Raw genomic sequence first — 144,179 nt, forward strand, 5'->3', positions numbered from 1 at the left:
CTTTACTGTAAAGTCCAGTGTAACCAGGCTTGCTATGTATTTTATATCAGACATACCAATGATAGCATTTTTTTCTAACATTTTACATTTACCAAGTGCACTTTTTTCCTGAACAAACAAAACCATTTCTAAGAGATGATAAAGGAAGATGATGAAGAAACGGAAACCAATTTGTTCCTCTCTCCTCTCCTTCATGATAATGAGGTGCTGCCATAATTAGGGTATGCTAGTATTTTATTTGGATTATTTAAAAGGATTACTATTATAGGTTATTATCTAGCAACAAATCCTACTTGGCTGCTTAGTAGATAATGTATCTCTATTGAAAATTAGAATAAATAATTCTTGTCCTACTTATTTGTTCATAAGCTGTTGGAAATTTGCTATTTAAATTACAATTGAAATATGTGAACCAAGACCACATAGCCCCATGACATTTGTATGATGATTTCAATTAGAACATTCTGGTGTGTTTAATGTTCTGGTGTTGTTTAATCTTGATGTCCTTTAGCATTTTCTCTAAGCAATGAACTGTGGAGCATTAAACAATTGCAAATAATCCTTATTTGTCCCTCAGTTTGCAGAATGCCATTTTGAGTTAACTGCTTGATCTATGATGCTTTTCTGTTAAGGTTTTGAACACCCAATGCTTGAAAATGCCTAGGAAAAAGCCTTCAGCAGTAAGTTGGATAATTTTGGCAGCAAGACAAATCTAGCACCACATGGGAAGGAGTGTGCATTTGCTATTCTCACTTCTGTCAGTGTAAGGGAATGCTGGACATCAACAGACAACAAGGAAATCCGCAGAAAGAATTGCTCTCCTGCTCTCCACTCCCACTCCTTTTGTTTTCTTCTATTTGAAATATACAGGTAAATATATTGAACTATTTGAACTGTTTTCAGAGTGAATCCAAATCAGCTAAAGAGTTGACATCCTTATTTTATTTCTAGCAAGCATGGCAAATCAGGTACAATGTGCAGAATGTGTCTAATAGCTTTCCATAAAACCCTTGCTGCTGTTCCTTTGCATGCTTTGGGTCATCTGATTCACATTAGACCAAATAAATAGTTGAAAGTGGCAATTGAGTTTTTTCTTTGGTTATACACTGTAAAGGTTCCCTTTATAAATATTTTATTATTATTTATATTTTACAGTAAGCTAAAATCATATCAAACTGGCACTGCATACCTTTTACAATTTGGTGTCTGCAAGTGTATTTGTTCTACTTGCACATGAAGAATTTATTACTGATACAGTTCATAAAAAATTATAGTACTTTATATTATTGAAGATACTATATACATAAATCATCAGAAAAATGCTTTAGCATGTAAAATTTAACTAATGGGAAAAGTATTAAAAGATTTTGAACTTTAGGCAGTAATCAGAAAAAATGGGGAAACATTTTAATATTAAATGAAGTTTCTGGATAGAATAAATTCAAAAATTGTAAACTTTGCTTCTTAGTAAAACTTTTCATGCCACAATTCTATTTCCTCTCAGATGTCAGAAACTGAACCAGAAAACATAAAAAGCAGAGCAGCAGAGCATTTTGAAACTGATAAAAACAATATTTCTTGGTTGAATGAAGGTAAGTTCTATTGTTTGCATTCTTTTCATTATTTGAAGTTTGGATTATGTTTATCTAAAGGGTTACTGTAGGAGAAAGCAAATCAATTTCCTCAGGCATCCCAAATGGATGAATACTCCTATTTTTCCAAGTTGGGACTATTGTTCCTAACAGGAAAGTGCTTGTAACTGAAAGCCTAGGGTCACGAGGAAAGGAGGGCTGTTTTGTTGTTTTTCAAATATGTGATGTGGTCAATATGTACATTGCCTCTTGAAGGATATGGGGTAAAAGAAGGTGACCTGCTCAGGATTATTCTTATTTTCCCTATGGAAGCTGAAGGAAACCAAATGCTGGGCGGGATAGTGATGAAATTATCTTTTACAATAAAAAGGAGCACTTACGGTAGGATTTAAAAGTCTACAAATAGAATCACCTCCTCTGCAATTAGAGAAGAGAGTCTCTCAGGGGGATTGTGATGCAGTTACCACCAAAACATGGCGTAATACCATTGCCTGAAATACACATACAAATCAATATGTTCTCACACAATAGTGCATTATTTAATTTATATATATTTATTATATATATATACATATATATATATATATATTGTCTGTATAATCATTATGGTCTATCTGTACACTGACAGTTTTTCACATAAAACATAATAATTAGAATCCCGTCTTCATGGTTAAAAAACAAACACCTCACAAATATTAATTTTTTGCTTTCTTCACTAACAGATCCATAACTAAACAAATGACACACCAATTTTTTTTCACTTCTAATGGTATTGAAATATTCTAAACGTCACCTACTAGTATTAGTCAGAAATGCAGTACATAGGCTGCATATATGTCCGCATGCCAAGTTAGCTATTGAAGTTGGAAGAGAAGCCCTAAACAGACTCATAAAGTTATACTTTGGAAAATGTCATATTCAAAGTGCTTTATTGCTTTTTTAAAACAATGTCCTACATCTCATGCATCTTCTCCATAACCACTTTTTTCCCTGATCGCATTCTCAGCCCAAACACATTTTGGGAAATTCAGTCATATTTATTGAGAGCTTACTGTGTGCAGAGCACTGTACTAAGCTCTTATGCATTCACCTGAAATGTTTAACCAGACTGTTGGACAGTATCACTATTCAGCTTCTGTTAGAAGCTGCACTTAATGGGTGGGGGGGAGGGCTAATATTTTAGATAAGACTTCTTATTCTCTTTTATACTTTGTATAGAACTATTTTATTATCCAAACCATTGTCTTTGAAAAATATATGGTTATTCTTTTTTAAACTAGTGGAATTGTTAAAACAGGAAATTTTATTAAAAGCTGTAGAACATTCTTCATGAATTATACCAGAGTTGCATCTACCATGTGCAATGGACCAAGCATTTCATTTAGACTTTTGCCATGAGTCCCAAATATTTGAGAGTAACCATGTTAAATAATTCTATCAATTGATCTATCTAGTCTTCTTTCTCCTTTTAATCAGTTCTTGAAGCATCAGAGTTCTGTGAAGACTAATTTGATCCCCCTCTACTGTTATTCCTTTCAACTTCCTCCCTGCCCAAACAATTTATATTTTGCTTTTAATCTCAATGGTCAACAATTCAAACTTTTTTTTAAAAAAGGAATATTTTACTTTTTAAAAATTGTCTTGTAAATACAGCCTAGGTATTTGATGTTTTTCATTTATAAAATCTAATTTCCCAAGTGACCTGGGTTATCCCATTTGGACACTTAATTTAAGCTCACTGAAATTAGATTTACTATATTTCATAAAAAGAAAATGATCCAGATGCTCGATGACAACATTTTTTTTTCTTTTTACTGGGGAGCAGCAGTTAGTGCTACCCTCCTTGTTCTCTTGTAAGTAACTTGGTTTCGGTCTTCATCAAGAACCATTTTTTATGGTATTTGCTAAGCACTTATTATGTGCCAGGCACCCAGTAAGCATTGAGGTATACATAGGCTAATCAAGGTGGACATAGTACATGTCACACATGGGGCTCACAATCTTAATCCTCATTTATCAGGTGAGGTAAACTGAGGCACAGAGAAGTTATGTGACTTGCCCAAGGTCATGTAGCAGACAAGTGGCAGAGTCAGGATTAGAACCCAGGTCCTTCTGACTCCAAAGCCAGTGCTCTATTCACTAGGCCATGCTGCTTTTCTTATCATGTGGAAATGCATTTAGAAGTCTCTAGTACTAATTTTCCATCCTCTTTATCCATCTTTTAAGAATAACTGATTTGAAATTATTTGACTCCCATTTTAACATGTAATTTGGTGATCATAGTGATAGAAATCACCCTAAGTATAGGAGACACACTGCTTTTTGAGGCTTTACACAGATGTGGGAGGATTGTCTTGGAAACATCCTATTTTCTTATACTTCATTTAGCAATATGGTTGCAATCAGATGGCATTACTAACTCTGATCCGAAACTCTAGTCCTAAATCCTGGCAGGTAACACTGGGAGAAGAAGAAGGACTCCTATTTTGTTTCTTCCCAGTCTCACAACTAAGACTCTATAAAATGATTATAATGTACAGACTATATGATAATAATAATAATGGCATTTATTAAGCACTTTCTATGTGCAAAGCACTGTTCTAATCACTAGGGAAGTTACAAGGCAATCGAGTTGTCCCACGGGGGGCTCACAGTCTTAATCCCCCATTTTACAGATGAGGTAACTGAGGCACAGAGAAGTTAAGTGACTTTCCCAAAGTCACACAGCTGACAATTGGTGGAGCCAGGACTTGAACCCATGACCTCTGACTCCAAAGCCCAGGCTCTTTCCACTGAGCCACGCTGAAATGATTCAGGATTTCAAGGCAGAGAGCACACTATGACAGACTTGGAGATCCTCTCATACTCTTTATCATGAGGGTTCTACAAACTATTTGGTAACGGTTGCTCTACCATCATACAAGATTCATCTTCTTGAGAAAAATTAGCCATATCATCTGGCAAAGTCTAAATGAAAAGGTGTTGGAGAAATTCACCCAAAACAAGTTGCAGATGGACACTGTATGCTTTTTTTTATTGATTCTGATGTAAAGCAGTTGTTATGGAACAAAATATCCATGTCAGTCTTAGAGGCCTACTACATGGAGGAAATTCAAACTAATTAGTGTTCCCTAATCAACGAAGATGCCACTGACAGTGAAATTCACCTAAAGACAAATGTGTCAATACTAGACTCGTAGTCCCAATCACAGTGTGGACACACCCAGACACTGCCTTTTGTTGTGCTGTTGTGTTTGTCATTTCTGGAACTTGGCATTTGCCTCTTCATTTCATGATCCTTTCAAAACTTCCGCTCAAAAAGAACCACTTTTTTCTTGATTGCAATGTGCCATGCTGTTCAGTCTTCCAGACTGAGTTTGCACTTCACTTAATCACAAAAGGGTTTCTTCTGCCCCTTTGCTTCTGGTTGCTGGTTCATCAAACAGCAGCTGTTTAGATATTGTACTGCATGGATTCTCCTGACAGGACCTATCCAGGGAAGCTGTTTTCAGGTGAGCATATCTTCAACAGTAGGAGACTGACTTCATTGTTTGGATCCCTGTCTGTCCATTTGATGTTGAGTGGGTCCCGTACATGACACCGAAGAAACAGTGGAAGTTGGAGATGGTGTCTGAGGAGGATCCAAGTCCCACAACCATAAAGAAGATTATCAGTCAATCAGTGAAATTTATTAAAAACTTCCTATGTGTGGAGTACTGCACTAAGCGCTTGGGATAGTACAACAGATTTAGCAGACACGGTCCCTGACCATAACCATCTTACAATCTAGGGATATAAAACATTGCTAGACAGTACTACAGCTTTGTAAACCTTCAGTTTGATCTGGAGCCATAATCTGTTTGCCAGTCTTTCAAAGGATGGACTGACCTTCTTGATTCCATTTTCTTATTTCCTTCTCTATCCTTGCTTTGTTGGCCAGTGTGCTGCCTAGGCACCAAAATTATATTATGAAAATTAACTCCAAGTTGTCAACGAAGATCTTTGGTAGTGTCTAGTGCATCCCTGGTGTTCTTCATTTCTCCTCAGTTTCTAGGGATTGGCTAAATCATCAATGTGTTTTATAAATATTTGCATGCCTTCTTGGGTGTGTCCTTGTAGGGTGCAGTCATCTGCATATGATGACGGAGTCCCCCACTGAAATGACGGATGAAGTCTTAGGACAGGAACCTGTGCCTAGCAGTTGATTATATTGGGAGGGATTTGCACAGCACCATTCACACTCTCTCATGCCAGCAAGTCGTGTTCCCACTGTGTGACAAAGCCAATGAATCCGAGACTCATTCACAACCAAAGTAACCACAGCATAGTGCTGATGCCATGTTTTAGCATCATAACTCAGCAGGCGGCTATTTTAGTAGCCACTGTAATCTTTGCTGCCCTCGTAAATCAGGTTTTTTTTTTAATACTTCTGCTGGGCCCGTCCTACTACTGGAATGCCTGAAGTGGTTCTTTCATCAGAAACTGCCACCTGATATGGCGCAGCCTCATCAGGCTTTCCCCTACTTACAGAGCTGGAATGGGAACACTGATCTCCTTATCCCCAGAGCTGTGCTCTTTCCACTGAACCAACAGCATATCTCACCCACATGAAGCAATTCTTGAATGATTGCCTCTAGAAGTTAAAGGGACATTTGTAGCCTGTTGAATAGGAAGAGTTTTCTGGAAGAGTGAAGTGCATGTTTTAACAGCTGCATCCAGTTCCTTTGCTGCAACTCCACTATGGCTGTGTAGGATAAATTGAATAGATTTGAAGTAATGTTGCCTAGTGGATAGAACATGGGCCTGAGAGTCATAAGGAACTGGGTTCTAATCCCAGCTCTGCCACTTGTCTGCTGTGTGAGCTTGGGCAAGTTGCTACACTTCTCTGTGCCTCAGCTCCCTCATCTGTGAAATGTGGGACAAGGACTGTGTCCAAACCAATTTGCTTTGTACAATGCCTGGCATGTAGTAAGTGCTTAACAAATACCATCATTATTATTATCCATGCTTTATCATTGGTGATAGCTATAGGATCAGATAGGGCACCTCTGTTAATGCCCTCATCGGTCATGCCACCATTTAACAGTCTCAGAATTTTAGTGAAATATTCAGGGCAGCCAAATGTACTGAGCAGTTCTGTAAATCCTTATTTAATGATAGCATCAAAAGCATTCATGAAGTCTATCTTAACTGCATAAACACCTTGGTGTTGTTCCCTGTACTTCTGCATCTAGTGATCTTTCACCTTTCTTCTTGAGGATGGTGACATCTTTGAGATGCTGTATCATTTTTTCAGGGGTTCATGTATTAAGAAAAGGTTTAGGCAAATGTTTATGTTTAAGGCTGTAGATCTCAGCAGCTTTGTCATTGGGTCTAAGTGCTTTGTCATTTTTTTAATGGCTCTAATTACTATGGTGACATCTTCATAGTTGGGACAAGTGCCTTGTCTTTGCATGTTGGTATTTCTGTGTTTTTCAAGGCCTCACTTTTGATAATAGAGGGTATGTTTTGCATAAACTGAATACTGCAAATACAGAAATGATCAACATAAATGAACCTAATTCAATTCAAGGAGTGATCAATTTATTTTAATCTATCCAATAGCAGATTTTGAGTCTGTAAGCTCCTTGTGGGCAGGGATTGCCTATCCCTACTCTTTGGTATTGTACTCTTCCAATCAATCAATCAATCAGTCGTATTTATTGAGCATTTACTGTGTGCAGAGCACTGTACTAAGCGCTTGGGAAGTACAAGTTGGCAACATATAGAGACAGTCCCTACCCAACAGTGGGCTCACAGTCTAGAAGGGGGAGACAGAGAACAAAACCAAACATATTAACAAAATAAAATAAATAGAATAGATATGTACAAGTAAAATAAATAAATAGAGTAATAAATATGTACAAACATATATACATATATACAGGTGCTGTGGGGAAGGGAAGGAGGTAAGATGGGGGAATGGAGAGGGGGGCAAGGGGGAGAGGAAGGAGGGGGCTAAGTCTGGGAAGGCCTCCTGGAGGAGGTGAGCTCTCAGTAGGGCCTTGAAGGGAGGAAGAGAGCTAGCTTGGCAGATGGGCAGAGGGAGGGCATTCCAGGCCAGGGGGATGACGTGGACCGGGGGTCGACGGCGGGACAGGTGAGAACGAGGCACGGTGAGGAGATTAGTGGCAGAGGAGTGGAGGGTGCGGTCTGGGCTGTAGAAGGAGAGAAGGGAGGTGAGGTAGGAGGGGGCGAGGTGATGGAGAGCCTTGAAGCTGAGGGTGAGGAGTTTCTGCCTGATGCGCAGATTGATTGGTAGCCACTGGAGATTTTTGAGGAGGGGAGTAACATGCCCAGAGCGTTTCTTGACAAAGACAATCCAGGCAGCAGCGTGAAGTATGGATTGAAGTGGGGAGAGACACGAGGATGGGAGATCAGAGAGGAGGCTGATGCAGTAGTCCGGACGGGATAGGATGAGAGCATGAACGAGCAGGGTAGCGGTTTGGATGGAGAGGATAGCGTGCCCACGGCTTCAACTATCATCTCTACGCTGATGACACCCAAATCTACATCTCTGCCCCTGCTCTCTCCCCCTCCCTCCAGGCTCGCATCTCCTCCTGCCTTCAGGACATCTCCTTCTGGATGTCTGCCCGCCACCTAAAACTCAACATGTCCAAGACTGAACTCCTTGTCTTCCCTCCCAAACCCTGCCCTCTCCCTGACTTTCCCATCACTGTTGATGGCACTACCATCCTTCCCGTCTCACAAGCCCGCAACCTTGGTGTCATCCTCGACTCCGCTCTCTCATTCACCCCTCACACCCAAGCCATCACTAAAACCTGCCGGTCACAGCTCCGCAACATTGCCAAGATCCGCCTGCACACAATAAGTGTTCAAAAAAATACCACTGATTGATTGATCATCCAAAATTGAGTAATAATAATAATAATTATGGTATTTGTTAAGCTCTTACTATGTGCTAAGCAGTATTCTAAGCACTGAGGTAGATACAAGGTAATAAGGTTGTCCCACATGAGGCTCAAATTCTTAATCCCCATTTTACTGATGAGGTAACTGAGGCATAGAGAAGTTAAGTGATTTGACCAAGGTCACAGAGCAGACAAGGGGCTGAGCTGGGGTTAGAACCCACGTCCTCTGATTCTCAAGCCCATGCTGCTTCTCTGTAAATAACATTACAACACTGAAGTAGTGTGGACTAGTGGAAAGAACATGGGCTTGATATTCAGAGGTTCTAGAACTGGGTTCTAGTTCTATTTCTGCGTGCTGTGTGACCTAGTGGCAAGTCACAACTTCTCTAGGCCTCAGTTTCTTCATTGGTAGAATGAGGATAAAATACTTGTTCTCCCTCCTACCTCGACTGAGAGCCTCATGTGGGACAGGGACTGTGTCTGACATGCTTATATTCTATTTACCCCAGAACTAAGTACAGTACTTGACACACAACCTGCCACATAGTAAGTTCTTACTAAATACCATAATTATTAATGATTTTTATTATTATTACTATGGTGTTTAGGACAGAGGTGTGAAGGGGGAGATTCAGAGATTAACGTGTGTTGTAGACAATCAATGCCTACAATATAGCGGAAAGTTCTGGGAAAGTGTTTTTTTGTTGTTGTTGTTCACCTAAGTGCTCCACGTTACCTTCACAGGCACTGTTACTTATAGGAAAACTATGGAATGCAAATTGGGAATACTGTGCTTACCACAAGGGGTGAAATTGCAAGGCAAAACAGAAATACTATTGTTATTGAGAGAGAGAGTAAGAAGAAGATAGCCCATAAAGGTAGCATGTCTCATTCCAATCAATTTGGAATTCACTTGGCTACCCAAATCTAAAATCATCTTATATATTTTGTTTATGGTATGTTCCATAACACTTACTATGTTCCAAGCACTTTTCTAAATGCTGGGGTAGATATAAGCTAACTAGGTTGGACACGGTCCATGTCCCACACAAGACCCTCAGTCATTCCCATTTTACAGATGTGGGAACTAAGACACAGAGAAGTGATTTGCCCAAGGTCACACAGCAAACAAGTGGTGGAGCTGGAATTACAACCCAGGACCTTCTGACTCCCAGCCTCGTTCTCTATACGTCAACATTTTTGTCATTCTACTTAAATTGCTGGATTCAGGATTGTTTCAATGCTTAAACTGTGCAAGATTTCAGATTTTGCATGAGCAAAATAGACACTAGAATACTTACAAGATTCAAAGACCTTAAAAAAAACCTGGAGTAATCTAAATGTATTTGGTTTCACCTTGAATTCTGCTTGCCTTTCCAGCATGTTTTTGTTTCACTTCACTACTTATTTCAAGTAGCCCTTCCATTAGGCCAATAGAAAGCACACTATTCTGGGAATCAGGGGACATGGACTTTAGCACCAACTCTACCTGTAGCTGGCTATGGGGGGCAAAAAGCCCACACACTGTGCTGTGTCCTTTATCACTGCTTGCCTAATTGATCATTGCACTTCATGCCCCAGTAGGAACATGACTGACATTGATGATTCTGTGATGCCACTCACACTCCCTCCTCCCAGAATGTCTCAAGAGCTGTAGGTGAAACCAGCCTCTTTGCAATATGGAGTTTGCACTTCATGCTCCCTTCCTTAGCAATCCTCCTACCAGCCCTGCTTTGAAAGGATTTTAAAGTCCCCTGCTTCACCTGTGGCCTTGCTCTTTTAACAAATAGTATTTATAGCTTTCCAAAACACTTTCCTATCAAGAAATAAATATCTGACTACTGTTTGCTGAATATAATGCATAGCACTGGGTAAAACACAACTACTCCAAAGGGGGCTCACAATCTAAGTTCATTCATTCAATAGTATTTATTGAGTGCTTCTGTGTGCAGAGCACTGTACTAAGTGCTTGGAGAAGAGACACATAGTAAAAGGAAAGGATGTTAATTAATTCATAAATTAAGAACATTACATGGGAGAAGAGTCTGTGGAGGAGGGAGCCTTGGGAGATGATGCACGGGGCTGGGCCACAGTCCCCTGTTCCTCTGTCCCAACGGTCTTACAGTTCTATCAGTAGGGAAGACGTACTTCTGCTGGCTACACTCCTCATGCAGAGATAGGGTTGGTTCCCAGTGGTGGTGGTCGGGAGCGGGTGAGGCTGCTGCAGTGGCTTCTGGACTTAATTACAATAATTATGTTACTTGTGAAGCACTTACTATGTGTCAAGCACTGTTCTAAGCACTGGGGTAGATACAAGTTAATCAGGTTGGATTGAGGTCCTGTCCCACAGGGGGTTCACACTCTTAATTCTCATTTAACAGATGAGGGAACTGAGGCCCAGTGAAGTTACTTGTCCAAGATTACACGGCAGGCAAATGGCTGAGCTGGGATTAGAATCCAGGTCCTTCTGACTCCCAGGCCCATGTTCTATCCAGTAGGCCATGCTGCTTCTCTTCATGCTAGTGTGGTGGTTCTCTGGGCATTTCTTCACAAACACTATACTCAGCCTATAACCTTGGTGCTATCCTCGACTCATCTCTCTCTCATTCAACCCACGGAATCTATCACCAAATCCTGTTGATTCAATCTTCACAACACTAAAAGTCACTCTTTCCTTTTTATCCAAACTGCAACTACATTAATCCAAGCATTTATCCTATATTGCCTTGACTATTGCATCAGCTTCTTCGCTGACCTCCCTGCTTTCTGTCTCTCCCCACGCCAATCCATATTTTCGCTCTGCTGCCCAGATACTTTTTTAAAATGGTATTTAAGTGCTTTCTATGTGCCAGGTATATGGAGCTCTCAGTATTAATCTCCACTTTACCAATGAGGTAACTGAGGTACAGAGAAGTTAAGTGACTTACCCAAGGTCACACAGCAGTCAAGCATAGGAACTGGGATTAGAAGCCACATTCTTCTGAATCTCAGGCCCTTGCTCTGTCCACTAGGTCATGCTGCTACAAAACCATTCATTCCATGTTTAACCACACCTCAAGAACCTCCAGTAGTTGCCCATCAACCCCCGAATCAAACAGAAACTCCTTACCATTGGCTTTAAAGCCTCAGTCACCTCATTCCCTCCTATTTCACCTCCCCTATTTCCTGAGAAGCAGTGTGGGTTAGTGGAAAGCGCCCAGGCTGGAAGTCAGAGGTCTTGGGTTCTAATCCCAGCTCCGCCACTTGTCTGCTGTGTGACCTTGGGCAAGTCACTTCACTGTGCCTCAGTTCCCTCATCTGTAAAATGGGGATTAAGACTATGAGCCCCCATGTGGGACAACCTGATTACCTTGTATCTACCCTAGTTCTTAGAACAGTGCTTGGAACATAGTAAGTGCTTAACAAAAACCACCATTATTACTCCAAATGAGCCTGCACACTTCACTCCACCAATGCCAACAGTCTCGTCTATTTCGCTGCTGACCCCTTACCCACATCCTGCCTCTGGCCTGGAACTCCTTCCCCCTTCGTGTGCAACAGACCACCATTCTCCCCCCCTTCAAAATCTTATTAAAATCACAGGTCCTCCAAGAGATATTCCCTAACTAAGCCCTCATTTCTCCTAATCCTTCCCCCTTCTGTACTGCCTATGCATTTAGCTCTTTATGCTTTATTCACCTCATCTTTAGCCCCACAGCACTTGTGTGTATATATCCACAATTTATTTTGATGTATGTCTCTCCATCTAGACTGTAAGCTCCTTGTGGACAGGAAACATGTGTACCAACTCTGTTATAGTGTACTCTCCTAAACATTTAGTGCAGTGTCCTGCACTGTAAGTGCTCAATAAATATGATTGATTGAAACACCCCTATAAGATGAAGAAAGTGAGTCACAGGGAGTCTGTTACTTGCCCCAGGTTACACACAGCAGGCCAATGGCAGAGCTGGGACTAGAATTCCCAGGCTCTTTTAACTAAGCAACACTGTAGGATCACTTCCTGACTTTTGTATATCATGCTCTTTTTTAATTCATCATCTTCTCCAATTTCTTTTTTCCTTAGCAACTTTCCACTCTTCACCCATATTCATTTTCTGGTCATCTATGATTCTGAGGTCAATTTCTGTTGTACTTATGTCTGGTCAGTTCTACCATCCAGTGTTATGTATTGTTTGGTTTTTATTGTTCTTGTTGAATTCCTTGCCCTTGTTACTATTAAATTTCATCCCCATTCTCTGGTGCCAATTTTCCAGTTATCAAGATTACTTTGAAATTTTGTGCCTAACTTCAAAGTCCCAGTAACTCTATTCAATTTAGGATCAGGTGTAACCAATATTCTTGATTCTTGAGTTTGGGATACTGATAAAGATAGATCTCAGGCCCCACCACCTATACTCATGGAACATCACTCAGTACAAGCTCTACCAATCAGCAGACATTAAAGTGGACTGATATGATTTGCTCTTCATAAAATCATGTTGGTGGCTTCCTAGTATTTAATAATCTTTTAGGTGGTTGCAAATTGAATTTTTGATGATTTGTTCAACTGTCTTCTAGGGAATCAGTGTTAAGCTGCCTTCTATTTTGTCTATCGTGATCTCTTCCTTAATTAGCATATTTTTCACCAAGAATCATTTTTCTGGGAAGTCATCTCCTAAATTGTATTCTTAAATGGAATTGAATAAACACACCTGGGACACCCACATTTTGAATGAATATATAACCTGATTCTAAGGTTACAATTGATAACTAGATAAACTTCTGTCCTTCAAGGAACCAAACAGTAATCACAGTGAGAATGATTTTTGAACAGATGCAGCAAAGAGGTACACAGGTATACCCTGGGTTATGACCACCGCATAACTCATCCACCCCAGGGATATGACACGCACTAACTTTTCATAATTCAGTGTACCAATGTCTGACCCCAGTTTCAGCCAATTGCTGCAGGTAAGTCAATTTCTCTCCTTCCCTCTCCTCCCCTCGGCCTGCACCCTCTCCAACCTTATCCGTCCCTTTCCAAACACCAAATTCAGCTCTTGCCCAGTCTCTCCAATCATTCTCTCCTTAATTGAATGAATGAATGAATGAATATTGTATTGCACTCTCCCAAATGCTTATAATAAAAATAAAAGTAGTAATAACATTTAAGTGCTTACTATGTGCCAGGCACTATACTAAACACTGGGGTGGTTGCAAGGTAATCAGATTGGACACAGTCCCTGTCCCACATGGGGCTCACAGTCTTTTTCCATTTTATAGATGAGGTAACTGAGGGTCAGAGAAGTTAAATGACTTGCCCAAGGTCACAGCAGGCATGTGGCAGATCCAGGATTGAAACCCACGTGGCCATATAGACACAGTAAGCACTCCAAAAACATCATGGATAGATTGCTCTACTGATAGTAGATGCTCAGTAAATATTATTGATTGATTAAGTGGCTAGAGTGGAAGGGAGGAGTGGGCAGCTGGTGTAAAGGCCATGGAAGGGACTCTCCAGCCTCTCTCTCTTCTAATTTCGATGGCTTTGGGAGAGCTACAAGCAGGGAAGGGAAAGGGGAATAGCCACAATCGTGGCCATGGCATCATGGGATCATACATGTTGGGTGGGGGGCACAGTGAGTATGGGGTGAGGGAGAAGGACAAGATAGCTGATGGAAAGAGGGAAGGTTTGAGGGCTGGGACTATGGGGAGGAGGCAGGGAGGGATTTACTCAGCATTCACAATGGGGTTGGTTCTGAAATGGAACCTAACTAATCACATGTAAATCTCTGGAGAAACATATTGCATGACATAACCATTCAAGATACAAATACATTTTCAAGGAAGGAAAGGCAATTGTATCAAGGGGTATGCCTGTAATTTTTCAGATTACAGGGATTTTCTTCTGTGTCACAGCAGGATTTTCAAACTCATTCATCTACTGCCCCACAGGTAACACCAAAACATTGGTTTGATGTGAGAAAGGCAATGGTGGTATTGACAAGCTAAGTTTTGAGGTGCCACACCTGAGTTCTATCACCATCTGGAATTGGTGTTTATGGAATGTAGCCAAAAGCAATTATAAGAATATCATACATGATTTTGGTACCTTCTGTAGGCAGAATTTTTTTTAAATAAAGCTATTATAAGAATACATAAATATATCATTTATTATCCAGTCAGAATAACTGCAATAATTTACTCACCAGAGACCCAAACTGGCAAAGTTTGTTTGCAAGAGGGAGATCCAGAAAGGCTCTTAGCATACTAATCCATTTGCAAGCATACTGAAATTCCCTTTAATTCAGATTTAATACATTTTCCACTGTGTTTCAGTGCAAGACACTTTCAGATGAAAAACATCAAAATATTTCCATCTTGAGGTACTAGCTACAAATCAATTTAATTTTTTTCAAGTGCTTTATTTACAGTGGTTAGTCTATATGATTATCTATCAAATGAGTAGTCCTACATGCTTTAAAAATGAAAATGCAATTTGTTCAATATCAATAAATTCAAGCACTTTCTACTCAGAATTGCCATTTTGTTGAAATTTCAACAATCAATTAGTATTTGTTGACCTCTTACTGTGTGCCGAGCACTGTATTAAGCATTTAGGAGAGTTCAATAGAGGCAAGAGATCCAATTTCTGCCTCCAAAGAGCTTGCCATTTAAGGGGGAAAACAGACACAAAAACATTTACAGGTAAGAGAAAAAGGAGAATGGGAAGATGGATTGTAGATGAATAGATAAGTGCTGAGGAGTAGAATACATAAATCCATATGCACAAAAGTGCTCAAGTACCAACTCTGTTGTATTTTACTCTCCCAAACACTTGGTACTGTGCTTTGAACACGGTAAGCACTCAAATAAGATTGATTGAGTGATGGATTGCTAAGGGTGGCCAATGAAGGCAAAAGTACTGAGATGGTAGTTGAAAGGATATGATGTGGGGAGAAAAAAATGAATCAGGGAATGCCCCCTAGTGGAGGTGGGATTTCAGCAGGGCTTTGAAGATGGCAACAGGTTATCATTATACTTTATCTCCAGACTTTTATTGAATACCTAAGGTGAAAGATTTCATTTCCTACTAGCTCTGTTAGGCCATGTACTTATTCACTGCTAAAGCTCATTTAAAGAGAAGCTAAGTCAAGGTGGTATAGCTTTGTTTGTAAGTATGATATAAAAAAAACTGAAATGATTAATGTCATCCCAAATCATCTTTTGTCTTCCTGATCATTTAGGTCTTAGACACTAAGCTTAAGTAAAAAAAAAAAGCAGCAAGAAAGCTAAATTTCCTCATTATCTTTAAACACCATGTAATAGCACATAAAAATAGGGTTGTCACAAAAGAAATACCACTAGTGCATAATAGGTCCACATGAGCAAGGACATTAGACATTAAAGATACATAATTTGATTTGGAGCAAAATATTCTTCATGATATTTCACACCCACAAAACCCATAAGGTAGAAAAGTCAAGAGGAGGGCATGTTAATGATGACCAATTACACAAAAATGGGACTTGAAGCAGGGTCCTGATTTTTCAATCCCTTCATCAGACAATAGTCTCTCAAGAACTTGGCAAGTACTTGTTGATAAAGTGCTGAATATTTCGGGAAGGATGGTAGTTACTATAAATGAATTGGACTTCCACTGAGGTTCAGGGGTCAGAGCCACTGTGATTCTCTCGTGACTTAATCTTACGGGTTTGGAGAGTTCAATAAAAGAAATTACTGATCAGATGAGATTTTTTTTTCCATGCTCTCATAGGTCTACAAATAAAGTGCAGTGGCACCTACTAAAACCTGACATCTGAAATTTCAGCTTACTCTTTCCAACCAAGATTGTTAAGCAATAAGATCATTTAAAAAACTGATTATGCTGATCCCATTGGAATGCCTGAAAGATGCCATGTCAGCTTCAAGACTAAAACCAAATGAATGAATCAAACTGAAGTCCTTTAAAGATAGTAAAATAGCAGATTTAAAGACTCTCATTCAATAATGATGGAGTATATCAAATATAGAATTATCTTAGCTCACTATTATTCTTTGAAATTTTATGTACTGGTGGTGAATACAGTCATTGCAGATCAGGAATCAAACTATACTGGCCCAGTGGGAAGAGAATTTGGCATGTAGAAACAGCTGTCTGCCAGAGATTAACATACTTCAATAAGAATTGGTTTCCAAAGGAAGAATTCCTATTTCTCTGAGACTCACCACCTGAAGATGCAAAGTATTTAACCATTTTCAGCTAAAATTAGAGCTTTTTTAATCATGCACTTAAGACTTCAACTAATTCACTATTACAGAGGCAAAGACCACACTTTTGAGAGATTCTGCAGATAAATAATTTTAAATCATTTATCTTTATTTTCTATTATTTCATTCAATCTTTAAGATGGTAGCACATTTGTATGGAATGTACCTTCAAGAAGTATTCATTACAGAAGTATTAGTAGGAATGGGAATAAATAAATTGATATAAATCTTTAATAATAAATCACCATTTTTACTGACTTTCACTATCAGCTTTAGGAAAATCAAAACAAGCATGAAAGTGTAAACTCCTTGGGATCAAGAACCATTGCAAGTGAGGCTCTGTAGCTCATGGATGAGGGCACTGGTCTCATAAACCAGGGGTTGTGACTTCAAATATCACAAAGGCCTGAGTTGTTCTCTATTTTAAACAAACAGCGTGGCTTAGTGCAAAGAGCCTGGGCTTGGGAGTCAGAGGTTGTGGGTTCTAATCCTGACTCTGTCATTTATCAGCTGTGTAACTGTGGGCAAGTCACTTAACTTCTCTGTGCCTCAATTCCTTCATCTGTAAAATGGGGATTAAGACTGTGAGCCCTACATGGAACAACCTAATTACCTTGTAATTACCCCAGTGCTTAGAAAAGAGCTTGGCACATAGCAAGCACTTAATACCATTATTATTATTTATTATTATCATTTTATCTGCATTGTACTCTTCCAAGTGCCTAGAACAGTGCAAAGCACATGGTCAATAAATACTATTGATGATGATGATGATATCTAGGAAAAATGTAAGACATGGACAATAGCAATGGTTTAGCAAGGTATGACTTGAGGAAGTAGTAAAGATACCCTACAGTGCCCTAACATCAATAACAAACTGAGATGACAGAGTACATATGACCACTTGAAAAAGAATGTTTTAAATGAATGTTATTGGCTTCACTAACACTGTTCTCTCTTGGTCCTCCTCCCCTTCCAATTTTCTCCCCTCCTCCATTTTCTCCCCCTCTCCACCTTCTCCCCCCTCCATTTTCTTTCCCCTTCCACTTTCTCCCCCCTCCATTTTCTCATCTCCTCCATTTTCTCCCCCTCCTTTCTCTCTTTCCCTCCATTTTCTCTCCCCCCCATTTTCTCACCCCCTTCCTTCCTTTCTCACCTCCCTTTATTTTCTCCCTGTATACCTTCTCCCCCCTCCATTTTCTTCTCCCCTCCTCCATTTTCATCCTCCCCTCATTTTCCCACCTCCATTCCCCCCGATCAGCACCCCCCCTCATCTCCCCGGCCCCTTCTTCCCCTTCTTGCTGCTACTTTTCAGTTACTTTCACTGGCTCCTCCTCTTCCTCCCACCCTCTAATGGTGGGAGCCCCTCAAGGCTCAATCCTTGGTCCCCTTCTATTCTCTCTCTAGCCCCCCCCCCCGCCTTGGAGAACTCGTTGGCTCTCAAAACTTGAACTACTCTTTCTACATGAATGATTCCCAAATCTTCCTATCTACCCTTGATCTCTTTCCTTCTACATGGATGATTCCCAAATATACCTCTCCATCCCTGATTTCTCTTCTTCGCAATCTCACATTTCCTCTTACCTTAAGGACATCTCTAATTGGATGTCCTGCCGACACTTCAAGCTTAACATGTTCAAAACAGAATTCCTCATCTTCCCACCCAAACCCTGTCCTCCCTCTAACTTTACCATCATCACACTCTATTTTGCTCTGATGAAAGGCTTTTTGATTCTGTTCTTATTATACTTTGATTTATGTAGGCTTTTTACAAGACCATAAACTATGCCAGTGGTCCATTCAGCCCAATATTTGTCTCTAACAAAGGATGGTTGAAACAACTGCACTGGTAATCCTCCTTGATAACAAACCAAATGGTCAGGGAATGTACCCTTTTAAAAATCTTATTTTCTAATACATTTTATATGCTTCACATTCAAGAATTTACTCAAAGCCTCAAGGATCCTAATTGGGATCACAATTTAATTTTGAAAAGTCAATTTTTGCTCACACATAGCCTGCCAAAAATCTTTGGATAAGGGTAAGTCTATCTTAAAAAGTAAATTCTGGCAGTTATTTGAACAGCAGGAACCATAATCATCATCATATCATCATCATTATCATTATCATCTTGGGATTGAGGGATTGAATCATGCATATCTTTTTAAGAGCACATCTCATTTATTGTCAAACATCCCTGTGGAGAAAGGGAATCAAAGATTCTAGTCTAATCCCCATTTATCCCCATATCCCCAGTTGGATAAATTAAGGCAGGAAAGGTTGTATGTTTGCCCAGTGTGATAGACCAAGCTGACTTGAGTTTTGCATGTAAATAACTGACTTTTTAAATCTAGTTGTGAAACAAGTAGTTAAAAACAAAGAAAATGAAAATGTTCAATTAATTTAGAAAAAAATTGCATAATATTATACTTTGAGCTCAATTCTCTCAAAAGAATGGAGCTATGCACATCCAAGAGTGTGCATCATATAATAATGATGAGAATGAAAATAATAATTATTATTATATTAATTCAATTGTATTTATTGAATGCTTACTGTGTGTGCAGAGCACTGTACTAAGCGCTTATTTGTTAGCACTTACTATGTTACAAGCACTGTAGTTAAAGTACCACAGTGTCTACCACAGATACTGTGATAGATCAGACACAGATCCTGTCCCACCCAGGGCTCACCGTCTAATGGGGAGGTAGAACAGGTATTTTGTCCCCATTTTCATAGATGAGGAAACTGAAGCCCAGAGAAGTCAAGTGACTTGCCCCAGGTCACACAGCAGATGAGTGACAGAACTGGGATTAGAACCCAGGTTTCCTGCCTCCCAGTCCTGTGCTCTTTCCACAAGGCTACACTTTCCTAATATTAATAAAAATAACAATAAATAATTGTGGCATTTTTGTAAGCATTCGTTATGTGCCAAGTACTGTCCTAAGTGCTGTAAGCCCTATGTGGGATAGAGTTTGTGTCCAAACTGATTATCTTGTATCTGCCCCAGCACTTAATATGTGCTTAATACATACCACAGTGCTTGGCACATAGTAAGTGCTTAACAAATGCTAACATTATTATTATACCACAACTATACAGGATAATCAGGTTGGATACAGTCCTTGTTCCACATATTTGTTCCCTGATTCATAAGTAAGACTGGCACACACCCACTTCAGGCCCTAGGTCTCCACCAGCACATGGAATGCAATTCAAGGCAGAGTCATTTTGCCTACAGGTGGGAACAGAGTAGCTGCTCTTCGTTGTTGGGTTACTCTTTCTCTTTTGCCTCTTTAGTGCAAGAGGTGAAAATGCTCAGAACTTGGAGTCCCAAAGCCCTAGGATGGCTCTTGGTTTCATGGGTTTGTTCTTTGTTTTGGGGACTTAGCAGAGGAAATGGGGTAGAATCATGGAACATTCCAACATCTGCTGCCCATTTCACATGGAGAAATCTAGTCGATCACACTTGGATTCTTGCAGGAGAGGAAATGGAATACATGGATCCAAATGAAGTTCATAGATCTTCTGGCCACTCTAGGGATTAAAACCATATGTGAGTAATGTAACAAGAGTATGGTAAACAGTTTACATTCCCATCAATAACTGCCTCTAATCCTATCACAGAGAAGCAATGTTTCACTGAAATCACACTGCAGAATGAGACTCTCAGAAAGTCAAGTGAATCACAGAAAATATATCTCTACCCAACTCTCTAGTTCTTGCTACTCCTTTGACTTTACATTTCAAGTCTGTCCAGAAAAATAGCTGACCAAATTTTACATTTCAGTGCAACACTGCTCATCAATTTAAAAAGATTTTTTGTAGGAGGAAAAACCTAACTTACTGTGTTCATTTTAAAGTCCAAAACAGCATGTATTGTATATAATGGTAATGACTAAACTGCTCATGAGATATTCAAAAAAGAAAGAGTTGTAGTTATGTAAAACCATACATTCCCCAATTAAGCCCTCTTTTCCCCACCTCGCTTTCCCTTCTGTATTGTCTATGCACTTGGATCGGTGACCTTTGGATACCTGATATTTGTCCCAACCCCAAACCCACAGTACATATGTGCTTATCTTTAAATTATACATTATAAATTATTCATTTATTCATATTTTCTGTCTCCACTTCTAGACTGTAAGCTCATTATGAGTAGAGAACGTGTCTGCTAATTCTGTTGTACTCTTCCAAGTGCCTAGTACAATGCTGCACAAAGTGCTCAATAAATATGATTGATTCAAACATCATTTTTAACATTTATTGAGGAAATTTCTTAAATAGAAAATCAAATATAAATATTGATGAATGTGAGGTAGCAAACTTGAATGGCAATCCCTGTTTGTACTCACTGGAATTCTCCAACTAAATAAAGGTCACTGGGTACGTCAATGCTGATGATTCATCTTTGAACTTCTTACTATTACAAATTAGGTTTCTCCACATCTCTCTGGAATATGGCCATAAGCAGTTTGAATGGAAAGGGAAATACTGTTACAACATTAAGAGAGATATAGATGCCAATTTCTCTATTGATATTAGCAATTAAATATTTGAGAGTGAACTACAACTTTGCACTACTGCTGCATTCATATTTAAAAAGTAAAGGAGTCCCACTTCCATAATATTCATTCATTAACCACATAAGCAAAGTCTAAAAGACAAAATATAACTCATTTTAATCTTTCTTATTGAGCTAACCAATAAAACATAGAGCTAATGAAAGATGGGAATATAAATCTTATTTTGTTTGGTGATCTGTGTGAAACAAGTACTTGAAGGTAAAGCATATCAGTTCAAAGTGTGGGAAAATTATCACAGCTACATGTAGATTGGGAAATGGCAATGTGTTTTTGCATGGCTAATAAGGAGAGTAAGTCACCTACAAACTCAAGGATATTTGGCTGCCAATCCTAGCTTTAATTTGCAAATATCTCAATCTTGGCATACAATCTCTCCAGTGAGTAAATTATATTACACAAAGCCTTACTTTCTGATATTCAGATATATGGACTTTTCTAAGGCATTATATGCCATTCAGTCAATACAATTAGAAAAGTCAGTTTCTCAAGAAAAATTTAACCATTGTCTAGGAGAATGTAGATTGAAGTTGAAATAAGCAATTTGATAGCACAGTGGCAGGTAGTGGACTTTTGCTTGAATTAGACACCCTCAGGTTGGACATCATTTGAAGTATGAGTAATTGTAGAAATAGAAAAATATCCACACTATAAGGAAATAACTGGCACAGTAAAGTGAAAGGGCAGAAATACTTTGTATTTAGTTACCCTTCTTTGAGATGTTGCAAGATAAAGGGAGCCATCCCAAGGTCTCAAATTTTCATTTTTAGTGGACAGGCAAAAAGGTGGTGGGGTGATTAGCAGGCTGGGGAGCTAATAGGATGCAGCATGGCTCAGTGGAAAGAGCATGGGCTTTGGAGTCAGAGGTCATGGGTTCAAATCCCAGCTCCGCCAACTGTCAGCTGTGTGACTTTGGGCAAGTCACTTAACTTCTCTGTGCCTCAGTTACCTCATCTGTAAAATGGGGATTAAGACTGTGAGCCCCACGTGGGACAACCTGATCACCCTGTAATCTCCCCAGCACTTAGTGCTTTACACATAGTAAGCGCTTAACAAATACCATTATTATTGTTATTATTATTATATAGGATGGAGCTTGGGAGTGGCAAGCAGACATAGAAGAGTAAATAGACTGGAGAGCCCTGATATGGGGGACCTTCTCAACTCCATTTGCAAACTCTTAGCTCTTTTCAGCTCTGCTCAAAAGTTCTCCATTCTTGTTGAAGACCTGAGTTGAGTGAGGCCACAGGGGTGAAAACAATGTCTTTTCCCCTACAGCTAGAGCACCCATGGGAACAAAAACCCCCATCAACCCAGCAGAATTAGCACCTCTGAATGGAGCACTTGAGGATGGGTGAATAATAATAAAAATGGGATTTGTCAAGCACTTACTACCAGCCAAATACTGGATGAAACACTGGGTAGATACGAGATAATCAGATCTGACATAATTCCTGTCCCTGATGGGACTCACAGTATAAGTAGGAGTGAGAATAGGTATTCAATTCCTGTTTTCAGATGAGGCACTGAGGCATGGAGAAGTGAAGTGACTTACCCAAGGTCATACAGCAGATTAGTGGCAGAGTGGCAGGTCCTCCAATTCCCAGGCCTGGGTTCTTTCCACTAGTCCATGCTCCAGAGTGCTTCCACCCTCAGGATTGGAATTTGTCCATAGAGTATAGTAGGAATTTCTGAATGGAACTTTTGTTATAGGGAAACCTTTCCATAATTGCTTTGTTCAATTCCATCTCAGGTCTGACCCTGATTCTTCCTGTTACATCTAGAATAAGTCTAGACAATTACTCTCTAATGTAGAGCATAGTGGAATTGGTTGGTAGCAATAGGAACTGAAATTCAAACTTTAAATTGACAACAAGTATTCTGCGGTATTGAGATCTCTCCTGGATTAGATGTGTATCATTTTATGAAGACGCTTTGATTATTTTATGTATTTATTTTCCAACAGAATAATCTAGGAATATAGTACTTGTACATTTACTACTCTTACTTAAAACACAGAAGCTTTCTTGAGCTAATAAAGGTATCATACTGGAATAAATTAATTATTCCTCCCTATATCTCCCTAGAATAGGCATTTTTTCCCAGATTTTCAAATGGAGAGATGAGAGATGGAGCCACATTTAAGAGTGATTCTACAGTATCTTCAGCAAATCAACACTGGAGCCAAGAACAGAACCCAGGCCACATAACTAAATCTACTGTTCCTTCCACTTAGACACTGAATTATTTAATAATTTTAAATCATGTTTATAGATTATATAAATGCATTATTTAATGTGAACCAAATCAACACACTCGAAAGTTAAAGAGAAGTGTGATTTGAGAGTACCAGACTAACTGCCAAAAATCTTCTGAAATCTTAATTTCCCTCAGACATCAGTTTTCTCTGGAGCCTGGAAAGTTTCTTGAAACCTATACTTCAGTTTCACCACATGAATGTTTGGGGAAAATGGAAGTCATGAAGATTGCTTAGTATTGGTCTTATAATTAATTTATAGAGGAGTCAATTTTAGTTTTTCTACAGTATTCTCCCCCCTGAAATGCCCCCTCCCCTTCTCCCTTGGCTTAATCACACCACAACCCTTTTTATAACGTATTTTCTCCATGAAATCTTCTCAGAAAAACAATCCCCTCACAGTCAGTTCAGCAGCAGGATTACCCACTGCAGAGATTGATTTTTTTTTTTTTTACAAACAGTATGAAAAATAACTTACTAACTTTCAAGCTTATTCATTGACATCATTTTACATAATATAAAATGGGTAATTGGGCATTGGTTGTGGCATCTATTTGGCCCATTGGTAGGTGATGTCTAGTACCCAGCACCTAGTGGTGGAGATCCACAGGATACGCAAACCCAGGCATGGGGTGGAGGAGGAGGGAAGGGCTTTTGGGACAACTAGAAAATATCTAGATACCACACCTCCCCACTTCCCTCCTTCCTCCCTGCAGCCTACCAGCTAATAAAGTTGGACACAGTCCATGTCCCACGTGGGGCTCACAGTCTTAATCCCAAGTAACTGAGGCATAGAGAAATTAAATGACTTGCCCAAAGTCACACTGCTGACAAGTGGTGGAGCCAGGATTAGAACCCAGGTCATAAATGGATGCATTGTTCAAAAAAAAAAAAAAAGATACTCGATACTTTGCTTTGTGTGAGTCAATCAATAATATTGAGCACTTACTGTGTGCAGAGCACTGTACTAAGCACATGGGAGAGTACAATATAAGAGAGTTGGTAGACATGTTCCTAGGGAAACAGCATGGTCTAGTGGATAGAGCAGTCTAAGAGTCAGTAGGACCTGACTTCTAATTCTGGCTCTGCCACTTATCTGCTGTGTAACCTTGAGCAAGTCACTTTTCTGTGCCTCAGTTACCTCAGCTGTAAAATGGGGATTAAAACTTTGAGCCCCATGTGGGACAGGGACTGTGTCCAACCTGATTAGCTTGGATCTACCCCAGCATTTAGAGCAGTGCTTGACACACAATAAGTACTAAACAAATGCTATTATTATTATCATTATTATTATTATTACTACCCACAAGGAGGTTACAGTCTAGATGGGGAGTTAGATTGTAAGCTTGTTGTAGGCAGGGAACATGTCTACCAACTTCGTTATATTATACTCTCCTAAGCAGTTAGTACAGTGCTCTGCACATAGTAAGTGCTCAATCAATACAATTGATTGATTGGTTGACAGACATTAAAATTTTGTTTGACTGAAACATAAATCATGGCTATGTACGTAAGTGCTGTGGGGTTGAAGGTTGGATGAATAAAGGATACAGATCCAAGTGCAAGGGTGATGTAGAATGGAGAGGGAGTAGGGGAAATGAAGACAGTTGGAGAAGGCCTCATGGAGGAGATATGGTTTTAATAAGGCTTTCAAGGTAAGGAAAGTGGTGGTCTGTTATACATGAAGGGGGAGGGAATTCCAGAACAGAGGCAGGATGTGGGCAAGGGGTTGTCAGTGAGATAGATGATATTGAGGTACAATGAGTAAGTTAGTATCAGAGGAGCAAAGTGACCATGCTGGGTCATAGTAGGAAAACAGCAAGGTAAGATTGGAGGGCCCTAATGTCAGGGCTCAGGGTTTTATGGGAGGGAGGTACAAAGGATCAAAACCACCCACATCCTGTCACCATCACAGGAGATGCGCTCAGGGGCCCTTTCAGGACTGGAGTGTCGGCAGAAACAGCTTATAGTGGATTCTCATTAATTCCTAACTGCTTGCCTGGAGCAATTAGAAACCCAAAGACTGTATCATCCAAATAACTCCACTAAGATAGTGAACCCCTGGGAACTGTGTCAGAAATGAAACAATGAATTAGGGGTAAAGAAATTAATCGCCAAGTTTCCTTAGATGACCTATGACCAAGCCTCAGTTGACACCATAGTCTTGAGAGAATTATACTGTCACAACTTGACTAGCTCATGCCCATAACCATTTCTTCCAACACTGCATCATACTCCATCTAAATGGTTATGTTTCATCGGAAGAACATTCCCTAGTTTACAACATTGTTCTAGCCAAAACACATAGTTTGAACATGAACTGTGGGAGAATTGACTGTTTTCTGAGTGAATAATGCATAGAGAACAATCAACAACTTAACTCCTACTCTCTTGGAACTTGAAAGTACCCAACTATTTTAAAGAATGAATTAAAAGAAAGCAAGCAAAATAACTACAAGTGGGCTTGGATATACTTGCAAACTATTGCCCTGATCTCTATTCCACCATGGGCAATCTGAGGCACTAAAGACCTTTAGTGTTCGAAAGCAAGATGGTGGGAAGATGGCCAGGAGGAAAAGGAGTATTGGAAATACGTGATTAAAGCTGTAATGAACAAAAGTTTATGGACTTGTCCAAACCACATCTCTATACAAGTTTGATAGTCACCCCTCTCTAATACATAGTGCATTATGGGCAGCCAGAGAGCCAGGGTCCTCTAGCTTTGTAGAGGTAGAACATGCTTTATACCATGCCACATTTTCATGGAAAATAGAATAAAGTATACAACCAGGCAGTGGTTTTATAGTATTACACAGCAATATTACTTGCATTAGTCCAATTTACCACTTATGACAGCAGTAATAGCACTAAAAGCCAATAAAAGCGATCTGTTTGTTCAGAGATTGGCTTTTATGGCTTATTCTAAATATTATCAAGTGAATCAAAAGCTGTCATTTCAGTGTCTAGAAAGCCTTCATACCTTGTAAGCAAACAGTGTGACTTTGACAAATAATCATTAATATGCCTGTGTGAGGCCAGTGCTGAAAAAAAAATCAAATAATAGATATTTCAGTTTACATAAGTCATTAAGATAACATTAGTGAGTTTGAAAATAATTGAAATACATTTCCATATGAAAAACAATATAATCAACCATTGAACAATTTAGAGATATCTCTATATGATTTTCATGCAGCTGAAAAGGCACAGATAATGTGCAAGCTGTCACACATAAATATTCAACAATCTCAGTAAAATCCAACTGTACCTGATTAGGACTGGACCACCCTTTCCAGTAGCTATAATTTCTCACATATTTGTTGGAGATTTTTGCTTTCAGGAAGTCCATTCCAGAGCATCTCTTGGGAATTGGTAAAATCTTTGAGACACTTTTGAAAAGCACCAACTTTGTGATCTTCTCCTGTGGCTTTCAAGACTACTCCTTGGATTAAAGGTTTTAACACTTCATTTTTAACAAGAAAAAAGTGATAAGTACTGTATAAACACCAGGAAGGAGTTGACCTGGCTTAGATGACGCTCCAATAATGAAAGCTAGGTCCTGAGCCAAGCCCACCTTTTGGTTGTGTCTGTCTAAGCCATTGTATGTTTTGAAGGTGACTTTCCTATAGAAAACCATTTGGGGACTATATCCTCATGGACAACCTAAAGGGTAAACACCAACCTAAGATTAGTGCAAATTTCACCATTTTGAAACATTAGGGTAGCCAATCATCTGGTTTTATACTGAACTGTGTGGTTCTGAGCTGTGCTGTGCCCTGTTTGGTAGAGACTCAGCACCGGACGCCTTTATGTCTGATATTTATATTTTCAACGTAGACTCTCCCTCCTCCTCGGTTCCTGCTGCTGGGGTCCTTGACCCAGAAATGAACGTCACATTCAGAGGGCTTTCTGAGGGGAACGCAAAGGTTTTTGAATAATTTTGGAGGTCAGGGTACCCTGGAGAAAGGCTCTAGGTGCACAAGAATTTGGGAAGGAATCAGGAAGACTTACGCAGGATGGTGACTATGACATCATCCTGTTACCCTGGGTACCAGCATTAATGCATGTGATGTCACATACATCTTGGGGACAGGCTTTCTCAATTCTATTGCTGGCTAACTAGATCAGGATCAACTCTAGGCCTGAGCTCTGGCCTCAGCGTACCAATTTGATGGATAGTTAACACTTCAAGCTTTTCTACCACCCAAATCTGTCCTACATCCTACTCCCATTTTTTGGAGACCTGAGGAAAAGTTCAAGCAGGCTTGGTAGCTCACTCCAGGAGATATACATGAGGATGCATTCTCAAGGAAAAAAATTCCTGGAAGCACTAGTTCAATCCTGTGTTTTCCAACCTCTCTGGGCTGATTTGCAGCAACCAAAAATAAGAGTTAGCTGACTAATGAGTCCAATACTGTTCACACCATTAAGACATACACAGATTCTGTGCAAGTTTTCCACCTGCCATTAGGTTGGCCATATACACAAATGGCAAATGTCCCAACTTGCAAACCAGGAGCCACAGAAACTCTATCAGAATGATCCCACAGGCTGCCACCCAGATGGCCTAGACCTGAATGACCTGTTTATTCATTTATTTTTTTAATGGCATTTATTAAGCCATTCATAGAGAAGCAGTGTGGCTCAGTGGAAAGAGCTTGGGAGTCAGAAGTCATGGGTTCTAATTCCTGTTCAGCCACTTGTGAGCTGTGTGACTTTGGGCATGTCACAACTTCTCTGAGCCTCAGTTACCTCATCTGTAAAATGGGGATTAAGATTGTGAGCCCCACATGGGACAACTTGATCACCTTGTATACCCCAGCGCTTAGAACAGTGTTTTGCACATAGTAAGCACTTAACAAATACCATTATTATTATTATTATTCTCTGAGCCTCAGTTACCTCATCTGTAAAATGGGGATTAAGATTGTGAGCCCCACGTGGGACATCTTGATCACCTTGTATACCCCCCAGGGCTTAGAACAGTGCTTTGCACATAGTAAACTCTTAACAAATGCCATTATTATTATTGTTATTATTAAGCACTTACTATGCCAGACTAGACACAGTCCATATTCCACATGGGGCTCACAGTCCTGATGCCCATTTTACATATAAGGTAACTCAGGCACAGAGAATTTAAGTGATTTGCCCAAGGTCACACAGCAGGCAAGTAGAGAAGCAGGGATTAGGCCCAAAATCAATCCACTAGGCTAATCTTTGGCTAATCTTCCTTGTCTGCCCCTCTCATCCTAAAGTGACTATCAGTAGTTACAGTCAGTAGAAAGCCCAGTACATTTGAGCTGAAAGGATCAAAATGTTGTGACATCTCCAGAAAGAATGTTGTACATTTTATATCTGCAACTTAATAATAAGCTACTGTGAAATGTAGTAGGACATCAAGAGATTCTGTGAAAAAGAACAGTGACATCAAGCAATATAAGAGCCACCATTATTATGCTTTACTGAATTACATTATTTATGACTGCCAGAAAGGCATAGTCTTTACAAAGTGTGAGTATCTTTTTAGGTATAGTAGTGTTTGTTTTAAGCCCATCTGCAAAATAGCCTGGGAAAAAGGAGATATTTTGAAATATTCCCACCATTCTTCAACTTTCAAGAATTTTCCTTTCCTTCATAGGGAGGTATCATTGTGTCCCTGTTTAAACTGAAGAAATATTATTTTCATTTTCATAGAATACTATATGAAGACAGAGAAGTGCTTATCAAAAATGTCAGTATTAATATGTCCGGTAGCCTCCTGAAAATAATCATTATATTTAATACAGAAATAAGGAAATTGAGAATTTAACTTTTCTGAATTGTGAAATTTACTAATACAATCTAATATTACTGATGTCCTATCTACTGTTCAACCATTCATTCATTCATTCATTGGTATTTATTGAGCGCTTACTGTGTGCAGAGCACTGTACTAAGCGCTTGGGAAGTACAAGTCAGCAACAGAGAGAGATGGTCCCTACCCAACAGCGGGCCCATGGTCTAGAAGGGGGAGACAGACAACAAAACAAAACATATTAACAAAATATAATAAATATGTACAAGTAAAATAATTAGAGTAATAAATATGTACAAACATATATACATATATACGTATATACAGGTGCTGTGGGGAGGGGAAGGAAGTAACCACTAGTTAGTTCCACTTCACCTACAACAAAATTGCCAAGGAGAACCAGCTACAGATAGGATTGCCTGAAGTAACTACATAAAGACTGGAAAACGTCCAGTTAATATGGTTTTGTCCCTTGGTTAACATTGAATTAAGTAGTTGAAGTTTTCTACAAGATATCATGGACCAGTCAGGAAGAAATGTTGCCAAAAGGAGAGACGCAGAGAATAGAAAAGTCAGCCAGGTTGGATAGAGGAAGGCATGGGAAATATGGTGAAGTCGACACATGTAAAGATGAAATCTGAAGACCAGAATCAGCTTGACAGGATGTGCTAGGGACTGAAATATACTGTATATGAAACACATTCACGTGATCAGTGCATGATGCAAGGCCATGAATATTTTAATTTTTGGAGTCTGATGGAGTAGAAACCAGCCAAGACAGCAGTTGAGAAGCAGCAAAGCTGTTTTCCTGAGTCCTTTAATTAAATGTAGGAGTTGCAACATGTACTTTTTAGAAATCAGGATCAACACTTGGAAAAATTCAAAGGCTTTGTCCAACAAAGATATTTGTGAATATGCTTTCATACTTTGAAACATGCTCATGTCTCTCTCCTTCTAGAAAACCCTCCCTTGATCCCACGGCCCCCTTCAGTTATCGCACCATCTTCCACCTTTCATTCCTCTCCAAACTCCTAGAGCAAGTGGTCTACACCCTCTGTCTACTTTCTGTCCTCCAATTCTCTCCTTGATGTCCTCCAATCTGACCTCTGCCCCCTTCACTCCACAGAAACCACCAAGTGGTCACCAGTTATCTCCTTCTTGCTAAATCCAATTGCCTCTACTCAAGCCTAATCCTCCTCAACCTCTCAGCTACTTTCAACACTGTGGGCCACCCCCCTCTTCAACCTGGAAACATTATTCAACCATGGCTTCACTGGCACTATCCTCTCCTGGTTCCCCTCCGATCCCTCTGGCTACTCATTCTCAGTCTCTTTCACTGGCTCCTTCTCTGCCTCCCAACCCCTAACTGTGGGAGCCCCTCAAGGCTCAGTTCTAGGCCCCCTTCTACTCTCCATCTACACCCATTCCCTTGGAGAACTCATTTGCTCCTATGGTTTCAACTACCATCTCTATGCGGATGATCCCTAAATCTACATCTCCAGCCCTGATCTCTCTCCTTCCCTGCAGTCTCGCATTTCCTATACCTTCAGGACATCTCTACTTGGATGTTCCACTGATAGCTGAAACTTAACATGTCCAAAATAAAACTCATCTTCCCACCCAAACCCTAGCCTCACCCTAACTTCCCATCACTGTAGACAGCACCACCATCCTCCCTATATCACAAGCTCATAACCTTGGCATTATCCTCAACTCATCTTTCTCATTCAACACATATAATCCATCTGTCACCAAATACTGTCAGTTCAACCTTTAAACCATTGCTAAAATCTGTCCTTTCCTCTCCATCCAAATTTCTACCATGTTAATCCAAGCACTTATTCTATCTCACCTTGATTACTGCATCAGCCCCCTTGATGACCTCCCTGCCTCCAGTCTCTCCCCACTCCAGTCCATACTTCATTCTGCTGCCCAGATCATTTTTCTTCAAAAATATACAGTCCATGTTTCCCCATTCTTCAAGAATCTCCAGTGCTTGCCCATCTACCTCCACATCAAACTCCTTACCATAGGCTTTAAATAATTCAGTCACCTTGCCCCTCCTACATTACCTCCCTGCATTTCCTACTACAATTCAGGCCTCACATTTCACTCCTCTAATGCTAACCCCACTGTTCACTGTAACTCAGTGAACTCAGTGTAACTCAGAGTCTAGCTTGTCTCTGCCATCTCTTCCACATCCTATGTCTGGCCTGGAATGCCCTCCTTCTTCATATTCCACAGAATATCACTATCCCCACCTTCAAAGCCTTATTAAAAGGACATCTCCACCAAGAGGCTTTCCCCAAATAAGCCCTCATTTCCTCTTGTCCCACTCCCTTCTGTGTCATCCTTGCACTTGGATATGAACTCATTCACCCTTAGCTCGGCCCCACAGAACTTATGTATATATCTGTAATTGATATATTTACATAAATGTCTGTCTCCCACTCTAAACTGTAAGCTCATTGTGAGCAGTGATTATGTCTACCAACTGTGATATTGTGCTCTCCCAAGTGCTTAGTACAGTGCTCTGCACACAGTAAGCCCTCAGTAAATAGGGCTCATCAGTGATCATCAATCACTGATTGATCGATCAAGACTTTTCCTCTCATGGTATGGTCTAGTGTAAAAAGCATGGAACTGGAAGTCAGAAGACCTGAGTTCCAATCCCAGTTCTGCGACTGGAAGCAATGTGGTCTGGAGATACATTATGGTCTAGTGGAAAGAGCAGGGGCCTGGGAGTCAGAGTATGTGGGCTCTAGTCCCGGCTCTGCCATATGTGTGCTGTGTGACCTTGGGCAAGTCATTTCATTTCTCAGTACCTCAGTTATTTCATCTGTAAAATGGGGATTAAGACTGTGAGCCCCATTAGGGACAGGGACTGTGTCCAACCTGATTACCTTGTATCTATCCCAGTGCTTGGAACATAATAAACATTTAACAAATACCACAATAATAATAATAATAATTATTATTATTATTATTATTACTACTGTATGACCTTGGGCAAGTCAACTCACCACTCTGGGCCTCATTTTCCTCACTTGAAAGATGGGATCAGATAGACTGTTTGCCCCTTTGGAACAAGGACTGTGTCCAATGTCATAACCTTGGATCTGTTCATTCAATCAGTCATATTTATTGAGCACTTAACTGTGTGCAACACACTTTACTAAGCGCTTGGGATAGTACAATGTAACAACATAACAGACACATTCCCTGCCCACAGGAAGCATTTATTCCAGCACTTAGAATGTAGTAAATGCCATAATCATTTTCTAAACTAGTATAATGTAATTCATCGGATGCTGAGTGTTCAATCCATTTAAAACCTCTATTAGCCATCAAAATTAAGTGAGTTCCTTGAAAGCAGGGATGCAGTTTTGTCCCTCCTTTTTAACCCCAACACCTAGTATATTGCTCTGTTCAGTGTGTCTTTGTCTGCATAGGCCAAACATAATTTTGAAGGGAATTTTCCTCTAGAAAATTCCATGTTGGATGAACCTAACATTAAGAACCATTCTAACATTGGTGTGGATTTTGCCATACGGACAAGATCACTTCTTTTGGAGCCATGTACCATTAGTCTCTGACTGGCTACCTCAAGAATCCCAATTGTGTGATTGCCAGAAAGAAAAGAGCCCTCTATGTGTGGAAACTTTCTGGCCTGATTTGGCCCATCCCATTCCACTCCTGGTTAATACTTGGTATGTGCTGAGTGGAAACAATGAATAATAGCATCCAAGTTCAGCCCAGGCCTAAGTTGGACCAGAAGTAACCCCCTGCCAAACTGAAAGGAGTGAAGGCTTCACTTCTGGTGGGTGCTACCAAATACATTATGCTATCCTTGACCTTCTGGAAATTTTAGTTTGGAGGCTAGGTAATAATTGCACTTGTATGAAAGCACTGGACTGCCCTCTCTAATGTGCCCTTCTCCCCTCTCCTCCAGACCTAAGATGCAGGTATGCCACAATGGAATTTGAACCCATTTGAGTTAATTTTGTATTGTCTTCCTGAGCTTGGACCCCACAGAACCTCGGTGCCAGATTGGTCTATTTAAACCATAAGAGCACTTCAAAGTTTTCATTTCTCTGTCCTTTGGTTACTCCAGTCAGAGTCCAGACAAATTGGTGGTAGGATGAGGGAAAAACAGCTATGTCAGGATGATTTACAGGCCAATCAGGAAGCAGGCAAAAGGAAAACTCCCAACTGCACAACCTCAAAATTTCAGTGCTAAATCGTGACAAAAATTTCAACATCAGCTGGTTGATAAATCAGATATTGCTAGCCCTTTTAACATGCAGACTAATTTCATGAAATATTTTACCTGTGGTTAGGTTTGCCCTGTGAAGACTCAACCAACAAGTGCTCAATAAATGCTGTCCGTGTTGGTTTATCAAAGAACAACCTTCATGTTCATTGTTTCTAGTATATAATGTTTATAAATCGTGATTGAGTTTGCCATTATCAGAGACATAAAATGTATAAACTCATTCCAGGCACATTTCTAAGGGAAACATTATCTTGTTTTTTCCTGGGACCCTTTTAGGAAATTTCTCCGAGAAATAATATCAAGCTAATTGTGATACAACCCAGAGTCAGTCTACCATGGTATCTTCCAGCCAAGCCCATATTTTCAGGAGAGGTATGCCAGGAACCAGTTCTGTCCTTCCTTCCGGAGCATACTGATCCCGATGAAGTGGAGCAATTACACAGTCTTGCAACGGCAGAGACCCCTGATGGGCAGCTGTTCAATTGCATTGGTGATTGTGGCTATGTTTACCTCAGACCAAGCCTCCCAAAGAATTTCCCTTGCTTTTGCTGGGTAACTACTCTCCTTTCTGGCTCCAAGTCAAAACTGTGCCCCTTTAATTGGCTCAGGGATAATTGTCACCGAATTTTGCTTTCCCTTGGCAGCAGATAAGGAAGCAATAGCATTATAGAAAAAACAATTTCCACACCTCAAACTCTTTTGTTTGGCCTTGAAGGGCACCCAATTCAGTCCGGCTCTGAACTCTCGGTATCCTTAATTTGGCCAAGCATTTAGTCCTTTTACCTAGTCAGAAGCATTTGTGACTGGCAGAGGATCACCATGAGCAAATGATGACAGTTTGTGCTGCATTATATGAATTGTTTTGGCAAAGTGGAGTCCCAGTAACATTGGCAGATGCATAATGTAGGTGGAAAATTTAAATCTCCACAGTTTGGTTATCTAGTAAGTATGTGTACTTACTAGATAAGTATTACTGGAGGTTTTCAGCCTTAAATGCAGTACAAAAGAGCCTCCAGACTCACTTTAGAGGCTCCTGGACCCTGGTCAGTTTTGGCTAGGTCCTGATAGAGCTCTCCCATTCTGTTCCTCTCCCACAGGTTTTGTGGGGCACCCTCATGGTTCCCCAAGTTCCTATACACCAGTCATTGTCAATACTCTATGGCTGAAGCCTAGCCATCTCCCTGAAGGTGTAGAGGTCATCAGGGACTAGCCTGGCTGCAGGAAGCCCTCCAACAAAGCTCTCCCTGCCACAACTCCCCAGGTCACATGTCTTCCGAGGGCCTGGAACTTCTCCTGCCCCCACTGTAGGCAGACACTGAGACCTGTAAGTATTTAATGAGTTTTTGCCTGCTTTATTAAGATGATAGAGACCTACCAGAAATTTATTCTGACACTTTTCAAAGGTATTTAATTTAATGTTAATGAGTTCTTAACAAGGTAACAAATTTTAAAAAAAAATCAAGTTTGCCTTTCCAGGATCTACTACTACTCCCTGCAAGACCCTCTGTACTTCCTGCAGGCATCCTGGGGCTCTTGTTCTTCCCTGTCAGGGGAGAGCTTTGGCCACTGGATTCCAAACCTCCAGAGATACTCTCCAATCCCACCCTGTGCCCTGTGTCTATCCAGAGTCCACAGTATAAGCTCTCCCCATGTTCTAATCTCCCAGGCACACAGCTTGCCAACCTCTTGCCTCCAAGATGGCTGAGGGTCTTCTTCTTCCCCTAACCTGGCCCCTCTACTTCCTCTCCAGTCCTCCTCTCTCTCACTGGTTCAGTTAAGATTCCATACTTCCCTCAGGGAAGGACACTGATGAGTGACTCTCTTAGCTTCCTTCTCCCTCTCCTAAATATGAGGGCAGTGCAACTGGTTGTCACAGTGTCTGTGTGTGTGTGTGCGTGTGCGCGTGTCTGTATGCACGTGTGTGTGTGTGTGTGTGTGTGTGCGCGTGTCTGTCTGGAATGAGTTTACACATTCTATGTCTCTGATAATGGCAGTCACAATTTATAAGCATTATGTACCAAAAACAATGAACATTAAGGCTGTTCCTTGGTAACCCAACACTGACAGTATTTATTGAGCACTTGTTGGTTGAGTCTTCACATGGCAAACATAACCACAGGTAAAATATTTCATAAAATTAGTCTGCATTTTAAAAAGGCATAATATCTATCTATCTATCTATAGATAGATAGATACACACACATACACTAGATATACCTGCCCTTCATTTTTGAAGGTCACATTCTAGTGAAATCCTGTCTAGCATAAAGGTGCGGCTGAAGCAACTGATGTGCAATGACTTAACACTTTCTTTCACATTGTATGCACCTAGACTCAGGAGTGTAAGCTCCCTCTAGACTAAGATCCTTCTGCTCAGGGAATATGTCTGTTGCGTTGTGCTTAGTACAGTGTTCTGCACACAGTAAGCACTCGATAAATATGATTGAGAGGAGGTTTCATGAAATAAAGGGAAGCAAGTGGAATTCTTGAAATTCCTGTACAGGCAGGCCCTAAGGCAAATGCATCAGTCTTAGAACAGCTTCTTGCCTGTTTTATTAAGATGCTACAGACCTACCAGAAATTTATTCAGACACTCCTTAATCAAAGATATTTACTGAGTGCCTATTGAGTGAAGAGCACTTTACTAAGAATTTGGAAGAGTACATCAGAATCAAAACATTTTCCCAGCCCTCAATAAGCTTATAATTGAATGGGGGAAGCAGTCAGACTTGAGTTCTCTACAAATACTGTGAGGAAGAGGAGGAAGAATAAGGACATACCAAACAATAGTATGGATCTGTCGGAATAAAATAGCTGAATAAAAAGTTGAATATACACAAGTACTGAGGATAAGTATAAATACGTAACTTCTAAAGGTGGCTGTTGGGTTGAAGAAACTTGTGATGTTGGTAGCTGGGGAGTTAAGGGTGAAGAGAGTTGATAGTGTACTTTGGCGACACTAGACTATAAGCTCCTTGTGAGCAGGGAATATGTCTACTAACTCTTTTATATTGTACTCTCTGAAGCACTTAGTACAGTGCTCTGCAAAGAGTAAGCAGTCAATAAATATGGTTGCTTGACCGATAAAGCTGGTGGAGAACCTTGAATCTAATGGTCAGGAGTTTTGGCCTGATGTAGAGGGAAATGGGTAGTCACTGGAGGTTTAGGAAGAGTGGAAAGATGTGTACCAAATAATGTTTAAAAAAAAATGATTTGGACAGAAGAGGAATGGATACCCAAGTAGAGAGTACGGATTGTGGCGGGGGAGGCTGGGACATCACTGAGAAAGCTGATAAAGTAATCTAATTGTGAGATGACCGGTGTTTGAACCAGGGTAGGGATTGTTTGAGTGGAAAGAAAAGGGCAGATCTGGGAAATTTAGTGAACAAGGAAACCAGCAAATTTTAGCAATTGATTGAATATGATATCTGAAAGCAGTTGAAGGTGGCACCAAGGTTGTGCATTTTAATCTTCAGCTGCAACCCCACCTCAAAGAAAGCAATCAGTCGCACAAAATCTGAGAGATTTTCTCTGTAAAGTATTTTGAAAACGCTTAAGTGCAAATTGACTCTTTAGGGGATTGCAGAGAGCCAGGATTAACTAGGTGGACAACAATATAATTTGACTAAGCCAGGTACCTCTCTGTATTGCTAGCAAGGGAGGAGTAAATCCCACAACTTGAGACCTTCTTTAATAAAGGCCTGATTACATGCAGAGGCAGAAAGTGGCACAGTCTTTATATTAGTTCATTAAGAGCTTCAGGTATAAGGGTTCTATTGCATACACTGAGAGAAATGGCTGAGCAAAAGGTTTAGGAGTTCTGAGATAGTTAATACAACTTCATAGAGTAAGTGCTTCTTAGCATTAACATCAGACCCATTACTTTTTTAGTTATTGCTAACAATGTGCATATATAACTGTTCTTCGATTTGTGCAAGTGTACCTGAGATCACTGTATGAACAACACTTCCTTCCATATGAGACATGTGAAAATATTTCACCTTTGGGCTACACCCACTGTTTTAGATTTGGGGTGTTAAAAAGAATAAATCATCCCTGTCCAAAAACTGTGATAGTTACCATTTATTCCTAGGGACTAGGTATGGCTTAACCTTCCAGTGGTTCACTGTTAAGGGGTACATTGTTTGAGGCTGTGGTTCTGTGTCTTTTATAAGATTTTGTTCAGTAGATTTGTAGTACCCCACTTCAAATCACCATCCAGAAGCTGTTTGGGCATCCTGCCACCAACCTCTCTCCATATATGCCCCTTCTATTCTCCATCTACACCCACTCCCTTAGAGAACTCATTTGCTCATGGCTTCAGCTGCTATCACTATTTGGATGATTCCCAAATCTACGTCTCCAGCCCTGATCTTGATCCTTCTTCATGGTCTTGCAATTCCTTCTGCATTCAGGAATTCTCTACTTGGATGTCCTGCCAACACCTCAAACTTGACATGCGCAAAACAGAACTCCTCATTTTCCCACCCAAACCCTGCCCTCTACCAAACTATCCCATTACTGTAAACAACACCACTTTCCTCTCTGTCTCACAAGCTCATAACCTTGACATTATCCTCCACTCACCTTTCTCATTCAACCCACATATTTGGTGTGTCATCAAATCCTGTCAAACAACCAATGGTACTTATTGAGCATTTACTATGCGCACAGCACCGTACTAAGCCATCAGTTCCACCTTTACAATATCTACATATTCTAACCTGTCCTCTCCAAACTGCTACCACACTGACCAAATACTTATCATATCCCACCCTTGAATACAGCATCAGCCCCCTTGCCAATTCACTTCTCTTCTCTTTCCAGTCCACTTTTCATTCTGCTGCCCATATCATTTTTCTAAAAAAAGTTCAGTCTATTTCCCCCGATTTCCCAAGAATAATAATGATGATGATGATGATGACGATGACATTTGTTAAGCACTTACTATGTGCCAAGCACTGTTCTAAGAACCTTCACTGGTTGCCTATTCATCTGCACATCAAACAGAAACTCCTCACCTTCAGCTTTGAAGCATTAGATCAACCCTCACTGATTTCCTATTAGAACCCATCCTGCACACTTTGCTCCTCTAATGCCAATCTATTCACTATACTTCTAACCCATCTGTCTTACTGCCAACCCCTTGCCTACATTCTCCTTCTGGCCTGGATTAGCATTCCACTTTATGTACCTTCAAAACCCTACTAAAATCACATCAGTCAATTGTATTTATGGAGCACATACTGTGTGCAGAGACTATACTAGCACTTGGAAGAATATAATACAACAGAGTGGTTAGACACATTCCCTGCCCCAAATGGGCTTAAAGTCAAACCTCCTCCAAGAGGCTTCCCTATTTTTCCCCTTCCTTTTGTATTGCCTACGCACTTGGATTTGTATCCCTTAAGCAATTAATATTGACTCCACCCACAATTCATTAGCATTTATATGAATACTCTTCCATTTCCCTTATCTGTAATTTATTTTAATGTTTATCTCCTTCTCAAGACTATAGCACCTATTGGGAAGGGAAGTGTCTAGCAACTCTATTGTATTGTACTTTCCCAAGTGCTGAGTACAGTGTTCTGCACATGGTGAACACTAAATAACTGATTGATTGATTATCCGAGGCTAGAGTATGTTATAGCCTATTAATCAATCGATCATATTTATTGAATGCTTACTGTGTGCAGAACACTGTATTAAGTGGTTGGGGGAGTACAATATAGTCAGTCAATCATATTTATTGAGCACTTACTATAAGCAGAGCACTGTACTAAGTGCTTAGAAGAGTACACTAGAATAATATAACAGACTCATTACCTTCCCACAACAAGCTTACACTGGTAACATGTTCCCTGCTCACAACAAGCTTACAGTCCAGCGAGGGAGATGGACATTAATGTAAATTAATAAATTAAATGATGTATATGTATGTAAGTGCAATAGTGATGAGGGAGAGGTGACTAAAAGGTGCAAATCCTAGTGCAAGGGCAACACAAAAAGGAGTGGGAGAAGAGGAAATGAAGGCTTGGTTAGGGAAAGCCTCTTGGCAGAGATGTGCCCAAAGTTTGCATCAGATTTTCAAGGCATCGAAGAGACCCTGAGTAAACCACCTAAGAAGTTGTGGAAATACCAAGGAACTTAAAATTCAAAATGATTAACTTCAAAATTAATTATGTATTTATTCATTAATTAACTGCACCTCGTTCTGTGGAATTTTGTCCAAAGACCTTCTCAAACTTCAGTCATCTAATGTGTTTTTGAAAGATGTTGAAACAGAAGAAGAAATTATTGTTTTTCTACCTCCAGCTAAAATATTGGAATGTGAAAGTCTTGCATCAGCTCTCAAGAAAGCAGATGACTCTATTACATATTATTAAAGACAATCATAGTAGCCAGAGAAATTTGAAAGTGTGTAGAGTATTCAGAAGCCTGATACAACATGGCTCAATGAGGCATAGCTGGCCAGGTCAGAGCTAAGGGTCCTCTGATCCATCCTCTGGACTGTGAACTCATTGTGAGCAGGGATTGTCACTCTTTATTGTTGTATTGTACTTTCCCAAGTGCTGAGTACAGTGCTCTGCAACACAGTAAGTGCTTCATAAATATGACTGAATGAATGAATGAATGAGTTCCACTGAGCTAAGCCAGGGATGCATAGTGGGCCCAATCCTGTTCAACATCTTCAATGCAGCCATGTTTAACGATCATCAGAGACCCAGATACAGGTATTAGAATACACTTCCACACTTATGGGGAAACTCAACTTGACAGATTTGGAGCAGCTTCCACAATTCTAGAAACAGTCAAGAATTGTGGTTAGTAAATCACTGCGTCCTGGAGACCCACAACCAAATGACATGCAGATGATTGTAAACCACTTCACCAAATCAGCCAGATATTAGGAGCTGACAAAAAGGTTAAAAGCAAATTGAGGCAATATATATAAGCCTTAGGAACTTATATATCTGTAAAGAAAACTGAGGCAAACTGTGAGCTCATTGTGGGCAGGAATTGTTGCTGTATATTGTTGTATTGTACTTTCCCAGTGCTTAGTACAGTGCTGTGCACATAGTAAGAGCTTAATATGACTGAATGAATGAACATAAAGCTAAACACTGTCACAGAATTCTATTACATAGGAAGCACACTGACCAAAGACACAATTATAGCCAAGGAAGTAGAAAAATGAATCACAAACTCCTGGACATCCCTTGGGAAACTGTTAAACAGAATGTGGCAGCAGAAATGCATGATGGCATAGTGGATTGAACATGGGCTTGGGAGTCAGAAGGTCATGAGTTCTAATCCTGGCTCTGCCACTTGTCTGCTGTGTGAACTTGGGCAAGCTGCTTCACTTCTCTGGGCCTCAGTTACCTCATCTGTAAAATGGGGATTGAGACTGTGAGCCTTATGTGGGACAGGGACTATGTGAGTCCCACATGGGATATGGATGTATCCAACCTTGTATCCAGCACAGCACTGAGTACAGTGCCTGGCACATTGTTAGCATTTAAATACCATCATTCTTATTTTTATCAGGTTTCAGACCAAACTAAAGATCTACAGAGCTGTGGTTGTATTCAGTCTTCTCTATAGCTTGTGAGACCAGGACCCCATTACGAGCACCACATCCGGCTCCTTGAGCAGTTCTGCCAGCATCAGTCAGTCAATTGTATTTATTGAGTGCTTACTGTGTGCATAGCACTGCACTAAGCACTTGGGGGAGTACAATATAATAATATAACAGACATATTCCCTGCCCACAAGGAGCTTACAGTCTATACTGTAAATTTATGGACCACACCCAATATCAAAGGGCTTTCAGATGAATGTTTCACACTGTCAGATGAACATTTCCTAGCTCCCCAACAGTGTTACATCCAAAACATTTAGTAAAAGCATGTTTAATTATGGCAGAACTGAGTGTACTGTATTATCAAGATGGAAAAGTAACATGGTAGAAATACTAGGTTCAAAAGACCATGTTTTTCTATAATTATGAATCTCAAATGGGTAATAATAATAATAATAATTAATAATTATGGTATTTGTTAAGCACTTACTATGTGCAGAACACTGTTCTAAGCACTGGGAAGGTTACAAGATGATGAGGTTGTCCCACGGGGGCTCACAGTTTTAATCCCCATTTTACAGATGAGGTAACTGAGGAACGGTGAAGTTAAGTGACTTGCCCAAAGTCACAGCTGACAGTTGACGGAGCCGGAATTTGAACCCATGACCTCTGACTCCAAAGCCCATGCTCTTTACACTGAGCCATGCTCCCTCTACTCCTGTTTTTATAATATAAAACTTCAGTGAGCCACCCCTACCTGAAGGCTAACTTGTTTACCCTAATATGTAGAAAATTGAACCCAAACCTCCCCAGGATCAAGTTTACTACCCAGTAGGCTATTTGTGAGGACTATTAAGTCTGTCAGTCAAGTAAGGGCCCTTCTAGTACAAAGCTATATATTGTACAAATACTACTGTAATTCCTAGAGGTCTTCCTGCAGTTTGATTAAATTAATGCTTCTCCCAAAGTGTCTAACTTACCTCTTAGGAATGAACCAGATGAAAATTTGACTCACTCTCTCATATAAGCAGCATGGCTCAGCATAGAAGCAGCGTGGCTCAGTAGGAAAGAGCCCAGGCTTTGGAGTCAGAGGTCATGGGTTCAAATCCCGGCTCCACCACTTGTCAGCTGTGTGACTTGGGGCAAGTCACTTCACTTCTCTGTGCCTCAGTTACCTCATCTGTAAAATGGGGATGAAGACTGTGCGCCCCCCGTGGGACAACCTGATCACCTTGTAACCTCCCCAGTGCTTAGAACAGTGCTTTGCACATAGTAAGCACTTAATAAATGTCATTATTATTATTATTATAAGCCTTAGATGGACATTAATTTTAATATTAAGTTCTTTGCAATTAAATTATATTGTGCTTATATCCAGTAGTACGTGATAGTATAAAACTTTAAAAATAAAGCAATGATAAAGATTAATTTTTAAGGACAGCACAAACAAGTTAAGAATGGGTTGGAACTTTTCAAAAGAATCCTTTAAGTAGCCTTCAAAATGTAATTTATCCAGTAAGTTCACCAGAATTTAAATGGAACTTATAGCTGTTAAAATAACAAAATTTGCATTAATATTTCATCATTGCTATTTGAATAATCTTTTTAGTTATTGGAACTGTAATGCTACAAATTGTAAATAAAATGTAAAATGATATGACTATCAGAATAATGAAATTCTCACTTAGAACTGTCATAAGTATTCAGAACGGATGCTATCATTGTATCTTTAACCCTCCTTTCTGGCCTGCAATATGAATAACCTTACATATGAGATTCCAGTTCTTTAATCAGTTTGCCAAGTGACAGAATAATATTCTTTTAGATCCAGCTGTACTGTTTTCTTGATTTGCTACTCTAAAGAGGAATTTCTAGTCAGTTCTGATGGGAGAGGTTGTGAGCAGGGTTTCTCTTTGATGTCTCATATGACCTTGCAGAACTGAACTATCAGACTTGGCTGAACTGAACTGCCATTCAATATATAAACAATCAATCGGCGGCCCTTCAGAAGTCTGATAGAGAAGGGTAGCAATGTAACAGAAAGCCCATGCAGAAAACCACACTTCAGCCCTACCTCACACCAAGTCCAGTCTAGGGAAACTTGGGACATTTGCCCTAGGATTTTGTTGCCCATTGATCTGGCCTGCTAGGGTAGCTATTCACCCGCGTGGCTTAATGGATAGAGCATGGGCCTGGGAGTCAGAAGGACCTGGGTTCTAATCCTAGTTCTGCCACATGTCTGATGTGTGACCTTGGGAAAATCACTTAAACTTCTTGGGGCCTCAGTTACCTTATATGTAAAATAGAGGTAAAGAGTGTGTGCCCCATGTGGGACAGGGATTGTGTCCAATCTGATTAAACTTGTATCTACCCCAGCATTTAGAACAGTACTTGGCACAAAGTAAGTGCTTAACAAGTACCATTATTTTTTTTAATGACTTGACTACTGCCTGCTACTAGTATCCACTTGAAGAAAAATCACCCATGAAAATAAAGATATCTCAAGGAGCTTTCCAGCTACATTAGAGCAACTCTAGTGGAGCAAGTTAAATTTTCACCTTGCTCTCTGTTCCTTTTTGCCATCATCTGGTTGAGCAGACAACCTTGGTGATCAAGTGACCTTAGGAATACAAGCTTCCAGACAAGTGGTGTCTATTTTAACCCTTTCATTCTTCAACAATCATCAGTGGATCTGCTCTCTGGAAATTGCTTAGTTAACATAGCTGTTATCAAAAGCTCTGCTCTGCACACAGTAAGCACTTAATAAATATGATTGATTGAATCATGGTTCTGGACTACTCCATAACACCATAGCTGAGTCAGTGTTGAGGTGCCCTGTCTAATCTATTATTCTCCAATGTCACTGGAGAGTAGGCAGGGGTTTATCCAACCATTCTCTTGTTACGAGATTTGGATGCAAGTGTTAGAATATACCTGCAGAGAAATTGTATGGCCTAGTGAATAGAATACGGACCTGGGAGTCAGAAGGGCCTGGGTTCTAATCCCATCTCTACCACTTGTCTGTTTTGTGACCTTGGGCAAGTCGCTCAACTTTTCTGTGCCTCCATTACCTCACCCATAAAATGGGGATTAAGAGTTTGAGCCCCATGTGGGACATGCACTCTGCCCAACCTGATTATCTTGTATCTACCCCAGAGCTTAGTAGAGTGCCTATAAAATAAGCACTTATCAAATACTATTTTTTAAAAATAAACATGTATTCCTCTGGGAAACTCTTCCAACTCAGACTTCTGTATCATTCAAAGTTCTAGGAACAGTCATTAAAGAATGACTGTATGCAGATGAGTGTGAGGATTATCCCCACAAGAAGATATGGAAATGATTGTAAACAACTTCTCAGCAGGAGGTTAAAAACTGATAATAAGTCTAAAGAAACCAATGTTATTCATTAACCTGCACCTAGGAAGCCATATGTGCAACCAAAAACAAAGCAGCTAAATGCTTAACAGCTAAACTAGGTGAGAAATGTGAGAAGAATAAACTATATCAAAATACTGCTGTGTGGTGAGCTGAAACTGAAACCAAGGAGGGAAGAGAAAACATTCCAAGGATACAATCAAGAGCACAGGCCTGGGAAGCAGAGCACCTGGGCTCCAATCCCAGCTCTGCCATTTGCTTGTTGTGAAACAGCATGGCTTAGTGGCAAGAGCACAGGCTTGGGAGTCAGAGGACATGGGTTTGAATCATGGCTCCACCATTTGTCAGCTGTGTGACCCTGAGCAAGCCACTTAACTTCTCTATGCCTCATGTGTAACCCTCATCTGTGAAATAGGGATTAAGACTGTGAGCCCCACATGGGACAACCTGATTGCCTTGTATCTACAGTGCTTAGAACAGTGCTTGGCAATCAATCAATCAATCAATCGTATTTATTGAGCACTTACTGTGTGCAGAGCACTGTACTAAGCGCTTGGGATGTACAAGGAACATAGGAAGTACTTAAATGCCATAATTATTATTATTATTATCATCCTGGGCAAGGCACTTTACTTATCTGGGCCTCAGTTTTCTCATCTGTAAGATTAGGTTTAAATCCTGCTTCCTCAGACTGTGAACTCCATGTGGGACCCAGACTGTTTCACTCAGAGGTTAGTTCAATATTTGACACATAGTATGCATTTAACAATTACTATTAGTAGTAGTAGTAATAGTATTGATATTATTAGTACTACTACAACAAATCCTCAAACAATACTGCATCCCAGCCAAACAGTAGGAGTCAATTGCCAGGAATCACCACAATATATTACAACTAAGAAAGGAGTGACTCTTTTTGAGGATAAAGAGACAGGGAAGCAAAAGTGAACTGTAGACTGTAAGCTCGTGGACAGGGAATGAGTCTACCAACTCTGTCATATTTTACTCTTCCATGTGTTTAGTACAGTGCTCTGCACACAGTAAATGCTCAAGAAATATGATTGATTGAAAATAGCTCCAGATGCTGAAAACATTAAACATTACAACATAACAAGGGGCATGCTTTTTGTGTGCCTATTGCAGCCAGGACAATGGGTCCTGCATTGGCCTTTTCAGGACAACTAAATAACATTAGCTGGCCAGTTTAATCAGATATCATTGGTGTCATTGAGATAGGTGGATTTTGTGATTTAACCAGCTTTTAAGTTTGTCCTAAACAGATATGGTGATGGATTGGACCAGATGGGAAATAAGAAAAGAACCCAGATGACAGGATTGTGAGTCAACAAATTCCAATTTAAGGCCAATTTTAGATTAATCAATAAGTAATAAGTTGATAATGCCTCTCTTACAGTTAATACTAACCCAAAGTGAGGCACTTAACATATTTAATATTCCACTCAAAGGGTTTAATGAATGTATAAAATGTGTTTAATTTCACTATTTAATGGAGTATATATTATACCTTGATCAAAATAATTTAATTTAAAGGAATGTCACTCCCACAGTGAAAATGGCCTAAAGTCTCCAAAAGCCGAGAGCAGCCAACATTCCCAACCCTATCAACCTCACTGTGTCCTACTAAAGAAGTAGTGTGGCTAATGGAAAGAGCATGGGCTTGGGAGTCAGAGGTCTTGGGTTCTAATGCCTGCTCCACCACTTGTCTGCTGTGTGACCTTGGGCAAGTCACTTCACTTCTCCTGGCCTCAGTTCGCTCATCTGTAAAATGAGTATTAAGACTATGAGCCTCATGTGGGACAACCTGATTACCTTGTATCTACCCCAGCACTTAGAACAGTGTTTGGCATATAGTAAGTGCTTAACAAATACCATAATTATTGTTGTTGTTATTAAAATCAGAGACTAAAATGGAATTTTGAGTGCATAAAATGGAGAATGAAATCTCCTCTTTAATCATTTTGTGAATAAAATTGATTTTTAATATCTGATTTTACTAGGTTTAGAGTAGTGCCTTAAAATACAAAGATTGGGAGCTTCTAACCAGGTTGAGATGTGGCTGAGGGCTGCAAAATTAAAGGGAGAACAGGAGCACCTGGGATATTCTGGGGTCATCCTCAAAAAGTAGAATAAGGTTCAAGATTACAGCAAGATGACAAAAACCTATTCCATCATAATGATGTGTTAGACTACAAGTTTTCCAATAAAGGATGTGAGTGACATGACTGAAATTACCACCTATGTGTCATTCAGCAAAAGCTGGTCTCTCCGGGTTTTGTGATGGAGGAACCAGAGAGAAATTAAAAATACACGCAGAAATGTCTCAAACTGTCAGAGTTCAGTCATGGAAGTTTAGATTAGTAAGGAAGAGGACAAAGCCAAATATTCACCCTCTATTAGATGCACTGGCTTTAATATACACATATGCAGCCAAGCATATGAGCAAACCACTCAAAAAGTCCAAACTTCACTCTGCTGCCCAGATCATTTTTCTACAAAACCATTCAGTCCATGTTTCCCCTCTCATCAAGAACCTCCAGTGGTTGCCCATCCACCTCTGCATCAAACAGAAACTCCTTACCATAAGCTTTAAAACACTCTATCACCCTTTCCCACCCTACCTTACTTTGCTACTTTCCTACTACAACTCACAGGTACACCTCGCTCTTCTAATGCTAACCTACTCACTGTTCCTCGATCTCATCTATCTCACCACTGATCTCTCTCCCACATCCTGCCTCCTTGTCATATTTAACAGGTGAACACTTTCCCCACCTTCTACATATTTTCCAAGAGAACTTCCCTGATTAAATTCATATTCCCTCTTCTCCCACGTCCCTTCCGTCTTGCCCTTGCACATGTATTTGCATCCTTTATTCTCCCCTCCCTCAGCCCCATGGCCCTTATGTACATATCTGTAATTTAATTTATTAATTTATTTTAATGTTCATCTCCCCCTCTAGACTTTTAAGCTCATTGCGAGCAGGGAACATGTCTACCAACTATTATATTGTACTCACCCAAGTGCTTACTACTGTGTGCGGAGCACTGTAAATGCTCAATAAATATGACTGATTGATTGATTTTAACCTTCCCTAGATACAAGCACAAAGTAATGAGTGTGTGTACTACAAGTCAGCAAGTAGAGCAGAACATTCAGCAAGGCTGCCAAAATGTAATTCAGCAGTTAGGAAGGAAGAAAGCAAGAGTTTTGGGTGTTTTCCTCCTGAGTAAAAAGGCTTTTCCTGGATTCCTGATTGATTCTCAGAAGACTGTGGGAAATGTACCTCCCAAGCAGCAGGTGCGGTGACAATACATTTGCTACTTACCCTCCATTCCCGGTCTCCACACAGCTGTCACAGCAAGGGGCCATTTGGGGATGGGGTGGTGGTTATAAAAGTTGGATGTGGCCCTAAGTGGCTTGCAGTCTAAAGGCCCAATAATAGTAAGCTAGAGTAACAGTAGAACTCCTATGAAAGGCTTACTGAGGTGAAGCTAAAGAAAGAGAGCTTGGTTCAGAGAAAAAATGGAAATTTGGAAAGCACTTCCAAGAGTGTGGGTAGTGGAAAATTCTTTTCTTCTTTGTTCTGAAGTTTTTAAGAATTAAGATGATATAGTTGAGGCTCTACAGAATCAGTGGTTACAAAGCTCATCAGATGCTAATGCCACAGCATGAGTGTTTTGGTCCTAAATATGTGGCCAGAAATCAACACTTTGTAATTTAATGGAATTACAATTAACCACGGAATATTTGTAGAATACGGTTTCACTGGGTATTCATGTTTACTTAACATTTCAATAGTGCACAGGACATTCTTAAACTGTATAAAGGAATTTAATGGTGATTTTGCAAACATTTTAATGCTTTTAATGAAGCCACATGGAGTAGGGTGATTCTTTAACAATCCTTCTTTTCTAAATGCATTTAATTTTATTGACAAATCCTTTCCTTTTTTTCACTGAAGGTAATACATCATTTGATGGAACTTTGTGAACATTTGACAAGTTGCCCATTAAACCTGGCTCTTGCTGAAAAAGAACAGTGTGTTGAGAAAAACGCATATGTTTGCTTCTCTAAATTCAAATGGAACATAATATTTTCTTAGTCCCAAATCAGAAGATACTTCCAGGACAAACAAAGACATTGCCAGTGGAAACTCTGAATATTTGGGCTTGAGTGGTCTGGGGAGAAGTTGGAAAATAATTTTCATGAAATAAAAAAAAACTACTGTAACTTGAAATTCCACAATTCACAGCCTCATCTACATTGATGGATCAAGGTTCTGAATTTCTCCCCAAAAGTTTAAATGCTTTTTCTTAAGTGTTTTATGGACAGTTTTTCCTACCAGCACAGGGTTCTCTCATGACGATGAAGGAAATTGTTTCAAAAGCCCTTTGAAGTTTTCAGAGGAATGTAATTCAAATTGGTATGATCATTGATGATCTGTATGTATTAGTTTGTGAAATTTCACTTTACTTGCAATATATTTTATTTGTAATAATCAAATCAAAATAAAATTTAAGGAAAAGAAATATGAGCCAAAGTTTGAAGAAGGTCTGGAGCTAATTGGGTGTGAAGCAAAGAAGTTTAAGAAAATAACTATACTCCTAAGCAAGAGTAAAGTTTAGAAGGCTAGACCAAAGCAGCCAAAATCCTAATATTTATCACACAGAAGAGAGCAACCAATAACTGATCCCTCCCGTGACAACCATCATCTAATAAACAACTAGAAACCAAAATTCCACTCTAAAATCCAAATAAACAACAGCCTGACCACTGGGTCTAATTATGTGTTATAACATAGGGCACCTAACATAGTGTTCATTTTTCAGCCAAAGAACTTCCTCACTCCCTCAAGAATTTTTTTTTATTAGCAATTTCAGTCCTTTCATTTATTACTCTTGGCATGGACTATTGCAATTTGGAATAACTACTGTATCTTAGCAACTTTAATCTTAAGAAAATAAATACATTGAGAACACAGAGGACTTCACACTGCCCTGGTGTCTCATCAACTTCCAAAAAAGGAAAGAACAGGATAGCTATCCTCATTGCATCACTGTTGAATTGTCAGCACTCCCGTTTAAGACATTAACTTTCTTTCCATTTTCACAGCAGGCACCTCCACTGATATTTGTTTAGGAAAAAGGAAAAAATGTTAGCTTCAACCTTAGGAAAAACACAAGTTTTCACTGCCAGAGTGATTAGACCATGGAAGTACCTGCGGAAAGAGGTTGCTGAGGCAACCTGCTTGTGTTCCTTGCCCTTTTGTCCCAGAGTCCTTCTTGCCCTCGTATGGAGACTGATACAGTTATAATGAGGTGGTAAGTGACGCAGAATTAAGTAAAGCATCATTGTCGGAATTTTACTATGAATGCAGCTTCATTCGGCATCTTAGTGGATAGAACATGGACCTGGGATTCAGAAGAACCTGGCTTCTAATCCTAGCTCTGCCATTTGTCTACTGTGTGACCTTAAGCAAGTCACTCCACTTCTCCGGGCCTCAGCTACCTCATCTGTAAAACAGTGGTTAAGACTGTGAGCCCCTTGTGGGACATGGATTGTGTCCAACCCGAGTAGCTTGTATTTACCCCAGCACTTAGTACAGTGGCTGGCATGGAGAAGCAGCGTAGCTCAGTGGAAAGAGCACGGGCTTTGGAGTCAGAGGTCATGGGTTCAAATCCCAGCTCTGCCACATGTCAGCTGTGTGACTTTGGGCAAGTCACTTAACTTCCCTGCATCTCAGTTACCTCATCTGTAAAATGGGGATTAAGACTGTGAGCCCCCTGTGGGACAACCTGATCACATTGTAACCTCCCCAGTGCTTAGAACAGTGCTTTGCATATAGTAAGCGCTTAATAAATGCTATCATTATTATGATTATTATGTAGCAAGGGCTTAACAAACATCATAAAAAATTAATCCTCTTGGAATGTGGATGTGGAGATGAGAGGGATGGTGATAAGGAGAGGAAACAGATTAAAGCAGAACATTGAGACCAATGTGGTAAACCTAAAATAGCATTTTAATTTCATTATAACTAAGTGTGAATGAGCTATTAGCATAGAAACATGCTGACATAAAGACCATTGTTGCAGTCATCGCCATGAAAATTGGAAAAACCAGTGGAGAAAGCAATACTGAAGAAAGTAGGATACATAAAGAGATAGTTTACTTCTTAGCTATCTACCTGGACTTCACCTTAACATATGGAAGGGTGAGGAAATGCCACGTGAGTAGAAAGATAACTGGATTCCTAGTAAAATCCTAGCCAGAAGCCTTCTGAACATTCATTCAATCATATTTACTGAGCGCTTACTGTGTGCAGAGCACTTGGGAAGTACAAGTCGGCAACATATAGAGATGGTCCCTACCCAACAACGGGCTCACAGTCTAGAAGGGGGAGACAGACAACAAAACAAAACAGACTACTGAAAAATGTCTTCATCACCCCTTCTCAGAATCCAAAAACCTAGGAGTACAACAGACACAGGAAATATACAATGAACACCACTGAGACCTCAGTACTCTCTTTGCAGAATCATTTGCCACTATTAGCAGACTTGGACTCACACCAAAAAACTAAGGTTAGTTGGCTGCCGCGAGAAGTTTGTCTAGATCTTTTGGGTATTCCATAACAATACGGCCATGAGAAGGGTACTTGAAGCTGATGTCAGAATACACATCTTACCTACCAGGACACTTTTCCAGCTCAACAGATCCCAAGAAGCTTGACACAGTTTTCCATAGGTCATTACATGTAGTCTCTATTGTGCTCCAGAGGTAAAAAAAAAACAAGAAGACCAGCAGCAATTGTGTTCTCCTAAAATGACATCTCCTTTAGGAAACTTTTCTCAAAACCCCAAGTCATATCATCCCCTTTGCCTTATACATTTCATATTATTCCTTGGCATTTATGTATTCTTGTATATTCAATTACCATTCTGTTATTTATTCTTCTCATTTATTCTGCTATTGTATCCTGGAATATTCATTCTGCTACCTATTTCATCCTTGTTCTTTCCTCTGTCCCCACTAGTTGGGTAAGTAATTTTGCATTTCTGTCTCCCCCATGAGACTCTAAACTTCTCGTGGGGAAGGAATATGTATTTTGCTTCCATTATGTTTGTGAGCACTAAGTAAATTGTTTTGCCCTTAGTAGCCTGCTTAATACCATTAAATGATTAGTTGATTATGAACTGCTTTGCAGAATCTGCATAACACTATTGACTGGCAATAATTAGGGTATTTATTAAATTTCTACTATGTGCTAAGTACTGGAGTAGATACAAGGTTATAAGAGCAGATAAAGTCCCTTTTGCGTGTGGGACTCATTTTCTACCGTATTCCTATTTTGCAGTGGAGGGAACTGAGTCCCAGAGAGATTAGGTGGCTGTACCTCATCTGTAAAATGGGGATTGAGGCTGTGAGCCCCCCGTGGGACAACCTGATCACCTTGTAACCTCCCCAGCGCTTAGACAGTGCTTTGCACATAGTAAGTGCTTAATAAGTGACATTATTATTATTGTAGGCCACAAAAGGCAGTGGAGAAACTGGGATTTGAACCAAGGTTTCCTGAGCCCCAATCCAGTGATCAGTCCACTAGATGTCATTCATGGAAATGAAAAGGAGTCACACTTCCTGGAAGACTACAACTGTATTTTGATTTACAAAAGAAACCAACAGCTTAATATTGTTTCTCAATGAGGAGCAGCATGGCCTAGTGAAAAGAGCATGGGCCTGGGAGTCAGAAGCCTTGGGTTCTAATTCATTTACCTGCTGTGTGACCTTGGGTGAGTCACTTAACTTCTCTGTGCCTCAGTTACCTCATCAACAAAATGGAGATTCAGTGCCTGCTCTCCCTCCTACTTAGAATGTGAGCCCCACGTGGGACCTGATTATTTTGTTCCTACCCAGAATGTAGTTCAGTGCTTGGCACACCATCAGCACTTAAATATTATTGTGGACAGGGAACGTGTCTACCAACTCTGTAACATTACACTCTCCCAAGCGCTTAGTACAGTGATCTGCACACTGTAAGTGCTCAATAAATGTTATTTATCATTATCATTATTTTTACTTAAAAAAAATGAGAGGGTCTTCTGGTTGTTCATTAAGAGTCTATCCAGAAGATGGGCAGAGTGAACCTCTATCCTGCAGTGCAGTTACAAAGAGAAAACCCATAAATAAACAGAAATTAACCATTCAGTCAGGGACTATCAAGACACTAGTGAACAATAACAACAACAATTTCCCCAAAGAAGGATGGCATATGTTGCTTTTGAACTGGCCAATTACAGAGTAGATATTGCTACACCAAACAAAATAAGACTATCTGATGAAGGACAGTTCACTGAGACAGGTGCTGGAGACACCTTCTTCTGGTGAGCTTTCCCATCTCCAGAGTGACATCACTTAGGTGTCAACTGTGTAATCTGACAGCCCTTAATTTCTTGCCTCTCAAATCTGCCCAGAGGTTTATGAGCTTTGATACTATCTTTAGTACCTATACCCCAATAATGACAAATAACAGTGAATCAATCAATCAATGGTATTTATGGAGCACTTAATGTTCAGAGCACTGTACTAAGCCCTTGGGAGGTTACATTACAACAGAGAGGTAGACATGTTCCTGCCCAAAATGAACTTACAGTTTAGAGCAGGAAAAAGATGTTAATGTAAATAATTTAAAGATATTTATATAAGTGCTGTGGGATTGAGGGTGGGGTGCATAGAGAAGCAGTGTGGCTCAGTGGAAAGAGCACGGGCTTTGGAGTCAGAGGTCATGGGTTCGAATCTCAGCTCCACCACATGTCTGCTGTGTGACCTTGGGCAAGTCACTTAACTTCTATGAGCCTCAGTTACCTCATCTGTAAAATGAGGATTAAGACTGTGAGCCCCACATGGGACAACCTGATCCCACTGTATCCCCCCAGCGCTTAGAACAGTGCTTTGCACATAGTAAGCGCTTAACAAATGCCATCATTATTGTTATTATATCAAATGCCCCAAAGTCACAGATCAAAGTGCTTAGGTGACACAGAAGTTAGAAGAAGTCTGGAAAAGAGGGCTTAAATCGAGAAGGCCTCTTGGAGGAGGTGTGACCTTAATAATGCTTTGAAGGTGCAGAGAGTGAGGACTGGTGTATATGGAGGGGAAGGGAGTTCCAGGATAGGGGGAGGACATGGGTGTGGGATTCATGGTGAAATAGACAAGATTGAGGTACAGTAAGTAGGTTGGCCTTAGAGGATTGAAATGTGCAGGCTAGGTTGTAGTAGGAGGTTAGTGAGGTAAGGTAGGAAGGGGAAAGCTGACTGAATGCCTTAAAATCAATGGTAAAAAGTTTCTGTTTGATGCAGAGGTGGATTGGCAAGCACTAGAGGTCCTTGAGGAGTGGAGAGACGTGGACAGAACTTTATTTGTTTGTTTTTATGGTATTCGTTAAGAACTGACTATGTGCCAGGAACTATACTAAGCAGTCTCCCTGTAGACTGTAAGATATATGCAAGTTAATCAGGTTGGACACAGTCCATGTCCCACATGGGGCTCCCAGTCTTAATCCCCATTTTTTACGGATGAGATAACTTAAATACAGAAAAATTAAGTGACTTGTCCAAGGTTACACAGCAGACAAGTGGTGCAGCCAGAAGCAGAACCCCGGTCCTTCTGACTCCCAGGCCCACACTCTATCCATTAGGCCACTCTGCTTCATTTTTTTGAAAAATGATTTGGGCAGCAGAATGAAGCAAGGCCTGGAGTCAAGGAGGTCACTGAGGAGGATGATGCAGTAAGTAGTCAAGATGAGATATGGTAAGTGGATCTAGATAGGTCATATCCAACAGCTGACAAGCTAGTATTCATGGGAGATTTCAAGGCAAGAATGGATAGTGTTGCCAAGACAGAGAAAACAGTTATCAGATGCCAGAGGATCAAAAAGCCAAATAGCAATTTGCTTACTGCTCAGTGAATGTTCCAGACATCATCAGCCGATTTGTACTTTCCAAGCGCTTCATTCAGTGCTCTGCACACAGTAAGCGCTCAATAAATACGATTGAATGAATGAATCAGCCAGTAATCACCAACAACACCTTCTGCCTTCCAAACCAGAGAAAGACCTCATATTTGAACCCAAGGTCTAAACAATGGCCTCTCATAGACTACTCTCCTATTTCCCCCATCTGAAATTTATTTTAATGGCTTTCTTCCCCTGTAGACTGTAAATTCCTTGTGGTCAGGGACTGCACCTTCAAACTCTGTTGTACTGAACTTTTCCCAAGTGTTTAGTACAATTCTTTGCACATAGTAAGTGCTCAATAAATACCATTGATTGAATGGCATTATTGCAGCCATGCAAGGCTCCATACTGTTGGAATGACTAGCAGCTAATATGCTCCAAACTCAAGCTACCAAGAAAACTAGTGTACTGGAAAGGTTGCAACTAAACATCAAGAAGACTAACATCAAACTCCTTGAAAATAAAGAGACTTACATGGTGCTTGGTGACAGCATCAAAGCAGCTCTATTGGAACAAGGAATCCCAGCTACAAGTATTTCAGGCAGCCATCAAGACTGGGTCTGACAAAGAGAAACCTCCAAAACTGGTTTGATAAGTGACTTAGATGTTGAAAAATTGGAGCCAAACAGGAAATACTCCAATAGAGCCTCACAGTTCTCCATTATTGTAACAAAACAGAAGCCCACACAAAAGCTGTGATGGGTTTAGGTCAAAGTAAGAAGCACGTATGACCAATGGTGAGATACCAAAGCTGAAGAGATCCAGGGATATGGTGATCATCACCAAACAAAAGGTTTTTATTCATCTGTAAAGAAGAGCTATGGTCCCATTCACACTACTACAGCACCATGAAAGAGTGCAGATCATCATAAGCGAAGAAAGAATTCTCCTGAGATGAGAAGAACAATACAGTGAATTCCTGACCATGCTTTCCACATAGAGAAAGAGACCCTTCTAGACATAGATAACCAGCCAAAGTGGAGACATGACCATAGCTCTATTTTTGAGGAAGTAATCTCTATAATCAAAGCCATGAAAAATGGAAAAGCAGCCAAATGTGATGGCATCATTTAGATATCAATATGCGTGGAGGGAACCTAGTCCTCAGATCTCTGAGCAAGCCTTTCCGCAATCAAAGGTGATACCAGAAGGGTAAGAAAACAGAGTAATGAGATGAAAGGAGGTTAGTCATAGAGAAGCAGCATGGCCTAGTGGGTAAAGCATGGGCGTGGGAGTCAGAAGGACCTGGAATCAAATCCTGACTCTGCCTTTTGTCTGCTGTGTGGCAATAGGCAAGTCATTTCACTTCTCTGGGGCTTAGTTACCTCATCTGTAAAATAAGGAATAAGACTGTGAGCCCCTTGTGGGACAGGAACTGTGTCCAACCCAATTTACTTATAACCACCTCAGTGTTTAGTACAGTGCCTGATATATAGTAAGGGCTTAACAAATACCACAATTATATTTTTATTATCATCATCATCATCACAGGTGAAACAGAAAGGAGGGAGAATAGGGTGGGGAAAGGATAGTCAGGGAAGGCTTCTGAAAGGAGATATGATTTTATTAGGGCTTTGAAGTCTGTCAGATATGAAGTGGGAGGAGGTTTTAGTAGGGCTTTGAAGTCTGTCAAATATGAAGTGGGAGGAAGTTCCAGGCAGGAAGCAGTGCATGAACACAGGTGTGGAGGTGAGAAAGATGAGACTGAGGCAGAGTATGTGGGGTGGTATTAGAGGAGTGAAGTGTGTAGGCTGCATGATACTGGGACAGAAGCAAGGATAGGTAGGAGGAGAAAGCTGATTGAGTGCCTCAGAGCCGATGGTGAGGAGGAGGTGGATGGGCAACCACCGGGAGTTTTTGAAGAGTGGGAAGATATGCATAGAACAATTTTTTTGGAAAAATGACCCAGGCAACAGAGTGAAGTATGGACTGAATAAGGGAGACAGTGGAGGCAAGGAGGACTGTGAGGAGGTTGATACAGGAGTTGAGGTAGGATACAGTGTTTGAACCAGCATAGTAGCAGTTTGGATGAAGAAGAAGAGTCAGACTTTAGAAAAATTGTGAGCATAGAACCAACAGGATTTGGTGACTGAATATGTGAGTAAAAGGAGACATTGGTCAGGATGATACCAGATGATGTGGATTTGTGAGACAAGTGATGTTGTCAACAGTGATGGGAAAATCAGGAGGAAGAGAGAGTTTGTATCTGAACAATCAGAGGGTATGGTTTGGACAAGCTAAGTTTGAGATATCCAAGTAGAGTTGTTGTCACAACCAACCTCCCTCTCCTGCCAGGATCATACCAACCAGGGCCTTCCTGGACTGGGTGGAACCTCAGTGACACATACTAGAGTCAAGCCACACCTCTGATCACCAAGGTTACTGTGGGAAGATTTTTACTTAGTTTTACCAACATGCAAGGGAATGACATATACACTCACTCCACCAAGGGTCCAATACCAGTCTGCTGATCAAGGGAGCCCATTCTGCCAATTGCTTCTTCTTTCTGCTTCCAAGCACTGTTGCCTTCTGCTGCTCCTAAGTGCTGCTCGCTCCTTCAATACTTGCTTCCCTCTACTTCTCTCGGTGCCTTAGTGTACCTCCTTGCAATTCAAAACGAGCTCCTTTTATCTGGTTTAGGCATTGCAGCTGTGGCTCTACGTAGCAGTCATTGATTGGTCCAGGCCCATTACCGGGTAGAACAGGAAGAGAAAGCCACTCCTCCTTCCATGCTCTGCCCCCACAGGCCAGCAATCACCTATCTCAGATACAGCCCATTAATGCCTTCACCAATGTCTTCCTTCTTGTTGTTTGTGGGATCACAAACAGTCACTAATAAGGAAGCTTGTTGTGGGATCACCACAGTTGTCTTGAAGGCAATGTGGGATTACAGGAAAGGAGAGAGTTTGGGGCTGGAGAGGTAGATTTGGGAATTATCCACATAGAATTCCAGCTTTGCCACTTGTCAGCTGTGTGACTTTGGGCAAGTCCCTTAACTTCTCTGTGCCCCAGTTACCTCATTTGTCAAATGGGGATTAAGACTGTGAGCCCCACATGGGACAACCTGATAACCTTGTATCTATCCCTGTGTTTAGAACAGTGCTTGGCACATAGTAAGTGCTTAACAAATACTATTATTATAATTATAATTATTATTAATTGATTATTGAAACCATGGGAGCAAAGGAGTTCTCCAAGGCAGTGGGTGTAAAAGGAGAATTAGAAGGGGACCCAGGACTGAACCTTGAGGGATCCCCACAGTTAGGGGTTGGGAAGCAGAAGAGGAGCTGGTGAAAGGGATTAAGAAGGAGCGGCCAGAGAGATAGGAGGAGAACAAGGAGATGACAGTGTCTGTGAAACTAAGCTTAAATATTGTTTCCAGGAGGAGGTGGTGAACACAGAGTAGGCACCACAGATATCAATGACTCTGCCCTAATAATCATTTTTAATAGGAAAAGGGAGAGACTTGACTACAGAAGGCAAAATTCTAGCCAGAATTCTTCTGTGCAGGCTACTAAGAACATGGTCATCTAAATGCTGCCTGAATTATAATGCGGCTTCAAACCAAATTGCAGCACAGCAAACAAGATCTTTGCAAGGCAACAAATATTGGAAAATCATAGTGAGCAGCACCAAACTCTCTAAATTGTGTTCATTGACAACATAAAAATATTTGACACCATCAACAGTCCAAGACTCTGGAAAATGCTAAGTAAATAAAATTTGTTGTCTTGTGAAACTCACCAAGATCCTTACGCAACTGCATGACAAATTGGTTGACTGATTTTGAGTTGACAGAACTGAACCTTTTTTCCACTTTGGTTGGAGTGAAGCAAGGCTGTGATCCAGTCCTGTTCAATCTATTTTATGCTGCCAACTTTAAAATGCAATAAGGGATCTACAAGCTGGGGTGAAAACTGTTAAACTTGGGTAACCTTGATAAAAAAATTTGCATAAGTATCATTACCCAGCTCTTCCCAGAAATAGCCAGGAAAACTGGAGTGTTAGATGATCAGTCTTTTGGGCTTATGTAAAACTATTTTCAGCAAACATTTTGAGACAGAATCCACCAACAACATTTACAAGGAAAAATGTACCCAAAGGAGGATTGGAATTCACAGAGAAAAATAGATTCATAAACAAAAGTCCTAAATAACTTTTGCTAGATGTAAACTTTCCCACAAAACATTAATTAGGTGATAGGTGAGCTATGTGGATATGCCTATTCAGGCCTATTCCAGGGACTAGAATCAATCCATCAATGGTATCTATTGAGTGCTTATTGTGTGCAGAGTCTGTACTGAGTGTTTGGAAAGGTACAATATCATAAGTAAAAACAGTTCCTATCCTCAAGAAGCTTACACTATAGTGGAGGAAACAGATGGAATGGATATTGGATCCCAAGAACATCCAGTGGAGGCAGAAAAGGATGTGACAACTCAGGCAGAGGTTCTTAAGGGATTCAGAGAGGCTCTTCCTATTCTTGTGCAGGAAACAGCCCCTCTGCTCTCTGAATTGTGGCCCAACTCTTCAGGAAAACAGTCCCTTAACTTGCTTTTTCCTAGAGACCTTTTTCCTAAAGTTCTTTAAATCCTCCCCCAACAAAAATAGTTGTTTTGAAAGAAAACACAATCTAAATACACTTCTGATCCATGCAGAAACTCTTCCAGCTCAACAGGCAATGAATATTTTCAAAAGTCTTTGAAACAGTGGTTCAGGAACTGATTTATGCAGATGACTGTGCTCTAGAGGCACACACACAAGAAGATACGCAAATGATTAGGAATTGCTTTGCAGACTGTGCACGGTGCAACAGTCTAACAGTAAGTATGAAGAAAACATAAGTTATATATCAACCCACATCAGTTAAACCCTATGAACAACCAAAGGTCTTCATTATAACATAGAAATTCAAAGAGTTACCAAATTTTGCTACGTAGGCAGCATGCTGTCCAAAGGTGCACAGATAGAAAAAAATAATTAAAAATGGTTATCATGCATTTTGGCAGACTGTAAAATGGTGTGGCAACAATGGGACATCACTCTCCATCCCAAGTTGAAGGTCTATACATTAGTCACATTGCCTAACCTCCTATGTGGCTATGAGACCTGGACCTTCTACAGGAGACACAGCTCCTGGAGCAATTTTGCCAGCCACATCTTCAAATGATACTCAGCTCAGAAGGAAGGGCAAGATTATCAACAAAAAAGTCCTGGAACATGATCAGCTTATCAACCTCAAAGCAAAGCTCACAGCAAATGAGCTCCACTGTGCAGAACACGTGAGGGGAATGGAGGACATCAGGGTATCAAAGCAGCTGTTAGATGGTGAACTGAAGAGGGGCACCTGCAAGCTGGAAGGGCTAAAAAAATTGAAGACACAGCACAGCACAGTCTCAAATAATGGAAAATGGCAGTGGGTTACTGGGAGATCGCTACTGTGGACAGTCCAGTCTGCCATGCAGCAATCAGAAAAGGGTTTGCTCCCTTTGAGCCTAGGTTTTGTAAAGATTAAGATGCCAAGAAGCAGGCTCTTAAACAGAAAAAGAACCTGTATGGGACATACTCACTAACACAACAAGAATCTATCCTTAAATGCAGATAACAAGGCAGGGCATCACACTTAGGTCCTCTCAACCACACTCACACAACTGAATAGGATCTGTGAGAAGTGTCATCTTTTATCTACTCATCCATCTATCATCTATCTTTGCACACACATATACACTCTCTCTCTCCTCTCTCTCTCTCTCTCTCTCTCTCTCTCTCTCTCTCTCTCTCTCTCTCTCTCTCTCTCTCTCTCTCTCAAATCCTGAAGTTAAAATCAATCTCCCAGTCTCAGAGCAATGGCTAAGTCAATGTAGCTTTGCTGGAAGTGACACATATACAGAATGAATGACGGCAAGATTTTCTAAAAGCTACTGTATGGTAAGCTCAAATTGAGGATTTGAAAGCATGCCTGGCTCTACCACTTACTTGCTGTGTGACCTTGGGCAAGTTATTTAACTTCTAAGTGCCTCAGTTACCTCAACTGCAAAAATGGGGATTCAAGATTGGCTCTCTCTCCTACTTAGACTGTAAGCCCCATGTGGAACAGGGACTGTGTCCCACCTGATTAACTTGTATCTATCCCAGCTTTTAGGATGATGCTTGACACATAGTAAATGCTTAACAAGTATTGAAAAATAGCACAGGGAAGCAAAGGAACCATTTTACAGATGAAACCTCTTATAATGGAATATGGCAGCTGGATATTGAGACACCATGGCATCTGACAGAGAAGCCTGTTGAGTGAAAAAGGCACAACATGTTTTTTTATGGAACATGCAAAACTGAAAATAGTGCAGGAACTGCAAACAGAATACCTATCAGAACAATAGGGAAGAATCTGCATGTTTACTCATTATGGTAGGATCTGTCGGTCAAGCATCAGTTTTTTTCAACGACACCTGTTCACATGGGTAAAATTTATTTTATGGCATTTATTAAGCACTTACTATGTACAAAGCACTGTTCTAAGCACTGAAATTCACTGTCAATAGCATCTTCTCTGAATACAAAAGATGAGAGTAAGAGAGAGAAGAGAAAGCAGTGATAGGAAAAGAGAACAACACCACCAGTTATTGTTATATAAATGGATGTCTTGTTAGTTCAGATCCCTGCCATCTCAAAAGAACAAAGCTGGGAGAAAAAAGCAAGATGTTGAACTGATGTGCCTAATGCTATAAGCAAAGTCAGTGAGCGCCTGGAATGTGTGGTGGCAGCCCTCTTCTAAAGTGTATTTGTTTTGAAAACCATCATGAGAATAGTTAAAAAAAGAATTGTCAATCTTCATGATGTCCTTTTGAAGCATGCCAATTACATAATTCCTGAAGCTTTATTTTACATTTGAAGCAAATGCAGTATAAAGCAGTTTAGGAATGATTCAAGACATTGCCTTCCAAAGTCTTCAGGGAACTTCTAAAGTTAGGATTTATTTGGCCTTAGTTTTCTTATATCATCACATTTTCACAGTCATCATATTTAAGTTAATTTCAAACACTGTAAGTGTGACAGGATTTTCCGCTTCATTAATATCTTCTTCATATGCTATAGATTTTTTTTATCCATTTGATTCAAATGATTTTTTTTTCATTTGATTTGTTTCATAAACACAACTCCTTTCTTATTTAAATTAGATAAGCTACTTGGGAGAAAAAATGAGGTTAAATATTCTAAAATTATGATTTTAGAAGTGATTTACAATATTCTATTGATGGCCACATTCCAGTCTAATTGAAAGGAAACTACTTGCTACTTCTCCTCTTTTGAAGTTATTTGTGAAAAGAAAAATAAAATAATTCAGATTTAATGCCAACAGAAATATATCGCAGGTACACTAAACAGTTAATGTATTTTCTAAATGAATAGTTTAAAATAGCTATTAAAGGAAAGGAAATGAGTTTAGGATTCTAGTAATGACTTCTCCTCTTCAAAATGAAATCTGTAAATCCCTGATTGCAATTTCAAATCCCAAATGGACCAGCAGTTCTGGGACCAGGACTCACTGACTTTATGTCTAATGGCACCTGATAACTAGAATGATTTTTATATATGTAATTTGAAAGCATATTCAAAATTTATAGTCATGGAGACAATTTGTGAATGGCTTTTTCATTTCAGAAATCTCATTCTAATATCTACATTCACCCTCCTCAAAGCTATGTATACAGTGTTTATAGATGTAAATAACCCTAAATACATATTTATTTATATATGCATGCACACATATGCACAAATATAAGTACCCTTTTATTCATAGGAGTGCATAATGATTCAGCCTGTGATTGTTAATAAAAATGCATTTCTAACCATCAAATTTGAGTCTATTATTCTAAGTTAATTGCATTTGCCCTAAAGAGACTTGCAACTGGCTGTCAGCCTATTTGTGTCAGTTTCATTTTATTCATCAGTCAATCTTGTGTTCTCTTTTTTAACATCCCATATATTGATCAAATAGATTTGTTAGCATGCCTCTGCAGCTTTAACGTTATTCAAAAAAAAAGACTAAAAAACTTTGTTACCCAGCACAAGCATTTGATTACTGTATTAGTTTGCATGTGGTCTTAATTGATATTTCAGTAGCAAATAAACATCCTTTTGATGGTTCCCTAAGATCCCCACTAAATATAATCAATGAAATAGGAGCCAAGAAGCATTAGAAAATGAAAAACAAATAAACAAATAAACAAAAAAAACCCCATGAAAAGTCTACGGTGGCTTGCACCAGTAATTTTTCAAAAAAAAAATGAGTTTTATGCCAGAATGCATGATACAGAATGAGTAAGCTATAGGGTTAACATAATTTACATTTTACAGAGTAAACACTGTTTTTTAAAAAAGAAATGAGAGCTTTAGGGAAGTAAGGGGTACTTGGTTTCATTTCTCTATCTCAGCTAAAGAAACATCGCAACAAACAGGTGCTGGGAGGAGGGGAGGGCTGGTGTGGAAAGAAAATGTGTAGAGGCAGAGTATGGGGCAAAATGGGAATCATTACATGAGTCAAGTTGGTTACAGGAGAGATGAAAGACATTATAGAGGGAAGAGATAATTAGCAGATCAAAAGCAAATCAGATAAAAGGTGACCTTACCTCCTCTGTTATCAAATTTAAGAAACTATAGAAAATTATTAAGATATTTTCTCCAGGGGTAAAATAGTTTCTCCATGTACTCTCCAGATTGAAGTGCATTCTACATTTTCATATATTGTTTGTGTCCAGTGCTTTTTATGGAAATTCTGAGTTTTTCTTTCAACTCCTTCTTAGGAAAGCAAAAATTAAAACACATTTCATCAGTACAGTGCAGTAGGATACTCTAAGTCATATTCACCGATGGTGCTATTACACACAGGATATCTCACACTCGACTATTAAACAAGACAATCAGCTAATACAATCCATTTCCCAGACCCAGAAACAGTTAAGAAAAATACAACCCCAATTTTTAGGAGAACAAAGAGAACTAAAAATTATTTCTTGATAGAAGACATTTCAAAGACCTCCAGGACAAGCAGGCTGAAAAATTCCCAATAAAGACTGAGCAAGAAAACTGTGTCACACTCCCTAATCCTCAATAGACCTTAACAAGATGTTCATGAGCCAGAGATTGTCTCTTTTCTACCCAAGACAAAAGATACAGGAAACAATACAGTCTAGTGGAGGATTAGCAGTAAGAAGCAGGAGAAAGATAAAATCAGATTTTTCAACCTTGCTATTAGAACTTCAAGCTCTCGAGCCAAGAACAAAATCAGAAAATAATGAAAACCAATACCGCAGTAACTGGTGTACCTATCAAAATGGATATTTGGGTCAGATTTTTAATCATTTTCTGACTAATACTTTACTCACCACCTGACTAGACAGTCCTGTTACCAAATTGCTATCCATCACATATGGCAATTACATTTGGTTTTCCCATACTCCATATTTCCACTGCCACCCACCAGATACAAATTAGATTACCACTGCTGGTGCAAACTTTCCAAGTACTGACACAATAAGATTCCAGTAAATGTACTTGTACAGCTAAAAGCAGAATTATACATAATGTACTATGGTTCCAACAAACAATTTGCTATCTTAGAAATACAGATTTCCTATGCCAAATATACAAAAGTCAATACACTTTTCTCAAGTTAAATTGGAAACAATTTAACAAATATACTGGGCACACTGAATTTCCTTTGGCACTGCTAATGCTTCAGAAAAGGAGTAGGATTTTGGCAAGTTGAAAAATGAGACTGAGAAAAACAGGAAACCTATGGGTTGGAAAGGTATCTGAGATGATTTCAAGTTTAACCCAGCTGTGGTAGCAAACTAATGGCTTGGAAGTTGTAACAAGTCCTGCTTTCTAGACATGAAAAAGGGAAGGTGTATGCAGTAATGGTCATTTTATTTACATCATGATCAAAGTGCCTCATAACCCTATGCCATTAAAAAAATAGCAATGTGTTAAGCTTACAAACATAAGGAAGCAGAAGGGCTACCTGAGGGGCTCACCTCATAAAACATCAGCAGATCCAGGGAAAAAAGCTGTCAGATCTATACTTTCATCCCTCTCTGCACAGAAGATTTAAATGTCTGCTGCCTAGGCCCAGTTTAAGGATGGCTATTTTTTTGGGGGGGTGGGAGGGATACAGGGGCTGGAGGGAAACAAACAATTTTTGTACTGTGCATAAATGCCATGCCAGGAGGCAGCATTCAGTCAGTCTGGAAGACTACATTTTCCAACACCTGATACTTGTGCTAATTCAACCCCCCTAACCATTTTCAGGTGAGGTGACTGGGAGCTGAAGTGGAAATGCATAGTTCTGGAGATATACAGATTCCAATCTGTGCAGTATGGACAGTGGGAATGGATAGTGGAAGCAGTAAATAGGTCACCATAGAAGGGGTAGCAAATTTTTAAATCCTCCACTCCCACCTCCCAATACATCAAGTTTATTACTAAATGCACTCTCCTCTCTTCAGGAGTCAAGTCATTCCCTGGAAGTAAGAGAAGCACTCAAGTAGGCATATGCTCTCTTTCAGGCCACTAGACAGCCATTTAGTGGGCCCCAGTAGTAATGAACTCAATTTAGTAGTAATGTACTATTCCTGAGGAACCCTGAGTGATTAACTTACTCCCTGCAAATGATCTGGGCACTGGGGAGAATCAAGCTCATTAATGGATTATCTTGAATAACCCTGCAGAGTGAAGTTGCCTTCTTTTAGCATCAGCCTCTGGGTTGACAAAGAGTTCTACCACTAGCAATTTGCTCCATGGCAGTTATTCGACAATAATAACAAGCTAATAACTCAGACTTAGCAATTATAATCAGTCAACACCCTCATATTACTTGAAACATGATGGTAACTATTGTACTTTGCATTTAAAGGTTCACAAACTGTGGCTCATGGTGAGAATGAATCCATCACAGTGCCCGAATGGAGGCCAGATGGAAAATTAGTGTAGCACCCTAATAAGTATGTGCCTGATTTTGGTATTTTGACAGGTATGGCAGCAACTTTAGTGGGAGAAAAGTATTCAGCTACTGCCATAACATTTAACAAGGGTTGGGTTGTTGCCTGTAGTTTTGCTCTTGTGGATTATTTTTCTTCACCCAAGGTTTTGTCATTAACATCAGATAACATTGTTGAAAATCAGTAGCACATTTCCTTTTTTAATGCCCAGTACTAATGTTGGACATAAGGATTGAGCTTTGAACAAGGTTCCAATTTTATACTTGAAGTTTTGTATGTGCTACTGCTTCTCATCCAAGAGGCCAAAATGACACCAGTTAGTAGCAAGTCTTGCATGCTTAACTATTATTTATGTATTGTGATATCAATCAATCAATGGTATTTATTGAGCTCCTACTGTGTGCAGAGCATTGTACAAAGTACTTAGGAGAGTATAACAGTATTGGTAGACATATTCCCTGTCCACAAGATGCTTACAGTCTAGAGGACTGTATCCCCAGTGAAGATCTGAGCACTGTACTTGTGCAGTTAATTTTGTACATGAAAATGTTGTGCAGGTAACTTGGTTATGAGTTTATAAATTTCCAGGGCAAAAATGAAAAAATAACTTAGCTGTGAAGGGTCAGATGAATTAAGAAGGACATTAACTTTTCTCAGTGTTCAATGAATCAAGTTTCATGGGAAATATTCAAGATCTACAAACAAGTTACTGTCTATCCTAAATGTGAAATCTGCAGGATAATAGTTATTTCTTTTACTGAAATTCCAAATAAACTATCATTAATTAAATTGAGATCTGATAAGAACTGGGGAATTAACATGATTCTAAACTTGTCACCTTATTTATTTATGGAACACCCTGTCAAATAAATGGAATAGTATCAAGTAATGAATACAGAATATTTAGCTACAAAAAGTAAATTGGCTGATTTTAGCATGGTGGCAACAGTAGTAGTAATAGTAATTAGTATTTATTAAGTACTTACTATGTGCAGAGTGCTGTACTAAGAGTTGGGGAAAAATACACAGGTGGGAATTAGATACTGTCTCTGGAGGTCTCACAATCAACAAATAAAAGGGAGGAAGGGGACTGGTGACAGATACATAGGAAAGATGAAACTAAAGCTAAGACAATACAAAACCTGCTTGGAAAAAAAAAAAGATCTGAAGGGTACTATGGCTAGAGAAGTGAAACTGCAGGCTCCTTGGTAGTTAGCAAAGGAAACAGAAAAATTAAGTAGTCCTAACTGGGCTTTGAGGAATGAGCAAAATAAAATTTTGGGTGCTATTATTTCAGTTAATCTTTTTACTAAGTCAAAAGTCAACAATGAGCAGGGATTTCTGAATGAGAAGATTTAGGTACTCCCACTTTATTAGAGTCCAAGTTCCAGAAACCTCATAAGAATGTATAACATATTTCTTGTTCTTTCATATCTTTATTGTCCTATCTCTAAACACAGAATACCCTGGTGTGGAAACTGTTGCTATCTCTTTTATACATACAAAGTTATTCTGTTTGATAACTATTTTGCTATCCTGCTACAGAATTTACTTTGATTCTATTTCTTTTCTTCCTTTCCCCAGTTAAAACAATACAAGTAAAGCATTATGAGGTGAGGACAGGAATTGTGTCTCTTACCTTCATTATACTCTTCCAGAACTTAACACAGTGCTCTGAGCTATGTAGGTGCTCAGTAAATAATAATTGATTGATTCAAAGTTGGTTGGTAGCTTGCTAATGAAGCCTTAAACAAAACACTTTGTTTGGCTAGGAATGGATTACGGTATTCAAAATGTATTTATTCAAAATAAATACAACCCACTTTTCCCATTGACTTATTCTTCCCAGGTCCTGTTTGACTAAGCACCAAGAATCTTGCAATCTAGGAAAAAAAGAAGCCAACTTAATAATAATAATAATATTTGTGGCATTTATTTAAGTGCTTACTATGTGCCAGCCACTGTGTTAAGTGCTGGGATCGATATAAGCAAATTGGATTGGACACAATCCCTGTCCCACATGAGGCTCAAAGTCTTCATCCCCATTTTACAACTGAAGTAACTGAGGCACAGAGAAGTGAAGTGACTTGCCCAGGGTCACACAGCAGGCAAGAGGCAGAGATGGGATTAGAACTTCTGGATCTCAGTGCTGCCAAATGCCAGGTGGTGGCATAGAGGTGGCAGGGACTGGGGCATGCCAGGGAGTCATACTGGCAGTAATAGGAGCCACGGTAGGAACAATGGCCAGACAGACTAGGCCAAGGGAGGAGAGATTAAATTACCAATGTTTTCAGATCAGCTTCATTTTCCAAGCCTTGGATGTCACATCTTTGCAAATATCTTTATATACCTTGAATTTATGCAGTCCTTATATTTTTACAAAGTCCAGTCATTCATTCATTCATTCATTCAATCGTATTTATTGAGTGCTTACTGTGTACAGAGCACTGTACTAAGCACTTGGGAAGTACAAGTTGGCAACATATAGAGACGGTCCCTACTCAACAATGGGCTCACAGCCTAGAAGGGGGGAGACGGACAGCAAAACAAAACATGTGGACAGGTGTCAAGTCATCAGAACAAATAGAATTAAAGCTAAATGCACATCATTAACAAAATAAATAGAATAGTAAATATGTACAAGTAAAATAGAGTAATAAATCTGTACAAACATATATACAGGTGCTGTGGGGTGGGGAAGGAGGTAGGGCGGGGGGATGGGGAGGAGGACAGGAAAAAGGGGGCTCATTCTGGGAAGGCCTCTTGGAGGAGGTGAGCTCTCTGTAGGGCTTTGAAGGGAGGAAGAGAGCTAGCTTGGTGGATGAGTGGAGGGAGGGCATTCCAGGCCAGGGTTGATTCTCACAATATACCATGAGATGGATGGAAGTGAATAATATCCAGATGATCAGACAAACAACTGAGGCTAAGTGATTTGTCTGAGGAAGCAGCAGGCCAGTGACAGAGCTGGTTAGAACCCAGGTCAACTGACTTTCAAATCCATTCTAATTCCACTGGACTGCTCTACATCTGGAAAATACAGCTCAAGTACTCTTTACAACTGGCGTTAAGACAAATGACTCCCATTTCAGTCAATAGATCAGTAGAAGGAAATAGGAAATACAGGATAAACACTAAAGGATCTGTCTTGTAATTCTCACTGTTCGTTATTGTGAAAGTGTCTCTGCGCATTGTAAGCACTCAATAAATCCCACTGATTCATTGATTGATTGTGTTCTCTTAGGCTCCATATTGACAAGGAGATAGGGCCATCTGTTTTGCTTTTGAAATAGTGGGTCACTGTCAACCACACCTCAGTTGCTCATTTTACTATAAATCCAAATTGGCATAAAATCTTGACACAGAATTTTAAAGAATTTCTTATGTTTTATTTCTTTTCTCAATTTCACAGTGTTGAATACTGTAATAGTAAAAACATTTTGTATCCAAAAAAGAGAAAGTTAGAACTGGGCCCAGGAGATTTACCTTCCTTCAGGACCTCACTCAGAGTGATAGAAAGAAGAGATTTCACAGAAGAAATGATGACCAAGGCTTAAACCCAATAATTAACTCTTGATGCTTAATTCCGCCTATTTTTTCAGGATTAGCCAGCTCAATTAGAAATCCTCCTGGAGACTCCAGTAAGCTCTTCCTTACCTCTCTGATAAAGTTTCCTCTTCTCAGAAAAGGACTGTCTTAGTATAAGGGTTTTTTTTTAACTTATTGTGATAATCATGTGAGACGTGTTTTTTTTTCTTTAACTCTTTTGGGTTGGGGAAGTATAGCTTACAGTTTATGGAGGAGGAACTAAGAAAGAAAGAAGTTATGTCTTTTGTCCAACATTCAGTGGGTCTGTGGTAGAAATGGTTTTGCAATGACTTCTCAGTGAGTTGCTTATCTTATTGAATTATTTTGTAAGAGAGTGGGGAGGGCATTTCAGCGGAGGATGGCATGAGCAACGATGGGCTGGAGATGGGAGAGAGGAGTGCAGGAGATGTCAAAGAGTTACATTGGCTAGGGTGGAGAGTGGGAAGGAGGGTGAAGCAAGACAAGAGAGGAATGAGGGAACAAACAAAGGAGACAGGAAAAAAAGCAGAGAGGTAGAAATAAAACCAAGAAAATCATGTGGGTGTAAAACCAAGACAAGAGAGAATGCTGAGGAGACTGTAAGCTGCTCTCTAGACTGCAAGCTCCTTTGGGGGCAGGGAATGTGTCCATCAACTCTGATGTACTCTCCCAAGCGCTTCGTATAGTGTTGTACTATCAATCTATCAGTCAATCACAATCAGTCAATACATACCATTTATTGAAGGAGTTTGTCAAAGACTTTGCCCAGAGAAGTCTCAATAAAGTGGAGAAAGCAGGGAGGTGATAAAGAGAGGTGGAAATAAAGAAGTGAAGACAATTATTATACACAGTTTGTTCGAATTGTTTAGATCAGAATTGAAGAAAAGGGATGGATTGAAGAAACTGGTGATTGATTTATTCATTCATTCAATCATATTTATTGAGCGCTTACTGTGTGCAGAGCACTGTACAAAGCGCTTGGGAAGTACAAGTCGGCAACATATACAGATGGTCTTTACCCAACAACGGGCTCACATCATGAGATCTAGGTATGTTTGAAGGAGTGAAAGTAGAAGCAAGGGATAGCAAGAGGAGAGAGGGGGCAGGATCTGGAGCTGGAATTTGGCAAGCTGAGAGCAAAGGAAGGATAGCATGGTAAAAGAGTCGAGTACTAGAGAGAGTGATGAGAGTGATGAGGACAAGAAATTGAGACTAAGGAAAGAAAGGCTACTTGGGATTTAGAGAGGGGGGATATTGTTTTGAGAAAGTGGAAATAAAGAAATGCCTCAGCAAAGCTGATGTTGTGGATCGCAAATTATGAAAGAGTGATGGAGTCAGTGAGATTCAGAAGTAGCACTGGACAGTGAAAAGTGGGCTAACCCTTTATAAAGCGCCAGTGGGAGGCGGGGGGTGAGGGAAGTGAAATAGCCTTGTTATAGCAGAAGGAAGCACAATGGCATCAAATAAGTGTATCAGGACCATAATTTCTAAGGCATAAAATGTAGGAGATACTGAAAGCTAAAAATAAAGAGACAGAGTGGCAGAGAGATATGAGATAATAATAATGATAGTAACAATAATAATAATAATGGTGGTATTACTATGTGCAAACACCATGCTAAGTGCTGGTGTAGCTACAATACAAGCAGAACAAACACAGTTCTTGTCTCACACAGGGCTCACAGTCTAAGGAGGAGGAAGAACAGGAATTTAATCCCCATTTTACAGATGAGGAAACTGAGGCACAGTGACTTGCCTAAGGTCACACAACTGACAAATGATGGGACACACACATAAACACATATACAAACACAGACAAAGTACCTACCACATCCTTCCTGCCCACTGATGCCACTTTCTCCCCTTTTACAGTCTTTTCTGCCATGTACTGCAGTGCTAGAAGTGATTTAGAATATGCTCCAGGTATATTGCCTTGTATGGCAGAAATCTCCAGAGAATCAGTGTAAGGGAAGCTGCAGTGGAAGAGAAGGGAAGAGTAAGAGGAGAAAGAGGAGGAAAAACAACATTGGCATTCTCTTTTGCCCCCATTTCTCTTATATCCCCTCCCACATACCCAGATGATCCCAAAATATGTGCCCCTTCCACCTAATGTGGGATGAATGAACACTAAAGGAGATCAACAAAAGACAACAGAAGGAATTAGCATCAGAAAGGAGGTGGGGATGGGGATGGGGATGAGGTTTTAGGTAGTGGAAATGGTGAAGATAATCTGGGATGAGGGGATTGGGAGGGGAGTACAGGAGTACAAGCAGTAAGCAAGGCAGTGGATCAATCAATTAATTGCTCAATCACTTTTATAGAGCACTTACTGGGTGCAGAGCACTGTACTAAGTGCTTGGGAGAGTACAGTAGAGTTGGCAGACATAATCCCTTCCTTTAAAGCATGGCTCAGTGGAAAGAGCATGGGCTTGGGAGTCAGGGGTCATGGGTTCTAAGCCCAGCTCCACCACTTGTCTGCTGCGTGACTTTGGGCAAGTCACTTAACTTCTCTGGGCCTCAGTTACCTCATCTATAAAATGGGGATTAAGAATATGAGCCCCATGTGGGACAAACCTGATTACCTTGTACCCCCCCAGTGCTTAGAACAGTGCATGGCACATAGTAAGTGCTTAACAAAAGCCATTATTATTATTATTAAAGAACTAACAGTCTAGTGGGAGATATTAAGGCCACATCACAGGTAGACTGAGAGGTATGTGTTACGGGATGGAAAGCAGCCTAGCCACAGAAGTTTCAAGTGCAATCACGATCAAAGGTTGATACAACTGGGGAGGAGCAGAGACAGGGCAAGGAAGTCGGAGAAAGGGGCTGTAACTGGGGGACCATAAGAGACACAGGAATGAGCATACCAGGGAGAACGGGGTGAGGGGGAGAACACGGTGGAGGAACATGTAGTCACAGAGAAGGAGGAGGAGGAAAAGCACAAAAAGAAAAAAGAAATATGGGGAGACAGGGCAAATCTAGGAAGAAGGAACACATGCAGACACTGACTCATTCACACATACAACAGACACTCGCTCATAAGCAGCAATTCATGAGTTCTCAACCAGTTTCCACCAGGTACCAAAGGAAAATGGGTGTGATGGTCTCGGGTTGCAGGTTGTGCTGAGGGAAGGGAGCAGCAAAGTGGTGGGAGTTTTCCTTTCCCCGTGCTGGGGGTTGGCTGTACTCTTATTTATTGTTCCATTGCAGTTTACTAGCTGGGAACAGTGGGAGGGAATAAATCTTTTTTTTTCTCCCCCTGATTAGGGATATTTTTCTTCCCATGGGGTTAGCCAGTTCTTAGTTGATTAATTATAGGCAAGCACTCGATAAATTGGCAAAGAAACAGCTCTCCCTTATAATGTTGTTTTTCCCTAAACAAAAGATTAGCAAAAAGTCTCTGCTTCCCATGGGGGTGACAGACAGACACATACTTGCACACCTGAAGGTGAACAAACAGGCAGATGCACAGGAAACAGACACACCAAGTAGTAACACTGAAGAAGAAAAGGGAAGTGGTCATAGAAAGGAGGGGGAGAGGAAGGAGGAGGATAATTCAGAGAGGGATAAGGGAAGAACACTGAGGATAGGAATGAGGGAGTCAAGGAGGTGAGGTGCCAAAGGAAGTCATTAGGAGGAGTCACAGAGAAAGAAGGGAAAGACATGCAATCAATCAATCAATCATATTTATTGAATGCTTACTGTGTGCAGGACACTGTACTAAGCGCTTGGGAGAGTACAACATGACAGCATAACAGACACAATCCCTGCCCACAATGAGCTTACAGTCCAGTGGGGGAGATAATAATTGATATAAATAAAGTTAAGGATATGTATATAAGTGTTGTGGGACTGGGAGTGGGGGTGGTGAATAAAGGGAGCTAGTCAGGGTGATGCACAAAGGAGTGGGAAAAGAGGAAGTGAGGGTTTAGTCAGGGAGGACCTCTTGGAGGAGATGTGCCTTCAATAAAGCTTTGAAGGTGGGGGGAGTAATTGTCAGATATTTAAAAGGAGGGCATTCCAAGATCAGAGGAAGGATGTGGGTTAGAAGTCAGTGATGAGATAGACAAGATCAAGGTACAGTGAGTAGGTTGGCATTAGAGGAATGCAGGCTGGGTTGCAGTAGGAGAGTAGTGAGGTGAGGTAGGAAGGGAAAAGGTGATTAAGTGCTTTAAAGGCAATGGTAAGGAATTTCAGTTTGATGTGGCAGTGGATGGGCAACCACTGGAAATTACTGAAGAATGGGGAAACATGGACTGAACATATTTTTGTAGAAAAATGATCTGGGCAGCAGAGTGAAGTATGGACAGGAGTGGGGAGAGACAGGAGGCAGGGAGGTCATCAAGGAGGTTGATACAGTAATCAAGGCGGGAAAGGATAAGTGCTGGGATTAACATGGTAGCGGTTTGGATGGAGAAGAAAGGACGGATTTTAGTGACGTTGTGAAGGTTGAATCAACAGGATTTAGTGATAGACTGAACATGTGGGTTGAATGAGAGAGAGGAGTCATGGATAACGCCAAGGTTATGGGCTTGTGAAACTCCATGCAGTGAAGGAGAGGCTGACACAAGAAGGAAGAAAGAGACTTAGCTGGTAGTTTCTGCCAGGCTGATGTGGAACCAAGAGTTACCTATCAGTGCAGCAGCAACTTTCACTAGACAAAACTTGAAGAATACAGCATCTTATATGTCAAGGTATGTAAACCCCAACTCACCCCCCTCTGGCTTTCTTCCCCACTCTCCCCACATCCATAACTCACCTCTACTCACCTCTGGGGAGTGGGAGGGAGAAAGTCCAAGGTAGCCAAAGTTGGGGAGGAGGTGGCTGCTGCCTTGGATTTTCTTTCTTGTCCCCCTCCTCCCCTACCACTGCCTGTCCTCTCCTCATCCCACCCTACCAGATCCCAGTTCCCTGGCTTTGCAGCTTTTGGATAGCAGAAACTGCAAGTCTCTGAGAGAATGAGGTGACATTGTGGAGGTAGGGGCAGTGTCAAGGTGTTGTTCAAAAAATGTACCCACAAAAAGAATAGAATTAATATAGAAGAGGGTTTACAGTGGGACAGGGAGACCAGAGTCATGTCTAGGGTTGGTGGCAGAAACAGGAAAGCCAAGGGCTGAGAACTGTGGCTTTCACAGTCCTCCTCTACCCTGTTATGAGAGGGCAGGATGGGGGAGTGGGATGGAGTCGGGGAGGAATTTCTTTCCTGGTAATTTCTCAAAAACAGGAACCTGAGCAGCAATCACTTTGACAAGAAGTGATTTCTACTGTACTGCCATGGAACCCTCACTGTCCTGCAGGAGGTGGACCTAAGGCTAGGTAGAAGCAGCTTGGTAGTTGGTAAGGAGAAGCTCACTGTCCCTTGCCTGGTGCCATTTTCACCACAGGAGTCAATGTTGTGGCAAGTAGAAGAGGAGTATGTTGGGGCATAGCTAGTGTGGTCATTCATTTCCAGTTTTATAGTGGCCAATCTGTTTTTCAGCTGATCTTGTCCATTTTCTGGTGTGGATATGGAACAGACTGTATATGGAACAGGCAGCTCGATGTACAGTGTTTTCATTTTAAGCTTTCAGCCTCTCTCCAAATCAGCTCCTGCTGCCACATTTCATGGCTTATAGTGCTGGGGTGGCCTTGGGCAAACTTGTGCAAAATGATGTCTATGACGTCCTAATGTTATGTTGCATACTCTGCATAGAGCCTGAGACTGAATGCATCTATCTATCTGGTATTCACAAGAGGCCACTCAAGGCAGACCACATGTTTCACATGCACCTTTCCTGCCCCTACCCCTACCCCTAGGAGTCGACTGTGCAGCAGACAAACAGACATCCTAATTTGGGTGGAATAGTTTATAAATTTCAGGGTCTTTCCTGCCTTTTGCTTTAAGGTTCTCCTGGACATCCATGCCCTGAGAAATATGAAGGAGAAAAAAAAGTATTTGGCTGAGATGCCCAGGAGATGGATCACGGAGAGGGAAAGATGCAGGGCCCTGGAGCTTGGGGGGGTGTACTGGGGGAGGGGGGTGCTGCTGCTCCCTAAGTGCCAGGCCCAGTGAGCGGGTGTGAACTTGGGAGTGACTGTGCTCTGGGAATCCCCACTGCCACTTGGGTTGTGCTAGTACAAGCTCCACTGCCATGGCTCATGTGACAGCCACCTAAGTACAACCATTTCAGAGCTCAAACAGCTACACCATCTCAAGGATGCAACATGGCAGACAAAAGATGTTCATAGGTCTATTTAGCTTTCCAGGTAGATTTTTGTGAATCAGGAATTCAGTGTTATGATATTGCAATTAATTGGGGAGACGTAGTATTACTCCTATTATAGTAGCTTTCTGTTACATGTATTTTTTTTGTTCACTGATTAACCAATTCAATTTTGTTCTTTGATTAGAAACTAATTAGGGAGGAGCACTGCAAAATTCAGTTATGCAAGGTCAAAACTACATCAATTTGTGCTGATAACTATTAAGCTGCAATCATTCAATGCAACTAACAAGTCACTCAGACCATACTTTGGAATTTTGCTCTTTTGTTCTGTCAGTTTGAAGAGAACAGCTAGTGTGATGTAATTTAGAATGGGGCTCTTTTTAAAGCTTTCACTCAAGAAAGCTTCTGGAGCTCTGGGGGTATAGCTTAGCTCAGAAAAATAGAAAGAAAGCAAGTTTGCATTGACAGCTTGATCCCAGGGAGAGGTGGCTGGCTGTTTGTCTAACAGGTCCTCTGGGTCTGGATGAGGCAGAGACAGAGGAGTCATCATATTAAGTGAATGTGTGCTGCCAATGTTAAAAGAACAATTACCATTATTCTGCATAGTTCACTGTTTGCTACTGCTGTTTCCTTCAATAAAACCTCTTTCCACTTGCCAATTTGAGCTTGTCATGCAACAATATTTTTCACACACAATACACATACTAAAATGCTCTTGTGTTTTTAATACATTTATAGTTGTTAACAATAGTGTTTTGCTGACAGAAAAAAACGAACTTCTTATGACTGCAGAATAGTTCTGAGGAAATATTTGATAAGATTCCTGGTCTAAAAGGATATTTTTGACCCATCTAAGGCTAGAGATTAGAACTACAGAATGTGATTCTTCTCCCAAATTTATATGATTTAGTACCATGAAAGATTATTTGCCCCCTAAAATTATTTCCTGATATCTGGAAAAGTGATGATAGAATGCTTGTGGGCAAGAAAAAAAGAGGCAAACAATCCTGAAAAAACAACTTCTTGCATTTGAATGCAAATCTCAGATTCATTTGAAGAATTGTGAATGCATATCGTGATTTTGTCTTGCAAATTTAATAATAACATTAATAGTGATGGTATTTGCAAAGTGTTTATTATATGCTAAGCACTGTACTAAGTGCTGGAGTAAATACAAGATAATCAGGTTAGACACAGGCCCTATCCCACATGGGGCTAACAGTTTAAGTACATCTGTCCCTTGTCAGGGTAATCCAAGACACAGTGTTAAGGAGGATTCCTTCATCATTAAATCCTAAATTCCTACTGCACTTCCCAAAAACAAATCAACATGCCTAGTTTATCTAAGCCCAGAACTTGTCTCCGTTATACAAAGAACCAAAGGAAATAGTTGGGTTGCCTGATCTCTGCTAGAAATAATTATTATTATTATTATTATAATTGTGGTATTTGTTAAGTGCCATGTGCCAGGCACTGTACTAAGTGCTGGGATGGATACAAGCAAATCAGGCTGGACACAGAACCTGTCCCATATGGATCTTACGGTCTTAATCCCCACCTTACAGATGAGGTAACTGAGGCCCAGAGAAGTGAATTGACTCACAGAAAAGTGGCAGAGCCTAAATTAGAACACAGGTCCTTCTGTCTCCCAAGTCAGGGCTCTATCCACTAGGACACACTGTCTCTCAAGTTTTAATCAATCAATCAATCGTATTTATTGAGCGCTTACTATGTGCAGAGCACTGTACTAAGCGCTTGGGAAGTACAAATTGGCATCACATAGAGACAGTCCCTACCCGATAGTGGGCTCACAGTCTAAAAGGGGGAGACAGAGAACAGAACCAAACATACCAACAAAATAAAATAAGTAGGATAGAAATGTACAAGTAAAATAAATAAATAAATAAATAAACAGAGTAATAAATATGTACAACCATATATACATATATACAGGTGCTGTGGGGAGGGGAAGGCGGTAAGGCGGGGGGATGGAGAGGGGGACGAGGGGGAGAGGAAAGAAGGGGCTCAGTCTGGGAACGCCTCCTGGAGGAGGTGAGCTCTCAGCAGGGCCTTGAAGGAAGGAAGAGAGCTAGCTTGGCGGATGGGCAGAGGGAGGGCATTCCAGGCCCGGGGGATGACGTGGGCCGGGGGTCGATGGCGGGACAGGCGAGAGCGAGGTACAGTGAGGAGATTAGTGGTGGAGGAGCGGAGGGTGCGGGCTGGGCAGTAGAAGGAGAGAAGGGAGGTGAGGTAGGAGGGGGCGAGGTGATGGAGAGCCTTGAAGCCCAGGGTGAGGAGTTTCTGCCTGATGCGCAGATTGATTGGTAGCCATTGGAGGTTTTTGAGGAGGGGAGTGATATGTCCAGAGCGTTTCTGGACAAAGATAATCCGGGCAGCAGCATGAAGTATGGATTGAAGTGGAGAGAGACACGAGGATGGGAGATCAGAGAGAAGGCTAGTGCAGTAGTCCAGACGGGATAGGATGAGAGCTTGAATTAGCAGGGTAGCGGTTTGGATGGAGAGGAAAGGGCGGATCTTGGCAATGTTGCGGAGCTGAGACCGGCAGGTTTTGGTGACGGCTTGGATGTGAGGGGTGAATGAGAGAGCGGAGTCGAGGATGACACCAAGGTTGCGGGCTTGTGAGACGGGAAGGATGGTAGTGCCGTCAACAGAGATGGGAAAGTCAGGGAGAGGACAAGGTTTGGGAGGGAAGACAAGGAGCTCAGTCTTCGACATGTTGAGCTTTAGGTGGCGGGCGGACATCCAGATGGAGATGTCCTGAAGGCAGGAGGAGATGCGAGCCTGGAGGGAGGGGGAGAGAGCAGGGGCAGAGATGTAGATCTGGGTGTCATCAGCGTAGAGGTGATAGTTGAAGCCGTGGGAGCGAATGAGGTCACCAAGGGAGTGAGTGTAGATTGAGAACAGAAGGGGACCAAGCACTGAACCTTGGGGAACTCCCACAGTAAGAGGATGGGAGGGGGAGGAGGAGCCTGCAAAAGAGACTGAGAAAGAACGACCGGAGAGATAAGAGGAGAACCAGGAGAGGACGGAGTCTGTGAAGCCAAGGTCAGATAACGTGTTGAGGAGAAGGGGGTGGTCCACAGTGTCAAAGGCAGCTGAGAGGTCGAGGAGGATTAGGACAGAGTATGAGCCGTTGGATTTGGCAAGCAGGAGGTCATTGGTGACCTTTGAGAGCGCAGTTTCCGTGGAATGAAGGGGACGGAAGCCAGACTGGAGGGGGTCGAGGAGAGAGTTGTTGTTGAGGAATTCTAGGCAGCGCGTGTAGACAACTCGTTCAAGGAGTTTGGAAAGGAATGGTAGGAGGGATATGGGACGATAACTAGAAGGTGAGGTGGGGTCAAGAGAGGGTTTTTTTAGGATGGGAGAGACATGGGCATGTTTGAAGGCAGAGGGGAAGGAACCAGTGGAGAGTGAGCGGTTGAAGATGGAAGTTAAGGAGGGGAGAAGGGATGGAGCGAGAGATTTCATAAGATGAGAGGGAATGGGGTCAGAAGCACAGGTGGCCGGAGTAGCACTTGAGAGGAGGGAGGAGAGTTCCTCTGAGGATACCACTGGGAAGGATGGGAGAGTAGCAGAGAATGTTGAGAGCCGGGGGGTTGGAGAAAGGGGGGAAGAGACTTTGGGGAGGTCGGACCTGATGGATTTAATTTTGTTAATGAAGTAGGAGGCCAGATCGTTGGGGGTGAGGGAAGGAGGAGGGGGAGGAACCGGGGGCCTGAGAAGGGAGTTGAATGTACGGAAGAGCTGGCGGGGGTGATGGGCATGGGTGTCAATAAGGGAGGAGAAATAGTTTTGTCTGGCAGAAGAGAGGGCTGAGTTAAGGCAGGAAAGGATAAACTTGAAGTGAACGAGGTTGGCATGGTGTTTAGACTTTCGCCAGCAGCGTTCGGCAGCTCGAGCATAAGAGCGAAGGAGGCGGACAGTGGCAGTGATCCAGGGCTGTGGGTTAGTGGTGCGAGAGCGGCGAAGGGAAAGGGGAGCGAGCGAGTCTAGCTGAGTAGAAAGGGTAGAGTTGAGAGCAGTAATCTGATCATCAAGACTGGGTAGAGAGGAGAGGGTGGCGAGGTGGGGTGTGAGGCGTTCCGAAAGATGGGTGGGGTCCAGAGAGCGGAGATCTCTGTGAGGGAGTAATACGGATTTACAGGGGAAAGGAGTGTGAGTGAGGAGGCAGGTGAGAAGATTATGATCAGAGAGAGGGATCACAGAGTTGGTGAGGGTGGACACAGTGCAGCGGTAGGAGATGATGAGGTCGAGGGTATGACCAAGTTGGTGAGTGGGTGAGGTGGGGTGGAGGAAGAGGTTGGCAGCGTCAAGGAGAGATAGAGGGCGGGCGGCAGAGGAGTCGTTAGGGATATCCATGTGGATATTGAAGTCTCCAAGGATCAGAGTGGGCATGGAGAAGGAGAGAAGGAATGTGAGGAAGGGGTCAAAGTCGTTAAAGAAGTTGGAAGTGGGGCCCGGAGGGCGGTAGATGACGGCTACAAGAATCTGGAGGGGGTGGTAGAGGCGAATAATGTGGGCTTCAAAGGAGGGGAAGGAAAGGGAAGGGGGAGGAGGGATAGTGCGAAAGCGACATTGGGGGGCGAGAAGGAAACCGACACCTCCTCCTTTTCCAGTGAGTCTGGGGGAGTGGGAGAAGAAGAGGCCTGCACTGCAGAGAGCAGCAGAAGAGACCGTGTCGTCCGACGACAGCCATGTTTCAGTTAGGGCGAGGAGGAGTAGAGAACTGGAAAGGAAAAGGTCCAGGATGAAAGGAATCTTACCTAAAACGGAGCGGGGGTTCCAGAGGCCACACTTGGCATCAGCTGTCGAGGGTGGGGAGGGAGGGGGAAGGGTGCGAGGGGTGGGGAGGGTTTGGATTGGGATGAGTTGGCGGGGGCCTGGGCGGGGAGAGTGGGAAGGGGGGTGGCGATGGGAAAGGAGAACTGGGATGGGGTGGGGGCGGGGAGAAGGGGAGGAGGGGGGTCGGGAGGGAGAAGCAGAGGACCTGCGCTGGTACAGAGGAATCCTTGGTAGGGGTTGAGGGGGAGCGGTCTTGGTGGGTGAGAGGGAGGGAAACAGCTGGGTGGGAGAGGGGAAGGGGAAGGTGAGGAATGGGAATGGCAGTTGGGAGCAAGGGAACTGAAAGTTCATGGTGAGGTCAGCAGGGCGAGTGACAGTACAGTGGGGGGTTAACAATTGAGATGCAGAAGCAATAAAACAGTAGCAATGATAAAAGTAGGCGATGGCATCACAGGGTGTAGTTGAGCAATCAATATGCTATGGCAATAATAGAATTGGCAAACAATGATGCCACAGAGAGCAGATACAAACTATTAAGAGCTGGAGTAGGGTGGGCCAGTTAAGGGGGGTCAGGGAGCAGAGATACCTGGGGAGGGGAGCGAACAGTCAACTAGCATGGGAGGGCTGAGGAGGTGGGAATGAGGTTGTCGTTAATGTAACATGTAACATGGTGCTAACAAGGTGCTAACAAGGGCTTTTTACCTAGGGGCGGGCGGGGGTAGAGTCAGTCAGGACCGGACCGGGAAGCGGGGGGGATGAGGGGCACTTTACGGAAGGCCTCCTAAGTTTTAGTATTTCTACTCAGTTAATGTCCCAATCCTTCTACATCAATTTAAAAAAGATCTCAATTACCATTCATAGTAACTATGCTGGTAGATTTGGAAAATACTGCATTTGTTACCTGACCCTCCCACAGCATCCTTGTTGCGCATACTGAAAGTAAACAGAGGACTGAAGGAGGAAAAGAGGGAAGCTTCCCAATGTACAGAGGCAATGGATGGCAATGGCAGGAGGATGGATCTGAAAGGCTGCAGACTTAGGGGAATCAAACAATCAATCATATTTATTTAGCACTTACTGTGTGCAGAGCATTGTAATAAGTGCTTGGGAGAGTACAATATAACAATATAATGGACACATTCCTTGTCCACAACGAGCTTAAACCGCCTCAGCTGCTTTGAAAATGGATATAGACAGTAAATGAATTTGAGTAGGGATCCTGGCTATTGCCAACTCCACTAATAAGCCTAAAGTTTATGGTTTATGGCTAATTATGGCACCAGGCACTGTGCTAAGCTCTGGGGTAAATATAAATAGTGTCTTCAAATAGTTCTCTAGTCATATCACAGTTTCTGGAGTTTTCCAGACCTGAAGACATTTATCACAAACCTTTGGTGGTTACTTTCACTTTACTTCTCCCACTTGGATATTTTTGCATTTATATAATTTTCAATTTAGCAAATTTCCATGTATGCCATTTAGAGAATCTCCCAGACTATGAATTTGTACTGACAGAGGAAGGATAAGGTGCCTTAGTGACAAGAAAAATTCCTTTCAATGTGCTCCAGTGAATATTTAGTTGCTTAATATCTATTCATTATATTCTAAATTAGCATCAATGGTTATAAAACCTGAACAAATCTTGAAAGTGGTTTGAATAATGGAACTTACTTAAACTACATCTGAAATGTAGAACATATTCAGGCATGCAACTGAAAAAGATTTCTACAGGCAAGGTCTATGGGAAGTTTAACATTTTGAAACTACCACTGCCTGCTGTATTAAGAAATCTATAGTCCGCAAAGGTTTAGTGTTTTCTGCTGAAAAGTGCATTTGCTAGTTCCTGTAAATCAAGGGAACAGGTAAATAGGAGTGTAAGTTTTCTATTGCCCAGATAATTTTTCTACAAAAACGTTCAGTCCATGTTCCCCCACTCCTTAAGAACTCCAGTGGTTGCCCATCCACCTCCGCATCAAACTGAACCTCCTTACCACCAGCTTTAAAGCACTCAATCACCTTGCCCCTTCCTACCTCACTTCACTACCCTCTTACTACAACCCAGCCCACACACTTCGCTCCTCTAGTTCCAAACTACTCACTGTACCTTGATTTTGTCTATCTCACCACCCACCTCTCACCCACATCCTGCCTCTGGCATGGAATGCCCTCCCTTTTCATATCTAACAGAGGACTACCCTTCCCACCTTCAAAGCACATCTCCTCCAAGAGACCTTCTCTTACTAAACCCTCATTTCCTCTTTTCCCACTCCCTTTTGTGTCGCCCAGCTTCATAGCACTTATGTGCATACCCATAATTTACTTAATGTCTGTCTCCCCCTCTAGACTGCAAGCTCTTTATGATCAGGGACTGTGTCTGTTATATTATTGTGCCATACTCTCCCAAGTGCTTAGTACAGTGCCCTGTACACAGTAAGCACTTAATAAATACCATTGATTCATTGATTGAGAATATTCACAAAGTCTGTGTTTGGCTGGGCAGGGAGGGTTGACACATCATTATCTAGCACTAGAAAAAAATTAGCCTGCAGCTCTAAATGTTTTACAGATTCCAGGGAATTGATTTTTGGAAGCTTCCCACTTTCTATGTTCATAATAGCTCTCAATAGCCTAGGCTAAAAAAAGATAAACAACTTAAACCATGCACACTGGGGATCCTTACCCCCACATAGATACTACATATAACATAAACCAGAGTCCATTTAAAGAACGTACATTTCTTAAACGTGTATGGACAGTAACACTGCATTAGTGAGATGAAAAATTAGTGCAAAAAGAACGAGATATACTTGCTGCTAGAGGTAATTTTTCTTTTAGTTATGGAAATAGTGCATTTCAAATATTTCAATTAACATTGTAAAATTATTTACAGTGCAAAATCATGCATTGATGTAACAGTCAAAATTTGTGTAATATTTTTCGCTACTATGTCATTTTATGGATCTAAATCTAGACTGTCTCAGAATGTATTTTTCTTGAGGCCATTCAATGAACTATAAGCACCATCAAAACTTTTTGAGACAATAATTCAGAAGTTTCTATATGCTGGTGACTGATCTGAATAAACTAGATTTCATGCAGATAATTATTAACCCCTTTGCAAAAGAAGCTCAGGACTACAGATTGACAATAAGCATAGACATAGATCAAATTTACAGACCAACCTGCACCAAGGAAATCCTACACACAACCAAAGATTTCCATCAGCAACTCACAGCTTAATGCTTTCTCCAAATTCTATTACCAACATAGATGTAAAAAGGGAAACTGAAAGCCACATCAAAGAGATCAATTTGTCCTTTGGAATATTGGCAGGCAGAATGTAGTGAAAACAGGGCATTGAGCTTCTTATTAAACTAAAGGCTTACAAAATTGGAGCTTTGTTCAACTTTCTATATATGGACCTACCATGGAAGACACACTGGCTTCTTGAACAGTTTTCATCTGGGTTCAATGACTAACAACTGCAACATCAATTGTCAAGACATGGCCTAATGGAAAGACCCTGGGAGTCAGAGGACCTGGGTTCTAATCCCGGATTCTCCACTTGTCTGCTCTGTGACCTTGGGCAGGTCGCTTAACTTCTCTGTGCCTCAGTTACCTCATCTGCAAAATGGGAATTAAGATGGTGAGCCCCACAAGGGACAGGGACTGTGTCCAACCTGTTTGGCGTGTGTCTACCCCAGCATTTAGTATGGTACCTGGCACTTAGTAAGTGCTTAACAAATATCATAAGAAGACATGACGATTATTATTATGTTTGTTAAGCACTTACTATGTGTCAAACACTGTTCTAAGTGCTGGGGTAGATGCAAGTTTTTTTTAAATGGCATTTATTAAGCGCTTACTATGTGCAAAGCACTGTTCTAAGTGCTGGGGGGGATACAAGGTGATCAGGTTGTCCCATGTGGGGCTCACAGTCTTCATTCCCATTTTACAGATGAGGTAACTGAGGCACAGAGAAGTTAAGTGACTTGCCCAAAGTCACACAGCTGACAAGTGGCAGAGCAGGCATTCGAACCCATGAATTCTGACTCCAAAGCCCGTGCTTTTTCCACTAAGCCATGCTGCTTCTCTCAAGTTAATCAAGTCAGACACAATCCCTGTCCCATATGGGTCTCACAGTCTAAGTATGAAGGAGAACAGGCAGTGAATCTCCATTATTATTTATTATTATTATTTATGGTATTTGTTATGTGCTTACTATGTCTCAAGCACTGTTCTAAGCACTGGGGTAGATACAAAGTCATCAGGTCAGACACAGTCCCTGTTCCACATGGAGGGGCACAGTCTATGTACAAGGGAGAACAAGGACTGAATCCCCATTTTACAGATGAGGAAACTGAGGCCCAGGGAAGTGAAGTGACTTGCCCAAGGTCACACAGCAGACAAGGGGAGGAGCCAAGATTAGAACCCAAGTCCCTTTACTCCCAGGCCCATGCTCTCTCCACTAGACCATGTTGCTTTTCTAATAAGAATCACCAACAAACATGATCTAAAGTACAATCAGCTCAGCATTGAGATCAATGCTCAATGCAGCTTTCCTGGAATTGTACATATAAAGAGAACTGATCAAAATGGTATGTCCATTTAGCTACTGTATGATGAACTGAACATGGCATTCAAAAGCAGGGAGGACAGAATAAATGTTTAAAAGAAATTGTAAAGTCTTAAAGAAATGTGGTATGACAGTGAACTACTGGGATCTGATTAATTAATTATGGCATATGCTAAGCACTTACTATGTGTCTAACACTTTTCTAAGTGCTGGGATACATACAAGTGAATCAGACCAGATACAGTCCAATGGATGTAGATGGACATGTCTAATCATCATTATCATCAATGATATTTATTGAGCACTTGTGTGCACGCAGAGCACTGTATTAAGCACTTGGAAGAGTACAGTACAATCTAATATAGAAATCTACTATTCTTGAGAATAGACTTCCAGAAGATTGGGATCCTGAGAGGCAGGCTTAAGAGCAATGACGTGCCCTACAAGTGGATCAACTATCACACATCGAAGGGCAGTCATTTTAGTATTTCCAGTGTGGAATGGCTGGCCAGCTGCACATCAGTTTTTTTCAGACACATGCACACCCATGAAGATGATCTCACCATTAGTAGCAGCACCTCTGAATATGAAGCTTAAACTTTTATACACACATGCATATATAGCACTATCTGCTCCCGGGTTCCTATCTAATATTGGTCCAAATAGTTATGATCTAACCGGGCTAATTTCATCCCCTGAAAAAAATCCCCCTTAATTTCATCCATCAGGCTCCTTACATACATTTGTTTTTTGAAACATCTGATAATTCATTCAGGTCATTATAAATGAGTTAGTTTTTAGTGTTACTGGTTTTGCTGATATCCTGTTTAGATTCAGGCATTATGGTCCTTGTATTACTGTTGTTGGTTTGGCTTTTCATTTAAACTATTCAGTATGTGGTCCAAATATCTATCCCCACCTTCCACACAACAGGAAATATGGATGCTCAAGACAGATTCTGAGGAATACTGGTCCTACAGTCCGTGGGTAGCAGAATGCAGAGCCCAGGATAATACAGTTTTGTTACCTACTTGGACAGCAGAGCCCTTGGGATGTATAGATCATTTTCTGGGAATAAAAACCTTAGCCCTGTCAATCTACAGTCAAGGTCCCTTCCCTATCCCCTACATAAAAATGAGTAAGGAGCTAAAGGTGGAGAAATTGAGGCATAGATTAGTAAAGTCACTTTGTCCCAATCACTAATAGGAAATGGGAACAGAGACCAGGGCACTCACCTCTAAGGTTTCTCGTATATTCATTTAATTGCCCTTTCACCTGAGGGCCATATTTTTCAGAGTTCAATAAAGATATAAGAAGCCCTGAAAACACACACACACACACACACACACACACACACACACACACACACAGAGTATCGTGTCCAATTTTCATAAAAAGCTGCTCAAAATTCAGACATTTTTCTGGCTATGAATCTTTACTTTTTAGAGTTAAAAGTGATTTTAATGTAAAAAGAACATAAACAATATACACTGACTCTTGACACTCCATTGCTTTTTTAAACTAGAATAATAAAAATTTGCAAATGAACAAAAGAGTGGGAGGTAGATATCTGATTTACAATGTTTTTGAGATAAAGAACACTATAAAAAAAGATCAATGTGAATAATAAAGCATTGTTAACTGAGTCATGACATTTCTATTCTCCGTGAAGATTTGAACAGTAGAACTCTGCAAATGAGCACCTTGTGCCATTTTAAAAGTGGGAGGAAGACATATAATTATAATTCTTAAAGGGAAGAGAATTTTTTTAAATCAGTGGAAAAGTTTATTGAAAAACATATCTACATATCAACATTATAAATTGCTTTAATTTTATTAAATAAAAAAATATTTGTAGAATACCTCATCATACTACAGAATTTATTCCATAAAAAAGATTTTTCTGCTTTTAAAAAACCTTTGGTTAAGATTAAAGAGCACCATCATTTATTTATTCTGTAACTTTTATAACATACAGGATATATTAAAGGAAGACATTTTCAAAACAGTTTTAACCTCCATTGTCTTGAACTCAGACATCAACATTGTCATGTCACCTATTGAAAATACTCCTATAAACCTTATATTTAATCAAAGCTAATTAAATTGTTTTAACAACCTTTGTAAAGTAATGTGAAATATAATATTAAGTTTTAATTTAACATATATTTTCATCTATCTCTTTCTTTTTTAGTATCTGTGAAGAAGAAAACTAAAAAATTATAGTGCCATTATTACCTTAGGTGTTTTGGATGGGTAGAAAAGAATTGGAAATAGTATTTTACTACCTGAACATCTAAGTGTAAGGTTAAACACACACACACACACACGGTGAAGTGTTCTGTGACTCTTGCTTAACTCCCACTGACATCTTAGATTCTGAGTATTGAACAGAGTTGTGTGGATAACGAATCCTGTTTTAGCCACTGACACTCAGGAAGACAAAAGGGCATTTCTAAAGTGAATCATGTAGTGAGTATTCACAGAATTAGAGTGTCATGTTAAATGGCTTCTCAGCATCAGGGTGCTTTACTCTCCTGGGAGAAGGCTTCCTTAAGAGCTGCTATTGAGCAAACAAAAACATTGTTCTTATGAAAGGGTCCCATTTCATGAATTGCATGAAGGCCCTCAGAGGAGTTTAACAAATGGTAAATAAAAATTTAAAAAGCAGAATGAATAAGCCATCAAGGACAAAAAATCAGTTACAGAATCTGTGGTGTAAGTATATTACTACAAATCCTTCAAAAATATTCACACTGCTTTTGAGAGGTAGGTGAATCATGCAACATTCTGGAACCATGTCCAGAGATTTTACCAATCCTGGGATTTTCCAGTGTTCCAAATGACTGCCTATAAAATTTGAAAAAAATCGCCATTTCTTCATAGCCTATTCAACAATATGCCCTCGATGATGTGAGATGAAAATGGATACTGGGATACAGTCTATCTGGTCCTTGTATTTCCACCCTCTAATTTTAATATGATATTAGTATTTATGGCACATATGCCAAAATAACAGAAGCCAGGTTGGTGGATGGGTGTAGCCTTACCACTTGCTCTGCTCTCAGCCTATCTCAATATACAATCATTCCCCACAATGATACCCTTCTTTTAACCCTTTTTGCAGTAGCACTGCTGATTTTTAAAGCCAATATTTCCTACACCGATCTCGCATTTTTAGATAACCTTACAAAATTTACCTTATCTTAGGCGCTTTCCTCCTGTTCCATTGAATTATACTGACTGATTGAAGAGTGATTTTAGCTCATTTCAATTTAGAATTAGATAATAACAACAGATCAATTTAGTTGACAGGCATATAGTTGACTATTCCATTTGGAGCAATATTCCAAAGGATAAGAGAGACCGACAGGAATACTGAGGGCCTCAGTAAAGAGCATAGTATTGCTCTAGAAGAAAGATGACAGATTCCAGATGTTCTTTTCAATTGAGAGGTTGTCCCCTACCCTGATCTCAAGAAAATTTGGGGGTGGACTATTGGTCCTCCCATTAAATTGTAAGCTCCTTCAGGATAGGGATTGTGTCTACCAACTGTAGTGCACTCCCAGAAGCACATACTATAGTGTTCTGCACAAAGTAAGTGCTCAATAAACACCATTGATTGATTGTGTCCCACCTAACCTTCCAGGATTTACTGTTTGTGATCCTCTCTTGACATTGGTCTTAAAATGTGGTACAAAGATGCTGTTGATGGAATTGTTCAAGCAGTTACATATGATATTTTGATGAATCCAGATCTTACAGATATATAAAGGGTTACATACCACAATTTCTCTATAGACTGTGAAACTCATGTGGGACAGGGACTGTATCCAACCAGATTATATTGCACCTACCCCAGTACTTAATACAGTGCTTGGCACAAAGAAAGCACTTAGCAATGCCACAATTATTATTATGATCATCTTCAGTTTGGCTTGAAGACTGATGTCATATTGACACCACTGTCTTCCAGTTTGGTCTTCTTGATTTGTTTATTCATGCATCACAGGTAGTATGCTGCCTAGAGAACAGATATAAATTTTGCCAAAAACATAGCCCAAGAAAATGAGGTCCTTTAGATACAGAGATCTTAGGGATCTATCTGTTTATCTTGGCAGATTAGCAGTGTTGCAGGTAGCAGTATATAATAACCAATGTTCAACTGTGTTGCAGAAGGAAATCCTCAATTGTGTGTAAAACCTGCTAGGACAGAAAATAAAAATTCCTTAGTGTTCTCCTTGGTTCATAGATAGCTGAGGCTCAAATCGGATTGCAAACTGCTGTTTAAGTATTATTAGGATACTCACCCATCTCTGATTCTAAATAATGCTCCTTCTTTGTCTTTCCCCTACCAGTTTCCAGATAGACCCCCTAAGATTCATTATTTCAATTGTATTTATTGAGCACTTACCATGTGCAAAGATATCCGTAGCTAAATAATGTTATGTGTTTGGGGCATGCTTTGGGCAAATTCAAGATTCCAAGCTCCTCGAGGGCAGAGATCACCAACTCTATTGTACTCTCCCAGGTGTTTAGGACAGTGCTTTGGGCACAGAAAGTGCTCAACAAATGCCAGTGAATGAAAACGACATAGTACCCAAAATATGCAAGGGTAGCAGCATGACTTAGTGGAAAAAGCACTGGTTGGGAGTCAGATGACCTGGGTTCTACTCCCACCTCTGCTTTTTGTCTGCTGTATGGCCTTGGACAAGTTAGTTAACTTCTCTGTACCTCTATTTCCTCATCTGTAAAATGGGGATTCAATATCTGTTTTCCTTCCTATTTGAAAGGTGAGACCCATGTGGGATAGGAACTGTGCTTAACCTAGTTATCTTGTATCTACCCCAGTATTAGTACAGTGCTTGGCATATAATAAGGCCTTAATAAATGCCACTATTATATTATTATTATAAAAGCAAGAGAGATTTCAATAACAAAGTAATCAAGGCTCTTTAGGAGACTAACAGTTAATGGCATGCAGAGGGGCATCAACCTCCACAGATACCACCTCAAACTTCTCAAACGATTTCATCAGCATCACCTATGTGTTATATTTAACAATAAATGGCAATGACTGGCAATTTCAGATCTCTAACAATAAGGTTATGGAACATACTTAGTCTGCCACTAATGAGGCACAGCTCATCACCCAAGGCCTCTCTGGGTGGGACATGTGATATAAAAAATGAGACCAGACACCCAAACAGCTGTTGCTTGTTGGCCTGAAATAGTGGGACAGTAACCAAAGGTAGAAACAGCATTTTCAGGAATCAGTAAAGCATAATCTCAGATAATTTGGCATATTTTAGGAAAGCAGAGGGATGACAGCTTTAGCCATTGATGCATAGTAATCAGTGGTAGGATGGCATTTTTAGGGAAGAGCCTTCTGGAAGATTGGGATAATAAGGGGAAAATTATATGTATATGTAAAATACTATTGGTCACTCTTTTCAGTCATATTCACACTGGATAAAATCTCACCATTAGTAGCAAAAAGCAGTTTGCCTAGTGGAAAGAGCATGGGCCTGGGGGTCAGGGGACCTGGGTTCTAATCTGAACTCTGCCACTTGCCTGATGTGTGCCATGGGACAAGTCACTTAACTTCTCTGGGCCTCAGTTTCCTCATCTGTAAAGTGGGGATTAAATCATACTCCCTACTTGGACTGCGAACCCTATGAGGGACAGGGACTGCATCCAATCTGATTAAGCCTGATTCTACCCCAGCACTTAGAATACAATGCCTGACACACTGAATAAATATCATTATTATTATTATTATTATCATTATTATTAACATCTCTTTCTTTCTAGACATTCTTGTGTTGGGGTGAACCGACACAGAGAGAGATACACACACTTGTCTTCAGCCAGTGCTAAAGATTTAACTAGAACCTGAGGAAATACATTTTTCTTCTTTTGGTTAATTCTATGACTAATGTACCTTCACTTCCATGCTCTTGCCCCATTCTTTATCCTGAATCTTCCCCATTTCTGGAGTTGGTCTTCTCATTGGAAATTCACAACCCCTGCTTCTTCTTCACGCTTTGGTTTTCTCCTCCCCCTTTCCCTTCCTTTGTAAATTTTTAGTAGATAATTAAAGAACAAACACTTATAATAATCCTTTCCACCACACCTGCCTTCATCTTTACTGCAAGAAAACAAAAGAAAATCTTTTAAAAGCCTTTTTAAAGGGAAAATTACCAATGAAAGTGACATTTTAAATAACTTGACTGATTCAGCCACTGAATTGCATTTTTATCGTGTTTGTTTTTTCATAGTTATGTTTCCCCTCCCCCACCTTGAAGCTTTACTCATTTTTATCCCTAACTCAACAATGCGAGGTTCTACCCAAAGATCACTATTTTTAACCTTTGGCTGTAATGTGGATTTTCCTTTTGTTAGGTGTAAAACAGTTGCAGAAATAATTAAACAAAGTGAAATTTCAAGATAGTAAAATAGACCCAGCTTTCCAAAATTGCCATCAAAAACAAACTTTCTGCTTCAACAATGTTTCACCTAATTCTGTGATAACTGCTTTAATTCCTATATCATGCTTATTACAGTATTCTTTCTCTCAACATTCTTGGATGTTGTTTGCTTTATTTGATGGAGAATGGGGATGTGTAGACTGAATCACTGTAAATACATTTGTCTATAGATTACCTATGTCTTCACAGAAAATATTTTGCTATTTATTGTTACAGCTCTAATCCTTACACTTCATGTAGACTTTAAGGGACAGAAATATGCATCTCCATCTGCACATCCTTGTCAGGAATAGTTCAGTTTTGAGGTGTTATGGCACCCAAGAACTTCCAAAATAGTATGTTCTTTCCATCACTACATCAGGAACTCACAGAATAATTACATTTAAGCCAATTCTGCAATTGGTATCAATATAGGTTTCCATTCAATTCCAATCCTAATGGAAAATAAGGAACCAACACAATTTTCAGTTTGTGTAAGCTAGAAATGGATCTCTAATCAGTGACCTCAACTTGTTAAAATACATTTAACAAGAAAGATCTGAAAAACCCTCCCACTTAGTACTCTTGCTCTTCTGTATGTAGAACATTTTGACTGGTGCATACAAAACACACACAGCGACATCATTTATGATGGCAAGCAAATGCTTTTGGAAAGTGTGTACTGATATGGGCTTTTATTTCTTAATGTGGGGATGAATTCAGCAGTTTGAAATGTTTGTTTCAAACTGCATTATGCCTATTAACAGAGCCTCAGGGACCTAGCTAAAGTTTGTTGGGTGCTTTGAACACCCCATAAAGCACCTCTCACCTGCGTGAGCTGCCACTGCCACTGCCTCCCCAACCCCCACCAAAAACTTCCCTCAAGCACAGCTAGAAGGAACATATTTTCCTTCCAATCACCCCCTTTCCCCTGACAGATATACCTTCCCACCCTGCAACTCTAGCCTATTACTTGGTACTGTGTGGAGGAGGCATGTAGGAGGCCTGGATGAGCTGAAGCTGCAAGGCATGCAGGGAGATGTAGACTCCAGTCAGGTGAAGCAGCATGGCCTAGTGGATACAGCACAGGCCTGGGAGTTAGAAGGATCTGGGTTATAATCTTGGCTCTGCCACTTGTCTGCTGTGTGACCTCAGGCAAGTCACTTCACTTCTCTGGGCCTCAGTTACCTCATCTGTAAAATGGGGATTATGACTGTGAGCCCCATTTGGAACAGAGACTGTGTCCAACCTGATTAGCTTGTATAGACCCCAGTGCTTAGAACAGTGCTTGACACATAGTAAGAGCTTAACAAATACAATCGTTATTATTAATATTATAAGACTGTGAGCCATATGTAAGCCAGTAGTCTTGTATCTACCCCAGCACTTAGAACACTGCCTGGTACCTCTTAAGTGCTTAACAAATATGATAATTATCGACTATTATTATTATTAGGTGGGGAACCAAAGCCTGGTCAACCTAGCTCAAAAGACCTTGGCTGAACTTTGATAAATGAGAAGGGGAGACTCTCCAGACCTGCAGAGAGAGACTCAGGGCTGGAGGATCCCTTCCTCATTTGTCCTTCTTCCCTTTCCCTCTGCCCCCAGTACCCCTGTATTTGAGGGAGCCAACCTGGGATTAGCTGCATCAACTGCCATCTGGAGAAAACAGCTGCATAGGGGCAGAACACAATAATAATCCCTTTAGTTGTTGTTAACAGGAATGACAGCCCAGGACATGCATGCAGGACTGCATTAAGAGAAGTCTGGGGGGCTCAGATGGCTTATCAAGGGATTGCCCCGCCCACCCATGGGTCCCTCCATGACAACATTACAGCACCACCAGCCAGAGATGTAGGCAGAGATGTAGGGGGGCTGTAGGTGGCCTCTGGAGCATGGACTGGAGGCCTAGAAGGAAAGGTAGAGGAAGAAGGGAGAAGGGAAGAGAGAGGAGGGAGAAAGTCTGAGTCCAGAGTCCTGAATCAGGAAGACCCCTGCAGGGTCATTTTCTGATGAGTCTCTCCTCTCCTTTACTCCCCACACTTGGCCCAGTGACTTGCTCTTCAGGCTGGTCACTGTGACAACCTAGAGTGCAGCAGGACCACAGAGCCCATAAGTAAAAACATACACACAAACAGACCCACAAAAACAAGTATCACCTCTATGTCCCTTAAACAGCAAATACACCTTTCCCCTTCACTATTCACTATTAGCTTAAAGACTTCTACCAACAAAGCAATGGAGATGCTTCCAAGAGATGAAGAGCAATGGGTAAATAAGTGATTAGCACAGGTATTAGCACCTATTTGTATTAATCACTATCCCTTCCCACCCCTTGAGGGTGGGTCAACTGAGGCTGGATCCAGAAATTTTTAAATGAACTGAAAACTTGGGAGAATACAATATAGCAGAGTTGGTATCCATGTTCCCTGCCCAAAAGGAACTCAGTTTAAAGGAAGACAGACATGCTGGCATGGGCTGCCTTGAAGAAGATGTTTTAAAAAAAAAAACCCACCATGTTCATAAGACCCCAAGCAGCAGTTGCGTTGGTATGGTCGAGAGAGCCACAAATTTAGAGGTCAGTCTAGGCCCCTGTAAACTGAAGGCCCTGGGTTTAAGCCCTTTGTGCCCTGCATTTATCTGGCCCTAGTAGGAGCTATGAATTGGTGAGATGTTTCCAGAAATTTTCACCCATGTGCATCATCACAGCTATCTCACTTCCTCCTGGATTCAGTCTGGGACAAGGACAAACCGTTGGGAGGAAGGAGGTTACACGGAGTAGGACCAGAGGCAAGTCCCTTGCTTACCATTGCTTGCATTCCCAACCTAGGGTCTTCAACTAGCAAGGTAGGGAAGGGAGAAATCTAGTCCTTTCTTTAATAAAAAAATACCCCAGAAAACCCCCAATTATAATCCCCACAACTCTCCTAGAGGGAATGTTCCTGCTGAGTCAGAATCTACCTTTCAATATCTGTTCTTGATTGTTTCCCTTTTTTAATTAATATATATAAAAACTAGCCCATAGGTCCAATTTAGTGCATCCTGCGTTTTATTTTAACCCTTTCATTCAGAGTACTCCCAGTGTTCTGTAATGAATGAGTGTGATTGTCACTCATCTTTAACATATTCCTGGAACAAAACAGAGTCTTCTGATTTTCCTCCTATTGCCTCACTGTCTGGGACCCCTTTCATTGGTTGTTTTTCGGAGACAGCTACCTCATCCTATATCTCCAACTTTTTAAGTACTGCCATGCTAATTTGGAAAAAGGGATACCCCGCTGTTATTTTTAATTGGCCTCTGCTGTGTTCTACCTTTTCTGATTTGCTCCATGTCAAAGGGAAGAGCAACCACTCTTCCCTAGCTCATATTCTTGAAAGAGGATCACCTTCGTTAATCACTGGTTCTATGGGGTCCACTGTCTCCATGACATATGTTTCTTCTATTTTTTTTACTCCCACATCTCCCCCTTTTAAGGGACGATAGTCCCCATTGTTTCTCTAATCCTTCCTAGAGAGGCATCCCAGTGAATTTCCCCTTTGGGTTGAGGCAGTGCACTGATTCCTTCCTCTGGCTCCTCTAAGAAGTGCAACTTTTCTCTCTCATATCTCTTTAGAGGGTGGACCCCCACTCCAAGACTTCTATTCATCACCATCCATGATTCTATGTGGAGAGCGATTGTCTCGTCTTTTTATTTTATTTATTTATGGAAGGTCTTCCTTTGCAGGGGTGGACTTTCTCCTGGTTTGCTTCTAATTCCATAGATGATGGTTCTCTTCTTTTTTTTCTCTCAGTCTTTGGGGAAAGACTATTCATCCCTTGTTTTTGTCTTTTTCAGGAAGGAAGTGTCTCTTCCTAGTCTTTCCCCATCTCTTCCTCCAGCCTCCAGTCCTCTGAATTGCTGGAGAGACGCTGTCTTCTCAGAAGCCCACTCTGACATGTGGGCTGATGTCACAGAAGATGGCAGTGTAATATCACAGGACAATCCCTCCCCTTTGCTAATGGAATATAGCACCCCATTTGGAGATGGCTGGCAAAAAATCATTTCTTCAAAAAGTGTTTTCCCCCTACCCAACAGCCCAACCCATCCCAGTTCCTGGCCCTTGGCTCACCTGTTCCCTCTTCCCCTCTTCCCAGTCCTCAAATTTTCCCAGTCCCCACTTGCCTTGTACCCTCCCCTGCTATTCTCTCAATATTTTTTTAAACAAAGTTCAGGTCATTCTTCCTACTCTGGCCCTTTGTGAAACTGGCAGTCCCCACTTCCAGGAGCTTCAAAACTAGGAGGGTTTGAATGCGGGGAGAGCAGGCAGGGGAGTATGGAAGGGCCTGGTAAAGGATCCAAGGTAGAGGGGGAGGAAGGTTCTACCAAGGTGCTGTGAAATATTTTATTTCTTTATCTCTATGGGCTGTTCATTCACGTACTCCTTCAAAAGTATTCTGAATGTTTACCATGTGCAAAACATACACTAATGTTCCATCCAAAGAACAACTCTACTACTACTAAGCACTGGGAACAAATATAAGAATAAGAATTAGACTCTGTCCCTGGGCCCAAAGGGGCTCACAATCAAAGAAGAATAAGGAGGGCTGAGGTGTTGGCAACTGTCACATAAGGAAAGACCAAAATAATAAAAATAGAAGACAATTAAAATGCAAGGTCAACAATGAATACAGTAGGACCTACAGGACATTATGACTAAAAGAACAGTATTTCAAGGAGCAGTCAGGGCTTCAGTCTTCTACTCACCATTCTGGAATAAGGAAGAGTGGGAGCCCCAGATGGTTGAGGAGAGTGGGTGGTTGCATGCAGTGTGTCAAATCATTTCAATTTGTTGATTTCAAAGACATTTCAAGCTGATCTTGGCAGAGGAATAGGAGGAAAAGGAAATAGGTGTCTAGGGTCTCCAGCTTTCTCTGCCTCTTTCCTCATAACTGGTTCATTCCTTCTTTCCTCCTTTTTCTGCATCTTTTCCCCTCTTTCTCCCTTTGCATGGAAAAGAAAGGGGAAATGGTCCAGCTGTGGAGGAGGCAGAAGGAAAATGACTTTAGAACTCGATTATGAGCAACTTTTGTATAAAAAAATCTGAACTGAGCCTCCCTTCTTGGATTTGGAAGTTCAGTGGAGGACTGGTTTGCCCAGGCATCATGGGGTTTTTCCTGTTTGGTGACTCACCAGAAAACTTTAGGTCCCAAGAACTAAATTCACTTCTAAACAAAAAAGAATTAGGGTTTTGTTCTTTTCAATTTCAATAGAAAGGGAAGATTCAGTTTGAGGGGGCTGTTACTTCAGCCCTAAAAATTACATCTGGGGGCAAAGTTTCTGTAATAGCTCAGGCTTTCCTTTTTAGTTGTCGAGCTGGCTCTTATAAATAGAATTTTCGGGTGAGCTGGTGTTACTAGCATAGGACAAGAGTAGTAGATAAGGATAAAGCAGGACCCTGTAAGAAATACGGCCAGAGAGACCTATGCCTCTTGCCCAGGCAATCCTGCCAGCCCAAATAATAATAATAATTATAATAATTATGGTATTTGTTAAGTACTTACTATGTGCCAAGCACTGTTCTAAGTGCTGGGGTAGATACAAGGTAGTCAGGTTGTCCCACGTGGGGCTCACAGTCTTAATCCCCATTTTACAGATGAGGTAACTGAGTCCAAGAGAAGTGAAGTGACTTGCCCAAAGTCACACAGCTGATAAGTGGTGGAGCCGGGATTAGAACCCATGACTTTTGACTCTCAAGCCTGTGCTCTTTCCACTGAGCCACACTGCTTCTCTAAAAGACCTTCCCCAAAGGAGGAAGACTACTTGGATGGCTAAACCCTCTGAATTTTGATTGGAATATCCCCAAACCTGATTGCTGAGAATGCTGAGGATGCCATCAAGCAGATTGGGTAGAAGGAGCCAGGGCCCCATTAAGAGAAGTCAGGGCCCTGGGCTGGGCTATCTAGTGGGGTTCCCCTCACATAATCCTCAATGACATTATCACAGAGCCACCAACTAGAGTGGCAGCAGAAATACTGGGATCAAGAGGCCTTTTGTCTCAGGGGAGGGAAGGAGAGGGAGGAAAGATGAAGGGAGCAGGAGTCAGGAAAAACCCATTGTAACTGAAAGGCATTCTAGCAAACATTTCCATCCCGCTTCCTTGCCATGCTTCACACTGTTGCTTGCTCTTAGAAGACAGGTCAGCCTAAAATGCAGTAATCAGAAATGGCATGACTGTTGTGGAGCACAGACTTTGAGGAGATGGAGATACAAAGAAAAGGAAACAAACACCATCTGGCAACAAGGATAACAAGTGCAACAGTGCAGCAGTGCAGCACTTGCATTATACGTGCACATATTATGGAAGTGATTGTCAGTTGCACATTGGTTTTAACAACTACTTGAACACATAGATAAAAATATCATTGTCAGTACCATCCTCTTTAAAACTAAAGGGCAACTATATCTTGAGGGAGAAAAAAGGAAAGTTTGGGTATTAAAGGATATGGTGTGTTAGGGAAATGCTTGCTTTGTTTAGCCACAGCCTGTTTTGAGGTACCTAATCAACTTGATAAAGTCCCAGGTTCACTAACAACACTGTTAGTGACAGTGACATTCTGCTGACTTGTCAATTGACATTAGCACTCACCAATTGGCCAGTACAACCCCATGATTGCTTTACCAATTATGCCATGTACCCATTGGCCATGTCACTATGATTTTCTTAATGGTATTTGTTAAGAGCTTACTATGTGCCAGGCACTGTACTAAGTGCTGGGGTAGATACAAGCTAATCAGGTTGGACACAGTCCATATCCCATGTGAGACTCACAGTCTTAATCCTTGTTTTACAAATGAGGTAATTGACACACAAAGGAGTTAAGTGACTTGCCCAAGTCTACACAGCAGACAAGTGGCATTAGAACCCAGTTCCTCTGATTCCCAGGCCCATGAAAGAACTTCAGGACAGTAAACCCCTGCCCCTGCTCTCTCCCCCTCCCTCCAGGCTCGCATCTCCTCCTGCCTTCAGGACATCTCCATCTGGATGTCCGCCCGCCACCTAAAGCTCAACATGTCGAAGACTGAGCTCCTTGTCTTCCCTCCCAAACCTTGTCCTCTCCCTGACTTTCCCATCTCTGTTGACGGCACTACCATCCTTCCCGTCTCACAAGCCCATGACCTTGGTGTCATCCTCGACTCCGCTCTCTCATTCACCCCTCACATCCAAGCCGTCACCAAAACCTGCCGGACTCAGCTCCGCAACATTGCCAAGATCCGCCCTTTCCTCTCCATCCAAACTGCTACCCTGCTCATTCAAGCTCTCATCCTATCCCGTCTGGACTACTGCACCAGCCTTCTCTCTGATCTCCCATCCTCGTGTCTCTCTCCACTTCAATCCATACTTCATGCTGCTGCCCGGATTATCTTTGTCCAGAAACGCTCTGGGCATATTACTCCCCTCCTCAAAAATCTCCAGTGGCTACCGATCAATCTGCGCATCAGGCAGAAACTCCTCACCCTGGGCTTCAAGGCTCTCCATCACCTCGCCCCCTCCTACCTCACCTCCCTTCTCTCCTTCTACTGCCCAGCCCGCAACCTCCGCTCCTCCACCGCTAATCTCCTCACTGTACCTCGTTCTCGCCTCTCCCGCCGTCGACCCCCGGCCCACGTCATCCCCCGGGCCTGGAATGCCCTCCCTCTGCCCCTCCGCCAAGCTAGCTCTCTTCCTCCCTTCAAGGCCCTGCTGAGAGCTCACCTCCTCCAGGAGGCCTTCCCAGACTGAGCCCCTTCCTTCCTCTCCCCCTCGTCCCCCTCTCCATCCCCCCATCTTACCTCCTTCCCTTCCCCACAGCACCTGTATATATGTATATATGGTTGTACATATTTATTACTCTATTTATTTATTTATTTATTTATCTTACTTGTACATTTCTATCCTATTTATTTTATTTTGTTGGTATGTTTGGTTCTGTTCTGTCTCCCCCTTTTAGACTGTGAGCCCACTGTTGGGTAGGGACTGTCTCTATGTGTTGCCAATTTGTACTTCCCAAGCGCTTAGTACAGTGCTCTGCACATAGTAAGCGCTCAATAAATACGATTGATTGATTGATTGATTGATTGATTAAACAAGAGAAGCAGCGTGGCTCAGTGGAAACAGCCTGGGCTTTGGAGTCAGAGGTCATGTGTTCAAATCCCGGCTCTGCTGTGTGACTGTGTGAAGTGACTTGCCCAAAGTCACAAAGTCAAGTCACACAGTCAGTTGTGTGACTTTGGGCAAGTCACTTCACTTCTCTGGGCCTCAGTTCCCTCAGCTGTAAAATGGGGATGAAGACTGTGAGCCCCACGTGGGACAACCTGATCACCTTTTATCCTCCCCAGAGCTTAGAACAGTGCTTTGCACATAGTAAGCACTTAACAAATGCCATCATTATTATTATTAAACCCAGAACAAAGCATACTGACCATTTGTAGATAGTGATGGGTGCAGGGCATATTAGGAAACTCTGGTGCCTATTTTTTTCTGGCCTGAAAATATTACGGATTTAAGAATTATCAGGCAAACATTACTGAGACTACATAGCCAACCACTGAAGAAAAACAGTAAAAACTGGTTAAAACATTCAAGTGACTGAAAAATAAATGACATTACATTCAAATGTTGAATAGAATGATAATGCCACAGAGATTTTATACTATAGATGTATATATCTGGAACTAAAATTAATGAATTTTACATATATATAGATAAGATTCATATGAAAACACTCATACATATATAGTATTTATATGAAAACACTCATACATATATAGTATAGTATAACTGTGGTACTTGTTAAGTGTTTATCCACTAGACTGTTAGCTCATTGTGCAGGGAATGTATCTACTATATTGTTTTGTTGTACTCTCCCAAATGACTAGTACAGTGCTCTGCAGAAAGTGCTCAATAAATACAATTAACTGACTGCTAAGCATTATATTAAGCATGGAGTAGATACAGGATCCCCTCTCAGGATCACGCTTTGAGGGTTTTCCGTACTCTACCAGCCTCGACTACAGGTGGGAGGGTCAAGCAGAGGCATACCCATTCCATTCCTAGCTTGGGCAGTGGCTAGCGAGTGGAAGACAGTCTGCTACAAGTCAAAACTTACCTATGCTGGGCAGCAGACGCATGGGAGAGAGTCGAGGGCTGAGACTAAACTTTACAGCATGGAAGAAGGCATTGGTAAACCACTTCCATACTTTTACCAAGAAAATTCTATGGATTCAGTACTTGAATGATTGCAGATGGAGGTGGGGCGTTCTGGGAGACATGTGTCCATAGCATCGCTGTGGATCAGAAACAAACAACTCAACAGCATAAGACAAGATACAGAGTAATCAGGTTGGACACAGTCCCTGTCCCGCATGGGGCTCACAGTCTAAATAGGAGGGACTAGGATTTAATCTCTATTTTGCAGATGAGGAAACTGAGGCAGAGAATTGAAGTTACTTTCCCAAGATCACACAGCAAGTAAGTGGCGGAGCTGGGATTAGAACCTTCATCCTCCAATTTCCAGGTCTGAGTTCTTTGCAGTAGGCCATGGTGCTTCCCATGGTAATGTACATATCCCTGTCTACGTAAATACAAGGTCATGTACTAAGAGGTGAGGTTATAATTGGGTTCTACCATTTATTAGAAAGTATTTCCTCAGTATGCCTACCAAAATAATAAATGAAATAAACATCAATTGAGAATGTAAAAACTGAGACTATCAAGTTTGGGTTTGCAAACATGAATTCATGATTCAGGGTTTTTATTTTTGAGGATACATGAGAAGAACCTTCTGATAAAATACTCTTCCACCACATCTAAATACCCTTGGAATAACCCAGAAAGTCAGAAGGCATAAAGAGATTTCTATCCTTAAGAAAGGTCTCTTTCAACATTTGTTATCTCTTGGTTGATTTCAAAGAGAGACTGTGAATATAAAATTTGATTGCTAAAATCCCAGACATTTACTTAAAAATGATGGCTAGGTTATATTGATTGGTAGTTTTAAGGTGATAGAGGGTGCTTTGGGTAATTGTAATTTAATTTTTTAACATTCATATTTAAGCACTGATAATAAAAAACATCAACTGTACATATAATAGCAATTATGCATGATTTTTAAAGCCTGTTTAGCTTCATTTATTTTTCCAAGCCTTAAAACTATTACTAATCCATGTAGCATCAAGCTATAAAAATTGCTAACCATTTTTTTATGCTGGTGTAGCATTTTTATTTCTTTAGACACTTTGTGCAAACATTAAACTGAGGTAACTGCATAAAAATGAATTGGAGACATATAAGTGCAATCTACTCGCTCATAGACTTCTCTATGCAAAGATCTTCTCATTGAGAATTGCTCCTTGGGTGTGTGAAATGCTAAGGATTGCATGGGCCAAATTTAGTTTAAGTTTAAATTTTACTATTGTTTTTGATCAAGCAACACTTTTGGTGAAGAAAAATGCATTGTAAAAACCAAATGAAAAGGGCCAAACTATTATACTGTATATAGCTCTTTTTAAGTATTCAATTTAAATTAATTCAAATTTTAAGAAATAAACTATTGCACCAAGTTTTGCTATTTGAGTTACTGAGTAGTTTGATCTTAGTATTTTCTTAAGTATAAGCGCATGATAGCGAATGTACATAAGATTTTTCCTTTTTATTTTCATTCTTTTGGTTCTACAACCTTCTATATGCCAATTCATTCCCATTGACTGCAATTTAGGATTTTCATTTGATAGATCCCACTACCAAATCCTTAGAATGAGTAGCAAAAGGGATAGCATGAGGCAGGCACAAAAAGTACTTATTATATGTTCAAAAATGTGACTTCTTTGAATAAACAGAAAAGTTCTTGAGTGACAGCTTTTGTTACCACTTTGTCTGATGGTACTGTACTGAAGAATTCAGGTTACAGCTATGTCTTTATATTTCTAGTTTTGACTTCTCTTCAACAGAGCTTCAACTTTAAAACTTTGCTTGATGTATAAATAGTAGCAGTCTGCAGATACAGTAAATGTTACTCTGGCAGTTACTGATAATTTTCATCACAGTTTTCAATCTAGTCCTATTGAATGTCTCACTGTATTTTGAAGGAGGTTGTGCTATTACATGCTTGGCTAGAGAGAAAATGGGTCATATTTTTTTCTACAAAATCAGCTTAGTTTTTCACATAGTTTACATGCTTCAAATAGTGAAAAAGTTTTAGTTTGCTTAGGTTTTTTGGTTTTGTTTTGTTTTTTTTTTTCTGTATAGTTGGGCTTCAATCAGAAATGTTTCCATTGTAATAATAATATGGCAAGTTGGTTTGGCAAAAGTACTTGGAAATTCCACTGGGGTTATCTTGATCTAGAATCAATCACAAATGTAATTAGAGAACTAACCTAAGATGCAGCCTGCTTTAAATCTTATGAAACAGTTTTTAACAGACAAGTTCTTATACTTGCAATATAGATTCTTAGTTAAAGTATTTTCTCTAAAATTTGTACTTCCGTAAATGAATATTTACTCAGAAGTGGCCATTACACTTTTACAATCAGGCAAGTGGCTAAAGGAAAGAGTTCAAGTGCACTGTAGCAGAAAAAACATGTCAAACATGTCTGCTGATGTAAGAATACGCTACAACCTACTAAAACTCAATCATTTTTAAAGACATCATCTGTCTATGTTCTCAAAATGTGACATTGGGAGGAGAAGGGTGGCAGTGAGAACAGGAAGGAGTGAGAAAATCCCACTTCAAATGATTTTATGCTCTTCATATCTGCCCTCTCCAAATGACTAAAAGGAATGCTTACATCAATTAAAAAAAACACAATTTTCAAGTGGTAAACATACCTTTTTGATTTGCAACAGTAAACCATGAAGAGGTCATATCTAGGTTTCAAAATTCTCATTAAGGAACTTCCTTTGTCAATGTTTTTATTCAAGTCATTTAGAATATATATACAAGTTTAGGGTAGACCTTGTTCTCTCTCCAGTTCCTTTCCCTTTTCTCTTCCCTTTCCTCCTAACCCCCAACTCTGGCTTTCCCCCATTTCTTCCCAGCCCCAGCTATTTCTAACCAGAACACAAAAATATGAACAAGAAAACAATGCAAACCAAGACAAACGGTGGCATCAGATTGGGAGACATCTAAAAGCACTTAAAGATGCAAAGAGACAAAGGCAGTTGAAAACGCAAAGAGAGAAAATACTGTCTTCACAAATACAGGATTCCATCTGTGGCCCTTATGCTGACGAATAATAGTCTGCCAATTAAAGAATTACAGGATATGATTCCTACTGTTTTAAAGATTAATAAAGTCACTCTCAAGTCTAAGATCACCAACGGCTAAAGCTATAGTTTTGCCTCATATTTTCCCTCAAGTATTATTGGCATAATATTTCTTTCATTCCTAGTATCTTCAGTGGTACTGTATTAGACAGTATGCTGTTATGCAAGATTAATTAAGGAAAAGACTTGATATTTGCCCTCACTTAGATGACAGCCTAATAGAGAAAACTTAGTGGGAACATATAGACTTTTTTATCAAAGACAAAAAGAGACTATGAAAAATGTGCTTTACTTTCTAGTTTAAAGATAAAAATTAAAATGATGAATATCTCATGTCATGCTGATTAATTTTTTTGCATGCGGGCACTCAGTAAATGTTAATTTTTTTTAAATGAGCACTTTTTCAATGACAATTAAACCTCATTTACTATCATCATTATTTTCCATTTTTTGTCTAATTGTTCTATCATTTGCCTCTATCTTAAATATTCCTTTCTATTTTTGCTTAATCCAGGGTTCTGATTTGACTTGTTTTCTATGAAATACACTTGGTATTCTAGTTTTCAATAGCTACATTTTTCAGTCCTCATTTTTATTTATTTTTTGCAATGTCTTAGCAGTTTCTGAAATTATTCCCCCCCAGGTTGATGTCAAAAAACCATGAAGAGCATTCTAATATAGCTTTATAAATTCCTAGCTGAATGTTCAGAACTTGATATCCTTTGTGTATTTTTTCTTTTAGGCTTATGCTACTGTGAGTCTAATGTCAAATAACGGTACAAAGGAAGAAATTTAAGAAATTTATTGTTTGCATACTATTTAAAAGATGAAAATGTCAGTTCCATGTACCCGAAGTTTGTGACTCATTTCAGATGTCAGAATTCTGGGTTGAACAGACTGGGCTCAGGGATGTGCATGTCAGATGATTTGCTAATGAGGAGGAGATAGCTCTCTTAGGGAGTTGAAAAATAAAAACGTAAACAGGGATGTTAAAGAAATAAAATAACTTACCAATAGCACGGATTGCTATACAAATAACAGCTTACACTTAACAGTTCCTTAATGCAGTACATGGAAGTTTCAAGACACCTAGGTTTATACAGAATTCTCCACATGTTCTTACACTCCAGTAACCTCTATCCAACTTTTTTGTTTCTGAATCACTTTGTGCAAAAGCGATTTAAATTACATGCAGCCTGACTACGTGTGATAATTTGAACTGATTGTTAATTAATTCTGTAAGTAAATAGGTACTGCAATCTTTATAATCATCAGGTTTTGCTATCTATTAACCTTTTCTATGCTGCTCTTTAAGATACAATATGAAGCAGCAGTTCTCTCACAAACTTGATCTCTCTTTGTAGATGTTAATAGTCCAGCACTGCAGAGCTCCTAACTGTAGGTTTCCAAAATTACATATTTGTAAAGTCAAATTGCTTGTAAGAATTGATTTTCTGTATATAACTTAAGAAAGGGTGCATCTCGAACATTGGATTGAATAAAAGGAAGGCTTGGTAAACGTGAAGTGCTAGCCATTACCAGCTAAAGATAAGAGTTAGGTCAGCTAGGGAGCTGGACTGGGTATATGTTGTGTTTCCTGGTTTCTGAATCAACCAATCAATAAATCAATGGTATTTATTGAGTGCTTACTCTGTGTACTTGGGAGACTACAAGAGAGTTGATAGATACGTTTCCTTCTCACAACAAGCTTACAGTCTAGAGGGAAGATAGACAGTATAAATAAATAATGCATCTATATTTACATAAGTGCTGTGGGACTGAGGGTGGTTGAATACCAAGTGCCCAAAGGGAACAGAACCAAATTCATAGATGATGCAGAAGGAAGAAGGAGTCAGGGAAAAGAGGGCTTAATTGAGGAAGGCCTCTGGAAGAGGTTTAACCTTAATAAGGCTTTGGAGGTGGGGAGAGTGGAGGTCTGCCGTATATGGAGGAGGAGGGAGTTCCAGGTCAGAGGGAGGGTGTTAGAGGAGCAAAGTGTGCAGGCTGGAGATCAGTGAGGTAAGGTCAGATGGGTACGATGATTGAATGCTTTAAAGCCAATGATAGGCATTTCTGTTTGATGCAGAGGCAGATGGGAAACCATTGGAGGTTCTTAAGGAGCAGGGGAACATGAACTGAACATTTTTGTTTTAGAAAAATGATCCAGGCAGCAGAGTGAAGTATGGATTGGAGTGGAGAAAGGCAGGAGGTAGGGAGGTCATAGAGGAAGCAGATGCAGTAGATAAGGCAGGATAGGTTAAGTTTATTATTTAATAAAATTACAAAATAATAAAAATAGGACAAGATTATTTGTTTCCCAATTACTTACTGAACTGACTCACTCTTTCTCTGCTTTCACTAAGACACTCCTCACAATTCACAGGCAAAGAGGGAGGAGTTGGCCTGCTCCTAGCCTCCCAATATTTTTTTTTGCCTCATCCTCATCCCCTCCATCTGTCGCTTTGCATCTTCCACCTCTACTACTCACTAATATGGCATGTTGCTATCATCTGCCTCCCACCCGGCCCTATCTCCAATTTTCAGAGCTATTTCGATGCCTTTCTCACCTTCCTTCTCCCTACACGGATTGTCGGGGACTTCAACATCCATGTGGACATTTCTGATGGCCTCCCCATCTGCCTGTTCCAAATCACTTCTTATCCCCACTGATCCACCCACCTCACCCACTCACCACTTGGACACACATCATCACAAGTCACTGTGTCACCTCTAGCCTCACCAACTCTGAATTGCCGTTCTCTGTTCACAACCTCCTCACTTGCCTTCTCTCCTAATCCCATCTTCCCACAAAACTGTGCTTTCCTCTCACAGATCCCTCCAACCTCTATTCCCCTCCACTTATTCCAGGCCATCATGCCCTATTTGCACCCTCATGTCCCCCTGTCACTCTTTATGCACAAACTCATCTCCATACATTCTTCCAAACTTAACTCCCTTGCCCTGCCTCCCTCCATCCCTCCATCAGATTAACACCACCAACCCCCATACCTGGATTATTTCCACAGTATGCTTCCTGTTACTGCTTTTATACTGTAGAGCACTACTGACAGAAATCCAGGCCCCTAGTCAACTTTGGACATTTCAAATTCATCCATACTCTCTATAATTCTGCCTTTTCTTCTCAGCTACACAATTTTGCCTCCCCCATCCACTCCCCTTCCCAAAACTCCCACCAGGTATTCCAAACCTTACCTCCCTCCCAAATCCCCAGTGCTCCCACCTCCTTCCCCTTTAACCCTTGATGGCTTTGCCAACCTTTTGGTTGAGAAAATCAAAACCATCAGGGTTTAGATTCCCCAAATCTCCCCCTTGCTCCATCCCATCCCCACATCCACTCTCCCATGCCTATCAATAGTAGAGCACCTTCCTACTTTCAAACCACTGACCTCATCCTTTTTCACCATCTAAATATACTTGTGTTCACTATCTTCCAGACCACTATCTAAGACTTCCTGTTCTCTGATGGCTCCTTTCCCTCTGCCTTTAAATACATACACATCTCCCCACTAAAAAAAAATTTTCTCTGCACCACATTGCCTCATCCAACTATTGCTCCATCTCTCTCCTCACATTCTTGTCTTTCTCTTCGATAGTGTCCTCAAAATTATGTGCTTCTTAAATTTTTATTTCCTATAATGACATTGTTTTCTTAGAAAACATATATAAGACCTCAGGTGCTAATGTGAATAATTGTAGGCTCCTTGAAGACAGATATTTCACCTTTTACTTCTATTGTCCTGAGCATTTACTGTAGTGCTCTGCACTAAGTGGGTGATCAATACAAACTTAATGATGATGATGATATATGAAGCTGCATGCTTACCCTTAGCTTGTTTGACCTCAACAAGGTAGGGATTTCAGGGTAGCAGAACATACAAGTAGGAAATATCAAATAAGAAAAGCAGTATGGCCTTGGGGAAAGAGCCCAAGCCTGGGAGTCAAGAGGACCTAGGTTCTGGTTCCAGCTCCACCACTTCACTATTTGGCCTGGGGCAAGTCACTTAACTTCTCTGTGCTTCAGTTGACTCATCTGCAAAAAGGGGATTAAATATCTGCTCTCCCTCTTACTTAAACTGTGACCCCCATGTGGGACCAGATTATCTTGTATCTAACTGGGGCCTTAGTACAGTGTTTGACACATAGCAAACCCTTAACAATTGCCACAATTGTCATTATTGTTGTTATTACAATAATTACAATTGCTATCATTATTTATTAATGGGCAAAATATAATGGAAAATGATTCCTGAGACATACCAGGCAGATTTATGTGTGATATAATACAAGTGAATAGATTCTTTAGAGGACCCCATTCTATTCTATTCTATTCTAGTCTGAGAAGCAGCATGGCTTAGTGGAAAGGGCATGGGTGTGGGAGTCAGAGGTTGTGGGTTCAAATCCCAGCTCTACCACTTGTCAGCTGTGTGACTTTGGGCAAGTCACTTAACTTCTCTGTGCCTCAGTTACCTCATCTGTAAAATGGGGACTAAGACTTTGAGCCCCACATGGGACAATCGGATAACCTTGTATCTACCCCAGGGCTTAGAACAGTGCTTGGCACATAGTAAGCACTTAACACATAACCATCATTATTATTATTATTATTAATATAGTGCCAGAGTCCTTGATATGGTCATATCAGGTCCTGTGATACACTAAGCCAACCCAGGGCTATCTTCAAGGAATTCTGTTCTTCATCTGGGAACCAGGAGCCTGGGAAGGGTATCAAGGCATGGAACGGCATGAGCCTGCTGGGTTGAGGAATTCACCTTCTGGGCCTAACATTCAGAGCCATCCCTGTCTGGTATGGGGCAGGGTCCATTCTGGGTTCAGATTTGAGCAGACAGGTCCGAAGAACTCTGGAGTCGTGAGGAGGCAGCCTCATTCCTGGACCAGCTTCCCTTGGACCCACAGAATGCCACACACCAGAAGCCTTTATGACTTTTAGAATGCTGGGGAAGCTCTCCAGGTTTGAAACTACCACTAATTTGCCTGAAGGGGTGAAGAGACCAAGTACACTGACTTCCTAGAGTGGTGTAGTTGCTTTAACACTGTGATGTTGACTTGTTTACTCTGTTATTCACTGCAGTGTAAGTCATTGTAATTGCTCTTTTTAACAGTCTTGTTACCAAGCTAGAGGTTTTGGAATCCTGATACTTTTTGTTAGAGTTTAGCATCATTCCCCTGGAAAATGTGTTGGGCAACTGAAGACAAAACAGCCATGACAAAGAATTTTTTCCTCAGGAGCAGATTAGCCTAATGGAAAGAGCATGATCCCGGGAATTGAGGGACCTTGATTCTAATCCTGGCTCTGCCACTTGCCTACTGTGTGACCTTGGGCAAGTCACTTAACTTCTGTGCCTCAGTTCCTCAACTGTAAAATGGGCTAAATACCTTTTCTCCCTCCCCTTAGACAGTGAGCCCCATGTGGGACACAAAGTGTGCTCAACCTGATTAACTTGTACCTACCCATCGGTTAGTACAGTGCCTGGCACACAGTAAGCACTTAACAAATACCACGATTATCAGTGTTATTAGGAGCATCTTCTAATTTGCCTAGGATTATATGGGCACCTCATTCTCAGGAGTGTTGACAGCTCTGCACCCTCACTCCAAATCCTTGCCAGCCTGGCTGGATAAAGGGGAACTCACCTGTCACTGTTCAGAGTGGCAGCAGGGTGGGAGCCTGGACCTAGGAGTGGAGAAACCTGTGATGCTGCCAGTCAGGCAGAGGTGATGATGTCAAAATTTCAAAGAACCTTTGGGAGCAAAAGTAGAGGTACATGGCTCTGCCAACACTGATTTCGTCCCAGATAAAATATAACATTAGTTAAACACTTCACAGTGGTTTTTCTGAGGAATGATAAAAAAGAAAAAATATTTTCTACCCAATAATTTTCTCCAGAAAATGTGTTTTCCTTATGGGATCATGACCTTTAGTAGAACATATATTAAATAATTAAATTTGACCATAATTCTGGACACACACAAGTTGCTCGACATTCCTATCACCTGTTAAAAATTCACTGAAGTAGGATTGATTGTAAGTGATCTCCCACTTAAAATTTTACTCATCCTGCATTTGCATTTTTGGCTTCTTAGGCATGAAAATTTGTGAAATGATCATCCTTTAACTTTATTTGGTTAATATCATATGTAAATGTGTGTGTGTGTGTGTGTGTGTGTGTGTGTTTTGATCCAGATACACAGCATACAAGAGAGATACATACAGAAGAAAAATCTCTTAAAAGCACTATTATGAATTCAGTATCGGAATTCAATATCACAGACACCCCAACCAAGGAAACACTGAATGAGAAAAACTTGTCAGAGTCCAACACCTCACTCTCTTCCATCGAAGAATGTTGGTCAGAATGTTCCTACCTCCAAAATGATACATCCATTCATCAGAGAGACAATTATGGTATGTTTCTTAAAATTACACAGATCTATAAATAAAATCTTCATTTTTTATGAAAGAATCACATATGCTTACTGTAAAAAAAAAACTTTATGAATATTAAACAGGAGGGCTCAGAATCCAAATGATGATGAATGACACATGTCAAGGTCACTTTGCAATAAATGTGCTATGCAGATTGTTGCCTTCAAAGCTGGGAACCAGAAGAAAAGTGTTTCAAGTGGCTAGGATATAATCACTCTTGTCAAAGGGCTACAAAGAGAATAAAGAAAACCATTGAACTTGTTCCCCACACCAGATTCTGGGAGCTACTTTGCTTGTGACATTAGGCAAACAAGCCTAGACAAAGTAAAATAATAGAAAAATATAAATTAAAGGTTTGTAAAAATTAAAGCACCTATCAACTGTGAGTTAAAAAAAGACAAATGATTTCGGGCATTATGAATTTATGGGCATTCCCAGTGAATGCTCACTTCAGACTAAGCACCTTTAGAAACACAGAGAAAGCACTTAAATCTCCTTTCAGTCAGTTCAGCTGTGTATGCTCTCCACACTTCAACATGGGAAATGCTTTCATTTTAACTCTACAACTATCTTTGTAAGCTCTTTTTGGGCAGGAATCATGTCTACCTACTGCACTGTATTGTGCTCTTCCAGGTGTTTAGCACGGTGCTTTGCATGCAGTAAGTGTTCAGTAAATACCATTGACTGATTAATTGATTGAATGATTTCTAATAGGATTAAAAATAATTTTAAATTTCATGACTTTCAAAATATTGCTTATTTGAATAAAGTCTTTGCAAATGTGTAAATCTGCCTCCTAAGGTATCTCACAAAAATCATTACGAGTGGTTTATGATTAGTTGCTGCAAGAAAAAAATAAATTATTTTAATTTAAAATTGAAGATGTGCCTCTTTTAGATGAGCATATCATCTCTTTAATAGAGATAGACCTTGATATGTACATAACTGGCCTCCACTCTGACCCATATTTCTATATTTGTTTTTGAAGTTTCTGCTGAGATTTTGGTTTTGCAATCAATCGAGTACTACTATATGACAGCATTGTGCTAAGCACTTTGGAGGGACTAAAGGAGTTAGTCGTTATGATCCCTGTCCTCAAGAACCTTACAATCTAGTGGAGAAGACAGACAATAAAATGAATTACATATTGGAAGAAGTAATAGAGTATAAAGATATGTATTTAAGTGCAACCAGTGGGTGGGAGTACCTAAGTGCTTAGGTGGCATGGAATCCACCTCTCCCTCTCCAACCAAACTGCTACCATGCTGGTCTGGGCACTTGTCATACCCCAGCTTGATTACTGCATCATCCTCTTCACTGACCTCCCTGCCTCTGGGCTCTATTCTATTTTTCTGTTAGTTTTGAAATACCTTAACAGCGTTTTTGTTGTTTTTTTTCAGCCAACTATATCAGCCTTTCAGTCTTTTTGATGCTATACATTATAACCCCAATGCATTTTTTTAGGAAAAATTTTACCTTTTTCTTGTGCCAGACTTGGAATGTACTTTTACACTTATAATTAATTCATTTACTGCATGTTTTCTTCAACAACAAACAATTTGTTTAATTCTAAGGATCCACTGCATATAGTTCTCCATCTGATTGCTTTTGTTCCCATAACCCTTGGATCATTGGCGCTACCCTCTTAAAGGCATCTTTTCCAAACAATTACCATTAGCACTAAAGAAACTACAGAATGGTAGTAATATCAATCTTTCTTTGTGACTGAGCCTTAGACATGGCACAAACGTCACATTCAAATTCTTAAGAGGCTTTCATCTGCATCACCTAGGAGCCTTAATTAACATTTAGTGGCATGACAGGATCACTGAAAATGAGGTCTTGGAACACAGCCAGTCTACCTTTATTGAAGTAATGTTTGTAGCCACATAATTCTGCTAGGTTGGACAGGTCCAGAGGATGGATGACAGCAGGATACCCAAGCAATTGATTTATGGTGAACTCAAATGGAGCAATTGAACTGAGGTAAGCCGGACTGTGAAATAGTATAAGGAAACACTTCAAGTGATGTAGCATAGCTATGTAAAGCTGGGAAAGAACAGAAGCAGAGAGAATACCCTCTAGTGCAACTAATGGAAATGGGGAGCTATATTTTGAGCAAAAGTGTTGGGCAGCATGTAATACAAAGACATGTAATACAAAGACAGTATCAGGACCTGAAAACAGTGCCTAGAGCTTTGCCATATATATCTGAACCTGTGTCTACATGAACATGACAACCTGGAACAAACTGTTATAGATGACCTCGAAAGACCTATCATAACGGCCAGTGTAGCATGTGGAAAGGTTAAACATTGGCTCTAGAAGGAAAGAGCAATCGGCTTGAGGACAAAGATCTATCTTGCGCCATTCATGTCAACACTGCTATACAGTTCTGAGGCACGGATACTACACCGACAGTTTATCACATGGCAAGACCAATTCCATGTACACTTTCTGAAGGGGCACAAAATCACATCCTGAACACTGGTCCTTCAACGTTGTGGGATCACGGGCTCCAAGGCAGTGGGAATTTGAGCTCAGTTGCAACATTGCAGTCTTCTCATATGGATGAATTTTTTAAAGACACCTAAGACAATCTGTTATGGAAAACTTAGCAATGGACAAAGCTTCATAAGTGCCCAGAGGATAAGATACAAAGACACCCCTTGAGGACAACCTCAAAACATGCTCTACTGACACTAATGCTTGAGACTGAAATAGGTCCTTCTGGAGTCAGATCTACCATTGTCTCTTCAGTCATTTGAGGGCAAACACCTAACTGCAGCAAAGGAGAAATGTGCTGGGTGAAAGGCAGCTCTCAGAACTGTATAACAGTGGTTGACCATGTGCCTCACACCTTGACCTCTATGAACATCTCAGAAAATACTGGAAGTAATGTGATGGAGGCTCATGCATTCTTTTTGATGGGAGATTCCATCATCATCACTGGTTGGGTCAGTGACTATATAAGATGAGAAATAAAGCTGTGGTAACCAAATGAAACATCTTCAATAGCTATGGCTAGCTGGTCTGACTACAAACTACAATTCTGCATGCTCCTGCCTGTCTTCTGCTGTGCTTATGGAGATATGTCTCAGTATGTAAAGGATCAGTCCTTTCAGCTACATTCACATACCCAGAAAGCTCCATGTTTCTTCTTCAAACAGGAAAGATGAAACATATGCAAACCTTATCACTCTGCGGCAAAAAACATATTCCAAGCAAAAGATCTGGATATTCTGTAAATAATCTTAAAAAGGTGAACTAGAAAATAACAACAGATTATTTGGAGTCCCAGAATTTAAAGTTCCTTACATGAGCATCTAGGTGATAAAGCATTTTATTGAATTGTACCAATGAAACTTGATCATGCCCTGAGTATCATGTTAATGATCCTTGAATTAAGAATGCCCAAAGCACAGATCAACACAATAAACCATAATGCTGCAGAGGAACCTTTTTGAGCTATTGTATCAGTGATGCTGGAATAACAGGAATATCTAATGTAACAAGTGCTACTGGAGATTTTGAACTCTAGGTGAAGTACCTTAGTAATTGTTCTCTTAAAATTATAATAGGTAGGCAGGAGCCTCTAACCACATAAATGATGGATTTTTCACTGCTAAAAATTGCAAAGGATATTAATATGTTAAATGAATGCAGGTTGCTTTTGTTAAGGTCTGGGCTAAAGCATGCAACAACCCAAAACATTAAGGTTTATGACTGAGATGTCGGCTGACATTCCCACTGGGTCTAAGTAGTCACAAAAGTAATTTTAAAGAGGTTAAAATACAAAGGATCAGACACACACACACAAAAATAAAATAAATAAATAAAAATAACTCACCATCCTCAACAACCCAAAACAAGAAATCCGAGCGTTTTCAGACTTACTGCATTATAAATATTTTTAGTGGTAATTAATTTCATAGTGCAGAAATTGAAAGCCAGGGTCATTGTTCTTACTGAGATAAATACAGTAATGTCTTTCAAGAACAGCAGGGAAAACAGAAGAGAATATGGAAGACTGCATCTACTTTTATGCTGTTTGTGGTTAATTTATTTTCAAATATATAAATGAGTGCATAGGAATGGATCCTTAATTGCTAATATCTATTATTTATATACATTACCCCACTTAAAAAGGATGAAAAAGCCTCACATATGCAGATTTTGTGAAATGTGTTACATCCATTAGCACAGTTCATGGTGTGTGCTCTGATGGGAATTTAAAAGCATCTTTACTGCACATCACAGACTGTGTGCTGCAACATTACTTTATTATTAAAAGGTTGTCTTTTAGTGTGGTCCCTTTTTATAATAATGAATAAAGTCTAAAGAACCATAGATGTTTTAGGTATCTACTACCTTATTGTTAGACTATCAGTAAGGTTAATAAATTCCAGAATATACATGTTATTATAAGACAGAACTGATACTAAAGAAAAAACCTTGAGGAGATGTCTAATTGATGTATAATTTTGAATTTGATACATCCTACCTACATGTAAGTAAAAATCATAAATACAGGATATCTAAAAAGAATAGTCTTAATTACATCATGGACTACTGGATAAAATGATTACATTTTCTAGACTGTAAATTTCATACAATTAAATGCAGCAACGTCACCTTATAAAATGTTTCAATTTTATAATTATTTCAGTTCATTTGCTCAGAAAAAAATATAAGCACAAATTTACTAAGTATCACCCAAATCCAGTCACTCTAATTCTAAAGAACTGACTAGGAAGTTAGTTGTGCTTGTCTGAACTTAAAAAGATCTTGACATATTTAAATAGGAGTTGCACTTGATAACATCGTGGATTATACACCATTTACAGAAAGAAATTCAATCACACATTATTTATTCTTGTTGCACGTTGTAGCAGAATTTGACACACACAAAAAAGCCAGTGTATTCAGGGGCCATTTTTTCCTCTTTTGGAATTTTACTTTCTTCTAGAAACTTCAAAGGCTCACATTGTTCCAGTAAACTTTCCCCAGTAAACAGCATTGGCTATGTTATGAAATAGTGTATATAATAAAATGTAGCTGCCCTTTGTTTTCAAAAATGATGCTACTGATTGAGAGATCTTTTCATATGTGAGGCTTGGCTGAAAAGACCAAAGCAACACCAACACACACCGTCCCAGACTCTTTTCATATAAGGAAATGCTTAGTACAGTGCTTAATGCAGTGATCTGCACATAGTAAACATTAAATAAATACGATTACTATTACTACTACTAGGCTAGATCCTTGTGGGCAGGCAACATGTCTAACAACTCTGTTGTATTCTCCCAATCACTTAGTACAGTGCTCTGTGTACCATAAGCACTCAATAGATACCATTGATTGATTGACTGATTAATGTTAGTGAGTTTGTTCAACATCATACTTAGAGAAACAGTGTGGCTCAGTGGAAAGAGCACGGGCTTTGGAGTCAGAGGTCATGGGTTCAAATCCCAGCTCTGCCAATTGTCAGCTGTGTGACTTAGGGCAAGTCACTTAATTTCTCTGTGCCTCAGTAACCTCATCTGTAAAATGGGGATTAAGACTGTGAGCCCCACGTGGGACAACCTGATCACTTTGTATTCACCCCAGCGCTTAGAACAGTGCTTTGCACATAGTAAGCGCTTAACAAATGCCATCATTATTATTATTTCCTTTTTCAATTCCACCTCTATACATCTCAATCTTTGTGAAAATGTCAATCTAGGAGAGCAATCCATTTCCTAATTCCTGCCTGACCTAAAGAGGCTCTGTCTTGTTTATTTAGTAAATTATCTCAACACCTAGTGCAAGACATAGTAGTCTCTTAGTACATACTAATGATGGTGAGAAGGAGGAGGAGAAAGAGGAGAAGGGGGAGGAGGAAGAGGAGAGGTGTGCAGTATGTGTGTTTCTGTATCTCTGTGGTTGCTAAGTCCCAGTTTAGCTCCTCGTGTCTATACCAGTCTTTTTCTTTTTCTCTAAGTGTCTTTGTAAATTTAGAGCAGCTAAAGATTCAGGAAATGTCTTCCTTTCCACCTTGGTTTCTCTCCCCCACCTCTCCCCTGATGCCACCATGTATCACTGGTGGTCAATTCTCTGAGACTTTGTTAACCATAGTGAACATCGACCACTTTTTTCTTTAAATTAAAGCCTTTACCTAGAATATTACCTGTCATTGTGGTCACTACATTTTAGGAAAGGCATAACAGAGGAGGGCAAGTAAAATGATAGGGAGATGAACAACTGATTTGCACTATTCCATTTGGAAAGGCACACTGAGGAGAGACATGATGGAAGTAACATAATCATGAAGTGGGTGGACAAGGAGAACACAGAATTGTTATTCACCAAGTCAAATTTCAGAACCTAGGCAAACATTGAAATTTGAAGGTGATTGGTTCATGGTTACTGGAGAGAAATACTTCAAAGTTACAAAAACATATGGTGTCCCATTTCCACAGAAAGTTGGGCAGAAAAATGAAAGCCTCATATTCACAAAGACTTGGGGATCAAATTTGTACTGTGGAAGGGTGGCAGGACCTTTTTCATTAATAGAAGTACCAGAACCCCATTTGGGTTCCTATTGTAAGGAAAATAATCCTCTCTCCATCCACCAGCAAGGGTCTAACTAAAAGTTGTTCTGGGAAAATGGAGAAATGCTGTAGTGAAATAGTGAGGAATCACAATGCGGGAGACCTTCACTGGACCTCAGATCTTAGATGGAGCTTGGAAAAAGAAGTTGGGATTAGGCCTTTGGTAAGCAAAGAAGGGAGGAGGATCTTTTTTTTTTTACTTTAAAACTCAGGGAAGTAGTTCAGTCAAACTACTTACTAGTCTACTTACTAGTAGAATACATTACGTGAAAATCCAACTCTGTTTCTAACAAGTTGCAACATTTCCTCAACGCTGCTTATGTTACTTTTCTGCAAACAAAAAGGGCCATATGCAAAACAGTTTTTCCTGCTGATGTAGGATTCTTTAATATTTCTTTGGAGAAAAAGATTGGAACATATTTTAAAGCCAGAAAAATATGTTTCCAATTCATTAATGTTGCAATGTTTACCCTGGGCAAGAATGCCCACCTTTTACTACCAAATAAAAAAGGCTAACTTAAAAATTGAGAAAAATGGTCTGTATTCTCAAGTGCAAAATAGAGGAGAAATCTTATAATGCTGATCCTGCCAAAATCTAAGGGAAATGAAATGAAAAATAAGGTCTGCTGCTTGCACTAGAGGCTCAGAACCTAAGAGACTATCAACTCCAGCAAGCTTTGTAGGTTTCACCCAACATAGGGGGACACTACAGAAAGGGGAAAGGTCATTTCCATGAATGAATCTCTCTCCTCTATAGGTAGGTATCTGCAGAACTGAGCTTCTATAAATGGGAGACGTGTATCAAGTGAGAGGACCCCATGGGATCACTTTTAGTGGGCAGGGTGAATAGTGGCTGGGAAATGCAATTTGTCTTCCACCTTTATAGAATGCTGGGTGTTCTGAATAGGATATGCTTTACTCAGAATTTGCTTCTATAGGTGCTCACTTGAATAGCCCTCCATGTATCTCAAAAGAGTTTTGAAGGGTTTTTTTTCTTGTCCCATCTACAGCCAACACCTCCTCTTCTGAAATACATAGACGGGGAAAAAATCTATACACTGTGCTAACGTCTTTCTTTTTGTGGATGATTTTATGGTTATTTATGGAATATGGTGTACAGCACATATGCCAGAAGTTGGCAATGAGAAAATCAAAATAAACCAAGACTGGCAAAAGACGAGTGCATACATTAAGACGGCATTGCAGTACGAGCTGCTTGTACTATAAATATTGAATAATTGCCACAGCACCTGCAACATGATGTGACAATTAAACCAGTCATAAGTGAATCATAGTGGGGTTCACACCACCATCTTATAAAAAAAGCCTGCTTACCAATATGCAAGGCTCACTTTGGAACTTTATACAATGCTTTACAAGTTTTTTTTAAAAAAGGTTTCATTATATATATATATATATATATATAATATATATATATATATATATTGTTTCTATTGGGGGTGACATTTTGACATTTTTCCTCCTTTAAAAATTAACAAGCATGTGAACAAAAATGTAAAATGTTCATTAAAATGTGCTAGAGAAAAATGAGTTTGGAAGAATGTGTCTTTAAGTAAATTCTCTTCTGCTCAGCTGCTTAGTTACTGTTTATTGAGGCCTGAAAACCACTGGATAGTAACCAGTTTTATCTAATAAAATCTAATGGAAAAATCAAACCATAAACAGATGATCAGTCCATCTGGAGAAAAAAATATTATTTTAGAGTGCTGTTTTCAAGCATAGATGGCTTGCACATTCCAAGGGTTGTTTTTGTAATTGGGGATGATATATAATGATAAATGCTCACTCACTTTTTGCTTGTAAAATTTTAATATTTTCTGCCTGCAGATGAGAAAGTAATCCTTTCAATAAGATGATTGGTATATTTTCTTGCATGCAAAACCCCAAAATCTACCAATTTTTAACTTATTTTCACTAATAAGCTTGACTAGAACTACCAGCAAAACTTAGAGATACTTTTCAGAATTTTACAGAGCTATGATGAGTTTCTATACTGCTTGATTAACAGAAAACAGATATGATTTATGCATTTTAGAACGATCATCATCAATGGGATTAATTTTACATGTGATTGTACAAAGGAATTTACAAGAGACACCTAATTAATACAAGGTGCCTTCTCTCACTGAGCTTACAGTCTGATAGCAGAGCTAAACATAAACTAAAATGTTACAAATTAAAAGTGCAAGATCATGAATAATAGAAATCTATGTGGAACTGTACCAGTATATAAGTGCTAATAAAACATTAGTGAATGATGTATGTGGCTTTAGGGAGTTAGGGAAGACTTCACATTTAAAACAGGAAAGGGATAATGCTTGGCAAAATGGAATAAGGAAGGCATCCTGGGAGTATGACCTGAGTTCTGAGTCTTCTGGATATCAAGAGACCTGAGTTCTAGTCCAGCTCTGCCACTGACCTACTATGTAACCATGGCAAGTTAGTCAACCACTTGTGAAATGGAGAAGACAATACCCCTGCATCTTCCTACCTCACAGTGTTGCTGTGAGGATAAAATGAAATAATTTATGTAAAAGTGTTCTGGAAAAACAAAACTCTATACAAATTCATAATATCATTACTTAACTCTAGACTGTAAGTTCCCTCTGTAAGCTCCTTGTGGGCAAGGGAACATATCTACCAACTCTGTTATACTGTACTCTCCCCAGTGCTTAGTACAGTGCTCTTCACACAGTATGTGCTTAATAAATATGATTGACTCACACAAAACAGAAAGCATAGAGTATAATATTTTTAACCAATGCTGGACAGCCCTGAAAGATGGAGAACATAAGGTTGTGTGGAGAAAGGATGTGGTGAGCTAGAAGTGGCAATTTTTGTACATAAGTACCAACATCTATACCTTTAAGTTTGACACATACATAAGCAGTTAATAAATACCATTACTCTAAAACAACAGGAGGACAAACACAGTTCCCCTTGTCTGGAGTTGGCAGAAGCTGGGAACAGCAAAATAGAGTAGAATTAAACTTCTTATCTAATCAATCAATCAGTGGTATTTATTGAGCACTTACCTTGTGTACTAAGCCCTTGGGAGAGTACAATAAAACAGAGTTGGTAGACACATTCCCTGTTTGCAAGGAGTTGACAGTCTTCAGTCTATCTCTTACTGATACAATAGTTTTAACTTTGATCCTGCTCTTTATTCCTTTCTCCTTTCAACAGATGAATATGTCTCACTTATCCTCACCTGCCTGTTCTGCCAGTTTTGGGACTGCCTACTAATGCTGCCTAATACCTGTGAAACTGCATGCACCAATATGTGCTGCCCTTCCCACAGATACCATTACACCTCCGATGAGAGTCTCTCTGGCAATGACTGCAACTGCAACTGTGATGTTGACTGCAGTCTTTTTGATTCCTGTCATGAGACCAGTGAATGTTTAGAGCTTGCCTTAGAGATTTCAGAAATCTGTTACCGCTAACATCAGGAAACAAGAGTCTTACAAGCTCTTTGAACTCTAAGGAATATGCTGTACAGCAAAGGATGGAATTTTTTTTTCTTTAAATAATTTTATGTTCCTGAAGACGCTATGGTGCACCTGTCTGCACACAGGAGCATTCCCAACTAAGTCTTTGTGTTTATAATTCAGTTAAATGAAAAATTAAAAGCATGATCCTTCACTCCTAAATGCCTTTATAAACTCCTTGGATTTATTCTGTTCACCAGCTTGTCCCATGAACTCCATCTCATTCACAAATTTAGGACAAATTAAGTCATTCTTTTAGGATTGATATACATTAGCTTATCTTCCTAATGGATTCATCCATAAACATTACACATTGTTGGTTGTTATTATTAATAATGCATGATATAACATCATTTTGTAATTAAAAATTTATTTATACAATCTTTTAAAACTCACTTATGTGTTCAGTTTAGGAAAGAAAAGGGAATTAAATGAATTAGAAACCACGTTACTGTAATTACAGCAGATGTCTCTAACACATCTCCAGTGAATTTTGAATATAATATGCTTTAAAACAGAACTGTAATTCTAGAGTAGATTAATATGTGTCTATGATTATGTCAGAACAGGTTATACCTATTTTTAATTTGTTATAGAAAGGTTCTCCTTAGTTCTAATTAGTGTTAATGGGAAATGTATGCATGTTCCAAGAGTAGAATGACCTGAAATAATCAATTTTCATTTTCTTGGTTTCTGTTGCATTGTACAGTAAATATCATGGTACCGGGGGGAGGTGGGAGTTGGGGGAGGAGGGAAATCCTTTAGCTTTATTACACTAACAATTCAACAAATACTAAAAAGGTACAAAAATGAAAATGTCATTCAGCAAGGAGTTTCTTCATTCAAGATGTAATTCAGATTTTTTTTTCCTTTTCTGATAATGGATGTAATTAATAAAAACTCTTCAAGTGATGCACTTGATGTATATAATAGTCACAGGGTGTATTTTGACTTGGGAGGCATCAGTGAAAAGAAAGCCCACTATGGGGCTTTGTTTTGGATTAAGGAATTTTTTTCCTTTGTTTTTGATATTCAACAGAATGATTTTACTGCTTTTACTGAGGAGTTTCTGAACATATGTGTCAATATTTTTCCATTACAGTACAACCCAGTATATTAAAAAGCATGTAGAAGCCAAAAGAATTGAAGTCAAAAGTTAAGACAATTTCCCTGATAATTTGGACCACAAACTAGTATTTAAAATGAAAAAAAGATTGAAAAAGAACCCCTCAAATGAATGAGAAACATCAAAATATTGTCATTTAAAATGCACTTATACAATCTCTTGAAGCTTGCTTGTGTCTTGAGTAGTAGGAAAAAATGCATTAAATGGATTAGAAACCCAGATAGATGTCTCTAAAGCATCTCAATCAATCAATCAATCAATCATATTTATTGAGCACTTACTGTGTGCAGAGCACTGTACTAAGCGCTTGGGAAGTACAAGTTGGCAACATATAGAGACAGTCCCTACCCAACAGTGGGCTCACAGTCTAGAAGGGGGAGACAGAGAACAAAACCAAACATATTCACAAAATAAAATAAATAGAATAGATATGTACAAGTAAAATAAATAAATAAATAGAGTAATAAATATGTACAAACATATATACATATATACAGGTGCTGTGGGGAAGGGAAGGAGGTAAGATGGGGGGGATGGAGAGGGGGACGAGGGGGAGAGGAAGGAAGGGGCTCAGTCTGGGAAGGCCTCCTGGAGGAGGTGAGCTCTCAGTAGGGCCTTGAAGGGAGGAAGAGAGCTAGCTTGGCGGATGGGCAGAGGGAGGGCATTCCAGGCCCGGGGGATGATGTGGGCCGGGGGTCGATGGCGGGACAGGCGAGAATGAGGCACGGTGAGGAGATTAGTGGCAGAGGAGTGAAGGGTGCAGGGTGGGTTGTAGAAGGAGAAAAGGGAGGTGAGGTAGGAGGGGGCGAGGTGATGGAGAGCCTTGAAGCGTGGGTGAGGAGTTTCTACCTGATGCGCAGATTGATTGGTAGCCACTGGAGATTTTTGAGGAGGGGAGTAACATGCCCAGAGCGTTTCTGGACAAAGACAATCCGGGCAGCAGCATGAAGTATGGATTGAAGTGGGGAGAGACATGAGGATGGGAGATCAGAGAGAAGGCTGATACAGTAGTCCAGACGGGATAGGATGAGAGCTTGAACAAGCAGGGTAGCGGTTTGGATGGAGAGGAAAGGGCGGATTTTGGCAACGTTGCGGAGCTGAGACCAGCAGGTTTTGGTGACGGCTTGGATGTGAGGGGTGAATTTTTCCTCTCTCTGTATAGTCAGTCTTGGATACAGTTAGGCAAAACTTCCCAATGCATTTTATCTGCAAACTGCTGACCAGCTCCAGATCTTTTAGAGGATTTGCTGACTTGTTGTTGTTCCAACATTGCAAGACCTCAGAGTAAAAACCTTCTGGGGCTGCCCAATTCTTCAGGGTCACTGTCCCACCTGTCTTCAGTGTTATTCAAAATTGCCCTAGAATATTATATTTCAAACTTCAAAACTCATTTGAAATTCTAACTAAACAGGGAGAGAAAATTGGAATTTTAAAATTTCAGTCAAAAGGAAAGAAGTCATTCATCTTATATTGGGTGGGACAGGACAGTTCCAAGCATTCTCCATCCTGGTCTTGATACTCACCAGAAAGACTGCATGGCCAGTAAACTCTCAGTGGTGAGAGTGAAATCTTTGGAAGGTCAGTGGCAGCACAGAGCCAAGCAATGCAGCAGCACAATCAATCAATCAATCAATCATATTTATTGAGCGCTTACTGTGTGCAGAGCACTGTACTAAGCGCTTGGGAAGCACAAGTTGGCAACACATAGAGACGGTCCCTACCCAACAGTGGGCTCACAGTCTAGAAAGGGGAGACAGAGAACAAAATGAAACATATTAACAAAATAAAAATAAATAGAATAGATATGTACAAGTAAAATAAATAAATAGAGTAATAAATATGTACAAGCATATATACATATATACAGGTGCTGTGGGGAAGGGAAGGAGGTAAGGCAGAGGGGATGGAGAGAGGGAGGAGGGGGAGAGGAAGGACGGGGCTTAGTCTGGGAAGGCCTCCTGAAAGAGGTGAGCTCTCAGTAGGGCCTTGAAGGGAGGAAGAGAGCTAGCTTGGCGGATGTGGGAGGGAGGGCATTCCAGGCCAGGGGGATGACATGGGCCAGGGGTCGATGGCGGGACAGGCGAGAACGAGGCACGGTGAGGAGATTAGCAGGAGAGGAGCGGAGGGTGTGGGCTGGGCTGTAGAAGGAGAGAAGGGAGGTGAGGTAGGAGGGGGCGAGGTGATGGAGAGCCTTGAAGCTGAGGGTGAGGAGTTTCTGCCTGATGCGTAGGTTGATTGGTAGCCACTGGAGATTTTTGAGGAGGGGAGTAACATGCCCAGAGCATTTCTGGACAAAGACAATCCAGGCAGCGGCGTGAAGTATGGATTGAAGTGGGGAGAGATAAGAGGATGGGAAATCAGAAAGGAGGCTGATACAGTAGTCCAGATGGGATAGGATGAGAGCTTGAATGAGCAGGGTAGCGGTTTGGATGGAGAGGAAAGGGTGGATCTTGGCAATGTTGCGGAGCTGAGACCGGCAGGTTTTGGTGATGGCTTGGATGTGAGGGGTGAACGAGAGAGCAGAGTCAAGGATGACACCAAGGTTGCGGGCCTGTGAGATGGGAAGGATGGTAGTGCCGTCAACAGTGATGGGAAAGTCAGGGAGAGGGCAGGGTTTGGGAGGGAAGACAAGGAGTTCAGTCTTGGACATGTTGAGTTTAAGGTGGCGGGCAGACATCCAGATGGAGATGTCCTGAAGGCAGGAGGAGATGCGAGCCTGGAGGGAGGGGGCGAGAGCAGGGGCAGAGATGTAGATTTGGGTGTCATCAGCGTAGAGATGATAGTTGAAGCCGTGGGAGCTAATGAGGCCACCAAGGGAGTGAGTGTAGATCGAGAACAGAAGGGGACCAAGAACCGAACCTTGAGGAACCCCCACAGGAGGGGGATGGGAGGAGGAGGAGGAGCCTGCAAAAGAGACTGCGAATGAACGACCGGAGAGATAAGAGGAGAACCAGGAGAGGACGGAGTCTGTGAAGCCAAGGTTGGATAGCGTTTTGAGGAGAAGGGGGTGGTCCACAGTGTTGAAGGCAGCTGAGAGGTGGAGGAGGATTAGGACAGAGTATGAGCCATTGGATTTGGCAAGCAGGAGGTCATTGGTGACCTTTGAGAGGGCAGTTTCCGTGGAATGTAGGGGACGGAAGCCAGACTGGAGGGGGTCGAGGAGAGAGTTGGTGTTGAGGAATTCGAGGCAGCGCGTGTAGACGACTCGTTCAAGGAGTTTGAAAAGGAATGGTAGGAGGGAGATGGGGTGATAACTAGAAGGTGAGGTGGGGTCAGAGCAAGGTAGTTACAGCCAGAAACTCCTCATGCTTCCTAGCTCCTGCCAACTCTAGAGAAGGGGTATTATACTCTTTCCTCCTCCTGTTCTTAATAATTACAACAATGATATTTATTAAGTGCTTACTTATGTGCCAAAGCACTGTGCACTGTGTTCATAATCTAGGGTAAGTGAATATCCCTACTGTGGTGTTGTCAAATGCCATCGAGTCATTTCTGATTCACAGTGACTTTATGGACTTATATCCATAGAGTTTTCTTGGTAAAAAAAAAAATATGGACATAGTTTACCACTGCTTTCTTCCATGCAGTAAAAACGTAAGTCTCTGCCATTGTCTTTGATCAACATTTTGATCAACTTTGATCACTTGATCATCCATTTTTGACTCTTTCCCATACCACTGCTCCCCAGAACATGTGAATCAACTTTGTCTGATGATTCAGCCTAGACTTTTCCATTATGGGTAACCCTGGCAAGAGAATCTCTCAATCGTATAGCTCTAAGCTTTACTGGCATCTGCAAAATCTCCTGCCATGATAAGGTGTTATGTCATAGGAGATATCCCAACTGTACAGATGAGGACAATGAAGTATGGAGAGGTTAAATGACTTGCTAAAGGTCACACAGCAGGACAATAGCTAATCTGGGATTAGAACCTGGCTCTCGATTCCGTTTTCCATGTTTTTACTAATAGCCCACAATGCCATCCAGCCCTAAACATGTCTGTGAACCTATTCACTCAGGCTTTCAGAAAGCCCACTTGGGATTTGAGAAAACCTACTCATTTTTAACCAAAAAAAGACACAAACAGCAAGTCTTTCCATGGCCTCACTACCCACACTTTGTTAACTTGTTCCACACTTTCAGAATTAACTGTGCTGCCAAAGAAAGAACTGGTTATACAGTGTGTGAAATTTCACTTCTTTACAACCAATAATAAAACATTACCCTTTTTGCAAATATGAATGAATTGAATTTTTACAAGATCAAACTGTTAGGCGGAGAGAAAAATATAATCATGAAGTTCAGAAACTCCACAAAGAAAAAGCCATGTGGATACTGTTCAAATAAAAATTATAGACTCTAGAATGACCCTGTAATTTGGGGAAACATGACATAGGACTCCTTTAATGAATATAAAGAACTTGGGGTTCACAAAGATAGAGCTTCTGAAAGGACAAAGTTTCCTATTTAAGATACAATGTAAGCCAAAATAAATTTGAGGACATTTAACAGTCTATGATGCTCAGAACAGTGATTTTCCCATAGAAATATAACCAGATAGTAACTTTCTTTATGCTTTGCTCATGGATTTTTAAAAACCAATACTTTTTCAATAGGATACAAAATATGAAAAGCATCAGAAACATGAATTTTAACTTACTGAAATGCTTTCACTGCATAGGCTGGTAGCCCTACAAATCTAAATATCAACAGTGGGCATTGAAAGTGAATAGTCTTTTCCAAAGGTCAAGCAAAAGAAAATACTATGAATCAGAAGACAACACATGTGCATCCATCAGAAATTGATCAATCAATGGTATTATTGAGCACTTACTGTGTGGGGAGTACCATATTAAACTCTTGGGAGAGTACAATATAACAGAATTGGTAGGCACTGTCCCTGTCCACAAGAAGCTTACAGTCTACAGGAGGAGACAGACATTGAAATAAATTCCAGACAGGGGAAATAGTAGAGTATAAATACTGGTGGGCTGGGGTGAGTATCAAAGAACATAAGGGGTACACAGGCAAGTGCATAGTCATTGCAGAGGGGAGCACAGTTAGAGGAAATAAAGGGCTTAGTCAGGGAAAGCCTGTTGGAGGAGATGTGATTTTAGGAGGATTTTGAAGGTAAGGAGAGTAATGAACTCTCAGATATGAAGGGGAAGGGAGTTCCAGGTCCTAATGAGACTGTGGCCAAGGGAAGCAGTGTGGCTCAGTGACTCAGTGGAAAGAGCATGGGCTTTGGAGTCAGAGGTCATGGGTTCAAATCCCGGCTCCGCCAACTGTCAGCTATGTGACTTTGGGCAAGTCACTTAACTTCTCTGTGGCTCAGTTACCTCATCTGTAAAGTGGGGATAAAAACTGTGAGCCCCCCGTGGGACAACCCGATCACCTTGTAACCTCCCCTGCACTTAGAACAGCGCTTTGCACGTAGTAAGCACTTAACAAATACCATCATTATTAGTATTATTATAAGTGGAAGGATAACTGGGCTCAAAGTACAGATATTATGTTGGTGTTAGAGGAGCAGGATGTGCCAAGTTGGGTTTAGTAGGAAGGAAATCAGTGAGCTTAGGTAGGAGGTAGAGAACCAAAGAGTGCCTTAAAGCAATGATAAGGAGCTTCTGTTTGATTCAGTGGTGGATGGGCAACCACTAGAAGTTTTTAATGAATGGAAAGATATGGACTGAACGATTTTTCAGAAAAATGATATGAGCAGCAGAGTGAAGTACGGACTGGAGTTAGGAGAGACAGAAGGCAGGGAGGTCAATGAGGAGGCTGATGCAGTGGTTAAGGCAGGAAAGGATAAATGCTTGAATCAGCATAGTGGCAGTTTGGATGGAAAGAAAAAGGCAGAGTCAAGAGATGAGAAGGTAGAACCAACAGGACTTTGTGACAGACCAAATGTATGGATAGAAGCAAGAAGTCAATCAATCAATTATATTTATTGAGCATTTACTGTGTGCAAAGCACTGTAGTAAGCACTTGGAAGAGTACAATATAAACAAAGAAATGATTTGAGGATAATGCAGTACAATATAAACAAAGAAATGATTTGAGGATAATGCCAAGGTTACAGCTTGTGACACAGGGAAGATGGTAGTGCTGTCCACAGTAAGAGGAAAGGCAGGGGAAGCACAGAGTTTGGGTGGGAAGATGAGCAGTTCTATTTTGGACTTGCTAAATTTGAGGTGTCATTGGGACATCCAAGTAGAGATATCCTGAAGGTAGGAGAAAATGTGAGACTGCAGAGAAAGAAAAAGGTCAGGGCTGGAGAGGCAGATTTGAGAATCATTTGCATAAAGATGGTACTTGAAGCCCTGGGAGCAAATGAGTTTTCCAAGAGAGTGTATGAAGATGAAGAATAGAAAGGGACCTAGAACTGAATCCTGAGACATTCCCACAGTTAGAGGGTGGGAGGCAGAGAAGGAGCTTGTGAAAGATAGAAAAGGAATGTCATAGAGCTAGGAGGAGAACCAGAAAAGGACAGTGTTTATGAAGCCAAGGTTAGAAAATGGTGATGGAAGGTGATGGTCCACAGTATCGACGTCAACAGAAAGGGCAAGGAGGGTTAAGATGGAGTAAAGGCCAGCAGATTGGGCAAGAAGAAAGTTATTGGTAACCTTAAAGAGTGCAGTTTCTTTGGAGTGAAGGGGGCGGAAGCCAGGTTGGAGGGGATCAAGAAGAAAATTGGAGGTGAGGAATTGGAAGTAGCAGGTGTAGACAACTTGTTCAAGGAGTTTGGAGAGGAATGGTAGGTGGAAGATGGGGCAATTACTGGAGGGAGTCATGGGGTCCCGGGATGTTTTATTTTTTTAGTACAGGGGAGACATAGGCATGATTGAAAGTAGTGGGGAAGGAGCCTTTTGGAAACTGAACGGTTGAAGATGGTGATCAGGAAGGAAAGATGGGAATGGGCAATTGCTTTGATAAGGTAAAAAGGAATGGGGTCAAAAGCAAAGGTGGAAGGGGTAGAATGTGAGAGGATTTTAGAGGGCAAGTGTTCTTGTGGGAGATGTTTAAGTGAAAATAAGATTTCATCAACTACAAATTGGAACTAAAAAGGACCATGTTTTCATACATCTATAATATGCAATCAGTATTTTACGGAATTCCTCTCTCAGAGTCGCACCTGGAGTGTCCATTACTCTACCAGTTTCAATTATCGGAGGGAGAGTCAAGCAAAGACATATCCATTCCATTCCTAGCTTGGGAAGTGGTTAGCAAGTGGAAGGCAATCTGTTACAAGTCAAAACTCACCTGTGCTGGGCAGCAGTGGCATAGCAGAGAGTGGAGGGAGACTCAAGTTTACTGTGCAGAAGGAAGCAGTGGTAAACCACGTCTGCATTTTCACCAAGAATTCTCTATGGATTCACTACCAGAATGATTGCCAATGGAGGTGGGGAGTTCTGGGAGAGATGTGTCCATGGCGTTGCTATGGGTCGGAGATGACAGCTTAAGACGAAATAAGATTTTAAGGATTATAGATATTTTAGTCAAACGTTTCTAGCTTTCAAAACTGATGACACAATGAAAAATGTTCTTAGTCTACTATTTGAATCATTGCTCTGAGGCCTGGGGTCAAATGGTTAGAGCAAAAGAGAAGAAGCATGGCCTAATGGAAAGAGTATGGGCCTGGGAGTCAGAGGACCTGGGTTCTAATCCTACTCTGAATTTGGGAAAGCCACTTACCTTCTCTGTTTCTCAGTTTCCTCATCTGTAAAATGGGGATTCAATCCTACTCCCTCCAATTTAAACTGTGAGCCCTTTGTGGGAAAGGGACTGTGCCTGATTATCTTGAATCTACCCCAGCAATTAGCACAGTACTTGGCACACAATAAGTGCTTAACAAGTGCCAGAAGCAGTATTGCCTAGTGAATAGAGCACAGACCTGAGAGTCAGAAGGAACTGGGTTCTAATCCCAGTTCAGCCACTTGTCTGCTGTGTGGCCTTGGCTTCACTTCTCTGTGCCTCAGCTACCTCATGTGTATAATGGGGACTAAGACTATAAGCCCTATGTGGGACGTGGACTTTGTCCAACTAAATTAGCTCAAATCTACCCCAGTGATTAGTGCAGTAGCTGGCATATAGTAAAGACATAACAAATACCATTTTTTTAAAAGTGCCATAAATATTAAAAGGCAAATGTGAAGTGGAGCGATAAGTAAATAGCTGGTCAATTTAGCTAGTCAATCTAGCAATTTTTCATTTCCCCAAAATAACTTTTCTTAGGAGGCTTTCTTTTTTTGCCTGAATTACCTAGGTAATTGCCCAACTCTTGATTTCATATTGTCTGGGTAGTTACAGTGTTTGTCGGAAATTTATGTAAAAAATCAGAGATGAAATATTGAGCATTTTTATCCCTAATAATGTGTACCTCAGTTAGGATCAATATGATAGTGGTAGCATTTCCTCTAAATTCTTGTTATATACCAAGCCTACACCTAGGAAACCCTACACAACCAATAGTTTCATCAGCAACATGTGGGACATGTGAGAAGAATGGGTAGAAGAGGCTATTCAAGAAGTTCCTCTTTGGGGAACTAAAAAGAGATGCAAACAAGCCAGAAGGGGAGAATAAATGATTTAAGGAAGTAGGGATTATAGCCTCAAACAAAGCAACCCAGCAAAGGATGGCTGGGAGGCCAGATCAGATACATCAGTCTGGGAAGAAGTAACTGGGAGAGGGGCTGCTCTCCTTTCAAGTACATTCATTCATTCATTCATTCAATCGTATTTATTGAGCGCTTACTGTGTGCAGAGCACTGTACTAAGCACTTGGGAAGTACAAGTCAGCAACATATAGAGACAGTCCCTACCCAACAACGGGCTCACAGTCTAGAAGGGGGAGACAGACAACAAAACAAAACATGTAGACAGGTGTCAAAACCGTTAGAATAAATAGAATTATAGCTATATGCACATCATTAATAAAATGGAGTAGTAAATATGTACAAGTAAAATAAATAGAGTAATAAATATGTACAAATATATACAAGTGCTGCGGGGAGGGGAAGGAGGTAGGGTGGGGGAGGGGGGCGATGGGGAGGAGGAGAGGAAAAAGGGGGCTTAGTCTGGGATGATAGTAATGGTGTCCCCAGTGATAGGAGTTGCTCTGCTCTTTGGGCACTGTCTCTGACCCCCAGTACAGAAGTAGCCTTGTAAGGGACAAACCCAGCAGTTCAGCAAGAATCCATCCTTAGGTGTTAACAGTACTGAAGGAAGTGTTAGTCACCCATCAGTCTTTTCAGCTGCACTTATGTGCAGTGGGTAGAACCTCATTTTGAAAGATGAGATACAGCTAAAAATTGATGTAAAAAAAAGGAATGGATCTGGAGCTTCCAGGCCACTATGGATACCCTAAGGATCTTTCAGGTAAGAGAGCAACTTGGATTTGAGTGATCCAGATAAGAACTTACTTACCCCACAATTTATCCAACTTGACCCATGCAGCAAACTTGTGGGTTGGGTTGGATAATAAATGTTTTCATGCAGGTATGTGTTAGGTGGAAAAGCATGTGAAGCAAGAACTAAGTCCATTCCTCTGCCAAAGTGGAGGGTTGATTTATATTTCTTAAGTAGAAACTAACAATCAAGAAGCTGAACTTAAGATGCACTGGAACTGCCACATGGGAATCTAAATTGTTATCACAAAGGTAAGCAGCCTGGCCTAGTGGAAAGAGCATGGGTCTGGGAGTCAGAGGATTTGTGTTCTTATCCTGGCTCTGCCGCTTGCCTGCTGTGAAACCTTGGTCAAGGCACTCCACATCTCTGTGCCTCAACTGTTAAATAGGGATTCAATACCTGTTCTCCCTCCTACTGAGACAGTAAGCCCTCATGTGGGACAGAGACTGTGTCCAACTGTACTGATTTGTATCTACCCCAGTGCTTACAAGTGAGCACTTAACAAATACAATTTTTTTTTAAAAAAAGGCAGGTCAAGTCAGGTAAGGAGACCTACTTTGTGGTTGCTGGTCAGGTGCAGATAGGTGCAAAATAGAGCACCATGCAGGTCTCTGGTTCCACATTCCACCTTTAAGAGGATAGCCATTATTATTATTATTATTATTATTATTATTATTATTATTACCTAACCGAACCAGGTTCTATTGGCCAGAAAGTACTAACTTTACTTCCAAAGTGCCTAAATGTACAATCAGGCAGTAAATTCAGTTCTAGCAGAATCTGTCCCATTATCAGTTGGATCTCTTTGTATATTCAATGGGATCTACATGGCTAAGCCCATTCTCTAAAAGCAACATTCAACTCAACTCTAGTCCTTTTTGAAATTCTCTTCATTTTGAAATCAAAGCTCCTTACTATCACAAATATGAGTCATTAAGCCATCATTCTCATTAGGGAAAGAAACTGAAGGGAAAGAAATTGAAGGGAAAGAAAAAAAAATTATGTTCCAACTGGAAAGTCAAGGTATATTTTTAGCTACATTAAGCCAGCCTTATGCAGTTCTGCACACTGATGTAATTCCAACATAAAACATAATCCATAATATTCCAGAGGAAGAAATCCAATTCTTAGTCATATAAATTTTCTTATAAGTCCACCACAATTCATTCCAAAAACATCTCATTTTCTTTGAAAGCCAGAGTTGGAACGAGCAAAAGAAACGAGTATTTTAAAATTGCTCCAGACTTTCCAGAGATGTTAAATCTCAACTGCCGCAGTAAAGGTCCAATCCCCAAAACTTTCAATCAGGGGGAAGTATTTTACTTCTTCAAATATATATTCCACAAAGTTTATCATGGAATATTGAAGTCAAATGTGAGTTATTACTTACCAAATCTGGAAAAGATGTCTCCCCCTGACTAGCCCATCTTCCAACTTGACATATTTTTTACTCTTTTATCTGCCACTTGCTATTTATAAAACAGTGAAGAATAATAGTCAGGGAGTTACTCTTTGGGGTTTAAACAAAGTGCACATAACTTTCTCCTATACCCTAAATTGTATTTTCAGACTCTGGCAAGTCCTGAGGCACGAAAAGGAGCAATGAAATTTGAAATGTTATTTCACTAGTCATAAGTAGAATTTATTTAGAGAAAATTATTAGTCAAATCTGTGGTCCTGGACTTCTTCGACATCTCAATACGTTCCCAGTGGTCAGAACTCATTGTGAATCTATATTTGACCAGAGTGAAGGTTTGTGTCACCTAATCTGTCAACTAAGACTATATTTTGCTTCACAAATGTTGTTAATAAAACAGCACATTAGCTTCTTGAAAGAGTTTGTAGAGGAATTTAACCCCCAATTCCACTTTACTCCTATTATGAATGTGCTTACATATTTACTGAAATTGGAATAAGACTGATTTCCATCATCAAGGAACTTCAAAGTTTGCATTACATTAGTGGTCAACCCCTGAACTACAGCACTCTGTGTTAGTACCCTTAGCCCAGAGGGAGGGAATGCATAACATCACTTAATGATACACTCCTAGAAGCAAATGTCAAGTTTGACAGCCTCCCAGTGAGTCGTTCTCTGAATAAAGGGTGGATTCCTGGGCCTCTGGACCTTAGTGAAGGTGAAGCAGCTCAAAGACAGTCAGGCAGAAAGTTGTTGCTTTTTTCCTCAAGAAATGCACAGCTTTTTTTGGACTTTAACTGTTTATGAGAGTTGAAGATATAATAACCAAAGTTGTGAGGTCATATCATTTTCTTCTCCCAGATAATTAGGTACATAAGGATCTTGTAAAAATTAGAAATTTCAATTGTAAAAATGAAAAAAAAAATCCTGAGATTTGTGGGTTTGGAGGGATCAGCCAAAAAAACAACAAACAAAAAACCTTCCCAAATTTGCATAGGACAAAATAGGGAAAAAATAGATGCAATCAGAATACAATAAACCCTAATGCTTTCATATCCTAATACCTGATTCCCCAGCATTCAAAATCCTTTACAGGATGAATCCTTGCATTATCCTTGTAAAATAGGTTTGCTTTTCTCTGTTTGGTGGGAAACCCAGGGAAATGAATGCTCTTAAGGCTGCATTACAGGTCAAGCTTCTAGGGGTAAAGTATATCCAAGGAATAGTCTGTGAGTTTAGCAAACTTTAAGTGGTCAGAATGAGACTGGAGTTGATGAAAGGGCCACTCTAAATGCCTATTTAATAACTTTTCAGTGGGTCACTTCAACATTTGGAAGTTGAGAGTTGGAGTTCCTCAGTGTGGTGCCTTCTGGCAACTGTTGTGCCCTAGCTTTTTTTTTCTTGCTGCTTGCTTAAGCAGTTGTAGAGGAAAATGCTTCCCAGAAAAGTTAATTAACCAAAAACAAGATGACCAATAGCATATTCCCTGAACCATACTCCTTTAGAAGTGAATCAATATTTGCAGAAATCAGGTCCAAATTTGATTTGCTTACAGCACTAAGAATTGTGGATATCTTCAAAAGCACTTCCAAAAGGAGATGGTAATTCTTTTTCAATCTTTACATTCATTTTTTATTTTTCTGCCTGTTGTCCACCCAGGAGGTGAGGAATTCAGACACTAACCTGACCTAATGCATGAATATTTAAGCATGTTTTGGCTTCTGACCCATTTTCTCTTTTACATAGAAACCTCAATTTTCCATGTCGTGTTACTAAATTCCATAATAAGCAACAAAAGACTTCCACCTCCTACAGGAAGTTTGTTTTAATTCATTTTTCTTCTCTCCATGTCATGTACTCCCAACTATCACCTCAGAACTTGTGCACTCACAGCCACCCATAGCACTTTTGTACAAATCCATTTAAGTTCAAATCCACTTAAGTGCTTTACTATTTAAGTGCTTATTTGCCTCTCAATCCTTCCCTTCTCTTCAACCTCCTAGCTGAAATGTATGTCTCTTGAGGACAGGGATTGTGTCTTTTGTTTCTACTTTTCTCTCACAAGTGCTTAGTTCAGTGTTCTGAATGCAGTAAATATGATTGCTTGATTGGTTGACTTCAAGCCTCCCTTCTACTGTTGGCCCAGTAGAGGTGCTGTGAGAACAACTGGGCAGCTGCTAGCCATGATGGATTTGCAGAGATTCTCTAAGTCTTTAAATTCCATTTAAATTCACAAATTTTCATTAAAGTTGAACCAGGCATGTATTCTTGATGACTAATAACCAGGCAGCATTTTTTGCTTTAACTGAGACACAGCATTCAGAAAACAAGGAAACATCGGAGTTTCTGTGAAATTTATAGGGCAACTCATAAGCTCTTTGCCCTAGTTACAACTCCCATTTGAATTGGTAAAATTGCAGAAATAGGAGCAGTCTTTTCTCCAAATGTTAGCCTAGCAAGCATAGTACACCAGTGCTAAAAAAGAGGCCTTTAAGTGGAGGAAGAAAGATGAAAAACTCAGTAAGCACTCAGTAAGTGTCATTAGCTGTTACTGAAACAAACATTTAGACTGAAAAAGGTAAGTGGAAGGAACGAGACCTTTCAATGAACCATTTTGCCCCATTCACCACTAAACATCCTTTCAGATCTCTCTAGTTCTGATCTCTAGGACCAACACTGTGAGGAATCCTATTGGCCTCCTCTATCTTCCCATAAAAATAAGAATTGTGATATTTGTTAAGCACTTTCTATGTGTCAGACACTTTACTAAGTGCTGGTGTAGATACAAGATAATCATTTCTGACACAGTCCCAGTCCCACATAAAGGTCACAGTCTTAAGCTTCATTTTACAGATGAGGCAACTGAGGCACAAAGAAGTTGAGTGAATTGCCCAAGGTCACATAGCAGACAAGTGGTGGGGCTGTGATTAGAACTCAGATCCTCTGACTCCCAAGCCCGTGCTCTGTCCTCTAGGCTATGCTGCTTCCCTAATGCCAACAGGCTCAAACCTGGGAGTCAAAAGTTCTGGGGCCTTTTCATTTCAAGAAACAAAGTATTGGAAAGAATTATCCAGAACAAAAAGGACAAAACTATCCATCTGTCTGTGCCACTGGGATGAACCTTCCACTTTGCTTTGGCTATGGAGGTCTGAAGGAAGCATCACAGCCGTCTGTTTTATATTCCCCAAATATCATCTTAGTTTTCAATTTTATGAAAATCATTGCCAATAGCATGATTAGGATTCAAAGAAAGATGAAAGGAAGGGAGAGACACAGAGAGGGAGCAACAGAGAAAGAGAGAGAGATGAATAGTTAACTATTAAAAGTCCATTCACAATGAAGACTGAGGCTGAAATACTATTACACTAAACTAGTGAGAATCACATCATTGAGAACTATTCTGCCACCTTCTGTAACTTAGAATTTTTTAGATTCATGTTTGATTTCAAATGCGCTAAATTGGTACAGTCACATTTTGGGACCTTACTATAAATTACCCCGTGAAAGAGTGGAGATTTCATTGAAATTTCCAAAGCTTATTCTGAATTAGGAAAATGAATAGACTAGTATTTCCTTGGCGAAAGCTCCACCCAAATGAAACCTGTTATATTTACATCCAATGTTAAAAGAAAGCCATCTGTGTGCCAATTTACCTTAAAGTTATCTCCTATAAAATGCAGTTTAAAGGCCAGCTGCACTTCTGTGCCTGCTATAACACAGGCCACAGTCTCAAACAAACCACTTGGCAGAAGCCAGACTCTATATGGGCTCATGAAGACTGTAAAACATTTGGTACAGAATGGAAAAAGACGCCTGTGAGCTTTGCCAGACATTTTCAGCTTTTCTGCACCTGTGCCAAATGTTTTTCAGCTTTTGAGGGGGGCATCAAGATTTCAGCTAACATATGCCATAAGAATCGAAAATGTCTTCGCAGTCAGCCAGACACTGGCTTCCTCTACAATCATGTCTCTTATGGCAAGAACCAAAGTCTGTGTGTGAATGTGTGAAAGAGAGACATAAAGGGCAATTGGCTAATTCTGGAACCTTCTTGTTTTCCTAAAGTTTCTTCAGGTTGACAATAAATTCAAACTTGACATACTTTTTTTTTAGACCTCTCTTCTGAACTTTTCTTCACAATTTCTGACTATCAGAGATACTAAATCCTTGTTATTTCAAGACAACTAATTTCATGCATATCTTATAATCATGATGTATATATTTATATACAAAACATAAATGAAAGAAACTATTGTATATTTTTCTCATATGAAGCAGACAGATACTTTTAAATAAAAATTAGAAATGTCTACACATAATGGCATGGTAGAGACCATGAAAAAGTCAACATTTGAAATTACTCTTATCCCTTCTTCTGGCCGCAGTATTCTTTTAAATTTCTAATTCAGTCTCTTTCTTGGAACATTTTGGGCCAAACAAATAAAGCATCTTATGCTTCTCTGGATTTACTGTTTTATAGATTTGGGGGATTGCTGCTAAAATTGTTTAAAAAGTGTGATGTTGAAATAAACCATGGCGGTCCTCAGTTCTCTATCATTCCTGCTAAGGAAAAATCCTCCACTGACTTTAATTTTTTTTTATTAATGTGTTAGGTATAAGTAAGGTGTTATAACCTGGGATCATCCTGGAAAACACTTCTCACCTTGCTTTTTGGGACAACTGCTACCAGACCTTGTATATCTACAGGGTATTCCAAAGGCATTGTGTGCACTTTCCTGTCAACAAGTCAAGCCATAATAGCTGTGCTTTAAAAGAAGACTCACTACACTGCTTCTCCTTTCTACCCTCCTCTCATTCTCTGTCTATCAAACTCTTTCATTCTAACCGAAGTGACATACTTAAATGATACGGAAAATAGATAAGAACAAGAATAAGTAAATTAAACCTTTAACCCTGTTTTGGCTAGCTCCTCCCAGCTTCTTGATCCTGTGTCTTCCAGGATATTGGGGTGGTTCAGACTTGGTAAACTAGAGCCCCATTTCCTGGGTTATTTCAAACAGAGGCAGATTTAATTTCTCTCAGCGGGCCCCTAAGAGATAAGAGTTTCAAAAATTCATCCAGGTATTGGCAGAGGTAAGAATTCAACAGAGAAAGTCAAACACCTACCTTCAAGTTATAACCACTGTATATCACTCCCTCAATACTCAACCTATTTTCTTGGGCTGCTTAGACCAAAGAAGAGAGGTGCATTAGTGAGAGATTTATGCTAACATCTCAACAATGGAAAACATGAGGCTTGCTCTATTTCATTCACCCTGAGACTGGCAGCCAAGGTATGTTATATAACAATATTTCCAGGAATGATATTGCAACTTAAGAAATGCTGATTTGCTGATATAGTCATTTTCCTGGAACAAGGCTGGTCCTGGGGGTATTGGAGCCTTAGGCAAAGAATTATTTTGACACCACTCCTCCACACATCCAAGGAACAGCTTGTAAGAGTGCAGAATATAAATGCTGGTTTATATAAGCCTCTGCATATTTATTCTGGTTTTGCAATGTCAGTTCAGTGCCTGTATTTGGTCTGTTTTGAACTGTACTGTATCGCAAGACTCTCTGAAGCGGCATACATCATCTACAACTTCTCTGAAGAGAACCCTGCCAGTAGGTGTAATAGTTAGCAGGCTTCACTTGCTAACCTTAATATAAGTCATGTGTGATGTTTGTTTAGAGCTATCTAAGTTGAACTTCTTGTGTGGGGAGTAGAAACACACAGTCCTATAGGGTGAACCCACCACCAGGTTGCAAGAAGAAGAAGGTTCTCTACCACTCTTGCACATTGCAGTAATAATAATAATAATAATAATGATAATAATAATAATAATAGTATTTGTTAAGCGCTAACTATGTGTGAAGCACTGTTATAAATCACTGGGTACAATTTGGGCCCAAATCCAAGAAAGAGTGGTAGCTTTGCACTCTGATGGTGATCCTGTAATCGGTGCAGACCATTGTCATCAGTGGTGTTTATTGAGAGTTTACTGTGTGCTGATCAATGTACTAAGAGCTTAGAGCACAACGGAACCAGGAAGATGGCAGATGGGCCCTTGGCAGCTGTGGCCACCCTGACAACGGGGGCGGGAAGAGATTTCTCGGACCTGAGGACCTGATGCTTCTCGAGAAGCATCTGCTGCAGATCACTGGGCTCAGCCGGAAGCGGGGCCTGCAGCACAGTGGAAAATGGTGCAGCACTCAGCCGAGGGAGTGGGGAGGAGGCCCCGGACAAAGGGGGCCTGGCATGGCCAAGCTGATCATATCTATCATTCAGTCAATTGCGTTTATTGAGCACTTGCTGTGTGCACAGCACTGTACTAAGCACTTGGGAGAGTACAATATAACAGGTGTGTGTGTGTGTGTGTGTGTCTGTCTGTCTGTCTGTCTGTCTGTCTGTCTGTCCCTCCCCTCCAGGCTGCAGATTCCCTGTTGGCAGGGAATGTGCCTACCAGCTCTGCTCTATTGTACTCTCCCAAGTGCTTAGTGCAGTGCTCTGCATATACTAAGTGCTCAATAAATACCATTGATTGATTGATTATTGATTAGTGCATTATCATCAGTAAGTGTATGTAGGGGCTCCACAAACATATACTTTGTAAATTTAGTCATACATCAGATAGAATAAGAATATAATTCATAAACTAGGTTTAGCTGTGAGGAAGAACTTAAGAATGCTCAGAAATAGAAGTCTTTCTTTTCATTCAGTCAATTGTATTTATTGAGTGCTTACTGAGTGCAGAGCACTGTACTACGTTCTTGGAAAGTACAATTTGGCAACATATAGAGATAGTCCCTACCCAACAATGGGCTATAAGTCTTTCTTTTCTTCTTATTGCCACCAAAAAGGAGGCGACTAACTCCCATGCAGCCATGAAAAGAGCGAGAAAAACCTGCTCCATTTGACCTGGGATTTCTCTCCACATCAGATGTCAGGGTACTTCCAGAGAAGAAACTATGGAATCCTCATTTCTGCTCCCTAAACTTGTATTGAGGTCCATGACTGTCTCCCCACAGCCCACTACTAAATTGCATCATTTTATTGTTTCCTTCTATCATTCAAGTATTTCTTCCTTTCCTGCTTGTGCTGCACAACTTGATTGAGGCTGATGCAAATATCTTTTTTTCAGATAAGGCAAAATGTTTGCAGCTCTGAAACCACATAGTAATAGCAGTGCTATTTGCTGAATGTCCACTGCCTGGAATGCACTGTATGAACTGCTTAGCAAGGGCAGAAGAAGGATATATGTTCCCCACCCATAAGGAGCTTAAACTCTCACAGGGGAGGCTAACATAAATAAATACTTTCAAATAGTGGTCAGACTAAATAATTGAATGTACAAGGGCTGAGTATAGGTATAAATTGTTTTTGAATCCCTCGACAAGACCTATCTACACAGAGATATGCACGGAGAGAGAATAGTCAGGGATTCCAGAATAAATAGTCCTGGTGAATCGGTCCTTGACCTCCCCAGGAAACTGGCAACAAATTTCAAAAGTCCCCAATCTAAAATCCCAGCCAGTCTCAGCTGTGTGTATCAATAGACATTAATGGTTCAGGAATGCATATGGAGTACAATATGATAATAATAATGTCTCTAACATGACAATAAAACTTAACTGGGTTAGACCATTAAAGAGACTCTAAAATAATGAAAAAATTCTAGACAAGCTAACAAACTGGTACTGTGTATCTGAAAAAAGCTAAATAGTGAAAAGCAAGAGAGAGACAGAACAGACATGTCAGTGTGATCCCAAGAAAAACATGAATCAATAGAGAGCAGTACACTGGGGTTACCCAAACCATAGTCTGAATAAGAAATAATGGACTCTGTGTGCTTTTAATCACTCTTGGCTACGTGATCTCTTTTTTCTCTTGCAGTAGTTTATAACTTGGTGACTTACCATCACTCCCTTGGTGACCTCATTCACTCCCTCGGCTTCAACTATCATCTCTACGCTGATGACACCCAGATCTACATCTCTGCCCCTGCTCTCTCTCCCTCCCGCCAGGCTCACATCTCCTCCTGCCTTCAGGACATCTCCATCTGGATGTCTGCCCGCCACATAAAACTCAACAGGTCCAAGACTGAACTCCTTGTCTTCCCTCCCAAACCCTGCCCTCTCCCTGACTTTCCCATCACTGTTGACAGCACTACCATCCTTCCCATCTCACAAGCCCGCAACCTTGGTGTCATCCTCAACTCCGCTCTTTCATTCACCCCTCACATCCAAGTCATCACCAAAACCTGCCGGTTTCAGCTCCACAACATTGCCAAGATCCGCCCTTTCCTCTCCATCCAAACCACTACCCTGCTCGTTCAAGCTATCATAATATCCCGTCTGGACTACTGCATCAGCCTCCTCTCTTATCTCCCATCCTTGTGTCTCTCCCTACTTCAATCCATACCTCATGCCGCTGCCCGGATTGTCTTTGTCCAGAAACGCTCTGGGCATGTTACTCCCCTCCTCAAAAATCTCCAGTGGCTACCAATCAATCTGCGCATCAGGCAGAAACTCCTCACCCTCGGTTTCAAGGCTCTCCATCACCTCGCTCCCTCCTACCTCACCTCCCTTCTCTCCTTCTACAGCCCAGGCCGCACCCTCCGCTCCTCTCCCGCTAATCTCCTCACCGTGCCTCGTTCTCGCCTGTCCCGCCATCGGCCCCTGGCCCAAGTCATCCCCCTGACCTGGAATGCCCTCCCTCTGCCCATCCGCCAAGCTAGCTCTCTTCCTCCCTTCAAGGCCCTACTGAGAGGTCACCTCCTCCAGGAGGCCTTCCCAGACTGAGCCCCCTCCTTCCTCTCCCCCTTGTCCCTCTCTCCATCCCCCCGTCTTACCTCCTTCCCTTCCCCACAGCACCTGTATATATGTATATATGTTTGTACATATTTATTACTCTATTTATTTATTTTACTTGTACATATCTATTCTATTGATTTTATTTTGTTAATATGTTTGGTTTTGTTCTCTGTCTCCCCCTTCTAGACTGTGAGCCCACTGTTGGGTAGGGACTGTCTCTATATGTTGCCAACTTGTACTTCCCAAGCGCTTAGTACAGTGCTCTGCACACAGTAAGTGCTCAATAAATACGATTGATTGATTGATTACCATGACTTTGATATAAGTAGGTCATTTCACAGCAACTTTAAAAATCCATGTGTGGAAAGGATTTACTCCCTGGACAGTGAATTAGAAAAGAGGAACCCAGTCCCAGCCAGGATCTTTTCCATAGAGTTACAAAACTCAGGAAGGATGAACTTAGAAGGAGGGACTTTTTTTCTTCATTATAAGAGGGTCTCATTTAATATCTGGGACTGTCCAAGAACAGTATTAGAGACCACAATCCCTACACTAATGTTGTGACTGTTTCTAGAGCACCTTCATTACTAACTCACCTTCATTACTGACTGTGAGAGTCTCTCTATGCAGTGGGTGTGACTTAATAGATAATAATGATAATAATATTTGTTAAGCTCTTTCTATATGCCAGTAAGCATATTACATTCTGGATTAGGTACAAGATGCTCAGGTTGGGCACAGTCCCTGACTTACATGGGGTTCACAGTCTAAGTAGGAGGGAGAATGGGTATTGAATTCCCATTTTACAGATAAGGATACAGAGGCACCAATAAGTTAAGTCACTCACCCAAGGTCCAAAATCAGGCAAGTGAAAGAGTCAGGATTAGAACCCAGGTCTCTGACTCCCAGGCCCATGCTCATTTCACTGGGCCATATTGCCATCATTTCAATGCACACCATGGACACATAGGATACTTTCTTGCTCTGTTGATCCTTTTCTGCTTACAGAGCTCATCACGCTTTTCAAGATTGCCTCTTGGTATCCCAATCATTCTGAAGCTTTTAATCAAGGAAAGCAAACATTCTCCTGATTGCTGCATGCCAGGCTAGAATTTTGGATGCTGATGCTTCCAAGTTTCCTTCTCTATGATATTGTTTGAGATGGTGGTTTACTATCATCTTTGAAGCACCTGCTCTGCTTTTCCTGCTTGTGTGTGCCCCACTTTCAGTCCACCATACAGCAGCTGCCTGGAACTTCATTCTCCTCACATGTTTCTCCCAACCAAATTGTGTTGAAAGTAACATTATTACCTAGGGATAAGACCCAATCATCACTCCATTTGGGGTTGCCTCACTAGTACACAAGTTAGCTCTTGCCACCAGGAAATTAGCAACTGGGAAGGGAGTAAGCACTCAATAAATATAATGATTGATTGATTGAGATGACTATTGACTCTTCCAGCTAGGCTTTATGGGGTTGAGACAGATGAAGGAGCCAGAGAATGGGATAATCAGAATTGGCTGAGCGTGGGTGGGAGCTGGGATGGGAGGTTTCAGATTTATCCCTTCCATTCCTGATGGGTCTCTGACCACCAATTGTCCTCCCTACTGGCAATTCTGGCAGCCAACTCTCAGCTTCCTGGGCAGCTCTACACCTCCTGACTGCTATTGTCCTTCAACTCTGCCCATCACTGCTATTCCCATCAGGGTCAGGAACAGCAGGGGGTTGGTCAGTCAGTCAGTCAGTCAGTTGTATTCATAGAGCGCTTACTGTGTGTAGAGTACTGTACTAAGCATTTGGGAGGGTACAATATAACCATAGAACAGACATATTCCCTGCCCACAGTGAGCTTATAGTCTAAAGGGGGAATGCTGGAATGGACGGGGGCACACAGATAATAATAATAATGATGATGGCATTTATTAAGTGCTTACTATGTACAAAGCACTGTTCTAATCCTCCTTGCAGTCAGCCCAGGTCAGTCTCCCTGCATCTTCCAGACTTCTGGATCTCAAACCTCACTCCCTGCTTCACTGACGACAAAATATACAGGATCAGATATACCTCTCCTCAATCACAGCTTGCTGGTCTCTATTCCCTTGGGATTCAGGGTCTGGTGGTACCAGGGCTGGGGGAATGGTACAGGTATTGGAATAGTCAGAAGACAGGGATCTCTTCCCAAACCCAAAAACCTGAACTCCTTTCCTCACCTATCCCTGGTGCGCGTGGACTCTGTTCCCCCACCTCCTTGCTGCCTGACCAGTTCCCAGTACTACTTGACCTCCCAGATGTTCTTTCCTCCTAGGCTGCACTGAAGATCATGAAATTACATGAACTCCCTCCCTGATGCAGCTGGACTAACGGGGTAGCCAGTTTCTTCAGGAACAGACAGGGATGGAGATAGGGGTGTTCACTTGTTGGTCTCTGCTGATAGCCAATGTCACAAAACCAATCATCAGCTAACTGTGGTCAACCAGGTGGAGTTCAGCAAAGGGAAACTTGGTGCTCCCAAACAGGTAGGCAAGTAAATAGTGCCAAATATCATCATCATCAACAAACCATACTTCTTTTTTAAATGGTATTTGTCAAGCGCTTACTATGTGCCAAGCACTGTTCTAAGCACAGGGGTAGATACAAGGTAATTAGATTGTCCCACGTGGGCCTCACAGTCTTAATCCCCATTTTACAGATGAGGGAACTGAGGCCCAGAGAAATTAAGCTACTTGCCCAAAGTGAAGTGGCAGAGCCAGGATTAGAACCCATGACCACTTCACTCTGGTGACCAGATCATTTTCCTAAAACATCAGTCTGTGCATGTCTCCCCACTCCTCAAAAACCCCTAATAGTTGCCCCTTCCCCTATACATCAAGACTATCTCCTCACCATCGGCTTTAAGGAACTCAATCAGCTCTTCCCCCCCCCCCCCCACACTACTTATTCTCCCTCCTCTCAATCAATCAATGGTATTTATTGAGATGTTACTGTGTGCCGAGCACTGTACTAAGTACAAAAGAGTTAGCAGATATGTTCCCTGCTCACAGTGAGCTTACAGTCTTTCCCACAACCCAGCTTCTACACTGTATTTCTCTAATGCCATGCCACCCTACTTACTGTGCTTCACTCTGGTCTCTCTAACCATCAACCTCTTGCTCACATCCTCATTCCTGCCTGGAACTCCCTCCCCCATCACATCCAGCAGACCACAACTCTCCCCATCTTCAAAGTCTTACTCAAATCATATCTCCTCCAGGAAGCCTTTCCTGACTAACTGCTCCTCTTC

General features: G+C 40.7%; 1 protein-coding gene and 1 non-coding gene across 3 annotated transcripts; both read left to right on the forward strand.

Moving 5' to 3' along the window:
• Window positions 1-1,504: 1,504 nt before the first annotated feature.
• Window positions 1,505-120,090, forward strand: MDFIC2 (MyoD family inhibitor domain containing 2). Of its 2 annotated transcripts, XM_038771895.1 has the most exons (4): window positions 1,505-1,592; window positions 69,260-69,298; window positions 109,788-110,009; window positions 119,831-120,090. In XM_038771895.1, exons 1-4 carry the CDS (start codon window positions 1,505-1,507, stop codon window positions 120,088-120,090), a joined length of 609 nt encoding a protein of 202 aa, XP_038627823.1. The 2 variants fall into 2 exon arrangements, with proteins under 2 accessions (XP_038627823.1, XP_038627824.1); XM_038771896.1 differs by lacking the exon at window positions 69,260-69,298.
• LOC119920134 lies at window positions 100,262-100,399 on the forward strand. The gene has a single exon (XR_005447899.1). It is a non-coding gene; the product is annotated as a small nucleolar RNA SNORA7 (small nucleolar RNA).
• Window positions 120,091-144,179: the final 24,089 nt, after the last annotated feature.

Source organism: Tachyglossus aculeatus, chromosome X1 (genome assembly GCF_015852505.1).
Source record: "Tachyglossus aculeatus isolate mTacAcu1 chromosome X1, mTacAcu1.pri, whole genome shotgun sequence".
Taxonomy (NCBI): domain Eukaryota; kingdom Metazoa; phylum Chordata; class Mammalia; order Monotremata; family Tachyglossidae; genus Tachyglossus; species Tachyglossus aculeatus.

What these genes read in the sequence shown, in the direction of transcription:
- MDFIC2 (XM_038771895.1), top strand. Translation starts at nt 1,505, where the DNA reads ATGTCAGAAACTGAACCAGAAAACATAAAAAGCAGAGCAGCAGAGCAT. An exon ending in TATTTCTTGGTTGAATGAAG is followed by an intron (nt 1,593 to 69,259) that starts GTAAGTTCTATT and finishes CTATTTTTTCAG; the next exon opens with GATTAGCCAGCTCAATTAGA. An exon ending in TCATCAGAGAGACAATTATG is followed by an intron (nt 110,010 to 119,830) that starts GTATGTTTCTTA and finishes TCCTTTCAACAG; the next exon opens with ATGAATATGTCTCACTTATC.